The sequence below is a fragment of the Suncus etruscus genome, chromosome X (assembly GCF_024139225.1).
Source record: "Suncus etruscus isolate mSunEtr1 chromosome X, mSunEtr1.pri.cur, whole genome shotgun sequence".
NCBI lineage: Eukaryota > Metazoa > Chordata > Mammalia > Eulipotyphla > Soricidae > Suncus > Suncus etruscus.
In genome coordinates, this window is record NC_064868.1 from 58,590,537 (window position 1) to 58,734,715 (window position 144,179).

The window sequence follows — 144,179 nt, forward strand, 5'->3', positions numbered from 1 at the left end:
ACTTTGTGATTGTCTTCTAGAGTACAGGCAGGGGTGGGATTGGGGGAAGGGAGATTTGGGACATTGGTGATGGGAATGTTGCACTGGTGAAGGGGGTGTTCTTTACTTGACTGAAACCCAACCACAATCATGTTTGTAATCAAGGTGTTTAAATAAAGATATGAATTTAAAAAAAGAGAGGTCTAAGTGCATTCCTTTGCACATGGTTGAGCAGTATTTTTTTCTTTTTTTGGGCAACTCTTCAGATATGAGTCATGAAGCCGTGAAGCAGAGTCGTTGATATGGCAGTGGCTGTGGGTATTGAGTGTGGCTGCAGGATCTTGAGCAGGGCTGAGACCTGCCCTACCTCTTGAGTGAGCTGTACTTGTGAGTTTTTTTTAAAGAAGTTTATTTCTTTTTTTAAATATAAATCTTTATTTAAGCACCATAATAACAAGCATGTTTGTAGTTGGGTTTCAGTTATAAACAGAACACCCCCATCACCAGTGCAACATTCTCACTACCAATGCCTGTCACCTCCCCTACCCCTGCCTGTATTCTCAACAGGCATTCTACTTCTATCATTCTTTAACATTGTCATGTTAGTTGTTAGTGTAGTTATTTCCCTATTAGAATTCACCATTTTTTTGTGGTGAGCTTCAAATTGTGAGCCAGTCCTTCCAGCCCTTAACTCTATTGCCTCTAGACCTTATTACAGTAGTGTCTTTAATTTTTCCTAAAACCCATAGATGAGTGAGACTATTCTGTGTCTAACTCTCTCCCTCTGGCTTATTTCACTCAGCATAATAGATTCCATGTACATCCATGTATAGGAGAATTTCATTACTTCATTTCTCCTGACAGCTGCATAATATTCCATTGTGTATATGTACCACAGTTTCTTGAGCCATTCACCTGTTGAAGGAAATCTTGGTTGTCTCTGGAGTCTGGCTATTGTAACTAGCGCTGCAATGAATATAGGTGCGAGGAAGGGATTTTTGAATTGTATTTTTGGTTCATAGGATATATCCCTAGGAGTGAAATAGCTGGATCATATGGGAGTTCACTTTCCAGGTTTTTGAGGAATCTCCATATTGTTTTCTTTTTGGGGGGCCACACCCATTTGATGCTCAGGGGTTACTCCTGGCTAAGTGCTCAGAAATCGCCCATAGCTTGGGGGGACCATATGGGATGCCGGGGGATGGAACCGCGGTTCTTCCTTGGCTAGTGCTTGCAAGGCAGACACCTTACCTCTAGTGCCACCTCACCGGCCCCTCCATATTGTTTTCTATAAAGGCTGGACTAGATGGCATTCCCACCAGCAGTGAATAAGAGTTCCTTTGTCTCCACATCCTCGTGAGCACTGATTGTTCTTGTTCTTTGTGATGTGTGCCAGTCTCTATGGTGTGAGATGGTAGCTCACTGTAGTTTTGATTTGCATCTCCCTGATGATTAGTGACATGGAACATTTTTTCATGTGTCTTTTTGCCAGTGTTTTCAATACCACTTGGTAAAGAGGCTTTCATTCTTTCATTTCAAATTTCATGCTCTTTTATAAAAGATTAATTGCTCAATGACCTGAAAGTAAGTTTTAGAATATACAAGATAATTAATTCATCTGAGGATATGTCTTTATCCCAATACCATACTGTTTTATTTTATTTTACTTATACACACTGGTACCATGCTGTTTTAATGACAACTGAATTATATTATAGTTTGAAGTTTGGGAAAGTGATGCCTCCATATATTTTTTCCCAGAAAATCTTATAGTAAGTTGTAGAGATTTGCTATTCCAGATTAATTTCAGGAGTGTTTGAACTGTTTCTTTGAAAATGCCATGGCTATCCTTATAGAAATAAAATTAAAATTATTCAGTGTTTTGGAAGAGTTGCAGCTTTAATTAAGTTAATTTTTCTGATTTTTGAGAGGGGATGAGTTTCCAATTTCTTGTGTACTCCTTTATTTTTAGAAGTGTTTTTGTAGTTTTATTTGTATAGATATTCCACCTCTATAGTTAAGTTGACTTCAGGAAACTTGATTGTCCAAGGCACAATTGTGAATGGGATTGTTTTTTTAATATTTGTCTCTTTCATTATTAATATAGAATAAAGCAATGTATATTGCATATTAATTTTGTAGCCTGTCACTTTACTACAAAAATCTACTGATTCTAGAATATTTTCATAGAGTCTTTAGGATTTTCGAAATCTAGTATGTCATTTCCAAACAGTCAGATCTTGACCCTTTCCTTTCCTACTTAGATACTCTTGATATCATCGTCTTGCCTAATTGCTATGACAAGCAATTCCAGTATTATTTTGAATAGGAGTGGCAAGAGGGGGTAAATTTGTCTTGTGCCATATATTAGAGGAAAGGATTTTAGTTTTCCCATTGAATAAAATGTTTCTCATGGGTTTATGCTAAAAGGTTTTGACTATAAGGAAAGTTTCTTCAATACCCATCCTGTAGAGAATTTTTATCCTTAATGGGTGCTGGATCTTGTCAAATGCTTTCTCTGTATCATTGCTATTGTAACATGATTACTATATTTTATTTTATTGATATGGTGTATTATATTGATTTATTTGTGTATGTTAAACCATCCTAACACCTCTGGAATTAATCCTACCTACTTGGTCATGGTGGATGACCTTCTTGGTGAGCTATTGGAATTTTGTTTGACAGAATTTGTTGAGGATCTTTGTGTCTGTTGTCATCAAGGTTATCACTCTATAAAATTTTGGTGTCAAGGTGAATTTAGCTTCATAGAAACTATTTGTTAGTGTTACTATTGATGTCTTTCCTCAAGTCTATTAGCTGTTGTTTTACATTTTTTTTTACTGGTCCATCATTAGGTGCATATATGTTTTGTATTGTGATTTCTTCCTGATGTACATATCCCTTGATTATTAAGAAATGACCCTGTCTGGCGTCGGAGAGGTGGCGCTAGAGGTAAGGTGTCTGCCTTGCAAGCGCTAGCCAAGGAAGGACCGTGGTTTCATCCCCCAGCATCCCATATGGTCCCCCCAAGCCAGGGGCGATTTCTGAGTGCTTAGCCAGAAACCCTGAACATCAAACAGGTGTGGCCCCAAAAAACAAAAACAAACAAACAAACAAACAAAAGGAATGACCTTGTCTGACACCCTTTATCTCTTAGGCCAGTGGAATGACCTTGTCTGACACCCTTTATCTCTTAGGCCAGTGGAATTTTCTTTCTAATTTTTCCAACATTTGCTGTGCCTATTCTAAAGAAAAAAAAGTCACATTTGCTCCCCCTCTTTCCTTTTCGTCATTAAATTTTATTTATAATCTAGATAGGGGCTCCTGCTTTTTTAAATAGAACCATAGAACTTAAATCATTTTGTTATGTCTCATTTTTCTATGTATTCCTACAAATTGAAAAAAAAAGTGGATGGGACAGACCCAGGGGCCAAGCAGTCTCAGCAGCATTTGGTGAGGGAAAAAAGGATCATATCTAAATACCCAAGCTTAAGTCAACGACAATACAATCAAGAGACCCAAATTATAAAAAGCTAACCACAAAATGAACATGTTACACTGGTACTCCTGGCAGATAGGGGTGGAGGTATGGGTTGCATGTGGGAAACTAGGGTGGTGGGAGGTCAATACTGCTAGTGGAAATTGCCCTAATTCACTGTCACTACATGCTGAAAATACAACCATGAAAGACTTGTAATTTACAATGGTCTCAAAAAAAATTAAAATAAATAAATTCAAGGTGACAGATACAGAAAAAACTTAAATGACCCTTTATCTTATTATCTTTTAAAGCCTAAAGTCTATATCATCTGATAATAGTATGACCACTGAAGTCATTTTAAGGGAGTGGCTTAAATATTTTTCTTGCAGACAGACAAATGTTGGGTTCAATTTTCTGAAGCATTTTTGAATTTGTCTCTTAACTGGTGCATTTAATTCATTGATATTTTGATTATTGTCATAGGATTTGTGTCATCATGTCTACAAAATGTTTGTTTGTCTTGCTTTAAAATATCTTTTTTAGTTTTTGTTTTTTCAGTTCTTGGTTTTGTGTTTGTATATTTCCCAAACTGTTGTTGATCCTTGTATCTGTGTTTGCATCTTTTAGCTCTGAATGGGAATCTGGCCAGTTTAATTATTCTTGGTCTAGCAGTCATTTCATTGTGCTTTTTCACTATATTCTATCACTGCCTTCAGGCCTTGTGAAACTTCAGGCTTGTGGTAAATCTGCTGTGTACCTTAAGGATGCTTATTTGTAGGAAACTTCCCTTTTTGATCTCTCTGTGTTTGATGTTTTATCTCTATCTGTGACTTTCATCATTGTGACTAGGATTTAACTTGCAGTGCTTTTCTTTGGTCACTTTTAGCTGGTAATATTTGGGCTTCAAAAATGTGTGTGCAAGCACTCTTAAGCTTTGGAAACTTCTGAGAAATGAAATCTTTGACCATTGATTCTTTATAATGTTGATCCTTGAGCCCACTGATTCTGTCCTCATAAGCTGTTACTCTGCTGGTGAAGAGGCCTTACTGTGAGCTTTTATTTATGCCTACCAAGTTATTCACTTCTGTCATATCTGTTTGAGTTTTTATCATTTACTCTCATATCCTCCTTAATGTTAGTCTTTGTTTATTCCATGGTTTCTTTGAGTCTTGAATATTTTCAACATATCCTTTCTAAAGTACTTATCAGAGAGTCTATATAGTTGGCTTATACAAGTTGGGTCTTCAGAACTTTCATCTTTATTGAGTAAGAGTGATTGGTATTGCTTTCCTGTTTTGACTTTTGCAGTGTTGTAGTGTATTTTGTATGTTGGAGTGGGCTTTTTGACAATAAGAAATGCACAGCTGCTGTGTAAAGCAGTGGCTATGCACTTGTCTGGGTACACTCAGCTCTGTTTAAAATGCCTCTTTTGATTCTAAAAGCTACCCATTTTCAGAAGCTAACACAGTGCTTTGGTTGCCCATCTTTTCTGTCTCATGGCCATGTGCTTTTCTGAGATCACTCAGCTCAGTTAATAAAGGCCTCAATATAGCTTTATAATGCAGTTCTAAATTGAGTAATAAGATACCACCCTCTTTATTGTTTTTTTAATATAGCCATTTCTATTCTTGGTCATTTCTGATTCCATATAACTTTTTTTTTCACTTTTTGATTTCACCCGGCAGCGCTCCAGGCTCAGAAATCGCTCCTGGCAGGCTCTGAGGACCAAATGAGATGCCGGAATTCGAACCAATGACCTTCTGCATGAAAGGCAAATGCCTTACTTCCATGTTATCTCTCTGGCCCCTCCATACAACTTTTAATTGAGTTTTCTAGTTCTTTGAACGATGTCATCTGAATTTATACCTTATTTTAGTTAAATAATATAAAACAAATCAATTTAAATACAATAGTCATTAACAGTATTGATTTTTCTATATTCAAAACATTTGTTCATTTCAACTGAAAAAGACTTGCATCAGCACACATGTAAAGCCTTAAAAGTACAGAAAAAAAGCCCTTGTTCCTAAGTGCAATGAATCTTTGATGTCCAGTGATTCTCTGAAAACAGTGAAAATAAATTTTAAACCACTTAACTTTCCAGAACTTGTCAAATACATTGACAAAAAAATCAACAAGTTGGGGGGAGGGGGGAGGGAGAAATAGCATAGCTCTAGGGTGTTAGCCTTGCATGTAGCCAATACAGGATGGACCTGGTTGATTCCTGGATCCCATATGGTCCCCTGAATCTGCCAGTAGCGATTTCTGAGCAGAAAGCTAGGAGTAACCTCTAAGCTCCACCGGGAATGACCCAAAACCCCCCAAAAAAATGTATCCACAAGGAAAGAAATGCAAATAAGTGATATTTAGTTACTGGAGATAAACTGGGAGAAAAAGTGGAAGGTATTTTCTTACCTAGAATGATTAAATTTGTCCTTTGAATCTTAAGTGGTTTGACTAAGAGGTTTCAAGAACATAATTTACACCTGCATAAATTAGGAAGGGACTCTAAGGGAATGCTGCATTTTCTGAAAATTGAGTGTTTAGAAATATAGTCCACTTGTGTGCTCTCCTTAGTGACCATCCAGAAATGATACTTCATGGTTTTGACTTGTTTATTGAAAACTGCATTCTTTCCCCTCTAATTTTATGTTTGATACCTCTATGTTGGCTGCAATACAGGTTGCAACTGGTTGTAATCATTTTGAAGAATAATTTTCTGTACAAAAGGTCTTTGGATCTGATACAAAAATTCAGAAATATAAAACAAAGTAACTATAAAAGTTAGGAGGCATTCGAGTAGCATTTACTCAGAGAACTAACTAACTTTATCTAACTATTTATCATTCTGATGTAGATTCCTACAGTCATTTAGGGTAAAATATTTATTTTTGCCCTTTGCTGGATCGCTGTCCTGTCTTTAAGAGCTACATTTATGATTCTTAGAGTCTCCATTACATTAACAGAAGCTCCATATACCAAAACAATTAAAAATGGAAGAGGGCAGGGGAATCACAAAGGTCAAAGGTCCTAAGTGGCTCTGCTATTGAGAGCTTGCCATTTCCAGAATGTGAAACTTATATATAGTGCTTCTTGCTTGTTGTCAGTTTAAATTTGTTAACTGAATGAATTTGTTTCTTCAGTGCATTTTGTGCAATTGAAATGGAGGGGAATATGGCTAAGACTGTGCTTGTGGAGGCCAAGGCACTGGACTTTAGAATGATCAGGGTTGACAGTGTTGTCTCAGATGCCACAGAAGGAGTGATGAAGAGGCTGGTATTGGGTGTTCCAAAGCCACTGGAACTTGGAGCCAATTTGAAAGAGTTCTTCAAAAACCTTCTCAGCTTTCATGCAAGTTGTTCAGTCTGGTAGTTTAGTAATTTACAAAACCTACCCAACAACTGCTTCTCCTGCACCGATGTCAATGGATTCAACTTTTTTGGCCTATTTCCTTCCACAGTTTTCATGCCTGTTGCCTGACTGGCCTGTTGGGGGTGGAAATTGTCCATGTAGAATTGTAATAGGTTTGTATTGCATTGGTTGGCTAGTAACGGATATCTGGCATCTCATTGACTAGGAACAAAAGGTCTAGAAATGGGACATGTTGGAGAGTGGTGGTAGAGAGGGACGCACAGTTTTCAAGGTGTACAGCTGAGCTGGTGCTGGCAACTGAGCTGGTGAAATAATGGTCCTATTGAGTTGAGGGCTGTGCTGAACAACAATGTCTACATTACTGAATTCTACACATTTCTGTCCTATCTAGTGATCAGAGTAGTATTTGTTTCCATGGTGAGGGTGAGCATGGGACTGTGGGTTGTTTGATACATTTACTTACATAAACACCATTCCTTCATCAAATGGCAAGGGTGGTATGGCTGGACACTGGTCATTTTGGGAATTACATGTTTAAAATAGTTTGAGAGAACTGCACTTTTCTGATCCTGAATGTTGCAAGTAATCTTCTAATGAGCTTAACTTATTTTGCTGGCCAGGTGGAATGACAGTATAATACATTTGCATTCCAATTGCAGTATAGATCCTTGATTAGACTGGATAAGGAACATAATAGCTTGTTGATATGTCTGTTGGACAATTCCTTAAGAACCTTGAGGCAATGAAACCTGATATGATGGTACTGAAGTATAGGGTATAACCACTCCTGGGATCTGATGTCCAACACTGTTCAGTTGGTCACCAACAAAACTGTAATTAGGGGATTGCTGAACTTCAATTATTCCTTGGTAGTTTTGCTACTGGTTGAGTATAACTTGATAACCTGTCTGCTGTGCGGGCCGTGGCAGCAGTTGGTTTAAATGTGAATTTTAATGGACAGAAAGGACTGTGCAATTCTGTGGCTGACTGGAGTGATAATGGCCTGGAGCACAGTAACACGATGGCATCTGTGGTGAGGGCTGATGTAGATATCACTGTTGCTGAAGCACAGGCTGGTTCCCACTGGAGACAGAATAGCCAGCAGCAGGGATGGATGCCCAGGTGGAAGTGGGCAAGAAGGAGGTGGAGGTGGTGGTAGCAGTGGCAGTGATGGAAGCTGCAGTCATGATATAGCAGACTGTTGTGGGGAATGAAGAACAACAGTGGACTGGATCATTGTGGGATGAGGATCAGAACCATCTGCAGATGGCTGGCGAGCAAGACTCATTTGGATAAACTGAGACCCAAGATTGTCCTGCTGTGAAAAAATGTGATTAATTGCATTTGAGGCAGAGATGCCTATGGAGGTCCAGGCACTTGGAATCTAACTGGTTGTTGACTCAAACGAGAATTATATAAAACTGGACTTCCATATAGCTTGATGAAGGGTTGACCTTTTTTTTTTGGAAGCCAGCCAATGCTTTTTGTGTATGCCATTGATAATAATGTCTATATCTCCATTAAAGGGGTGATTCAGTAGGCCTGTCAGATGAATTCCCTAACTTGGATGGCTGTTACTTTTACGGAATTTCATTAAAAGGACTGCGGTGAAGAACCAAGTGAATACTTGAGGAAATTTTATAGAGATATTTTTGAATTTCATGTTATGATACTGAAATTATATTCCCTTCATATTATTTGGCTTAAAATTATTTCCTTCTTATATATGGCCAAAATATGACCTCAATCAAATAGATTTGAGTCACCAAAACTTCTTACCTAGTAAAAATATTTGTACTTCTTTCCCTACTAAGCCTGGTAGAACCTGCCAGGCAAGTTCAGTCCCAAAGATCAGTCAGGCAGTTTCTGCCTTTTGAAATGCTAACTTACACCCTTCTAACTCAGGACTTTTACTCATATAGATCTTTTCAGCAGAGCTGCCTAGCTAGTTAGATTATTATGTATATCTAACAGGCCTGCTGCTAATGTTTCTGTTTTTTAAAATTCCTGTCCTTTGTCAATGAGGACATTCCTCTCATACCTGTGACTGGCATTTTACCCCTTAGAAACTCCTAGCTTAGAGATTAAATTTGGAACATGCTTGTCAGAACGTGTTTCCCCATTCACTCATTGTGTCGTCTCAGATTCTTTATGTTTTGCCATATGCCAGTCCGTGTTCTCTACTTCCCTGAAGCAGGACTCAAAGAAATCCTCTGGCACTATCTGACCAAAGCTAGCCAACAGCACTTTTTCAGCTTCCAGAACTGTTACCTCTTGTCAAGACTGAAATTCCATGGAAGCTACTGGCTTTGGTTACAGCAGGCTTGAAGATTCAGAAAGAGTTGTCTTAATCTGTACTTCTCCAGTGTTTTATCTCTGCTCACTCTCAGTGTTACTTTTATAGGTATCTGTTGATCTCCATGAAGGATCATTATTATTATTATTATTATTATTATTATTATTATTATTTTTTTTTTTTTTTTTTTGGTTTTTGGGTCACACCCAGCGGTGCTCAGGAGTTATTCCTGGCTGTCTGCTCAGAAATAGTTCCTGGCAGGCACGGGGGACCATATGGGACACCGGGATTCGAACCAACCACCTTTGGTCCTGGATCGGCTGCTTGCAAGGCAAACACCGCTGTGCTATCTCTCCGGGCCCTATTATTATTATTATTATGGTTTATGGGTCACGCCTGGCAGTGCTAAGGGGTTTCTCCTGGCTCTACACTCAGAAATCACTCCTGGCAGGCTCAGGAGACCCTTTGGAATGCCGAGATTCAAACCACCATCCTTCTGCATGCAAGGAAAAAGCCCTACCCCCATGCTATCTCTCCGGCCCTGAAAGATCATTATTAACTCTTTTGCCAATAATATAATTCTTTTGGGAACAAAGAGAATTTTGGGAAAATATTCAGTCTCTAGCTCTCTGGTATTCTTCTCGTTCTATAGATTTGCTTTTACATTAATTTTCAAATTTATTCTCATCTGATTATCATCTTTGGCAAAAAGAGTTATTTCTCTTGAGACTACTATATCATTTCTGAATGTCATCACCTTTATAATCTTTAATATGTTCATTGACTTTCTCATCAGGCATTCTTTTATTGCTAGTTTTGTTTACATGACATACTTTTCACTCTGATTAACATTGTGGTCTAATCCAAAGTAAGCAGCTACTCTATGTAATAGCATCCTATGGTAGGATGTCAGTGGGGGGAACTTTTTATGTGGAGACTCACTATTATCAGTGAAATCTAGTATTTCTTGTTCCAATTTCAACTGTACAATTCTGTCTTTCGAATTGTTTTGTAATGTATTTACTAAAAACACATGTAGATTTATGCCAGTTTAATCAGTGTATTGTTCTTTTTTATTATTGAGACCATTGTAAATTACAAGCCTTTTACAGTTGTATTTCAGGCATTTAGTGACAGTGAATTAAGGCCATTCCTACCACCAGTGTTGACATCCCTCTGCCCTAGTTCCCCACATACATCCCATATCTTCTCCCCTAGCTCTCAGGACTACCAGTTTAACAGGTCCATTTTGTGTTTAGCTTGTTGTAGTTTGGGCCTCTTGATTGTATTGTCATTGACTTTGGCTTGAGTATTTAGATATGACCTCTTTTTTTTCTTTTCTCAATTTGTAGGAAGACATCGATAAACTAAAAGGTCTACTTTAAGACAAGAAAGACCAACAGACACACCAAACTTCTACACAAAGATGACACTAAATCCCATTTATTTCTCGCAATGTCTATGGACTCAATACATATAACTGAATCTCAGTCATAAACAATTTGGAAACCACTGTGCTTAAATTATGCAATGATAACAATATACTATTTTAAATGGAATAAACTCTTTGACCACTTTCTTCTTTGATCCATTATTTGTAGATAGTAATGAGACCAGGAACTGGAGCAATAATATGGCAGATAGAGCATTTACCTTGCATGTAGCTGACCCAAGTTCAATCCCTGGCATTCCATATGGTCCCCTGAGTCCACCAGGAGTGATTCCTGCACACAGAACCAAAAACATCTTCTGAGCACCATCAAGTGTGGTTCTTTAAAAAACAAAAAATAAAAGCAAACAAAAAATAAGGCAATGGGTAGGACTTTTACCTTGCACATGGATGGCCTGTGTTCAAATCCCGGTATCCCATATGTTTCCCTGGATGGCCAGGCATAATTTCTTAGGACAGATCCAAGAATAACTCCTGAGAGCTGCCAGGAATGGCCCAAACCCCCAAATAAAGAAGCAATTTTTGTGTAATTGTTCAGTAGTTGACTAGTTTGGTGTATTTGTTTATCAATTCTAGGAGCTTTGTTTTTGGACTTGTCTTGGTCCTTAATGTATATTATCACATCATTTGTAATTAGTGATCATATGAGTTTCTCTTTTTAATTTGTATCTTTTTTTATTTTTCTCTTGCCTGGTTGCTTTATCCAGGACTTCTAATACTATATAGTATACAAGTGGAGACAGTAAACATTCTTAACTTGTGCCTAATCTCAGAAGAAATTGTTTTAGTTTTTTATCATTTAAATGATAATGGCATATTCCTTTGCAGAGCTAATGAGGAAGCAGTAGACTGGAGGGTAGACTTAGAAGCCTCTCATCTGTGCTGATCTGACTGAATTAAACTACTGTGGCCTACATACAAAAGTTAGAGGTACCCAGAGTCAGAAGCTCAGACCAGAGACTAACTCTTTTACTTGATTTTTAGGCAACACCTGGGAGTGCTCAAGGGCTATTCCTAGGTCTGCTTGCAGTCAGAATTTCTCTTGGTAGGCTGGATGATAATATGAGATGCTGGAAATAGAACCAGGATTATCTACTTGCAAGTCAAATACCTTACTACCTGTGCTATGGATCCAGCCTTCAAGGTCTTCTAAAATAATCTCCCACCTACATAAAACTCCTCTGAGACCTCTCTTGCATTTGGGAAACGACTAACAGCAAATTAGAAAGTAAACTCATTGAGACTTCAAAAGTAACCATGGTAAAGGTACACAAAATCCCACCACAACTTATGGATAAAACTGCAACCCTGCAAACCCACTCAGTACTAATTCCTTAAATAAATGAAATTCTGAAATGGAGTTCAGAATGGAAATGCTTAGGATACTTAACAAGCTCAGAGAAACAATGAATTATACTGCAAATAAGACAAAAATAAGAAAATCTCAAACAGAAAAGACAGAACTGAAACCTTGGTACACAAAATGAAAAATTTATTGTAAAGCCTCACCATCACCAGCACACTAACAGCTAGTGAGGAACAAATTAGTAAGTTTGAAATACAAAAAACCACAAACAACACCACAAAATGGAAAAAAGCCTCAAAATCAATCAGCAGATAACAATAGATATTTGGGGGATGAATTCAAATGGAACAACATAAGAATAGTTAAGGTCCCATGGAGCCAGGAAGAAAACCAGTACAAAGAAACAAAAGACATCATTGCTAAGTTCCCAGAATGGGAGAGGGCATGTTCCCAGAACTAGAGAACTGAAGAGTACAAGCTAATGGAGCCCTAAATAAAATCACCCTTGGGCAATACAAATAAGAACAACGATAATCATTGATATAGAGAACTGAAAGCATCAAGATTAAGAAAGGAAAATATATACAAAGAAGCCTCCTTAAGGTTTATAAAGTATTTACCAAAGGAAACTAAACAGGTTTTAAGAGCCTCTTTAAGATTTATAAAATAGTTACTGAAGAAAACTGACTGGGCCTGAAGACACACACGAAGTACATTTGGGGCATGCACATACAAAGCATACATGGGGCACATATAGGGCATGCACAGAGCACACATAAGGCATGCACAAAACATGCATGGGCAGGCACACATAGAGCATGCACCAAGCACACATGAGGCATGAATGGAGCATGAATGTACAGCTGTATGTGCTTGGAACTCGCATGAAGCACTCATGAGCACCCAAGGAGCGTGCACGCTGATGCACACTGGCACCCAGAAGAACAGGCAGCGGCTGTTCAGATCTTCACAGGGAAAAGGGATATTACTTTTCTTTGGTGGTATATAGGAAGAATATAAGGAGATGAACATCTCTCCAAGTATACTTTTTACATCCAGACTCTTGTTCACATTCTAAGAAACAATGTATATTTACCTGACAGGGAGATACCATAATCACGAAGGTGGTTTTCCTAGGGTGAGTCTTATCCATTGCACTCTGGATGTACTGATCCCTGTGATATCCCCAAAAGTGGGAAACTAGATTGCATAATATGTGGTAGTGGGAACTGCTTTTGTACTCTCCGCTGAGGAAAAATAAAGGAACAATGCACAAATTCACAGATCAACAACAACTCAGGAACTTCATAAACTCGAAACTACATTTATGAGAATTAAAGAGGCTAATCTAAGACAAGATGAGTCAGACAAACATACCAAACTTCTACAAAAGTACTGCACAAAATTCCATGGCAATATTCTCTCTTTATGTCAATGGACTAAATGTACCAATTAAGAGATATAGAGTTGCAGCATGGAATATGAAACTCAACATTCTACTGCTACAGGAAACACATTTGAATAGTTTGAGCAAATAAAGACACAAAGATAAACGTTGTTCTTGTTCCTTTGTGATGTGTTCCAGTCAATGTGGCATAAGATGGTACCTCATTTTTGTTTTGATTTACATATCCCTGATGATTAGTGATATGGAGCATTTTTTCAAGTGCCTTTTGGCAATTTGTATTTCTTCTTTGAGGAAGTGTTTGTTCATTTATTCTCCCCACTTTTTGATGGGGTTAGATTTTTTTCTTGTTAAGTTCTGTCAGTACTTTGTTTATCTTAGATAATAGCTCCTCATCTGAATGGTTTTGGGTTTCTCATATTCTGTGGGGGGCCTTTGTATACAAGTCACTATTTCTTTTGGGGTTCAGAAACTTCTCAGTTAAATATAATCCCATTTGTTTACTTCTGATTCCAATTGTTTGGATAGAGGTGCTCCCTCCTTGAAGATGCCTTTAGGCTCAATGTTATGGAGTGTTTAACCTACATGTTGTTCTTTATACCTTATTGGTTCTGGGTCTGATCTAAAGATTTGACCTTTTTGTATGGTGTTAGATGGAGGTACAAGTTTGCTTTTTTTGCATGTGGCTGACTAGTTGTCCAAACACAACATGTTGAAACTGATTTCCTTGCTCCATTTTATATTTCTTTCCCCTTTATCAAAGATTAGCTGATTTTACGTCTGAGGGAAATTCTGTAAATACTCAAGTCTATTCCATTGATCTGAGCTTCTGTCTTTATTACAATACCTTGCTGTTTTAATGATTATACCTTTGTAATAAAATTTAAAGTTGGGAAAAGTGATGCCTCCCATCTTCTTTTCCTTAAGGGTTGCTTTAACTCTTCATTTGTGTTTATTATTACAAATGAATTTCAGTAGTGTTTAATCCACTTCTCTGAAGAATGTCATGGGTGTCCTTAGAGAAATTGCATTAAATCTATACAATGCTTTGGGGACTATTGACACTTTAATTATGTTAAGCCTACAAATCCATGATAAAAGAACAATAAATATGGAGTGCAACAAGGAAAAGCCCTTCACCAATTGATGCTGGAAAAACTGGTCAGCTACATAAAAGAAAATTAGTGCATAACTCTAACACCATCCATAAAGATACAATATAAATGCATTAGGGACCTTGATATCAGACCTGAAACCATAAAGTACATAAATAAAAAGTCCTGGTGATATCAGCTCAAATGCCTGCATTCTAGGAGTTTTAGTCAGTTTGTTGTCTTTGGAGATACCCCTAGTTGAGTGTTGAAGTAGCTTCATTAGTGAAGTGGTGATTGTAGTTTCAGCTGACATGCTATCAGGCAGGGTGGGAAGTTGGCCCACCACTCCTCCAGACACTGCCAACTTTCAGCTGTGGCCGATCTTACCATTATTTTCAGGGCTTCATTCACATTTCTTTCTATAATATATTGAGTCTATAAAGCTGGCCCAATGCTAACATGGCAACTGGAAACTATGTTTCCAAAAGTGATTATTTAAAGGATATTATTTGGGAATAAAGACAAAATCTCGTATCAGTGAATTATAATAGAATATTCTAAGAGATTTTATCATGTATATAAGTTAATTTTTGATAAAAATGTAGGATGAACTTTCCGTGATATTAAATCTAAAGGCATCTTCAAGGGTGAAACAGCATTGACCAAGCACTTGTCAGTGATAAATAGTACAACATTAAATTAAGAAGCTTTTGCAACCCACAAGAAATGATGACCAGGACATAAAGACTTCCTACAGAATGGGAGAATAACTTCATAACCATATGATTATTGGTTAATATCAAAAACATATAAGTCACTGATGGAGTTTAACAAGAAAAAATCCAATCCCATTCAAATATGGATAGAAGAGATGAACAAAAATTATCTCAAAGAAGAAATACAAATGGTCAACAAATGCTCAAAAAAATGTATCCACACCAGGGAGATGAAAATCAAAACAATGATGGGATCTTATCTTATGCCACAAAGTTTGGCACACTTCAAGAAAAATAACAATGTTGTGCAGTGTAAAGAGAAAAGGACTCTTATTTATTGCTGATGTGAGTATAAGCTGGTTCAGGCATTAGGGAAAATAATATGGACATTCTTCATAAAACTAGAAATTGAGCTTGCATTCAACCCAGAATAATTATTTCTGAGAATATACTCTCTGGTTTCAAAGTCACAGTGCAGAAATGGCATCTGCATTGCTATGTTAATTGCAGCACTATTAACAATAGCTAGAATTTGTAAATAACTGAAGCACCCACAAATAGGCACATAAAAAAACTGGGGTCCAAATAAGCAATGGAATACTAAGCAACTTGTTGGAAAAATGATGTCATGGAATTTGCTTATGCATTAATGGACATTAAGAGTATCTTGCTATATGATATGTGTCAGAGGGAGTGGGAGAGATATATGATAATCTTATTAATCTTTGGAATATAAAGAAAACTTGCTGTATAAGAATAATCACCAAAGAAACCATGAGAAGTCTCTGGGACCGACAGCTCAGGTGCATCTGGGCCCCAGCCCCCTACCCAAACCACCGGAACTCAGCTCTCTGAGTCAGCAACACAGGCCTCGTGGGTCGCAGACACACCCTACCCCAGACCTCCAAAAATCTCCTCCAGGCACCAGGACCAACCACTCTGTACAATAATTAAGAGATCTAATCAACTTAAAGTTCAACAAAAGAATCATGAAGACGTAATACATTTATACAATAGAATACTACATTGATGTAAGGAATGATTTAGTCATGGATTTTTTGAAATAAATAAAACTGTAAGATATCATGAAAAATGAAGTAAGCTAGAAGATGGATAAATACAAAATGATGTGGTCTTTAGAATAACTTCATGAATAAATACAATGGGTACTGTTGAGAACACTTGGGGAAAAAGTACAGTGAGGAAAAGGAAAGAAACTGAGTGAAGGAGTAGAAACACAGATGTGAAATAACAGGAGACAAGGATGAAGGGGGACTCGTGCATCAGTTGTGTTAAGGAAGTATAGACGTTAATATCTTAACCACGGGTTAAACAATAAAGAAATCATGAGACTCAAGCATTAACAACCAAACTTAAAAAGTTGTCTGTTACTTTGCAACATGAATGGACCTAGAAAATATTATGTTAAACGAAGTAAACCTGAAGATGAAAGATCAACATAGAATGATAGCACTATTCTGAAGTACCTAGAATATACACCAGATATACAACCAAACCCCGCGATCAAGTAACAGGGTGTAATAGGATAGAAACCTCAAACACTGTAATAATCACCATATACTGGGGAGTAGAGCCCAAAACAAAGGGAAGAGAAACAACACAAAGCCCAACTACACATTATATCATAAAGAAACCAGCAACAGCAGAAACAGCAGTGTAGAGAGAACAGGTATATAATTATCGTTTTACTACAAAGGCCCATAATAATTTACTTAGGAGTCTTATACAGGATTACAGGTAAAGATTATGATGGGAAATTACTGATTCCAACGGAAACATTTCAAAACAATATGTTTGAATGCTTTAACCTTACCATATTTAAAATAAATCTCAGTTTTTTTGTCCATAGGGGTTCCTGGATACAAAGGGTGAACATCCTACGGTGGTACCTTGGTACTCAGTCACATGAGGTATCATACTCAGCTTGCATCATGAAAATGTCCGGATAAAACTCTTTAACATACCCTTTATCTCTAGATTATGCCCTCTTTTAGGACCTGAAGCACATGACAAGCCAGACCACCAAAGCAACAACCGTGACCTACAGATTTATACTACAGGGCCTAAGCATCAAACACATTCAAGCAAACTAACATGCCTTTGCTCTTTTACCCTCTGTTCTCATTGCTTCATATTTTTGTTGTTGTTTGATTGCTGGTTTGTTTTGTTTTGTTTTTCCTTTTCTCTCTTCTTGTCTCCCTTTCCTTCTTCTACTTTCTCCTCCTCATTATCAAATTCAATCCATGCCAAATATAAACCACACTGTTACCTCCTCTATAGGAAAGGAAAGTTGACATATAGGGTGCTGCGGATGATACTGCAAAGGATAAACACCTATATAGATAGACCTCACAAACACAACGGTCAGTACTCGAGACATAAAATCTATACATATCCAAAAATTGATCTATTAGTTTTTTCTCCTAACAAGTACTATACTTACCTATCTTTCTGCACTCAGCACATCTCTTGCCCTCCCCACATCTCTACATTAATATATACCTAAACTAACTTCTACATGTTTATATGAGGGCAGGAGCATACAGAGATAGGAATCCTCCTTAATAGACAAACCTAAACCACAAACAACCCATACCTATACCCTATATAACCCTTCCCATGTACTATTCCCTCTCCCCCTTCAGAAATTCAACTATCCCTTCACCCCTCAATCCCATCCCCGATATCCCCACCATATTATAACTCTTCACCCTCAGTTCTTAATCCATTATGCATCAAGACCAACCTTCTACCCCAACGTACCCGTACCCTGTACCCAAGTGAAGAGACACCCACTCAAACTCACACCTTGATCCCGGCAAGAAAATACAACCAACACCCCAACTGACTCATGCAGTGTGACCCTCCTAATCACCTCTCCATAATGTGGACTCTGGCTTGATACTGGACCTAGCTCCAAAATGACCCCCACTGAAAGAACTCTACCCAAGACCTCCCTGCCTGGAGCCCACACCCCACAAGGAAATCTCAATAGACAATGGGGAAGCCTATACTTTCATCATAAGTATAGACCTATATAACACTACCTCTTATCCTGTTTTACCCCAAATGTAATCTCCTGTATCACTTTCTCCCTTTTTCTTTGATTTTTTTCTTGTTCATTTTTAATTTGTTTTGTTTTAGTTTTTGTTTTTTGATTTGATTTGTTTTTGCTTCTTTTGGGTCACACCTGGCGGCGCTCAGAGGGTGCTCCTGGCTCTATGCTCAGAGGTCGCCCCTGGTGGGCATGGGGGACCATGTGGGATGCCAGGATTTGAGCCACTGTCCTTCTGCAGGAAAGGCAGACGCCTTGCCTCCATGCTATCTCTCCCGGCTCCATTTTGTTCCTTTAATTATGTCTTTTGTTTAATCTTTTTTTAAAAAGAAACTTTTTTCTTTAGATATGTGTGAGCATATATATATTTTTAGTTTTTGTCGTGTGTCTGTTTTCTTCTCTCTTCACCCCAAATCCACCAGCAATATAATGTAGCACCACTTCTTCCTGCAAAGGCATATTAAAAAAGGGGAAATTTTACGTGTAAAAACAAGCTCTTATCTACTAGGGATAAGAACTCATACTTTTTTTTTACAACACAGGGGCATCTCGCACTCTGAACTTATGTCATGTGGAACCAAATTAAACCTCAGGGAATTAGGCACAGACCGTCCAGCCTTGATTCCTGGATTTCAGACATAGAAACGACAGAGATCTCCACAACAGCCCCAGGAACCAAATCCCCTCCAGGGCATCCATAATGCTGCTCTGACACCAACAAGCACCAGTTCTAAATTCATAACCTGATAACAAGGAAATGAGAACAACTTGATCTAAGAGCAAGTTGTCCTTCCTCACCAGCCAAAGATAAGACAAAATCAGAAGACACGTCAGCCTTTGATCTGTGCAAACCATGATCTCTATATACAGATGACTGGTTGTTACAACCAGTACTGGACAGTACGCATCCCGGGACCAACAACAACAACAACAACAACAAGCTCTAGCCTAGCTTTTGGTCTACGATCTGTTCAACAAACAAGATCTCCAATTCCAGAGGTCTGACTGAGACAATCGCAACTGAACGGGTCTTCCAGAAACATAACCAAAGACTATCCCAGGCTCCATCCTAGGAGCAACATAATGACCAAGATCACCAACTAGGGGCCGGGCGGTGGCGCTGGAGGTAAGGTGCCTGCCTTGCCTGTGCTAGCCTAGGACGGACCGCGGTTCGATCCCCCGGTGTCCCATATGGTCCCCCAAGAAGCCAGGAGCAACTTCTGAGCGCATAGCCAGGAGTAACCCCTGAGCGTCACAGGGTGTGGCCCAAAAACCAAAAAAAAAAAAAAAAAAAAGATCACCAACTATAGAAGATGGATTAAAACGACACTGAAGAGCAGAACTGCTAGAACCACAAGGAAAGACTTCATCATAAGCTCCATTCCTTGAGCTGCACAGACACCAAGATCTCTAAATACAGAGGTCTGATTTTACCATCCATGATGAAGCAGAAGTCTTCCATACACCACAAAAGCACGGAGGGGAGAGTAAATGATCATGCAAGGAGTCTATAGTTAATCCCATGGCAGTATACTTCAGGGGTGAAGAAACCCTGTATCTCCTAGGCCAAGGGAATTCCCTCTATAATATCCCCAATAGTTTCTGTGCCTATGCAGGGGGGGAAAGCACAAAATAATCATTTTTCCTCATATATATTTATTGATTGATCTATTTTTGATGTCTTTATTTTAGTGTAGATATTGAAGTTGATGTCTCAAATTTTATTTTATTTTATTTTATCTTATCTTATCTTTATCTTTCTTTTTGAACTCTGGCATGGTTTGATTTCAGAACCAAGACTATTGTGTGGTGCTTGTCTTTATTGCTGTAGTGCTCACTGGATATTTAATTGGATATGTCTTCCTGTATTTTGCTGTGGTGTTTCAATTACCTTTTTCATGTCCTCTCTCAAACTGAGGTTGAAAGTCTCTAGGACTCCACCCATTTTCAGCTTATTTGATTTATTTTTATTTTTTTATTTTTTCTTATTTTTTACCCCATTCTATTGCTTTTCTTTCCTTCAAACAAAGCCACGTAACTCGAATTATCTAGCTCCACCTCTCAAATAGAGGGGGAAAAAGGGAGGGTACCAGGACCAAACAGATATATGATAACTAATATATATATTAACAGATATATAAACAGATATATGATCACTAATAGTAAGCTAGACTAAGAGGGGACCACCTACTCTAGCAGCCCGGGGGGTGATGGTGAGGTATATAGGTTGCAGGAAGGGAACGGAGATGGGGGAGGACAAATTTGGTGATGGGTATTCTCCTGATTCAATGCTAATATGTACCTAAAATACTACTATGAAAGATATGTAAGCCAATATGATAAAAATAAAAATAAAAAAGAAAATAAAACATGTTCATAATACCAAAAAATTGTTATGATGGCAGGTTTGAATGGTGGTGGTGGTGTTGGTGGCATGGGGTAAACTCTGGGAACATTGGTAGAGGAAGATTGACACTGGTGCTGGGATTGGTGCTGAAACATTTATGTCCAAAACTTGACTATAAATAACTTTGTAAATCACAATGTTTTTAATAAAATTTTATTAAAGATAAAAGTTTTAAAATAATATTTTTTAACAAATACTATCAGGGGAGTGGATAGAAAAATCTAAATGAGATAGAAAGACATTACTGTAATAAGTCCTAGAGACAATAGGGTTAAGGCCTGGAAGGGCCGGAGGACTGGTTCACAATTTGAAGCTCACCATAGAGTGCTGAATGCTGTTAGGGAAATAACTACACTAAAAACTAGTATGACAATGTTTAAGTATGAGAGATGTAGAATGTCACGAATACAGGCAGGGGTGAGGATGCGGGGGGGTATTGATGGTGGGAATGTTGCACTAGTGAAGGGGGTATTCTCTTTATGACTGAAACACAACTATAAACAAGCTTGTAATCATGGTGCTTAAATAAAGATTTATAAAAAATATGCAAGTGTAAACTAAAGTTAATGGCTAAAAATGCTGAAGAATCAGAGAGAATGTGCAAGACTGGCCTTGACAGAAAGAAAAGGAAAAATCATTGCAATATATAACAAGCACTTCCAGAGTAGTGTCAAATATTAAGCATGTTTGTCTTATGAAAATGTTAGATATGACATTGATTTTTGGTTTGAGACATTTATTAGCTTAACATAAATAAGCTTCTATTTATTAACACACTTATTTTATTTTATTTTTGGTTATTGGGCCATACTCGGTGATGCTCTCCACTCAGAAATCACTCCTGGCTCAGGGGACCATATGGGATGCAGGGGATGGAACTGCAGCCTGTCCTAGGTTAGCCACGTGCATGGCAAACACCCTACCACTACACCACCGCTCTAACCAAATACACATATTTTAGGAATAAATTTGAGTTTTAAGAATAGGGGCCGGAACCACTAGTAAAAATATCTGGAACTGCAAAAAAAAAAAAGGTTACATTAGTGTTAACATATATGCTTTTAGTTATACTAGCATTCTGGGGGATAAAGGAGGGAGATAAGGGATATATGCTTGGGAACAGGGATGAAGGGAGGACAACTCTACTGGTGGAAAGGCCCTCATTTATTGTCACTGTGTACCTTAAATATCACTGTGTAAGATTTGCCGTTATATATTCTAATAAATATCTGTCATTTAAAAATAGGAAAAAATAACCAAAGAAGAATAGGGGCCAGAGAGATAGCACAGTGGTAAGGCGTTTGCCTTAGACATAGAAGGATGGTTTGAATCCCAGCATCCCATATGGTCCCCCAAGCTTGCCAGGAGCAATTTCTGAGCATAGATCTAGGATGAACCCCTGAGCGCAGCCGGGTGTGACCCAAAAACAAAAATATAAACAAACAAACAAACAAACGAATAAATTAACTTCCTCTCAGTGTATTAAAATCATTGATTATTGGGGATGAAGTGATAGTACAGCAGGTAGGGCATTTGCTTTATACATGACCAAACAGGATTCTATCTTGGGCACCAAATATGATACCCCTATTTCCATCAGGGTACCTTAGACTCAGTACACATTTGATATTGAAATAATTTTTGGTGGTGCCACATATGGAAACCTTTTACTATTGCCAAAATTTTCACAGAACCCCACATTCAGATATGCAACCCCCATATTTAGTTGTGACCTACACTTTAAGAAGCTAAAATTTAGAGCACCTCATTTGCCAGAGTTCAAATATCCCATGTCCCATAATTACTGAGTACAATACTGGCTGAACTGTTGTTTCAGTGTAGCATACATGCTACCTGCAATTTATACCAAGTGATTTCTGTCTGCTCCAGAGTCAGGTGTGTGTGAGTAGCACAAAATGTGGTTAATCTTGTGGTGAGCACAACCAAAAAGATTTGTTAGCAGTATAGCCAGAAATTATGTCTTCTGGTAAGCATGTGTATGAGCACTGTAGTGAATTCTGGGTGAGCCATACAATCATAATTTGCATGCCTCACATGTTCAAACACAACTAAAAGAAGTGCAAGTTGTGGCAAACACCATACCCAAATATGCAAGCTCAGTAACTGGATAAGTGATAACTGGTGAAGGCCACATCCAGGCATTTTTGCAATCTCCATCAATCGTCATCAACAACCAGCACCATGCTGATGAAAGGAAGGGTGAAGAGGGAGGTCAGAGAAACACTTAAGTGTGGCAAAAAAGCAGTGAGAGGGGGCTGGAATGTATGCCTGAGGACCAGATTGTTTTCCAAGTAGGGAGTAATCCCTGAGCACCACTATGTATGATCCAATATTAAAAAAAGGTGGAGGCTATCAAGGTATCACACAGAAGTGTGGGTGTATGAGGGGGTGGTTGTGGGTGGCAGGTATGGGAATATTAGTGATGAGAGTTGTTGACACTGGTTGTGGAACTGGTGTGGAAATATTATATTTCTAAAAGTTAACTATCAATAACTTTGTAAATCACGGTTCTTTAAATAATTTTTTAAAAAAAGAAGAAAAATAATTTTGGAGTTCTCAAGAATATAGATGAGGTTATCTATGGTCTTATAGAAGTGATAAGGGATTTGATAATTATATTTCAAGTATCAGAAGTTACAACTGAAATAAAGTGTACGTAATTTTAAAATTTTAAATGTTAAATATTTGATTGGTCTAAATTGTAATAACACATCCCACGGCAAATTTTTCTGGTTCCTGCTTTTCTGTACTGCCTATCCAAAATTGTAAAAATATATTCCACTCATCACTAGTTTGTTTAAAAGTAGAAACTGGAATTTGTATCCCCCAAGGGCACGCAGGTATCTTGAATACAAGTCTGTGTTAGCTAAGTCTGTATAACTTGATTTATTTTAGTCTGGACCAACTGAAGTGAAAAACAAAACGAAACAAAACAAAACAGGAGAGAAATTTCAGGAAGGAGATAGGAAAGAGGTTCTGACACATAGGTTTTGTTTCAAGTTGTTATTCCAACTCATTCTCTTTGATTCCTTAAATATTTTTTTTGTTTTTGTTTTTGGTCACACCTGGTGGTGCTCAGGGGTTCCTCCTGGCTCTATGCTCAGAAATCACTCCTGGCATGCTCTGGAGACCATATGGGATGCCGGGATTCAAACCACTATCCTTCTGCATGCAAGGCAAATGCCTTACCTCCATGCTATCTCTCCGGCCCCTGAGTCCTTAACTATTTTAGTGCCTGCCCTCAAATGTCCTAACAATTTTGGAATATGTCATGGCATTAAGAGTTTACAATGTCTAAGAACAATTTCCCCACCCTATCAAGGGAGGATTTTTTTAGCTTGCTCTTCAAAAAAGCGAGGAAGCAAAGTAATCGTGGACGTCTGCGTGGCGATCACGCATTAGTTTATCAAAGTCGAAGTAGGAAACGCTTAGGTACCAAACTGAGTGGCAGTAGCCTGGTCCAGGGCTCTGTAGTGGAGGAAGCAGTGGCTTAGGGAAGGCGTGATCATTGATGGGAGCATGACAACTGCTGAGAGCGGGAGAGTGGGTTCATTGGACTGGCGAGAGTAAATAACCCGAGAAGCAGGTCTGAATGAAAAAGGAGCCCAGAAGTGGAGATCTAGAGAAAGAGGAGGCATCTTCCGGCTTCCGCGGCCTCGCTCAAAGAAGTGCAAAGGGCAGCGAATCATTTTGACCCGACGCCTTCCCCGGGATCGCCGCAGCAAGATGACGCACTGACAGGCTGCGGCCTCCACGTCTTAAATTTCGCAAAGGCTTGTGGGATCGATACGGGAGACGCCTGGCCAAGATGGCGGAAGCCGCAGAGTCTCCGGGACACCCGGATCCAGCCTCGCCTAGGCCCCTGGTGAGCTTGGGGTCTGCGACAGAAAGGGACCGAGGGTGAGGCAGAGCGCCCCCTCAGGAGGTCGGTTGATGAGCCTAAGAGAGCTGGATCCCCTGCTTCTTCTGTCGGGCCTTTCCTGGACCTTCTGCCAGCACCTGTTCCCAGGTTGCACCGATTCTTTAGGTTAACTGCTTTCCTTCCTGTCCTCTTCCTTTGTTTCACGCTTTCTTGTGTAACTCCCACTTTCCTTTTCCAGACTCCCAGGGCTTGCTGTCTCCTCCATGTGATAAATGCCGTTCTTTAGTTGATTCAGGGATATTAACTTGGGATGTCTTGTAACTTTATCATTGATTTGCTCAGTGAATCCCGCAGGCTCGCTGAAATTAAAATCCCCGCCATCCCTGTCACAGCACTTTGCTATCCTATCCTCCTCAAGCTAGTCTTTGGTAGCTGTCCTTACAGGGGCTAAACTTTACCTCGAAAACACAAGCCAACGTTTGTAGATGTATTTAAGAACACGGATGTGAAGAAACACAAATTCCCTAGGTGGAAATCACCCGTTCTGCCCCTTGTGTGAATTTGGGCAAGTCATTTCCTAAAGTATTTCTTCAGCTGTAAAGTGGAAATAAAAATGCTTCAAATAGTTTATAAGGAAGTTGAAGTATTTTTGTGAAGTGCTGCCTAATACAATTTTAAGTGCCATAAACTGAAGAGTATAAGTAACATTTTGCTCTTAATTATCCGCTATTAATCAATGCTTAGTTACTGCCTTAACAGTTTTTAATTATATTGCAAGACCTCAATAAATGATACTTTTTCTCTACTTTGTTTTTAATTTGGCAACTTGTAGAGGACTAAATTGGGAGTCTGGTGAAACTGATTCCAGTTATGGTTCTGCTACTAGTTTTATTTGCCCATCTCTTTATTCATTCAACATACATGTATTGATCACCTTTATATTCCAGTTACTCTTTCAGGCACTGAACATACAGCAAAAAAGATTGAGTAGGTCTAAGTTCTCATGGAATAGTTGTGACATGGGAAAATCATTTTGAAGCCATTGCTTTGTTGTTTTAGAAATGCTCAACACAGGAAAGTTAGAAAACTGATTAAGTTCCATTTTGTGCCCACTGTGACATAGTTAAGCATGCGTAACTGGAGTTGGGGCTTGCATATGACCTTGCATGTGGCCAATATGGATTTCATCCTGGCATTCCATATGGTCCTCCAACACATCCAGGAATAATTCCTTAATACAGAGCCAGGAGTAATCCCTGAGTACCTCCTGATGTGATCCCCAAACAAATCAAAACAAAAAAGCTGCATAACATATTTATTTCACTAAACATAAATCCCTAAGGATTTCTTATTTTTATAAATAATAATTGTATTTAGTTAAAAATTGCTAAGTACTATTCCACCTTGTATACAACAAATGCAAACACATTATATCCTTATTCATTCATTCTATCAGGTGATTATTTTTGGGCTACACCAGGTGGTTGTGCTCAAGGCTTATTCTTGGTTCTGTTCTCAGGGGTCACTTCTGGCAGGGCTGAGGGAGACCATATGTGGTTCTAAGGATGCAAATAGGAATCACTGTATGCAAGATAAGCACCTTACCTCCTACTCTTTCTGGCCCCAAGGTGATTTTAAAACAACAGTTTATTGGCAAATGAAGAGATGAAACTTAGGAGGCTTGATGATTTCCTATGCTCTCACTATTAGGTAGTTGTCAGGCCTGAAATTTAAACCAGGATGTGTTTCACATATTTAGACTTTTCATTTATAATCTCTAGTCTCTTTTTGGCAAAAAACACAGTTGAAATTTGCTATGTATTTGAAAAAAGGAAATACTGCATAGTAAATATTAAAATACAAAAATACTGAAGGCAGTATGGATCAGTACTTAAAGTGTGCTTTGGGGCTGGAGAGAGTACTGTGGGTAAGGTGCTTGTCTTACAATTGACCCAGTATCCCATATGGTCCCTGCTGTGATCCTGAGTTCAGAGCTCAGAATAGGCCCTGAGCACAGATAAGTTTAATTATAAGTTCTGTTACTAACCTAGCTCTGAGATATTAGATTATATTAAATATAATAGAATACTTAGGTTGTTGTTATTATTACTATTATTATTTTGGGATTTAGGGCAGATCTGGCTGTGCCCAAGGATAACTTCTGACTGTGGGCTCAGGGATCACTCTTGACTGGGCCTGGTGGTGTGGGGGGGACCATTTGTGGAGCCAGGAATTAAACCAAGGTCTTCCATTAGTAAGACAAATAACTTACCTGTTGTGCTATCTCTCTGGCTCCAAGGTCGTTAGTTATTTAAATGAATGAACCCATGAAAAATATTTGATAGATTGCCTGTCACATATTATACAGTATTATATCTGATTATTGTTTGCAAAATAGGGAGATTTAATAGATAATAAAGAGTATTCTGAGAATAGTAAGGTTTTAAAATAATGAGTATGACAATATAATTTGAAAAAAATTTCATGGGTGTAATGGAGAGAATTCAGGGTTCCAGTTTAACTTGTAGTTCTGGGAAGAAGTGATAGGTGTATAAACTCCTACAGTAATGGGAGACATGACAATTTTGGGGGAAACAGGGTACTTGAGTATTTCGATTTTCTCTGATTTTATATAGGAGGACTGAAGCAACATTACAACAGGCAGAGTGTTTTCCTTGTACACAGCTGATCTCCGGTGCCCCATATGGTTCCTTGAGCCTGCCAACAGTGATACCTGAGTGCAGAACAAGGAGTAAATGCTGAGCTTCTCCAGTTGTAGTAGTCATAAGGGGAATCTTGTGAAAGTGTAGATTCTAGTTCAATAAATCTGGTATAAGGTCTGAGGTTTGTAGTTCTAATTAGCTCCATAGTGATGTGGTTACTACTTTGTACTACATTTTGAAAAGCAAGACTAGAGACAAACTAGGTAGACTGTAATGGACCGAAGAGAAATATAAGGAGTAGGAGAGCCCTAAAAGTTGATTGATTTTCGTGCATGTTGATCTTGTGATGCTGGCAGGCATTGAGAATATTTGAAGCACACACATTTATTTATTTATTTATTATAGTCACTTGTTATTACTAGTGAATGACAGAAGCATACATTGATACTTTGTGAACTCTGGCTTAAAATATTAGGTTTTATCTATTTTTATAAGATATTTATTTAAGCACCATGATTACAAGCATGATTGCAGTTGGGTTTCAGTCATAAACAGAACATCCCCCCTTCTCCAGTGCAGCAGTCCCACCACCAATGCCCCCCACAACCGCCTGTATTTGAGAAAGGCATTCTACTTCTCTCAGTCATTAACATTGCCATGATAGTTGTTAGTGTAGTTATTTCTTTAACTGCACTCATCACTCTTTGTGGTGAGCTGCATATCATGAGCTGGTCCTTCCAGCCCTGATCTCTATTGTCTCTGGGCATTATTATAATAATGTAATTTTTTTCTTAAAACCCATAGATAAATGAGACTATTCTGTGTCTATCTCTCTCCCTCTGACTTATTTCACTCAGCATAGTAGTTTCCCTGTCCATCCATGTATAGGAAAATTTTATGACTTGAACTCTCCTAACAGCTGCATTATATTTCATTGTGTAGGGGTCAGAGTGATAGTATAGCAGTAGGCATTTGCCTTGCATACGAACGATTCAGGATGAGCCTTGGTTCAATTCCTGGCATCACATATGGTCCCCCAAGCCAGGAGTGATTCACAAGCGCATAGCCAGGTGTAACCCCTGAGCGTCACGGGTGTGGCCCTAAAACAACAACAAAAAATTCCATTATATATATGTACCACAGTTTCTTTAGCCATTCATCTATTGAAGAGCATCTTGGTTGTTTACAGAGTCTGGCTATTGTAAATAGCTCTGCAATGAAAATAGGTGTGCAGATGGCATTTTCGTATTTTGTTTTTGTGTTCTTAGGGTATATCCCTAGGAGTGGTATAGCTGGATCATATGGAAGCTCAATTTCCAGGTTTTTTGAGGAATCTCCATATTGGTTTTCATCCCTACTGGATAGCATTCCCACCAGCAGTGAATGGGAGTTCCTTTCTCTTCACATCCCTGCCAGCACTGATTGTTTTTGTTCTTTATGATGTGTGGAGCACATTAATTTAAAGTCTATCCATGGGGGCTGGAGAGATAACACAGCAGTAGGGCATTTTTGCCTTACATGTGGCCAACCTTGGACAGACATTGGTTCTATTCCCGCCATCCCATATGGTTCCCCAAAACTGCCAGGAGCAATTTCTGAGCATATAGAACCAGAAGTAATTCCTGAAAGCTGCCGGGTGTGGCCCCAAAATCCAAATAAATAAATAAATAAATAAATAAATAAATAAATAAATAAATAAAAACTTAATAAAAAGTCTATCCATAGCTCTAAAACCTGGACTTAAGAGCTCAGGAGATATCAGGAATAGAGATATTGATTTAGGAATTTTTGTATTGAGCTGAAAAGACAAAATATATTCATCTATTGCTTTCTAGTTAGAGCAGAAAGACTGATAATGATAGCTGTAGCCTTATATGGAAACTGGTTTCAGGTGAAGGAACTCACTAGAGATCCTTCTCTTCCCCACCATTCCTTAGAGCCAGACCTCTTGGACTGGCTTGTTCCTGTTTGGACCTCTTGTTCCAGACTGATGCTCTCTCCTTTGTTGACTTCGCTATGTGAAGGCAACCTCCTTGACCCATTTTGAATCCTTGGTGTCCTCTTTGGTACAATTGTAAATGAGGTTATCTTCTTAATTTTTTTTCCTACAACTCATCATTTCTTTATAGAAATACAACACATTTATGCATATTGATCTTGTATCATTAATGAACTCTAAGTTCCTAGTATTTTAAAAGTCTTTAGGGCAGGAGTACGGAACCTCATATCTCTAGGTCCTGTGGTTAGGCCTTGGTACTTGGTGGGATAGACAACAACATATTTAGAGCCCTGCTACCACTATTGATGGCCTAGAAATGAAGTTACAAATTTCCATATAGCCTTTGATAGTAAAGTTTTTCACCCCTGCCTTAGGATTTTAATGTGTATTGTTGGGTCATCTGTATTGTGATAGATCAACTTGGAGACATTTTTATGTCTTTGTTGTGCCTATCTGGGACTTCCAAAACTATGGTGAAATTTTTCAGATCTTAGGAAAAGCTTTGTATTTTTCCAACATTTAATATTATGTTAATTGTTGGTTAGTCAATTATGACTTTTATTATGATCATTCAATTTCCTATTTATTGATTTTTATTACATTTCATAGGAATGTTTGTAGTGTTGTCAAGTTTTTCTCAGTAAAGGATATGATCATGCAAATTTTAATCCTGTTGATAATGGTCTATTACATTAAATGATTTGGTTTTTTTTGGTTTTTATTTTTTGGGGGGGCCACACCCGGCAGTACTCAGGGGTGACTCCTGGCTGTCTGCTCAGAAATAGCTCCTGGCAGGCACAGGGGACCATATGGGACACTGGGATTTGAACCAACCACCTTTGATCCTGGATCGGCTGCTTGCAAGGCAAACGCCGCTGTGCTATCTCTCCAGGCCCGATTTGTGTTTTTGAATACAGTCCTGGTATAATGATGATTATATTGATGTTTTGTGGATTTTGATTTGCAGAATTTTTGTTGTGGATATTTGCATGTTTCTCAGAAATTTCTTCATGTAACTCCTTGCTTTTCTTCTCCCTCCCTCTCTCCCTTATATTGTTTTTGGGATGGTCCAATTTGAAAGTTTTATAGATCTTACTGGTGAAGCCATTTCTCTTGGGACTTTGTTTAATAAGAGCCTTTTAATTTACTCTTTCAGTTTTTGGTTTGTTTGTTTTTTTTTGGGGGGGGGCACAGCCGTTTGATGCTTAGGGATTACTCCTGGCTAAGCGCTCAGAAATGGCCCCTGCTTGGAGGGACCATATGGGATGCCGGGAGATCGAACCGAGGTCCTTCCTTGGCTAGCATTTGCAAGGCAGACACCTTACCTCTAGGGCCAGCTCACCGACCCCTACTCTTTCGGTTTTTATACGTGTGATATGTTCAACTTTTTTATTGTTTCCTGGTTCTGTCTGGAAGATTGTATTGTTACACAATTGTTTCATTTATCTTAGGTTGTCGAATTTATTGGAATATATATGTTCATAATAATTTGAAGTCATTCAATATGTTTGCTTCTGTTTTCTTTGTCAAACATATCAACTCTTTGAGGATGTCATTGAAGCCAAAATCAGGTGTAGTTCTGCTTTTTACCAATGTAATATAAGGATTTGAACAATAATGTCATTGATTTATTTCGAATTAACTTTCATTAATCCCTCAAAAAGGATTCAGATTTTTTTTTAATTTTACATATCTACTAACTGATTTTCCCAGCAACAGTAATTGAAAAGACTTTTTTTGCTTCATATCTTGTACCTAATGTCTTTGTTGTTAATCAGCTCTCTATGCAATTGAGGCTCTCAATTCTGTTCTACTAGTGTGAGTCTGATTTTATTCCTGTACTTTGGAGTTTTAATTTTTAGAGCTTTGTAGTATAAGTTAAAGTGAATGCAATCATTAATCATCTTTTTTCTTAGCATTGCAGTGGGAACTTTATGGTGTCATAAAAACTTTAACAGTATTTGTTCTATGTCTATCAAAAATGCAATGGGAATTTTGAGATTGTATGGAATCATCTAGGGCTTTATTTAGGATGGTTATATTAATTGTTAATTCACAATATGTTACAATTTTTTGTGTCTTCTGTTTCCTTTCATAGTGATATATACATATATGCATCAATATATAACTTTCCTTGAACAATTCTTTTTATCTCCTTTATTGATTTCTAGGTATTTGATTTTGTTCCACACAGTTGTAAAATAGGATTAAAATGGTTTTTCTCTTCTGCCTAATTTCATATAAATGCTTAAAATATTTCTTCGTGTTTATTTTTGGTCTTCCAATTTCCTATATTGGTTTATTATTTCTAGAAGGTATTTTTTGCATAGTCTTCAGGGTTCTATATGTATATTTTAATGTATTATCTGAGAATAGTGATCATTTGATTTCTTTTTTTTTTTTTTTTTTTTTTGGTTTTTGGGCCACACCCGTTTGACGCTCAGGGGTTACTCCTGGCTATGTGCTCAGAAATTGCCCCTGGCTTGGGGGGACCATATGGGACACCGGGGGATTGAACCGCGGTCCTTCCTTGGCTAGCGCTTGCAAGGCAGACACCTTACCTCCAGCGCCACCTACCCGGCCCCGATCATTTGATTTCTAATTTAACCCTGAGCACTACTGTATATGGCCCCAAAATAACAAAATTATAAGATTTAACTCACCCAGTTTTATAATTAAAGGGATATTGTATCAACCAGATGGCCTGCATGGATTCCATACCAAGTATATGGATTTAGGATTCATAATGACAGTAGCCCCAGTTAAAGATTTTACACTATCTTAATTTTAATGGGGATCCAGGCAATTAACTGGTTTTTCAATTAATTAGACAAAGGAATGCCATTTAAAATGGCCAGTATCTGAACCAGTGAATGTGTCTTTTCTGTCATTGGGAGGACAGAGCAATTTAAGATTTTAGAAGATGATCTCTCTGGGATGTTGATACAGAAGTTAACAATTATACACATAATTTTAAATTCCATTTGGAAAACTTATATTTCCAAAGATCCAATTTTTTTCTTTTTTGTTTTGTTTTGTTTTGGTTTTGGGTCACACCCGGCAGCACTCAGGGTTTACTCCTGGCTCTATGCCCAGAAATCGCCCCTGGCAGGCAAAGGGGACTATATGGGATGCCGGGATTCAAACCACTGTCCTGCTGCATGAAAGGCAAATGCCTTACCTCCATGCTATCTCTCTGGCCCCAAGATCCTATTTTCTAAAACACTGTACCATGAGTCTAGAACTTCTAAGATTCTTTTCCATAGATTTCTCAAAACAAAAACAAAACATTTCTGCCGATATTCTTAATTTGAAAACAAGTTGCTAGGCATTCTTACATGTAGCAGGACAAAATTGTACTCTATGGTACTTATTAAAGACCTTTAATACTTTCTTCAATAAAAACATTAAATCAGTTCTGTAGATAAACAAGTTGATTTTGAATATTCACAATTAAGTATCATTGCATTTGGAAAGCATTCACTAAAATTACCATGAACCATTAAGAATCTCACACTTATAGTAAAGCTTTCTTAAGGCCAATATTAAGTTTGATACCTGATGACAAAATTGACATGGAATTAACTTACCTAACAATATTATGCATTTCCCCAACTGGGAAAATTAATTAACAATGTGGTCTGAAAAAGCTAATCAGAGTAATTTGTAATATTTTAGACCACTAGAATTAAAGCTAGCTGCTGTTGAAGGGAATTTTGTTTTATCATTAAGTTTGAATTTTGTCAATGACTCTGTTCCTGAAAGCCAGTGGTTTTGCCCTCTGCCATGTAGTAAACTCTACATTCTGTGTTCTAATAATCTGATAGTGATCCTGCCTTATGCCTCACAAGCTCTTCTACACTCAGGGTTCATCCATTCCAAGACAAATTGATGCAGCAATTTCTCCTATAGGAGGGGATCAGGAATCTTACATTTAATGCTTTCCTTATAGAAAGGGGGATAATAAGAATCTCAACTCATTCTTCTGGTTATGATAATTTTTACCAATTATTTCTTTAACTTATCTTTCTTCATATTTAAATATTTCTCTGTAATTAATATTGTCCCTGTTGGTATTGTCAATAATATTCTTTATATTTTTATTTTCTCTCCATTTTTAGTATATATTTTTCTTTTTGATTTGTGTAGTGGAAATTCATCTATACTTTTCTGAGGATTACTACTGCATTCTTTAATGCCTTTACTCTTATTTGTACAATTATTTTCCATTTTCTATCAAGATATCCTCATGGTTATTGATTTCTATAAATTCTTTTGCATTTTCTATCAAGCCTTTTTCATGGTTATTATCTAGTCTGATGTTATTTTCAAATCATTGAGTACTCATATGATAGTTGTTCTAAAATCTTGGATTTTTTTCGGGCCACACCCGTTTGATGCTCAGGGGTTATTCCTGGCTACGCACTCAGAAATTGCCCCTGGCTTGGGGGGACCATATGGGACGCCAGGGGATCGAAACGTGGTCCTTTCCTTGGCTAGCGCTTGCAAGGCAGACACCTTACCTCTAGTGCCACCTCGCCGGCCCCAGCTGTTCTAAAATCTTTTTTTTTGATTTTTTTAAATTTATTTAAACACCTTAATTACATACATGATTGTGTTTGTGTTTCAGTCATGTAAAGAACACCACCCATCACCAGTGCAACATTCCCATCACCAATGTCCCAAGTCTCCCTTCGCCCCACCCGACCCCCGCCTGTACTCTAGACAGGCTCCCCATTTTCCTCATACATTCTCATTATTAGGACAGTTCAAAATGTAGTTATTTCCCTAACTAAACCCATCACTCTTTGTGGTGAGCTTCCTGAGGTGAGCTGGAACTTCCAGCTCTTTTCTCTTTTGTGTCTGAAAATTATTATTACAAGGGTGTCTTTCAATTTTCTTAAAACCCATAGATGAGTGAGACCATTCTGCGTTTTTCTCTCTCTCTGACTTATTTCATTCAGCATAATAGATTCCGTGTACATCCATGTATAGGAAAATTTCATGACTTCATCTCTCCTGACAGCTGCATAATATTCCATTGTGTATATGTACCACAGTTTCTTTAGCCATTCGTCTGTTGAAGGGCATTTTGGTTGTTTCCAGAGTCTTGCTATGGTGAATAGTGCTGCAATGAATATAGGTGTAAGGAAGGGGTTTTTGTATTGTATTTTTGTGTTCCTAGGGTATATTCCTAGGAGTGGTATAGCTGGATCGTATGGGAGCTCGATTTCCAGTTTTTGGAAGAATCTCCATATCGCTTTCCATAAAGGTTGAACTAGACGGCATTCCCACCAGCAATGGATGAGTTCCTTTCTCTCCACATCCCCGCCAACACTGTTTATTCTCATTCTTTGTGATGTGTGCCATTCTCTGGGGTGTGAGGTGGTATCTCATCGTTGTTTTGATTTGCATCTCCCTGATGATTAGTGATGTGGAACACTTTTTCATGTGTCTTTTGGCCATGTGTATTTCTTCTTTGTCACTGTGTCTGTTCATTTCTTCTCCCCATTTTTTGATGGGGTTAGATGTTTTTTTCTTGTAAAGTTCTGTCAGTGCCTTGTATATTTTGGAGATTAGCCCCTTATCTGATGGGTATTGGGTGAATAGTTTCTCCCACTCAGTGGGTGGCTCTTGTATCCTGGGCACTATTTCCTTTGAGGTGCAGAAGCTTCTCAGCTTAATATATTCCCATCTGTTAATCTCTGCTTTCACTTGTTTGGAGAGTGCAGTTTCCTCCTTGAAGATGCCTGTAATGTCCTGGAGTGTTTTGCCTATGTGCTGTTCTCTATATCTTATGGTTTTGGGTCTGATATCGAGGTCTTTAATCCATTTGGATTTTACCTTCGTACATGATGTTAGCTGGGGGTCTAAGTTCAATTTTTTGCAAGTGGCTATCCAATTGTGCCAACACCACTTGTTGAAGAGGCTTTCCCTGCTCCATTTAGGATTTCCTGCTCCTTTATCAAAAATTAGGTGGTTGTATGTCTGGGGAACATTTTCTGAGTATTCAAGCCTATTCCACTGATCTGAGGACCTATCCTTATTCCAATACCGTGCTGTTTTGATAACTGTTGCTTTGTAGTACAGTTTAAAGTTGGGGAAAGTAATTCCTCCCATATTCTTTTTCCCAATGATTGCTTTAGCTATTCGAGGGTGTTTATTGTTCCAAATGAATTTCAAAAGTGTCTGATCCACTTCTTTGAAGAATGTCATGGGTATCTTTAGAGGGATGGCATTAAATCTGTATAATGCCTTGGGGAGTATTACCATTTTGATGATGTTAATCCTGCCAATCCATGAGCAGGGTATGCGTTTCCATTTCCGTGTGACCTCTCTTATTTCTTGGAGCAGAGTTTTATAGTTTTCTTTGTATAGGTCCTTCACATATTTAGTCAAGTTGATTCCAAGATATTTGAGTTTGTGTGGCACTATTGTGAATGGGGTTGTTTTCTTAATGTCCATTTCTTCCTTATAACTATTGGTGTATAGAAAGGCCATTGATTTTTGTGTGTTGATTTTGTAGCCTGCCACCTTGCTATATTAGTCTATTGTTTCTAGAAGCTTTTTGATAGAGTCTTTAGGGTTTTCTAAGTAGAGTATCATGTCATCTGCAAACAGTGAGAGCTTGACTTCTTCCTTTCCTATCTGGATTCCCTTGATATCCTTTTCTTGCCTAATCGCTATAGCAAGTACTTCCAGTGCTATTTTGAATAGGAGTGGTGAGAGAGGACAGCCTTGTCTTGTGCCAGAATTTAGAGGGAAGGATTTTTGTTTTTCTCCATTGAGGATAATATTTGCCACTGGCTTGTGGTAGATGGCCTTCACTATATTGAGAAAGGTTCCCTCCATTCCCATCTTGCTGAGAGTTTTGATCAAGAATGGGTGTTGGACCTTATCAAATGCTTTCTCTGCATCTATTGATATGATCATGTGGTTTTTATTTTTCTTGTTATTGATGTTGTGTATTATGTTGATAGATTTACAGATGTTAAACCAGCCTTGCATTCCTGGGATGAAACCTACTTGATCGTAGTGGATGATCTTTTTAACGAGGCATTGAATCCTATTTGCCAGGATTTTGTTGAGGATCTTTGCATCTGCATTCATCAGTGATATTGGTCTGTAGTTTTCTTTTTTGGTAGCGTCTCTGTCTGGTTTAGGTATCAAGGTGATGTTGGCTTCATAAAAGCTATTTGGAAGTGTTTCTGTTTGTTCAATTTCATGAAAGAGTCTGGCCAAGATTGGCAGTAGTTCCTCTTGGAAAGTTTGATAGAATTCATTAGTGAATCCATCTGGACCTGGGCTATTGTTTTTCGGCAGACATTTGATTACTGTTTTAATTTCATCAATGGTGATGGGGGTGTTTAGATATGCTACATCCTCTTCCTTCAACCGTGGAAGATTATAAGAGTCCAAGAATTTATCCATTTCTTCCAGGTTCTCATTTTTAGTGGCATAGAGTTTTTCAAAGTAGTTTCTGATTACCCTTTGAATCTCTGTCATCTCAGTAGTGATCTCTCCTTTTTCATTTCTGATACGAGTTATCAAGTTTCTCTCTCTCTCTTTCTTTGTTAGGTTTGCCAGTGGTCTATTAATCTTGTTTATTTTTTCAAAGAACCAACTTCTGCTTTCGTTGATCTTTCGGATTGTTTTTTGAGTTTCCACTTCATTGATTTCTGCTCTCAGCTTTGTTATTTCCTTCTGTCTTCCTATTCTTGGGTCCTTTTGTTGAGCATTTTCTAGTTCTATTAGCTGTGTCATTAAGCTACTCAGGTAAGTTCCTTCTTCCTTCCTGATGTGTGCTTGCAAAGCTATAAATTTTCCTCTCAGTACTGCTTTTGTTGTGTCCCATAAGTTCTGATAGTTTGTGTCTTTATTGTCATTTGTTTCCAGGAACCTTTTGATTTCCTCCTTGATTTCATCTCGGACCCACTGGTTATTGAGCATGAGGCTGTTTAACTTCCAGGTGTTAAAGTGTTTCTTCTGAGTCCCTTTGGAGTTCACAAATAATTTCAGAGCCTTGTGGTCAGCGAAGGTAGTCTGCAAAATTTCTATCCTCTTGATCTTATGGAGGTATGTTTTATGTGCCAGCATGTAGTCTATCCTGGAGAATGTCCCATATACATTGGAGAAGAATGTGTATCCAGGTTTCTGGGGATGGAGTGTCCTATATATATCCACTAGGCCTCTTTCTTCCATTTCTCTCCTCAGGTCTAGTATATTCTTGTTGGGTTTCAGTCTGGTTGACCTATCCAGTGTTGACAAAGCCATGTTAAGGTCCTCCACAATTATTGTGTTGTTGCTTGATATTATTTTTCAGATTTGTCAACAGTTGTATTAAATATTTTGCTGGCCCCTCATTCGGTGCATAGATGTTTAGGAGAGTGAATTCTTCCTGCTCTACATACCCCTTGATTAATATAAAATGTCCATCTTTGTCCCTTACAACCTTCCTGAGTATAAAGTTTTCATTATCTGATATTAGTATGGCCACTCCAGCTTTTCTATGGGTGTTGTTTGCTTGGATATTTTTTCTCCAGCCTTTGATTTTGAGTCTATGTTTGTTCTGACTATTCAGGTGCGTTTCTTGTAGGCAGCAGAAGGTTGGATTGAGTTTTTTTTTATCCATTTAGCCACTCTGTGTCTCTTAACTGGTGCATTTAGTCCATTGACGTTGAGAGAAAGAATTGTCCTGGGATTTAACGCCATCTTTATTTCAAAATTTGGTGTGTCTTTTGGGTAGTCTTGCCTTAGATTAGGTCGTTTAGTTTTTCTCTTAAGACTGGTTTTGTGTCTGTGAAGTTTCTGAGCTGTTTTTTGTCTGTGAAACCATGTATTCTTCCATCAAACCGGAAAGTGAGTTTTGCTGGGTATAGTATTCTGGGTGAAGCATTCATTTCATTCAGTCTTGTCACAATATCCCACCACTGCTTTCTGGCATTGAGTGTTTCTGGTGACAGGTCTGCTGTAAATCTCAGGGAAGCTTGCTTGAACGTGATTTCCCCTTTTGATCTTGCTGTTTTCAGAATTCTGTCTCTATCTGTGGGATTTGTCATTGTGACTAGGTGTGTCTTGGGGTGGTTTTTCTGGGGTCTCTTTTGGTTGGTACTCTTCGGGCATGCAGGATTTGATCACATATATTCTTTAGCTCTGGAAGTTTCTCTTTAATGATGTTCTTGACCGTTGATTCTTCCTGGAAATTTTCTTCCTGGGTCTCTGGGACTCCAATGATTCTTAAGTTGTTTCTGTTGATCTTATCATAGACTTCTATTTTCATCTGTTCCCATTTTTTTGACTAATTTTTCCATTGTCTGTTCATTTGCTTTAAGTTTTTTTTCCAATCTCTCCTGCTGTATGGAATTGTTATGTATCTCATCTTCCACAGCACCAAGTCTATTCTCAGCTTCTGATACCCTGTCCCAGAGCTTATCCATTTTGTCATTCACTTCGTTTACTGACTTTTTCAGTCCTGTTAGTTGACATGTTATTTCAGTTTGGAGTTTTGTGATTTCTGTCTTCATATTTTCTTGGTTCTTATTAGTGTTCTGTTCAACTCGATCCATGGTTTCTTGGAGTCCGTTGAGCATCTTCCAAATTGCTAGTCTAAAGTCCTTATCTGAGAGGTTGATTAGTTGGTTGGTCATTATCTGGTCCTCAGAATTGTCATCTTCATTCTCTATGTCTGATGCTGGCCTGCGTTGTTTCCCCATTGTCACACTTGTATTGTGGGTTTTTCTACGTGTTGTGGTGGTATTCATTGTCTATATGATGCAGGCAGCACACTCCTCTGGCTCCTCCGTTTCTGGATGGGCTGACTTGCCTCTAAGGGAGGGGAGTCCTCCGTGGATGAAGCCTCACACTGGGTCAAATCTTAGGCCCAAGCATGCAACAGAGAAGACAGTCCGGAGAGAAATGTTTGCTTCTGTGATATAGCTCCGCTGGAGCCTCTTTTTGCCCCACTGGCATGAGTTTCACGCAAGAGGACAGTAGACAGACATAGACAAGTCACACTGACAGTTTTTCACAGTTGGGCCCCACTGGGCTGGTGTACTTTCGCGGATTTTCCCCGCCTGGTGTCACACACAGGGAGTTCTGTTCAAAAATCTTAAAGCAGATTTCAGAAAACTTTTGCTTAGGTTTTCTCTGGCATTTTAGCTCTTTTTTTTTTAAACTCCTGAGTTTTTTCATCTTTTCATTTTCTCTAACATTATCTCAAATAGTGATTGGCATTCAGAAGGAAGAAAGTTCCTCTCACAGCAAAAAGGGATCAGATCAAGGAAAATTTATGGTGCAGATTAGCAGTTTGCTCACATCTGGCATCCCTAAAGCTGTCAAACCAATATGGTGTGGAATGTGAACCCATAATTCCTATTGAGGTTTTTTTTAGTAAGTGGGTGCTGAATCTTGTACAATTCTTTCTATATATTGGTTATACATACATGTGATTTTGTCTGTCCTATTGATGTCATGTATAACATTCATTGAATTGTGTATATTGAAGCATCTTTACCCCTGCAGTAAATCCCACTTGGCAGTGGTATTATATTCATGAACTCCTTATCAATTTTGGTGAAAATATTTTGAAGATATGTATTTACATATTTAATGTGTATTATATGTATATTTTATATATCTGTATTATATATTTATATACTATATATTTATATATATTTATCAGGAATATTAGACTATAATTTTCTTTTTTGATTTTCCTGTCTGCTTTTCTTATCAGGTTTATATTGACGTCATAGAAACTGTGATCCTTGTACTTTATTAGACCTTCTGGAAGAGCTTTTGAAATACATTCTGGAAGGTCTTTGAGAGACTTTCTGGAAATATTCTTATCTGAAGGTTTAGAACTGAGTAGTTAACATGTTTGGTCCCAATTACATGAGACTTTGTAAAAGATAGGGAATGGATATTTTTATGGCTAAGGGAGTTATAGATCACTGACTTAATTCTTTTTCTTTACTGACTTAATTCTTAACAATATAAATATACCAGATGAAAGGACAACAAAGATCATTAAACTGTTGCTACATTGCTACTATCAATGACAACAAAAATGTTAACGAGTAACTTTTTTAAAAAAACAAAACACATACTTGTATGTACTTTAATTGCATTTATTTGATTTTATTATTTTAAATCTCCTTGGGATTGTTTTTATTTTTATTTTTTTAAATTTCAACTCTCAACTTTGACATTGCTGCTATTTAAAAATTATTATAACTACTTTAAGCACTACAGTTACAAAATTGCTCATGATTTAGTTTCAATCTTACAATATACAACACCTTCAACCATAAACATTTCCCTTTACCACACTGTCCCTAGATTTCCTCCCACCTTCCCCAATGTCTGCATCTTGGACAGACATTATACTCCCCACTCCCGTAATTTCCTTTTAGACTGTAATTTGCATTGTTAATGAAGGGGTACCATGCATGTCATTTATCCTATTTGATCACCCAGTTCTTGTGCAGAGTGATCAACTCCAATTATCACTCTCATAGTGGATGCTATTCTATGCTCTACCCACATTAACCACTCTGGCAAGCTTCCTACCATTGAATTGTCCTCTCAACCCTCATCTCTAGTAGCTCTAGATATTATTAGCATATTACCTTTTATTTTTCCTATAGCCCACAAATGAGTGACAGTAGTTTATCGTCTATCTCTTTCCCTCTGACTCATTTTACTCAACACATAAATCTTGGGCCAGAGTGATAGCACAGTGGTAGGGCATTTGCCTTGCATGTGGCCAACCTCAGACGAACTCCAGTTTGATTCCTGGCATCCCATATGGTCCCCAGAGCCTGCCAAAAGTGACTTCTGAGCGCAGAGTCAGGAATAACCACTGAGCACCACTGGATGTGATCAAAATATAAACAAAAACCTCCCACATAAATCACCAAATCTATCCACACATAAGCAAATTTACATTTTTCCTAACAGCAGTATAGTATTCTTTGTGTAGATGTATCAGTTTTGTTAGCCACTCATCTGTTCTTGGGTTATTTTCAGATTCTGCCTATTGTAAATAGTTCTGTGACAAACATAAGAATGCAGGTGGCTTTTCTGCATGGTGTTTTGGGGTTCCTAGTGTTGGATTAACCAGTTTCCATTTTATTCAGGATATTACTTTGCTGATGCTTGTCATTTGATGGAAGCACCTTTGGATTGAAGCACCTTTTGGATTGGTGCCATAAACTACCTGGTTTCTCCCCTAGGTGTGGTCTTTGGGTTCCCAATAAAGCTCCTGGGTCTCGGAGAAATGGCTTGTGGTTTCGGTTTTCCACAACTAATCTCTCTGCTTGCTGGTATCTTTTATAGTGAGCAGAAGGCTTGCAATGGAAGTCCCTGAACCTGTTTTATCACCGTAAATGTGTGTGGATTATTTCCTCTATGTGTCTGCTCAGTTTTCTGGGATTGGGCCATGTGGCATCTGCTTCACATAGGGTATATTTCTATAAGTGGTATTGGCGTAACATATGGGAACTTTATTCATAGTTTTTTTTTTTTTGAGAAATATCCATATTTTTTCATTGTTTTCCAAAATGTATGGAATAGTCTATATTCTCATCAGCAGTGAGAGTCCCTTTCTCCCTGAATTGTGCTAGCATTGATTGTTCTGGTTCTTTGTGATGTGTGCTAGCCTTTGTGGTGTGAGATGATATCACTGTTGTTTTGATTTTCATATTTCTTGCATATGAAATATTTCATATTTCATAATGATGTAGAACATTTTTTCGTGTGCCTTTTGCCATCAGTATTTCCTCGTTGAGGAAATATTTGTTCACTTTTCATTTTTGGATGGGGTTAGATGTTTTTGTCTTGCTTAGTCCTATCAGTACCTTATCTAATTTTTTTAAATTTTATTTAAATACCTTGATTACATACATGATTGTGTTTGGGTTTCAGTCATGTAAAGAACACCACCCATCACCAGTGCAACGTTCCCATCACCAATGTCCCAAATCTCCCTCCTCCCCACCCGATCCCCGCCTGTACTCTAGACAGGCTTTCCATTTCCCTCATACATTCTCATTATTAGGACAGTTCAAAATGTAGTTATTTCTCTAACTAAACTCATCATTCTTTGTGGTGAGCTTCCTGAGGTGAGCTGGAACTTCCAGCTCTTTTCTCTTTTGTGTCTGAAAATTATTATTGCAAGAATGTCTTTCATTTTTCTTAAAACCCATAATTGAGTGAGACCATTCTGCATTTTTCTCTCTCTCTGACTTATTTCATTCAGCATAATAGATTTTGTGTACATCCATGTATAGGAAAATTTCATGACTTCATCTCTCCTGACAGCTGCATAATATTCCATTGTGTATATGTACCACAGTTTCTTTAGCCATTCGTCTGTTGAAGGGCATCTTGGTTGTTTCCAGAGTCTTGCTATGATAAATAGTGCTGCAATGAATATAGGTGTAAGGAAGGAGTTTTTGTATTGTATTTTTATGTTCCTAGGGTATATTCCTAGGAGTGGTATAGCTGGATCGTATGGGAGCTCGATTTCCAGTTTTTGGAGGAATCTCCATATTGCTTTCCATAAAGGTTGAACTAAACGGCATTCCCACCAGCAGTGGATAAGAGTTCCTTTCTCTCCACATCCCCGCCAACACTGTTTATTCTCATTCTTTGTGATGTGTGCCATTCTCTGTGGTGTGAGGTGGTACCTCATAGTTGTTTTGATTTGCATCTCCCTGATGATTAGTGATGTGGAATATTTTTTCATGTGTCTTTTGGCCATTTGTATTTCTTCTTTGTCAAAGTGTCTGTCCATTTCTTCTCCCCATTTTTTGATGGGATTAGATGTTTTTTCTTGTAAATTTCTGTCAGTGCCTTGTATATTTTGGAGATTAGCCCCTTATCTTATATATCTTAGATATATTACCCCTTATCTGATTCCACATGTAGTCTTTTTATCCTAGTTACTATTTCCTTTGAAGTACAGAATCTCAGTTTAATGTAGTCCTGTTTGTTTATATTTTCTCCAATTGTTTGGCCAGTGTGGTTTCATCCTTGAAATGTCTTAATGTAAATGTCATGGAGTGTCCTACCTATGTTTTCTTCTATGTACCTTAGGGTTTCATGTCTGGTATTTGTTTTGATTTGACCTTTGTGCATGGTGTTAAAGAAAGGTCTGATTTCACTTTTCTGCATGTAGTTGACCAATTTTCACAGCAGTATTTCTTGAAGAGGCTTCCTTTGCTCTGCTTTGTATTTATTGCCTTATTATCAAAGATTAATTGTTCATATACCTGGGGTCAGTCTCAGAAAACTCAACTCTATTCCATTAATTTGATGGTCTTGTCTTTGTTCCAATACCATGCTATTTTAATTAATATTGCTTTTAATACAGTTTAAAGTTGGGGAAAGTGATTCCTCCCATACTCTATGTCCTAATGATTCCTTTACCTATTAGTGGATGCTAATTGTTTCAGATGAATTTCAATATTGTTTGATCTACTTCTTTGAACAATATGCGTATTCTTATAGTGATTGCATTATATCTGTACAACGCCTTGTGAAGTATTTCCATTTAATGATATTAATCCTCCCAATCCATGAGCAAAGTACATGTCTCCATTTATTTATTTTTATTTTTTGTTTTGTTTTAAATAATATATTTAAGCAAGACGATTACAAACATGATTGTATTTGGGTTTGGATTTAAGTCAAAAAAGGAACACCTCCCTTTCACACGTGCAACAGTGCAACATTCCCACCACCAATGCCTCCCATCACCCACCTTCCCCACCTCTGCCTGTTTGAGACAGCATTCTACATCTCTCACTCATTAATAGTTGTTAGTTCTTAGTGTAGTCATCTCTAACTGCACACACCACTGTTATGGAGAGCTTCACATTGTGAGCTGGTCCTATTGACCCTTATCTATATTGTCTCTGGGCATTATTATAATAATGTCTTTTATATTTCTTAAAACACATAGATTAGTGAGACTATTCTGTGTCTACCTCTTTCCCTCTCACTTACTTCACTCAGCATAATAGTTTCCATGTCCATCCATATATAGGAAAATTTCATGACTTTATCTCTCCTGAGGGCTACATAATATTTCATTTTGTATATGTATCACAGTTTCTTTAGCCATTCATCTGCTGAAGGGCATCTTGGTTGTTTCCAGATTCCAGCTATTGTAAATAGTGCTACAATGAATATAGGTGTGAGGAAGGCATTTTTTATTGTATTTTTTGTGTTCCTCTTGTATATCTCTAGGAGTAGTGTAGCTGGATCTTGGAGCTCAATTTCCAGTTTTTTGAGGAATCTCCATATTGTTTTTCATAAGGGCTGGACTAGATGGCATCCCCACCAGCAATGAATGATAGTTCCATTCACTCCACATCCCCACCAGCACTGATTATTCTTATTCTTTGTGGTGTGTCATGCCAGTCTCTGGCAAGAGATGGTATCATATTGTTTTTGTTTTTTTCGGTTTTTTTTTGGTTTTTTTTTTTTTTTTTTTTTTTTTTTTTTTTGGTTTTTGGGCCACACCCGGCGGTGCTCAGGGGTTACTCCTGGCTGTCTGCTCAGAAAAAGCTCCTGGCAGGCACGGGGGACCATATGGGACACCGGGATTCGAAACAACCACCTTAGGTCCTGGATCGGCTGCTTGCAAGGCAAACGCCACTGTGCTATCTCTCTGGGCCCCACATTGTTGTTTTGATTTGCATCCCCTGATGAGTAGTGATGTGGAGCATTTTTATGTGCCTTTTGGCCATTTGTATTTCTTTTATTTTTGTTCTCTTTTTTGGGGGGCCACACCCGGTGACGCTCAGGGGTTACTCCTGGCTATGCGCTCAGAAGTCGCTACTGGCTTGGGGGACCATATGGGACGCCGGGGATCGAACTGCGGTCCATCCTAGGCTAGCACTGGCAAGGCAGACACCTTACCTCTACACGCCGGTCCCTGTATTTCTTTTTTTGAGGACATGTATGTTCATTTATTCTCCCCACTTTTTGATGAGGTTAGATTTTTTCTTGTTAACTTCTGTCAGTATCTTGTATATCTTAGATATTAACCCCTTATCTGATGAGTATTGGTTAAATAGTATCTCCCATTCTCTTTGTGTTTTGTATTGTTGTATTTCTTTCTTTTGTTCTTTCTTTCTTTCTTTCATTTTTTTTTTTTGGTTTTTGGGTCACACCCAGCAGCACTTAGGGGTTACTCCTGGCTGTGTGCTCAGAAATTGCCCCAGGCATGCTCAAGAGGACCATATGGGATGCCAGAATTTGAACCACTGGAACCATGTTCCTTCTGCATGCAAGGCAAACACCCTACTTCCATACTATCTCTCTGGCCCCGTCAGTATTTCTTTTGATGTGCAGAAGCTTCTCAGCTTAATATACTCCCATCTGTTTATCTCTGATTCCAATTGTTTAGAGAGTGCTATTCCCTCCTTGAAGATGCCTTTAGTCTCATGTCATGGAATGTTTTATCTACATGTTGTTATATATACCATATTGGTTAGGGTCTGATTTCAAGGTCTTTAATCTATTTGGATTTGACCTTTTTGCATGGTGTGAGGTGGAGGTCTAAGTTCGTTTTTTCACATGTGGCTGGCCAATAGTGCAAACACAACTTGAAGAGGCTTTCCTTGCTCAATTTCTCGCTTATTGCCTCTTTATCAAAGTTACGTTGATTGTATGTCTGGGGAACATTCTCTGAATATGGAAGTCTATTTCTATTTCACTGATCTGACAGTTTGTCTTTATTTCAATATAATAATGCTTTAATGACTATAGCTTTGTAATATAATTTAACGTTTGGCAAAATGATGCTTCCCATATTCCTTTTCCCAAGGGTTGCTCTAGCTATTCCTGGGTGTTTAATGTTCCCAATGAATTTCAGTAGTGTTTGATCCACTTCTCTGAAGAATGCCATGGGTATCCTTAGTAGGACTGCATTAAATCTGTACAATGCTTTGGGGAATGTTGCCATTTGAATAATGTTAATCCTTCCAATCCATGAAAAGGGTATGTGTCTTCATTTTTGTGTATCCTCTTATTTCTTGAAGTATTTTTTGTATTCTTTGTATAGGTCCCTTACCTCTTTAGTTAGATAACTCCAAGATATTTGAGTTTGTGTGATACTAAAGTGAATTGGATTGTTTTTAATGTCTATTTCTTCTCTATCTTTATTGGTGTTTAGGAAGGCCATTGATTTTCCATGTTAATTTTGTAGCTTGCCAATTTGCTATATGAATCAATTGTTTCTAGAAGCTTTTCAGTAGAGTGTTTAGAGATTTCTAAATATAGTAGCATGTCATCTGCAAACAGCGAAAGCTTGATTTCTTCCTTTCCTATCTTGATATATTTTTCTTGCCTAATTGCTGTGACAATAATTTCAACACTATATTGAATAGAAGAGGTGAGAGCAGATAAGGGCAGCCTTATCTTTTTTTTAATATAATTTTTATTTTGATCATAGTGGCTTACATATTGTTGACAATAATATTTTAGGTACATATTTACATAAAATCAGGGGGGCTTCCCATCCCCAAATTGTCCTCCCTACCCCTCCATTTTTGTCCTACCTCCCATTTCCTCTTCCCTCCCCTCAGGGCGGCTAGAATATGTGGTCCCCTCTGTATCTAACCTACTACTTAGTAGTCTTGCATCAGTTTGGTCTTGATGCCTCCCTTATTTCCCCCTGTAAGTGGGGGCAGGGCTAGCTAGTTCAAGTTGCATGGTTTTGCCTGAAAAAGAGAAAGTAAATAAACTGGGGTAAGGGTCTAATACCCCGAAAATGGGCAGAATCCTTCTCATCATCGATTTGGGAAGTACATGAGAACAAGAAGGTGAAACACTCCACCAGTACCAAAAGAAGTGTCAAATATCCAGTGAGGACTCCGGTTATATCGATAGGCACCACAAAATACAGATTAAAAAATAATAATAAAAAAAAACACGCCGTGGTCTTGAAATAAGAAACATGGCGTAGCACAAAACGAAAGAAGAGAAAGGAAGAGAGAGAGAAAAAAAATAAGAATAAATGGGGACAACAATTTCAATAATCACATCCAAACAGAGAAATCGACCAAAATAGCTAGGTAAATAAAAATAATAATAACGATAATAAATGAAGGTAAGATATATATATAAATGTTCAAGGTTTTGTGTTTTTTGTATTTTTGTTTTTTTCCCTCCTGCCCTGGCACAGTAAATATTGGGGTCATTCGAAAAGGAATTCACTTGCCCTATGCGATATGGGGTTTCTCCGTCCTTGGAGTATAGTGTCATGGGATCAGCTCTTTGCTCAGGATCATTACTCTCCCGGTGGTGGTTTTTTTTTTTTTTTGGTGTATGGAAAACTTCTGCTCTGTCCAGGGTGATACAATCAGAGCTCTGTGTTTAGAAGTCTCAGTATCTGTGCAGATCCTGAGGTGGGACTTATGGTGAAGTCAGTCTTTGTGAATCTAGAGGTTCTGTTACCTCAGTGCCATTTTAATCCATCTTCTGTGGTTGGTGGTCTTGGTCTTTGCACTGAACCTAGGATGGCATCTAGAATAGCGTCTTTCTTTGTGCTTCCAGAAGCCCCTTTCCGTTACAATTGTCTCTGCCGGACCTTTGGAACTGGGGATCATGCTTATTGTGCAGGTCTTAGCTCAAGCCCTAGACTAGGGCTTTTTTATTGGTCCCAAGATGTATACAGTCTGGTCGTGGTTCTAGCAGCCAGTCATCTGTAAATCACGATCTTGGCTTTTTGGACCTACCAGAGGGTGCCACGTCTTCTGGTTTTGTCTTGTTGTTAGCTGGTAAGGTAGGCTAAACTGCTCTAAGGTCAAGTTGTTCACATTTTCCTCATTGTCGGGATATCATGTTAGAGCTGGCCCTTGTTGTTGACCCTGCAGTATTAAGGCTGTCCCAGATGGAGTTTGTTTCTTGCAGCTGTTGTGAAGAGCTGTGCCATTTCTATGTCTAGGATACAGGGTTCAAGGCTGGATGAATGGTATCTAATCACCTGAGGTCTAAGTTGATTCCACATGACATATTTTCAAGGTAGGAGATATCCCTGTATTATAAACAACTATGAGTTCCTATCTCTAGTAGATAAGAGCTCTTTTTTTTTGTATGTAAGATTTCCCCTTTATTTACTGTGCCTTTGCATGGGGAAGTGGTGCTCCGTTATATTGTCGGTGTATTTGGGTTGGACAGAGTGGGTAACAGAAATAGATTGCATACCCAAAAACGATAAAAAAAGAAAAGAAATAAAAGTATATGTGCCCACAAATGTATATGTAGGACAAACATTAAAAAATTAATTAATTAAATAAATTACAAAAAAATAAAATAAAATGAGTTAGCGAAGTTTTTAAAGGACCAAAGTGGTGCAACAGACTACTTTACAATTGGGGGAGAACAGGTAAAGAGGTAGTGTATTACAGGTCTTATTCCTATGTTGGAAGTACAGTTTTTCCCGTTGTCTTTTGGATTTTTCTTGCGGTGTGTGGGTTTGTAGGCATCTTCCAATCACACCCCCTGACCTTCTTCAGATTGGTAAAAATTTTGCGGCAGGGAGGTCTTGGAAGAGTTCTTGCATTGGGGATACTATTGGACCTAAGTCCGGTTTCAAGAAACAGTCCACGTTAGGGGGAGATGGTAGGGAGGGTCTCGCAGCATGAGTCCACAGGGGAGTTGGCTGTCTTTTCTTGCAGGAGACGAGGTGCGGGTTTGGCTGGGTGTCCCCTCGCCTGGGTGCTGGGTACTGGTTCGTTGGGTGGGAGGTCGATCTTGATGCCTAAAAGATTAAGGGCTGAGGGTGGAGAGTTTTAATATGGTGGGAGACCTGGATGGGATTGAGGGGTGAAGGGATAGTTGGATTTCCGGGGGGGGGGGGAAAGGGGAAGGTATATGGGAGGGGTATGAAGGAAGAGAAAAGAGAAAATATCGAAGAAAGAAAGGGAGAAGAGAAAGGGAAAAAAGTAAAGAGAAGAATAGAAGAGAAAAAAAGAAGAAAACCAAAAGTAGTGAGAAAAACGAAGAGAATTGCAAGGGAATGCTGGTTTGGTTGAATGTGTTCGATGACTAGAGCCTGTAGTTTAGGTCTGTACGTCGCAGGTACTGCTTTGGTGGACTGACTGGTCACGTGCTTCAATTCCTGAATGAAGGTTTAACCTAGAGATAAAGTGTATGTTAAAGAGTTTTCGCGTGGCCATCTCGTAGTGCAGGCAAGGTATGGTATCTCGTGTGGTATCCCGAGTTGCCATCTTAGTTTGTCCGCCCTTTGTATCTAAGGGCGCCTGTGAACAGAAAAGCTGAGAGGTTATTTAAAATATAGTAAGGTAAAGGGATTAAAACGTAGTGTTATGGTATGTAAGGGCAGCCTTATCTTGTACTAGATTTTATACAAATGTCTTTTAGTTTATCTTCATTGAGAATAATATTTGCCATTGTCTAGTGGTAAATGGTCTTGACTATATTGAAAAAAGTTTCTTCTATTCCCATCTTGATGAAAGCTTTTTATCAAGAATGGTTGTTGGACCTTATCGAATCCATTCTCTAAATCTATTGAAATGATCATATTTTTTGTTGATATGGCTTTATTATGTTGATTGATTTATGTATGTTAAACCATCCTTGCATTCCTGGAATGAAACATCCTTGGTCATGGTGTATGACTCCCTTGATTAGTGTTTGGATCATATTTACCGGGATTTTGCTGAGAATTTTTGCATCTGTGTTCATCACGAATATTGGTCTGTAGTTTTCATTTTTTTGCAGCATGTCTCTTTGGTCTTGCTATCATGGTGATGTTATTTTCATAATAATTATTTGGGATTGTCCCTGTTTCTTCAGTTTTATGAAAGAGCATTAAAAAGATTGGTAGTATCCTCTTGAAATGTTTGAAAGAATTCATTAGTGAATCCATCTGGGCCTGGATTTTGTTTTTGGGAAGACTTTTGATTACCATTTTGACTTCCTCATTATTAATGGGTCTGTTAAGGTATTCAACATCATCATGGTTTAAATATTGAAGATTATCAATACAAGAATTTATCCATTTATTCCAGGTTCTCATGTTTTGTGGCATAGAGTTTCTCAAAGAAGTATTTGATTACCCTTTTAATATCTGCATTGTCTATAGTGATCTACCCCTTTTCATTTCTTATCACATTTATTAAGTTTCTCTCTTTTTCTTTGTGAATTTTCCTACTGATTTATTAATCTTGTTTATTTTTCAGAAGAACCAACTTTTCCTTTCATTGACCTTTCAGATTGTTTTTTGAATTTCTACTTCATTTCTTTCTGTGTAAGCTTTGTTATATCCTTCTGCGTACCTATTTTGGTTCCTTTTTTGATAATTTTCTAATTTTCTAAGCTGTGCCATTAAGCTATTTATGTAGGCTCCTTTTTTCTTCTAGTGTGTGCTTTCAAAGCAATAATTTTCCACTTAGTACTACTTTTGTTCTGTCTCATAAATTTTGGTAATTTTTTCTCCATTGGCATTTGTTTCCAGGAATTTTTTTATTTCCTCCTGACCACTGGTTGTTCAGTAGTGAGTGGTTTAATTTCCAGGTGTTAAAGTTTTTTCTGTGTTCCTTTGTAGTTCACTTTTTTTTTTGGTTTTTAGGTCATACCCAGCAGTGCTCAGGGGTTACTCCTGGCTCTATGCACAGAAATCGCTCTTGGCAGGGTCAGAGTATGTGATGCCGGGATTCGAACCACCGTCCTTCTGCATGCAAGGAAAACTCCCCACCTCCATGCTATATCTCTGGCTCCTGTAGTTAGTGCCTTCTGATCTGGGAAGGTAGTCTGTACAATTTCTATCCTTTTGAATTTATAGAGATATGTTTTATGGACTAGCATGTAGTATGTCCTGGAGAATGACCCATGTGCATTAGAAAAAGAATATTTATCCAGTTTTCTGGGGATGGAGTTCCCTATATATATCAACTAGTCCACTTTTTTCAATTTGTCCTTTCAGAGCTAGTATATGCTTATTGGGTTCAGCTTGTTTCCCCTATTTAGGAATGGCAGGGCAATGTTGAAGTGTCCCACTATTATTGTGTTGCCATTAAAGTCTTCTTTCAGATTCGTCAACAATTGTTGTATTAAAGATTTTGCTGTTCCGTCACTGGGTACATATATGTTTAAAAATGTGATTTCTTCCTGTTGTACATGTACCTTGGTTATAATGATATGTCTATTTTTTCCTATATAACTTTTCTGAGTCTAAAGTTTGTGTCATCTGATATTAATATAGCCATGCCAGCTTTTTTTTTCGGTTTTTGGATCACACCCAGCAGTGCTCAGGGGTTACTCCTGGCTCTATGCTCAGAAATCGCTCCTGGCAGGCTCAGGGGACCATATGGGATGCCAGGATTCAAACACCCAACCTTCTGCATGCATGGCAAACACCTTAAATCCAGACTATCTCTCCAGCCCCCATGCCGGCTTTTAAAGGAGTTGTTTGCTTGGATGATTTTCCTCAGACCTCTGATATTTATTTATTTATTTATTTATTTATTTATTTATTTATTTATTTATTTATTTATTTATTTATTTATTTTTGAAAAACACCCGGCAGCGCTCAGGGGTCACTCCTGGCTCCGTGCTCAGAAGTCGCTCCTGGCAAGCTTGGTGGACCATATGGGATGCCGGGATTTGAACCAATGACCTCCTTCATGAAAGGCAAATGCCTTACCTCCATGCTATCTCTCCGGCCCCAGACCTCTAATTTTAATTCTACATTTGTTCTGACTATTCAGATGTGTTTCTTGTAGACACAGAATGTTGGGTTCAGCTTTTTGATCCATCTGTGTCTCTTAACTGGTACCTTTATACCATTGACTTTGAGAGAGATAATTGTCATGGTATTTAGTGTCATTTTTATGTAAAAGTTTGTTGTGTCTGTTGGTCTGTCTTGTCTTAAAGTAGACCTTTCAGTTAGTCTTTTTAGGCTGCTTTTTGAGTTTGTAAATTTTGGAACTGTTGTTTTTTGGTGAAGCTATGTATACTTTTTTTTTTTTTTAGGCACTCCTGCTAAATTTATTCAATTGCTTGTTAAAGTGTCTTCCAAAGTAACTTTTATAGATATTCACTAGTTATTATTTATTTAGCTGATTTAGTTAATTTCTCTTCTGTATGCCATTTTATTTTCACATTGTTTTTAAAGAACACACTTTAGGCTCAAGTTCTAGTCATTAATATCATGCACAGCAATCCAAACCTACAGAGGCTAAAATTATCTGTTAGAATATAGCAACTCAGAGCTATCTTTTTGGAGCACATCGTGATCATGAAATTATTGTTAGTAAATAGTAATTAATTTAAGTAATTTATCAAAGTGATAATAATGTATTCTTTTTTTTTAAATTTTTTTTATTTAAACACCTTGATTACATACATGATTGTGTTTGGGTTTCAGTCATAAAAGGAACACCACCCATCACCAGTGCAACATTCCCATCACCCAAGTCCCAAATCTCCCTCCTCCCCACCCAACCCCCGCCTGTACCCTAAACAGGCTCTACATTTCCCTCATACATTCTCAATATTAGGACAGTTCAAAATGTAGTTATTTCTCTAACTAAACTCATCACTCTTTGTGGTGAGCTTCCTGAGGTGAGCTGGAACTTCCAGCTCTTTTCTCTTTTGTGTCTGAAATTTATTATTGCAAGAATGTCTTTCATTTTTCTTAAAACCCATAGATGAGTGAGACCATTCTGCGTTTTTCTCTCTCTCTCTGACTTATTTCACTCAGCATAATAGATTCTGTGTACATCCATGTATAGGAAAATTTCATGACTTCATCCCTCCTGACAGCTGCATAATATTCCATTGTGTATATGTACCACAGTTTCTTTAGCCATTCGTCTGTTGAAGGGCATCTTGGTTGTTTCCAGAGTCTTGCTATGGTAAATAGTGCTGCAATGAATATAGGTGTAAGGAAGGGATTTTTGTATTGTATTTTTGTGTTCCTAGGGTATATTCCTAGGAGTGGTATAGCTGGATCGTATGGGAGCTCGATTTCCAGTTTTTGGAGGAATCTCCATATTCCTTTCCATAAAGGTTGAACTAGATGGCATTCCCACCAGCAGTGGATAAGTGTTCCTTTCTCTCCACATCCCCGCCAGCACTGTTTGTTCTCATTCTTTGTGATGTGTGCCATTCTCTGTGGTGTGAGGTGGTATCTCATTGTTGTTTTGATTTGCATCTCTCTGATGATTAGTGATGTGGAGCATTTCTTCATGTGTCTTTTGGCCATTTGTATTTCTTCTTTGTCAAAGTGTCTGTTCATTTCTTCTCCCCATTTTTTGATGGGATTAGATGTTTTTTTCTTGTAAATTTCTGTCAGTGCCTTGTATATTTTGGAGATTAGCCCTTTGTCTGATGGGTATTGGGTGAATAGATTCTCCCACTCAGTGGGTGGCTCGTGAATCCTGGGCACTATTTCCTTTGAGGTGCAGAAGCTTCTCAACTTAATATATTCCCATCTGTTAATCTCTGTTTTCACTTGCTTGGAGAGTGCAGTTTCCTCCTTGAAGATGCCTGAAGTCTCAATGTCCTGGAGAGTTTTGCCTATGTTTTGTTCTATATATCTTATGGTTTGGGGTCGGATATCGAGGTCTTTAATCCATTTGGATTTTACCTTCGTACATGATGTTAGCTGGGGGTCTAAGTTCAATTTTTGCAAGTGGCTAGCCAGTTGTGCCAACACCACTTGTTGAAGAGGCTTTCCTTGCTCCATTTAGGATTTCCTGCTCCTTTATCAAAAATTAGGTGATTGTATGTCTGGGGAACATTTTCTGAGTATTCAAGCCTATTCCACTGATCTGAGGGTCTGTCCTTATTCCATTACCATGCTGTTTTGATAACTATTGCTTTGTAGTAAAGTTTAAAGTTGGGGAAAGTAATTCCTCCCATATTCTTTTTCCCAATGATTGCTTTAGCTATTCTAGGGTGTTTATTGTTCCAAACAAATTTCAAAAGTGCCTGATCTACCTCTTTGAAGAATGTCATAGGTATCTTTAGAGGGATAGCGTTGAATCTGTATAATGCCTTGGGGAGTATTGCCATTTTGATGATGTTAATCCTGCCAATCCATGAGCAGGGTATGTGTTTCCATTTCCGCGTGTCCTCTCTTATTTCTTGGAGCAGAGTTTTATAGTTTTCTTTGTATAGGTCTTTCACATTTTTAGTCAAATTGATTCCAAGATATTTGAGTTTGTGTGGCCCTATTGTGAATGGGGTTGTTTTCTTAATGTCTATTTCTTCCTTATTACTATTGGTGTATAGAAAGGCCATTGATTTTTGTGTGTTAATTTTGTAGCCTGCCACCTTGCTATATGAGTCTATTGTTTCTAGAAGCTTTTTGGTAGAGTCTTTAGGGTTTTCTAAGTAGAGCATCATGTCATCTGCAAACAGTGAGAGCTTGAATTCTTCCTTTCCTATCTGGATTCCCTTGATATCCTTTTCTTGCCTAATCGCTATAGCAAGTACTTCCAGTGCTATGTTGAATAGGAGTGGTGAGAGAGGACAGCCTTGTCTTGTGCCAGAATTTAGAGGGAAGGCTTTTAGTTTTTCTCCATTGAGGATAATATTTGCCACTGGTTTGTGGTAGATGACCTTAACTATATTGAGAAAGGTTCCTTCCATTCCCATCTTGCTGAGAGTTTTGATCAAGAATGGGTGTTGGACCTTGTCAAATGCTTTCTCTGCATCTATTGATATAATCATGTGGTTTTTATTTTTCTTGTTGTTGATGTTGTGTATTATGTTGATAGATTTACGGATGTTAAACCAGCCTTGCATTCCTGGGATGAAACCTACTTGATCGTAGTGGATGATCTTCTTAATGAGGTATTGAATCCTATTTGCCAGGATTTTGTTGAGGATCTTTGCATCTGCATTCATCAGCGATATTGGTCTGTAATTTTCTTTTTTCGTAGCATCTCTGTCTGGTTTAGGTATCAAGGTGATGTTGGCTTCATAAAAGCTATTTGGGAGTGTTTCCACTTGTTCAATTTCATGAAAGAGTCTTGCCAGGATTGGTAGTAGTTCCTCTTGGAAAGTTTGATAGAATTCATTAGTGAATCCATCTGGGCCTGGGCTTTTGTTTTTGGGCAGACTTTTGATTACCATTTTTATTTCACCAATGGTGATGGGGGTGTTTAGATATGCTACATCCTCTTCTTTCAACCGTGGAAGATTATAAGAGTCCAAGAATTTATCCATTTCTTCCAGGTTCTCATTTTTAGTGGCATTGAGTTTTTCAAAGTAGTTTCTGATTACCCTTTGAATCTCTGTCATCTCAGTAGTGATCTCTCCTTTTTCATTCCTAATACGAGTTATCAAGTTTCTCTCTCTCTCTTTCTTTGTTAGGTTTGCCAGTGGTCTATCAATCTTGTTTATTTTTTCGAAGAACCAACTTCTGCTTTCGTTGATCTTTCGGATTGTTTTTTGGGTTTCCACTTCGTTGATTTCTGCTCTCAGCTTTGTTATTTCCTTCTGTCTTCCTATTTTTGGGTCCTTTTTTGAGTACTTTCTAGTTCTATTAGCTGTGTCATTAAGCTACTCAGGTAAGCTCCTTCTTCCTTCCTGATGTGTGCTTGCAAAGCTATAAATTTTCCTCTCAGTACTGCTTTTGCTGTGTCCCATAAGTTCTGATAGTTTGTGTCTTTATTGTCATTTGTTTCCAGGAACCTTTTGATTTCCTTCTTGATTTCATCTCGGACCCACTGGTTATTGAGTATGAGGCTGTTTAACTTCCAGGTGTTAAAGTGTTTCTTCTGAGTCCCTTTGGAATTCACAAATAATTTCAGAGCCTTGTGGTCAGCGAAGGTAGTCTGCAAAATTTCTATCCTCTTGATATTATGGAGGTATGTTTTATGTGCCAGCATGTAGTCTATCCTGGAGAATGTCCCATGTACACTGGAGAAGAATGTGTATCCAGGTTTCTGGGGATGGAGTGTCCTATATATATCCACTAGGCCTCTTTCTTCCATTTCTCTCCTCAGGACTATTATATTCTTGTTGGGTTTCAGTCTGGTTGACCTATCCAGTGTTGACAAAGCAGTGTTGATGTCCCCCACAATTATTGTGTTGTTATTGATATTGTTTTTCAGATTTGTCAACAGTTGTTTTAAATATTTTGCTGGCCCCTCATTTGGTGCATATATGTTTAGGAGAGTTATTTCTTCTTGTTCTACATACCCCTTGATTAATATAAAATATCCATCTTTTTCCCTTACAACCTTCCTGAGTATAAAGTTTGCATTATCTGATATTAGTATGGCCACTCCAGCTTTTTTATGGGTGTTCTTTTCTTGGATAACTTTTCTCCAGCCTTTTATTTTGAGTCTATGTTTGTTCTGAATATTCAGATGCGTATCTTGTAGGCAGCAGAAGGTTGGATTGAGTTTTTTGATCCATTTAGCCACTCTGTGTCTCTTAACTGGTGCATTTAGTCCATTGACGTTGAGAGAAAGAATTGTCCTGGGATTTAATGCCATCTTTATATCGAAATTTGTTGTGTCTTTTGGTCAGTCTTGTCTTAGATTAGGTCTTTCAGTTTTTCTCTTAAGACTGGTTTTGAGTCTGTAAAGTTTCTGAGCTGTTTTTTGTCTGTGAAACCATGTATTCTTCCGTCAAACCGGAAAGTGAGTTTTGCTGGGTACAGTATTCTAGGTGAAGCTTTCATTTCATTCAGTCTTGTCACAATATCCCACCACTGCTTTCTGGCATTTAGTATTTCTGGTGACAGGTCTGCTGTAAATCTCAAGGATGCTTGCTTGAATGTAATTTCCCCTTTTGATCTTGCTGCTTTCAGAATTCTGTCTCTATCTGTGGGATTTGTCATTGTGACTAGGATGTGTCTTGGGGTGGTTTTTCTTGGGTCTCTTTTGGTTGGTACTCTTCGAGCATGCAGGATTTGATCACATATATTCTTTAGCTCTGGGAGTTTCTCTTTAATGATGTTCTTGACCGTTGATTCTTCCTGGAAATTTTCTTCCTGGGTCTCTGGGACTCCAATGAATCTTAAGTTGTTTCTGTTGATCTTATCATAGACCTCTATTTTCATCTGTTCCCATTCTTTGACTAATTTTTCCATTGTCTGTTCATTTGTTTTAAGTTTTTTTTCCAATCTCTCCTGTTGTATGGAATTGTTATGTATCTCATCTTCCACAGCACCAAGTCTATTCTCAGCTTCTGATACCCTGTCCCAGAGCTTATCCATTTTGTCATTCACTTCGTTTACTGATTTTTTCAGGCCTGTTATTTGACATGTTATTTCAGTTTGGAGTTTTGTGATTTCTGTCTTCATATTTTCTTGATTTTTATTAGTGTTCTGTTCTATTCTATTCATGGTTTCTTTGAGTTCTTTGAGTATATTCCATATTGCTACTCTAAAGTCCTTATCTGAGAGATTGATTAGTTGGTTGGTCGTTAACTGGTCATCAGAATTGTCATCTTCATTCTCTATGTCTGATACTGGCCTGCGTTGTTTCCCCATTGTCACACACACACACACACACACATTGTGGGTTATTCTACGTGTTGTGCTGGTATTCATTGGTTATATGATGCAGGCAACACACTTCTCTGGCTCCGCCCTTTCTGGATGGGCCGACTTGCCTCCAAGGTAGGGGAGTCCTCCGTGGATGAAGCCTCACACAGGATCAAATCTTAGGCCCAAGCACGCAGCAGAGAAGACAGTCTGGAGAGAAATTCTTGCTTCTGTGATCCAGTACAGTTCTTAGTGTGGTTTTTTTCTTCTTGTGATGGTGTTCTTTTTTTAGAAAGAGCGCACGGCTGCGTAGCAAAGTGGAGCTAAGTGCCTTCTGGAGCCTCTTTTCAGCCCACTCTCAGGAGGTTTACGCAACAGGATAGCAGAGAGACACACACAGGCAGCACTCACAGTTTTTCACAGTCGGGGCCCACTGGTCAGGCGTAGTTTTCACTCGCTCGCTGGGCAGCTTCAGAATGCTGTATTTTTGGGGTTCACTTCCCAGGACTCTGAGGAGAGTCACTGGCTCGCTGGGTAGCTTCCGAATGTAGTTTCTTTGGGGTTCGCTTCCCAGGGCTCTGAGGAGAGCTTCCAGAGTTCAGGAAAGACAGAGAAGGGTAGGACAGGGCTCCCTTCCGGTGCTCAGTTTCCTCAGAAGAAGCACAGCCGGGTGGAGACTCTGCAGGTAGAGCAATCAGCACTCTGCCTGGAGACCCCCACATCCAGCCATTTCTTACTCACTCACTGGCTCGCTGGGTAGCTCCCGAATGTAGTTTCTTTGGGGTTCGCTTCCCAGGGCTCTGAGGAGAGCTTCCAGAGTTCAGGAAAGACAGAGAAGAGTAGGACAGGGCTCCCTTCAGGTGCTCAGTTTCTGGTTCGCTGGGTAGCTTCCAAATGTAGTTTCTTTGGGGTTCGCTTCCCAGGGCTCTGAGGAGAGCTTCCAGAGTTCAGGAAAGACAGAGAAGGGTAGGACAGGGCTCCCTTCTGGTGCTCAGTTCCTCAGAAGAAGCACAGCCCGGTGGAGACTCTGCAGGTAGAGCAATCAGCACTCTGCCTGGAAACCCCCAACTGCAGCCATTTCTCACTCACTCACTGGCTCGCTGGGTAGCTCCCGAATGTAGTTTCTTTGGAGTTAGCTTCCCAGGGCTCTGAGGAGAGCTTCCAGAGTTCAGGAAAGACAGAGAAGAGTAGGACAGGGCTCCCTTCCGGTGCTCAGTTTCCTCAGAAGAAGCACAGCCCGGTGTAGAGTCTGCAGGTAGAGCAATCAGCACTCTGCCTGGAAACCCCCACATGCAGCCATTTCTCACTCACTCCGCTATGTATACTTTCAAATATGAAAGTGAGTCTGGCTGGGTGCAGTATTCTAGGAGAAGCATTCATTTCATAGAGTTGTGTCATTATATCCCACCACTGCCTTCTGGTCTTAAGGGTTTCTTGTGACAGGTCTGCTGTAAATCTTAAGGATGCTTCATTTAATGTAATTTTTCTTTTTGCTCTTGCTGCTTTCAGTATTCTATCCTTATCAGTGGGATTCGTCATTGTGACTAGGATGTGTCTTGGGGTGCTTTTCTTTGAGTCTCTTTTAGCTGGTACACTTCAGGCATGCAAGATTTTGTTGCATGCAGTCTTTAGCTCTGGGAGTTTGAGTTTGCAGTGATGTCCTTGACTGTTGATTCTTCCTGGTGAATTTCTTTCTGGGTCTCTGGGATTCCAATAATTTTATGTTGTTTATTTTTGTTTATTGAGTTTAATCAAAGACTTCTATTTTTATCTGTTCACATTCTTTGAATATGTTTTCATAGTCTGATCATTTGATTTTTTATTTATTTGTTTGTTTTTATTTATTTTTGGCCACTCCCAGTGACGCTTAGAGGTAACTCCTGGCTATGCATTCAGAAATTGCTTTTGGCTTGGGGAACCATATCTGATTCCGGGGGATATAACCGTGGCCCATCCTAGGCTAGTGCGTGCAAGGCAGACACCCCTTGCACCACCGCTCTGGCCCCATGTCTGATCATTTGCTTTAAGGCTCTTTTCCAATCTCTTCTGTTATATGGAGTTGTTATGCATCTCATCTTCCATCTCAATGATTATGTCCTCAGCTCCTCATACTCTGTTGGAGAGGCTTTCTATTGAGGTTTTCTTTTCTTCTACTGGTTTTTCAGACCTGTTATTTCTGTTTGGAATTTTTTTTTTTTTGTTTTTGGGCCACACCCTGTGACGCTCAGGGGTTACTCCTGGCTATGCGCTCAGAAGTTGCTCCTGGCTTCTTGGGGGACCATATGGGATGCCGGGGGATCGAACCGCGGTCCGTCCTAGGCTAGAGCAGGCAAGGCAGGCACCTTACCTCCAGCGCCACCGCCCGGCCCCTGTTTGGAATTTTTTGATTTCTATTTTCATATCCTTTTGATTCATATTTGTGTTCCATTAAACTCCATCTATGCTTTCTTTTAGTTCTATGAACATCCTCCATATTTCTTCTCTAAATTTCTTATCAGAGAGGCAACTTGGTGATTTGCTCTTTTTTTGTCATCAGAGATGCCATCTTCATTCTCTATGCATGCAGTTGGTCTGCATTGTTTCCCCATTTTCCCCTTTGTAGTTAGTTTTTTTTTCTACTTGTTATGGTGAGTTTATTGACTAGAAATTGTGCTAATCCATGAAACAGAGTGGCCACACTCCCCTGTTTCCACTGTTTCCACTCTTCTTGGGCAGAGACAGCCTACCTTGTTGATGAGACTTGAGGAGATTATGCTTGCTGGGGTCTTTTTTGGCAGCCTCATACAGGAAAGCTGGACACCAAGTATGGAGGAATCATGTCTATTCCTTTGCCCTCTTTTATTTCTTGAAATAGTTTTTTGCAGTTTTCTTTGAATATGTGTTTTAACTCTTAAGTTAACTCTAAGGTACTTATTTCCAGAGGCACAACTGAATATGGGAATGTTTCTTTTTTTAATAAAATATTTAAGCATCATAATTACAAGCATGATTGTAGTTGTGTTTCAGTCATAAACAGAACACCCCCCTTCACCAGTGCACATTCCCAACACCAGTACTCCTCCCACCCCCCACCCCTGCATTCTACTTCTCTCATTCATTAACATTGTCATGCTAGTTAAGGTCAGATCATTTTTTACTTCTAATCAATGCTCATGAGACTACTTTGCCCTCGTACCATCCAACCTGTAGAAAGCCATAGATATTTGAAGCCAATCAAAATGATTTATTTTCTATGGTTCTGTTAAAAAAAAAGTAAAAGGAAAAGAAAGGTTTGGAAGCTCCTAGCTAGAAGCTATAAATATAAATTTAAAAGCAGAACAAAGAAAAAGAAGGAAAAAAGGAAAAAGGAGAAGAAAAAGGAGGGGCTGATGTGGCAGTTTTCTTTTTGTTTCTTCATTTTTTTGCATAGGCACAGTAAATATTGGGGAAATTAGAATGGAAATTCCCTTTATATAAGAGATACATGGTGTCTTCCCCCTTGAATCATATTGTCATCAGACTGACTTCAGGCTCCAGATGTGTTCATCACCAAACTCCAAGGTCTTCATGGTGCCAGGTGACATTCTGCTCAGTCTTGGTTGTCAAAGTCAGTCCTTTGTAATTATAGTTCTTGGTTTTGTACAGATCCTAGGATGAATATAGTAGTACTGAAAGTAAAAACAGCAAAAATTGACCTACTATCTATAACATAGGGCTCTCTATCCCCAGAAAACTGGATAAACATTCTTCTCCAATGCAGTGAGGGTCTATATGTGTTATTGTTACATATGAATTTTGTAGTTCTTATTTCTTAAATTATCTATATCTATCCAAACTTTATTCTATATTTTTATTTAATCTTTCACAATATAATAAGTTATTGTTTGATTATAGGAATATATTTTGATAAACATATAGTTATATTACTTTAAAATACTAATTTTATAATTTATGTATATAATCCTGTCAACTATCATCTTTTTTTTTGTTTGTTTTTTGTTTTTGGGTCACACTCAGTAGTGCTTAGGGGTTATTCCTGGCTCTGCACTCAGAAACCACTCCTGCAGGCATGGGGGATCATACAGCATGCCGGGATTTGAACCACAGTCCTTTCTGATTCGGCTGCATGCAAGACAAACACCGTACTACTGTGCTATCTCTCCAGCTTTACAGCTATCATCTTTTAACTGAACTGTCAGACTTATGACTGTAGTTCTTTGTTGAATTGATAAAAATTGATCTTTTGAGCAATGAACAAAATTGGCCTTGGGGGCGGTGAGATAGCATGGAGGTAGGGCATGTGCCTTGCATGCAGAAGTATGGTGATTCAAAATCCTGACATCCCATATGGTTGCCTGAGCCTGCCAGGAGAAATTTCTGATTGTAGAGCCAGGAGTGACCCCTGAGCACTGCCGGATGTGACTCAAAAACTAAAAAACAAATTGGCCTTGGAGGGAGTAGGCCTTGGTAGGGAGGGTTCTTGAAGTCATTGCGAGATGAAGGTCCTTGGTAGGTAGGTGATGGATGTGGTATTGGAATTACGTCCACAACAATTTATTTTTAATCATATTGTAAACTACAGAATCTTCATTGAAATATTAAAAATAATGAAAAAGTGGAAAGAAGAACTGTCGAAGACCCTATAAAAGTGTTTTTCCTACACTTCAGGAAATGATATTTTTCTTGAGGGTTGCTATAGTTTATTAGAGGATATAATTTTTTTCTAACTCTTCAGTTTGCAGGCCTTTCAGATATATCCATCTCACAAGACATCCCCGTGGAAGGCGACATCACCATTCCCATGAGATCTCACATTCGGGAGTTTGACAGCTCCACGTTAAATGAATCTGTTCAAAATACCATTGTAAGTTAGACTAGTTGAGAAAAACACTGTTCAGTAGCATGGGACTAGATAAGTGTGTTCTTTTTAATTTATTCTGTTTGATTTTCTGGTTTTTAGTCTATTTACTGAAGTTTAGGTTTTTTTCCCCAGAGAATAACTTAAGATGGCCATTTCGGAAAGAAGTTTGGCTATATATAATGAGTATTAATAACCATAAATAAAACTTGGGAGGCAGTTTAAGCAGTAGAGCACATGCTGAGTGTGACCCTAAAGCCAAAAAACAAAAATACAGAAATTTATTACTATATAAAATGCTCTTCAGGATGAAGAAATAGTGCACATACGAAGGCATTTGCCTTGCATACAGCCAATCTCTGTTTTTTCTCCAGCTTCATATGTGCTCCCCTGGTCACCAGGAGTGCTCCCTGAGTGTAGAGCCATGAGTTAGCTCTACTGGTAGGTAGAGCCCAACCCCCTCTTCCAAATATTAATTATTGTATATTTTTAGTAGAGACAGAACAATAGAGGACATACTTGGTAGTTGGTACATGTGCTAGAATGTTAACCAACCATTGAATAACATGTTAGAATAATTATTAGTGGACAAGAAAATTTTAAATGAAATATTTAGAACAAATTTGCCTTAAACTATATTTTATGAGGCTCTATTAGTATTACTGTATCCCTCCTCAAATGTATTTTTTGTTTGATTTCTGGGATTAATATACCAATTAAATTGGGGATGTTGAAAATGACTTATTTTGTATACTGTAAAAAATATAATACGGAGAAACTAAATGACCTGTTTTTATGAGCAGCATGTCAGAGCAGCTAACGTAGACTATTATTTTATTTTCTTTAAATACTTAAGTAAGAGAGCTCTATTTCCTTCTTAGTGCATTTTAAAAATCAGAAAAGAATTTGGAGATGTAGGTGAAAATTAAATGTTGGCCATAGATTTACTAGACATAGTATAATCTACTTGTCTGGTTTATTTTTATAGTGAAGAAATGGAATTGAAAGTATAGCTCTATAATTCAGTGCAGGGCTCCCATAAAAGTGAAAGAAAAGGCAATTTAGCAATTGAGGGGAAAACTGGCAGTCTTAGTTATCACAATACAAGTTGCTTATGTCTTTCAGATGCGTGATCTCAAAGCTGTTGGAAAAAAATTCATGCATGTTTTGTACCCAAGGAAAAGTAATGCTCTATTGAGAGATTGTAAGTATGTGATTTATTATTGAGTATATGATGCTTCTCTCTGTACCTTATTGTTACTATGGTATAAAACAAAATATTGTAATAAAATGCATAATTTAAAAATGAAAATTATAAATAATTATGTAAATAAATTTTTTTTAGAATCTAAATATACACGATGAAATTTTAGGGGTTAAAACTATTGTATTCATAAATCCTTACCTGAGAGACAGTGCCAAAATTATTCCTGAAACTTTTAACACATTATGGACTTTTATGAAAAAACTAATGATCTATTGGAGAAGGCAAATGTTTACATGTTAAGTTAGACTAATAGATAATATTCATTAAGCATTGTAATAAATTATGTTTTTTTAGAATTTATTCTTAAAATTGTTAGAACTCTACTCTTTATTTTCAAGAATTCTTGGTTTTCTTTTTCATATATATTTTATTTAAACACCTGGCTTACATATATGATTGTGTTTGGGTTTCAGTCATGTGAAGAACACCACCCATCACCAGTGCAACATTCCTATCACCAATGTCCCAAATCCCCCTCCTCCCCACCCAACCCCCGCCTGTACTCTAGAAAGGCTTTCTATTTCCCTCATACATTCTCATTATTAGGATAGTTCAAAATGTAGTTATTTATCTAACTAAACTCATCCCTGTTTGTGGTGAGCTTCATGAGGTGAACCCTTCTCTCTTTTGTGTCTGAAAATTATTATTGCAAGAATGTCTTTCATTTTTCTTAAAACACATAGATGAGTGAGACCATTCTGCGTTTTCCTCTCTTTCTCTGGCTTATTTCACTCAGCATAATAGATTCCGTGTACATCCATGTATAGGAAAATTTCATGACTGCATCTCTCCTGATAGCTGCATAATATTCCATTATGTATATGTACCACAGTTTCTTTAGCCATTCGTCTGTTGAAGGGTATCTTGGCTGTTTCCAGAGTCTTTCTATGGTAAATAGTTCTGCAATGAATATAGGTGTAAGGAAGGGATTTTTGTATTGTATTTTTATGTTCCTAGGAGTGGTATAGCCAGATTGTATGGGAGCTCAATTTTCAGTTTTTGGAGGAATCTCCGTATCGCTTTCCATAAAGGTTGAACTAAACAGCATTCCCACCAGCAGTGGATAAGAGTTCCTTTCTCTCCACATCCCGCCAACACTGCTTATTCTCATTCTTTGTGATGTGTGCCAATCTCTGTGGTGTGAGGTGGTACCTCATAGTTGTTTTGATTTGCATCTCCGTGATGATTAGTGATGTGGAGCATTTTTTCATGTGTCTTTTGGCTATTTGTATTTCTTCTTTGTCAAAGTGTCTGTCCATTTCTTCTCCCCATTTTTTGATGGGATTAGATTTTTTTTCTTGTAAAGTTCTGTCAGTGCTTTGTATATTTTGGAGATAAGCCCCTTATCTGATTGGTATTGGGTGAATAGTTTCTCCTACTCAGTGGGTGGCTCTTGTATCCTGGGTGCTATTTCCTTTGAGGTGCAGAAGCTTCTCAGCTTAATATATTCCTATCTGAATTCTTGGTTTTCTTAGTATCAGAAAAGTGGAATAAGATTTTCCAATTGAACAGTGATGTTATACATGAGTATAACTTACAGTTTTCTAGTATTTCAGCTAAAATGAAGGTATGCTAAATATATAGCAAATATGACATCATTCTGTATGTAGACTAGATGCAGTGTCAGAATCTTTAACATTGTACATTGTGGTTTGAGCTGATATATGATTAGTATTTCCTGGTATTGGCAAATCTGTTTTTGATTCTTGGTTCTATTATTAGCTGTATAGTCTTGGATAGGACAGTTAACTCTTCTGAGACAAGTACATTTTGTTGAAAAGGAAATAACATGTACCTACTGGTAAGGATTAGAGACTGATACTTATATACTTGAGTATGAGCCAAGTTTTTGGCACAAAATTTATGCAGATAAAATCGAACTCAGCTTATACTCGGGTCATACAGGTTATTTGATTCGGTGTGCATGCACCAAATCAAATGCATGTAGTCTCCAGTCGTTTACTGCTGTCTGCTGGAGGAGGCAGTGCTTTCAAGTGGACTTTTGGGGCAGTCCACGAGTCATGGCTGAGCTGAAGAGGTAGGTGGCTGAACTGAACTCTATGCCAGTGAACCAGTTAACCCACAATATTCTGCGCAGTAATAATTATATCTGCGAATTCAGTGATGACAATAATGTCTATGCTGATACTCTCACAGCTGAAGTGCTCTTTGGATATACAGATGATGATGATGAGGAATCCAGTTTTGAAAGATTTTAACCTTTGTGATTCAGCTTGATTACCTGTTAAGCATTTTATTTCTGCATTTTATTTAAAGTTTTAAAATTATTTTTGCTAGTTTACAGTTTTTTTTAGCAATAAATATTGAAAAAATTTAACCTACAGATTCCTCAATTATTGTAATTGTTTTGGGTATATATTTTTATTTTTGAATTTACCAGTGACTGCTGCATTTTCAGCCTTGGCATTTTCAACTTGAGTCACTAAGTTTTCCCAGTTTTTAGGATAAAATTGGGGGGGTGTCGAATATACTTGAGTATATACGGTAGATTAGATAATTCCTAAATGGTAGCTGTTATTTTAGCCTTTCATCTCACATATTGTTTTGTTGGTTTTGGCCATATAGGGATATATACTAAGGATATTCTGGGAGCTGTGGTCATTTAACACAATTCTCAGGGTTTTATGCAGTACTGTGAATTGAACCTGGAACTCCCAGGTTCTGCTTTCCAGATATGAAAATGAGTCTCAGAGATGCTACGTAGTTTGTTCAGATTATGTGGGTAGTATTAGAATCAATTTTATGTTTTGATCTTTTTTCATTCTACCACGTCTATCTTTGATGTGAAAATAACCTTTCAATTGTTACTGTTCAGGGCAATATTGGTTGAGTCATGGAGTAGACAGTGTTAGTTTGCTGATTACTAATGAGTATTACAATCTTGGCACAGTGGCAGGAAAAATAATTTCAATGCAAAATATAGTCACAATGGGATATCTACACATCACATCCATTAAGATGACTAATGTTTTAAAAAAATTAACAAGTTTTGCCACTGTTTTGGTGAAATTAGAAGTCTTGTACATTTCTGATAGAAAACTAAAGTGGTGTAAGTACTATAAAAAATAGCTTGGTGGGCACTTAAAAATATAGAATGAGATTAATCCAGTAGTTCCATTCTGGACATGTAATCAAAAGAATGGAAAGCAGGGACTCAAACATTTTTACATCTTTCTTTATGGTGTGTTGGACTGATAGCACAGCAGTAAGGCAATTGCCTTGCACACAGCTGACCTGGGATGGACCCAGGTTAGATCGAAGACATCCCATATGTTTCCAGAGCCTGCCAGGAGCAACTTCTGAGCACAGAGCCAGGAGTAACCCGTGAGCACTGCTGGGTGTGGGCCCAAAAATAAACACACAAAAAAACCTTTGTTCATAGCAACATATTCATGTTTGGGCCAAACGAAGCCCTAACAAGAGAGGTTTAGAAACTGATTTTAATTGAGGGAGGGATAGAGCAGGGAGGCCAGAAGCCTTACAGCCAACTCCCTAGGCCTAAGAGGGAGAGAGAGTGAATGTTGGGACCAGCGCAAGGTGTCAGCCAGGTAGAGGACGAGAGGAAAGGTAACAGTAGGAAAAGCAGTAGTAAAGGGAACAAAACAGAGAATCAAGCAAACGGTTTTTCTATCAGTTCAGCCGCAACTATCCACCGTGAGCAGCCTGGCAGAGGCAGTCCCTCACTTCTTCAGTCTCCAAATAGCAGTTATAGGACCCTTCCTAACTGATTTATTAAACTTTAAAGGGACTGACCCCTCTTCTGGCTAACCAGGAGCTATAAGAGTCTGTGATTCCTTCCTCTCCTCCCCTCTCCTCCCCTCTCCTCCCCTCCCCTCCCCTCTCCTCCCCTCTCCTCCCCTCTCCTCCCCTCTCCTCCCCTCTCCTCTCCTCTCCTCTCCTCTCCTGCCCTCCCCTCCCCTCCCCTCTCCTCCCCTCTCCTCCCCTCTCCTCCTCTCTCCTCCCCTCTCCTCTCCTCTTCTCCCCTCCCCTCCCTTCCCCTCCCCTCCCCTCCCCTCCCCCCTCCCCTCCCCTCCCCTCTCCTCCCCTCCCCCTCCCCCCTCCCCTCCCCTCCCCTCTCCTCCCCTCTCCTCTCCTCCCCTCTCCTCTCCTCCCCTCTCCTCTCCTCTTCTCCCCTCCCCCTCCCCCCTCCCCTCCCCCTCCCTTCCCCTTCCCCTCCCCCCTCCCCTCCCCCCTCCCCCGTCCCCTCCCCTGTCCCCTCCTCTCCCTTCCCTCCCCTCTCCCCTCCCCTTCTCTTTTCTATAAATTGAAAAAATGGTTTTATGGGATAAGAATTAGAGTATCCAAGTACTATTCTACACTGCTGATTATGTTTCAGGTAGGTCCGATCAGAAGGCTTCGATTGGTGACATTTCTATCAGTGTAGGTCAGTCAGGAAGAAGATAGATAGATGCTCCTTTATAGGTTCAGATAATTCCTCAGAGAAGCTGTTTCAAGTTGATTCAAGTTGGTGGTAGACTGGTCGCAAGCAGTAATTCTTTTATCCTAGGGTGTTTGGTGCTCCATTGCCAAGGAAACAAAAAAGAAAAACTTTATTTAGGAACAGTAAAAATAGCAACATATTGAATTTAGCAGAACTAGAAACAATTTACCTACATTTTGAAAGAGACATAGAAAAAAGGAAAAAAATTCTAAATGAAAAATTGAAACATCAAGGAACTAAGTAGGAGAAAACCCCTTAATTTTATAGGTGCAGAGGGTTGGTGAAACTTATGCAAAAAAAAAAAAAAACCCTAAACTGATAATTATCTTCTTTCAAGAAGTGAAACTCTGATCTTTTAGAAACTGGGCTACAAAATCATCTGATTGCTTCCTGCTGACAAAGGGTTTTGTGGGGTTGCTAGAGTTTCACTTTTTGATATCTACCTAAATAAAATAAATAATAAATAATTATATTGTTACTGTACAAAAATATAAGTGCAGCTGAACTGCTTGAAAACTTTTGGTTTTTGGGCCACACCCGGTGATGCTCAGGGGTTACTCCTGGCTATGCGCTCAGAAGTCGCTCCTGGTTTGGGACGCCGGGGATCAAACCGCGGTCCATCCTAGGCTAGCGCTGGCAATGCAGACACCTTACCTCTAGCACCACCACGCCGGCCCCTGCTTGAAAACTTTCATGTGAAAAAGTACCATGTGAAAAACTTTAGATGGTTTCTTAAAGTGCTGAAAAAGCTAAAACCCTTTCTGAGTTTCTGAGATGTTAACAACTGATGAGGCATAAGGAACCCATAGTTACTTTTTGGAGCTATTCTCTGTAGAAATATAAGTATAGCCTTTCCTTTGAATGATTAAGTTACCTGCTACCCAAGCTTGATCAATTTTTACCCATACAGGTGAACTAATTATATTCTGAGCCTGTATATCTTGAAAGTGTTTTTCAGCAGCTGTATGGGGTTCTCCTTGTTGCAGATTTTAAAAATGTAAAGAAAAAAATTATTACATAAAGGAAATCAAGTGGAGGCATGTCAACTTTTCTGTTTTTAAATAATTGAAGGGTTTTTTTTGGGGGGGTTGGGTCATTCAGGGGTTACTCTTGGCTATGTGCTCAGAAATTTCTTCTGGCTTGGGGGACCACATGGGACACTGGGGATCGAACCCAGGTCTGTCCTGAGTCAGCCAAATGCAAGGCAAACACCCTACCACTGTGCTATTGCTCTGGCCCCAATAATTGAGTTTTGAGAGTCCTATGTGCTTGTTCAACAATGGCTTGTCCTTGAGGATATCAGTAATATTCTTGACTTGCTAATTATTTCAAAGTGGTTGAAAAGTTTTACTAATATAGGCTGGACCATTATCAGTTTTGGTGATATTGGGAATACTCATGACAGAAAAAGCATTGTAAAGGAACAAATGGCTTTAGCTTTTATAGAAATCATAGGGATAGCCACTATAAAATGAGAATAAGTATCAAGAAATATATGTAGAAATGGATTGCTGGGAAGAAGTTAACATGAGTTATATCCATTTGTCTAAGTCATTTATCCGCAGATCTCAGAGGATACCTCTGGCCACATTAGGGGTTCAATTCAAAGGAGTACAGACAGAAAGTATGGACTATTGTATGGCCTGTCATGTATGATGTGATAGTGTACATAAAGGCAATGAGTATGTGTAGAGTATTATGTTATTCTACAGGTGACTTAAATAATGATTTTGCTAAGTGGTCAGCTGATTTGTTTCCTAACTCCATTGGACCAGGGAGACCAGAATGAGATCTTATATGATTGATGAAAAAAGGTTCAGAGCCTTTTTTTTTTTGGTTTTTGGGCCACACCCAGTAACGCTCAGGGGTTACTCCTGGCTATGTGCTCAGAAGTTGCTCCTGGCTTGGGGGACCATATGGGACACCGGGGGATCGAACCGCGGTCCGTCCAAGGTTAGCGCAGGCAAGGCAGGCACCTTACCTTTCTCAGAGCCCTTTCTTAAAATCGGTTGTAGTTGTGCTTGCTTTGGCAGCAGATATACTAAAATTGCTTGTAGTTGTTGAAGTAAATCTTAAACTATAGGATTGTGAGTGTTTATGGAATCAGTGATGATTCTAGATAAAGGACAACTATATCGGCTGAGCTACTATATTGTATGGGCTTGACATGTCGGGGAGTAAATAAGTTAAAATGTAAATTTATCTTGTTGGGAATTATAAATTAGTACACAATCTTGTGGTCAGGGTGAGCTAAGAATTCCACCTTTCCCAGAGGAATATATATATATGGGACACACACACACACACACACACACACACACACACACACACACATATATATATATAGGGACATTGGAAATAGGAGGAGCAAATTATTAAAGAGATTTCAAAGGGTAAAACACTCTTCACATTATGTGACTAACTACCCCAATGGTTCTCCTGACTTACATCTCTATTGTCTCTTGGTATCATTCCCACAATACCTTTTATTTTCCTTATATTCAATTGATGACTGAGATTATTCTGTTTATCCCTCTCTGACTCATTTTGCTCAGCATAACAATCTCCAAGTCCATCCCTATATCAGCAAAATTTATGTTTTTTCTAAGGTCTTCATAATATTTCATTGTATAGATATATCTCAGTTTCTTTAGCCAGTCATCATTGTCAGGCACCTAGGTTGCTTCCAGATTCTAGCTATTGTAAATAGTGCTGAGATGAACCTAAGAGTGCAGAGATCATTTTTGTATTATGTTTTTGTGTTCCTAGGGTATATCCTCATTCATGGTATTTCTGGATCATAAAGAAGTTTAATATCCAGGTTTTGTTTGTTTGTTTGTTTGTTTTATGGGCCACAACCAGCAGTGCTCAGGGGTTAATTCTGGTTCTGCACTTAGAAATTGCTCCTGGCTCTGAGGACTATATGGGTTGCCAAGGATCAAACCCATGTCTGTCCTGGGTCAGCTGCATTCAAGGCAAACACCCTACCACTGTGCTATCACTTTGGCCTCTCCAGTTTTTAAGGGAATATTCGTATTTTTTCCAAAAAGAATAGACTAGATGGAATGCCCACCAGCAGTGAAGGGAGTCCCTTACTCTGCACATCCACACTGGCACTGGTTCTTTGTGATGTGTGGCATTCTCTGTGCTGTGAGATGATACCTAATTGTTGTTTTGATTTGGCTTGGAATAGACCCTTCAGCTCTCCTTTTAAGGTTGGTTTTTAGTCTGTAATGTTTCTGAACTGTTTTTTTTATCTGTGAAACTGTTTATCCTTTCTTCAAACCTGAATGCATGTCTAGCTGTTTGAAATATCCTCGACAAAGCTTTTATTTCATTGAATTTTGTCACTCTATCCCACTACTGTCTTTAGACCTTGAGAGTTACCTTTGATAAATCTGTTGTAAGTTTTAAGGATACCACTTTGTAATATAATTGCCTTTTTTATTTGTGCTCTTTTTAAATTTTTATCCCAATCTGTGGTTTTCATCATTGTGACTGTTATGTACCTTGGGGTGCTTTTTGGGGATCTCTTTTAGCTGGTACTCTTAGAGCATAAAGAATACAGTTATGTACACTCTTTACTTCTGGGAACTTTTCAGTAATGATGTCCTTTACTATAGATTCTTTATCAGGGTTTTGTTTCAGGGTCTTTGAGACCCCAGTGATTTTTATGTTATATCTATTGAGTTTATACCAGAGTTCTATTGTAGTCTGTTCACTTTTTTGAGGATTTTTTCCAGCCTCTTCTGTTCTAGGGAGGTTTTGCAGCTCATCTTGTATATCACTGATTCTGTCCTCAGCAGCTGTTATTCTGCTCATGAGGCTTTCCAGTGAGGTTTTCACTTTACCAAGCAGGTTTTTCAGCTCTGGTTTTTCCATTTGAGGTTTTCTTTTTTTTTTTTTTTTTGGTTTTTGGGCCACACCCGGCGGTGCTCAGGGGTTACACCTGGCTGTCTGCTCAGAAATAGCTCCTGGCAGGCGCGGGGGACCATATGGGACACCAGGATTCGAACCAACCACCTTTGGTCCTGGATCGGCTGCTTGCAAGGCAAACGCCACTGTGCTATCTCTCCGGTCCCCCATTTGAGGTTTTCTAAGTTTTATTCTTTGTGTCTTTGTCATACTTTGTGTCTTCTTGGATGTCTGTTCTATTGTTTCTCTAAGTTAGTTCAACATTTGTAATATTTCTATTATAAGTCCTGAAAAGAAATGTTATATATGTGGCAGGTGTTGGTTGCTTCTTCAGAACTAGATTCTTCAGTTACAGTGTGGTGAGGTTCTGTGTAGTCTTCCCGTATTAAACTTTGATGTACAGTACTCTTATAGTGTTGTGGTACAACTTGACTAGAAGAAATGAGTAGCTGTGGAGGGAAATGGAGTTTAATCCAACCATGTCCACAGCTCTTGTGTGTTATTTATTGCTGGTCTCACTCCAATGAATACAAACTGTGGAATTTTACCCCAAACTCTACCCATAACCTACAGGCAGCTGATACTGGTTCATGTACCCTTACCCAGAGGTTGATCCAATCTCTGGCCACTGCTCCTGGTGGCTACACTCTAGCTGGTTTCAGTCTGCTGAACTCAAAAGTTATCAAATTTAGCTAGGCCATAGATCGCCAAACTTATTTTATCTTCAACTCACTGCACAAGTAAAAGCAGTGGAGGCTTTTGAGGTTGTGTATTTTGTAAATAAATCCATTCTAATGGACCTGATAATTAAACAATTGCCACAGTTGGTGATTGAGGTATTGCAGAAAGTAATACCCATACCCTTTATTCAGGAGCAGACAATGAGAGGACTTATGGAGGTGGTCTGTAAAGAACTCTAATTCATTCTGATACATTGCAGGCAGAGAGCGAGGCAATTGCCATTTTTAATGGCTCCCTTTTGCCCAAACACATGGTAAGAATCAGCTTCCACCCTTATTGGGTAGGGACAGCTTACCCTCTGCTGGACCATGAAGAGATTATGTTCACTGTAGTCTTCTTGCCTGCCTCACACAGGAAAGCAGAAAAGCCTCATTCTGATACTTTGGAGATAATTGTCTTGTAGTATCCAGGGCAAAGTCTTCTTCTAGAGTGAGGAACAAGTTGCTAAATTCTGAGTTAGAAATACCAAGAGTGGGGTAGACCCAATTAATGTCTCCCATGCAGTTTCTGAAAATCATTGGGAGTTTTGAAGGTATTTCTGGTAGATGGATATTTTCTGAGTAAATACTGTAGTGCTCTCAATCATAATCCATATATTCATAATGGACAGCATCTGAATTTTCTCTGTTGCAACTTGTAATCCAGCTGTTAATAAACATGTCATTATACCCTCGTATAAACTTTGAAGCTCACTCTTTTTGGAAGATTCTATCAGAATATTGTCCATGTATTGGATAATATAGCTGTGAGGAATTCTTGAACTAGAAGAACTTAGCGCCGTATCAACAAAATATTGACATATAGTAGGTGATTGGTCATTCCTTGTGATAAAAGAGTCCAATGAAACCTGTGCATAAATGCCTCATGATTTAAAGAAGGACTGGAAAATGCAAAGCATTTGTGGTATATGTAAATAGGAAAATAATAAAATGATCTTTAATTGAAATCTGGTACAAAACAAGGCTGCCCTCTCTCACCACTTCTATTAAACATAGTCCTGGAAGTTCTTACCATAGCAAATAGGCAATAAAATGATAACAAGCTCATCCAAATAGAAAAAGGAAGAAGTCAAGCTCTCACTTTTTGCAGATGATATGATACTATATTTAGAAAACCCTAAAGACTACTAAAAAGCTTCTAGAAACAATAGATTCATATAGCAAAGTAGCAGGCTACAAAATTAACATGCAAAAATCAATAGCCTGCTTATACATGATAGAGAAGAAATGGACGTTAAAAATCTCATTTATATTAGTGTCACACAAACTTAAATATCTTGAAATCAACTAAAGAGGTGAATAACCTATACAAAGAAAAATACAAAACAATGCTTCAAGAAATAAGAGGACACATGAAAATGGAAACACATACCCTTCTCATGGATTGGGAGGATTAACATCATTAAAGACAACATTTACCAAAGCATCGCACAGATTTAATGCAATGCCTCTAAGAATATTCATAACATACTTCAAAGACGTGTATCAAACACTCCTAAAATTCATTTGGAACAATAAATATCCAGGAATAGTTAGAGCAACCCTTGGGTAAAGGAAATATGGGAGGCAGCACTTTCCCCAACTTAAATTGTATTACAAAACTATAGTCATTAAAATAACATGAGATTGGAATAAACATAGACACTCAGATCAAATGGAATAGACTTGATATACAGAGAATGCTCCCCAGACATACAATCAATTATTCTTTGATAAAGGGACAAGAAATGCAAAGTGTAACAAGGAAAGCCTCTTTAACAAGTTGGGACAACTGGTCAGCCACATGCAAAAAAAGTGAACTCAGACTTTCATCTAACACCAGGCACAAAGGTCAAATCCAAATGGAATAAAGACCTTGATATTCAGACTCGAAACCATAAGGTATATAGAACAACACATAGGTAAAACACTCCATGACATTGAAACTAGAGGCATCTTCAAGCACTCCCCCCTAAAAAAAAATGGAAGGAGAAATAAACAGATGGGACTATATTAAGCTGAGAAGCTTCTGCACCTCAAAGAAAATAGTGACTAGGATATAAAAGTCACCCAGAGTGCAAGAAATTATTCACCCACTACCCATCAGATAAGGAGGTAATATCTAAGATATACAAGGTACTGACAGAACTTAACAAGAAAAAAAATCTAACCCCATCAAAATGGGGAGAAGAAATGAACAGACAATTTCTCATAGAAGAAATACAATTAGCCAAAAGGCACATAAAAATGCTCCACATCTGTTTCAATTTCTTTTTTCCTTTCCTCTCTCAAACTGAGGTTGAGAGTCTCTAGAAGGACTCCACTCATTTTTGGCTTATTTGATTTTTACCCCATTTTATTGCTTTTTTTTCTTCAAACAAAACTACATAACTTGAACTATCTAGTTTCACCTCTCAAATAGAGGGGGAAATAAGGAAGAGTACCAGGACCAAACAGATATATGATCACTAAGTAGTAAGCTATACACAGAGGGGACCACTTATTCGAGCAGCCCAGGGGGTGAGGGTAGGGGATATGGGATACAAGTTGGGAATGGGGGTGGAGGGAGGACAAATTTGGTGATGGGAATCCCCCTGATTCAATGTTAATATGGACCTAAATATTACTGTGAAAGATATGTAAGCCAATATGATCAAAATTAAAAAAATGCTCCACAGCACTAATCTTCAGGGAGATGCAAATCAAAACCACAATGAGTTATGATCTCATGCCACAGAGACTGGCACACATGACAAAATACAAGACCAATCAGTGCTGGCGGGGATGTAGAGAGAAAAGAACTCTCATTCGCTGCTGGTGGAAATGTCTTTATGGTAAACAATATGGGTATTCCTCAAAACAAATTGGAAATTGAGATCCCATATGATCTAGCTATACCACTCCTAGAGATATACCCTAGGAACACAGAGACACAATACAAAAAATGCCTTCCCCACATTTATATTCATTGCAGCACTATTTACAATAGTCAGACTCTGGAAACAACCTAGATTCCCTTCAACAGATGAATGGTTAAAGAAACTGTGGTACATAGACAATTGAATATTATGCAGCTGTCGGGAGAGATGAAGTTATGAAATTTTCCTAAACATGGATGGTCATAGAAACTATTATGCTGAGTTAAATAAATCAGAGGGAGAGAGATAAACACAGAATAGTCTCACTCATTTATGGGTTTTAAGAAAAATAAAAGACATTATTTTAATAATGCCCATAGACAATAGAGATGAGGGCTGGAAGTACCAGCTGATGATATGAAGCTCACCACAGAGAGTGGCGAATGCAGTTAGAGATATAACTACACTAACAACTATCGTGATCATGTAATGAGTGAGAAAAGTAAACGCCTGTCTCTTAATACAGGCAGGGGTGGGGGGGAGGTTTGAAATTGGAGGCATTGGTGGTGTGAATGTTGCACTGGTTAAGGGGGATGTTCTTTTTATGACTGAACCCCAACTTCAATCATGTTTGTAATCATGCTTCAACCGTTTTTGTGCAGAGGCACACTTTTTTTCATGAAAAAAAAAGAAAAAAGTGTTTAAAAATTTAACTTGTGCCTATATTGAATATATATAAAGTAATTCTCTTGAATATGAAACAAACACAAATAAATTATTTTATAATTACTTTATTATAAAATAATAAAGTATTTTATAATTGTTCATATTTCTATTCACTTACTCAGTGAAAAACCTGGGCCTGTTTGGCTGAACACAAAGAAAGACACACATGTAAATACATGTACTGTACTTATACATGTATAATACTGATATGATCTGAAAAAATTATTCTCCTGTTGTTTATTTCTGGCAATGCCTTGCAAAAAATGTTTTCTCTAATTGCATCACTATCTACAAAACACACATTGGCCAAGAGTTGAGCATGTCCACTGATATCAGTAGACTCATCAAGTTGCAATGGAAATTTCAGGGGCATTGGAGCTACATATGGTTGAAATGGGGCAACATTACCTTCAGGCTCAATTCTTTTTCAGCTGTCTATCACTCTGTTGGACATAAGACATGGTGCCTATTCCGTGCGAGACAAAAGGTATCATGAGGGGCCCAATTATGATATCAAGAAGAGATATCAAGAGTATCAAGAAGAGATAATAGAAACATTGTCATCTGTATCAATCATTCCTTTAAATTCTTTTCCATGTAACTCTAGACTAGAGGTTTAGTGGGTTTATGTTGTTTGTGAGATTGTAGCTAAAGGCCAGTAGAGGATCCACAGACGTTGCTAGGGCGTTAGTGCTACCAAAGCTTCCAATTCTTGGGCAATTGGAGTGGCTAGGCATAATAAATGGAATAAGTGAGAGTTGGGCAATTCACTCTCCTTTCTTAAAAGTCCATAGTGTTGGTAGTCATTACAATTATTATCTCTCCTATGTAATCGGAATATATTATTCCTACACATATATTAATTTCTTTGATTGTTAAACTGCTTCTTCCTAAGAGTAGGTCTACAGTACCTGGTGGTATTGTTTCCTTTATTACCTATTTCATTTTGTATGGACATTGAGCTGATGTTATTGTGGTGGTATCAGGGGTAAAGCAACACTTCTGGTGGTGGTGGGTTGCAGTGAACGTATTGACTGTACACCTGCATAATTTGGGGCCCCAGATTTTGTGAAGCCTGGGGTTGGTCATCTGCCCAGTTTTCTAGTACTTGCTGGTTGTTGTGACAGTCTCTTGTCCAGTTATCTCTACTGCTTTATGGACAAGGTCTGGGTGCTAGTCTCCAGACGGTGGGGCCACGGAGGGTCCTATATTCCTTTTGATAGTGGCCAAATTTGTGGGTTTTGGGAGGTCTGGGGTTCTCCTCCCCTTCCATTTGTCCAAACCTGTAGGGAGTGAGTCTCTTGCCTAGTGGTTTCCACTGCCATATTTTGGACAAGGTGGTGGCCTCAAAAATACATGGGAAGGTGGGACTCTATATTCTCTGTGCAGATTGTCTGGTCCTCTAGCCTGCTGCTGCACTGTGTAAGTCTTATGGACGTTTACATGTGCCTGATATGAGATGAAATCTAAGTTCTGGCACACTTTCAGGTAGACTATAACATCTTCTCTCTTTCTGATTTAGCATAATTTTTTGCTAGTCTTTATTGACATTTTTGAAAGCCTTTCAGTTGTCTGTTACCCCTGGAAAATTTTTGTGTAGCTTCTCTTAAATTCTGCATCAGCATCAATTATGTCCCATATGCCCAATGCTATCTCTCATGCATGTTAAAATGGTACGAGTTGGGCCCAGAGAGATAGCACAGCGGTGTTTGCCTTGCAAGCAGCCGATCCAGGACCAAAGGTGGTTGGTTGGAATCCCGGTGTCCCATATGGTCCCCTGTGCCTGCCAGGAGCTATTTCTGAGCAGACAGCCAGGAGTAACCCCTGAGCACCGCCGGGTGTGGCCCAAAAACCAAAAAAAAAAATAAATAAATAAAAAACAAAATGGTACGTGTCAGGGTAGTTTGCTTTTTGGTCTTTTCAAATTGTATCTTTCCAAACAGTATGTTATCAGTGAATTGGTCCCAGACAGTATCCTGCCAGATGGACCTAGGTTGTACAGTTTGGCCTTGCCTCCTCAGTATAACACATTTACCATTGTAAGTACTAGGAAGGGCTCAGACATACTTTAGCCACTCTTTGAAAATCTTGGGGGGGGGGTCCAAACACATCCTTCTACAGACAGATATTATTTACAACATGGAGAAATAGGTCCATAAGCAACATGAGCCTTTTTGAAATTGCCACGATAATTTATTTTCAGCCCTTGGTATGATGGAAGCTCACGAGCCCTTTATCTTCTGGGCTCTAACCTTATCCTATGCATAAGTGAATTTTCAGATTCTAAGTATTAATATATATATATAAATTTGCTCATTGAGGTACTGGAGTTTGAGTCATGGCTGAGAGATATAGGTCTCTCTGGCCTACCGCCAGTAGTATTCACAGTATTATCTGCCCTAGGTTTGGTTTGAGATCAGACCTGAGTTTCTACTGGATATGCAACTCTTCCCTCTGTTGCATTTGTTTGATGGAATTCTCCTGTATTGGAAGAGTGGGAGTAACAAACTCTGTAATATTTGACCTTGGTTCTGCAAGAGGAGATCTCTTTTTTTAGACGTAAGCTCAGGAGGGAATGAGAGGTTATTTATAATCATATTTGGTCTGGTTTCCCCTACTGGGGGTGGGCCTGAGAGGGACTGAGGGGGTAATACTTTTGTTTCTCTTTAACATAATTTGTAAGTAGATATTTAAACAAGTTATTATCCCCAGTAATGTAAAAAAACAAACCAAAAACAAAAAATATCTTTAAAATAATAGGATATATGTTTTTGTTTAAGATCCAGGAATCAAACAGGGATTATATATACACAACTGGAATGAAATGCTTAGGCCTTGATCCATGAAGGGATTATGGCTTTGATCCACAGGATCAGGATTTGGAATATCCAGAGGATCATTACTCACTGTTTTTTCCCTGCTTCCAACTGCCAGGGCCAAACAAAACTCCAACACGAGAGGTTTAGGTACTGGATTTATTTGAGGGAGAGGCAAAGTAGGGAGGCCAGAGGCCATATAGCCAACTCCCTAGGCCCAGAAAAGGAGAGAGGGGGCTAATGTTGGGACCAGGGCATGAGTCAGCCAGGGAGAGGACCAGAGTAAAGGGAACAGTAGGAAAGGCAACAAAAGGAACAGAAGCAGAGAATATACTAGTTTCTCCAATAGTTCAGCAGCAACCATCCACCGGGAGCAGTCTGACAGAGGCCGCCCCCACCCCCAGGAACTCAGCCCAAGGCTAACTGCCACCAAGCTAACAACAAATGGCTGTTACAAGGGGCTCCTCCTAACTGATTTCTTAACCCTTAAGGGGACAGACCCATCTTTTGGCTTAGAATTCACAATAACCAAAAGAAATAAACAATTCAAATGTCCATTGTTTGCTAGATTTAAAATGTGTTATATGAATGAAATCTTACTCTGTCTTAAAAAGAAATTCGGGTATGTTTGAGTTAACCAGGAGCTAATTTTTTAAGGTTAGAGAGCCCTTGAAAAGTTTTATCTAACTTCTGAAACATATCATGTTAAATAAATACCTCTAAATAATATTTTAGTCACAACATAATATTTGAATATCACTTCTTGTATAGTCAGTATTCATGAATAAGGCTTATTGTTCATTTTACCCAAGTCACCTCATTAAACTCGTTTTTATTTGAAAATTCAAAATTAATTCTTCAAAGTCATTTTACATATATTTTAAACAAATGGTTAAATATTCCATGTGTGTAAGAAGCATTTGGAAGGTTAATGGCAACCTCTAAATGTTCAAGGACACTCTAAATGAGGTTATAAATATTCACCCCTTAGCATATATCTGACAGGGAAAAATGTTTGTCTCAGAGAACAAGGGAGAAAGAATAGAAACAAAGGTGAAACAACAAAAAATAAGAAACAAAGGTGGGTTTGAAGAGTTTCTCAATTGCAGATTTAAGTCTACTCTTTAGAAGATGATAGATAAAAGCTTGTAACATTGAGACACTCTTGTGCTTCAAAGTTATTGTTGCCCAGTATCTTTTCAAAAGTCAAGAACAACTGTTATTCATATTACATAGAATTTGTAACTGTTATTCATCAACACATACTATTTTATATTCCAACTAAAATATAACAGCTTAGAATGGTTGAGATAAAAATCTTAAAAATGAAGTATAATATTTTTTCACTTAATAGAACTAAGGATAATGCTTTGGCATATAAGTAACTCTTGATTCAATTATCAGTTTTAAATAATGAAAGTAACATGAGTATGTCAGATGCTTAAAAAATGTAATGACAAAAAAAGGAATGGTTTTGGTGTTGGAGTGATAGTGCAGTAAGTAAATTGCATGTCTTGCACGCGGCCAACCCAAGTTTGATACATGGTTGATACCTATTGTCTCCTTAGTACCACCTAGAATAAACCCTAAGTGTAGGACGAGGAATAACCCCAGATCACCACCAGGTATGTCCCAAAAATGCCAACAGAGGGGGAATGACTTTCTGCCATCTATAAGGAAAAATCTTGAAGACATTATATTGAGGGGAAAAGAGCAAGACATGAAAGAGTATATATTATTTTATTTAGAGTACTGAAATTGTTAAAAAACATAAAAGTAAAATAATTGGTAGTTATGAAGCCTGAGTAGAGAGTATGGAGTTATTGCTAAATGAATTGAAGTTTTACTTGAAAAAATTCTGAAGATAGATATGGCAATGACTACAAAATGAACATGCTCAATGTCTATACACCAAAGAGGTAAATTTTGTTATATATTTTAACAAAAAGAAAATATTTTAAAAGCACTGTTGCACATATATTTTGTATTAGAAGGACTAGGACATTTGAAAAAGCCAGCATATTGATTTTTTTTATTTTTTTCTAACCTAACAAATGAAAAGTTGTATTCAAATATAAATGACATCAACAGTAACTTGATTAATGTGGTATGGTTAGGAGTTTTAACATTGATTTAAAACATTTCAGTAGTTCACAATTAATTGAAAATGTACGCCGGAACTATAATACAATAGGCAAGGTGCTTGCCTTGCATACAGCCAACCTGAGTTCAGTCCATCACCCCATATGGTCCCCTGAGCCTGACAGTAGTGATCTCTGAGCTCAGAGCCAGGATTACCATGAGCACTGCTGGGTGTGACCCCTCCAATAAAAGGAAATTGTAATTGTGTGAATATGCATACCTATATTAAGTAATGTTATATACATATGGGTTTAAAATAAATGCTGATTGGAGTTGGAGTATAGTAAGGTGCTTTCCTTGCATGCAGCTGACCTGGGTTTTGTACCCAGCACCCATATAATCACCTGAGCCTGCCAGGAATAGTCCCTGAGTAAAGAGCCAGGAATATTTCCTGAGAACAGTATGGTTTGACTCCAAAACAAAACAAACAAAATAGAAGGTATACATTCCTATTTTGTGTTAGTTGAGGAATCATGTTCAATGTTGTTATTGAATTATTTACATATTCACTAAAAACTACTGTGCTTACATGAAAAATTTTTTGTAATTTTGGAAATGTTTTTATGTTTTAAATTGCCCAAGTTATGAAAATGCCAGTATTAAACTATTTTTCATCTTAAAAACAGAAGTTTCATGGTGTGGAGAATAGTTCAAGTGGTAGACCATATGCATTTGTAAGATCCTTAGTTTTTTTAAGGAAAATACGAAATTTATTTTCATAGTTCAGGATTTTATAAAAATTCAAACTCTATAATCTATTAGAATGCGTATTTCAAGGTACATGATACAAGTTCAATATACAAAATTTTTATTTTTACATTCTCAAAATTGGAAAGTGAATTATAAAACAACTTACAGGAGCACCAAGTATCAATTTCTGTAGGAGCTATACCCAGCCATGCTCAGCCCAGCAGTTTTGACAATATCCTTAATTTAATTTTTGGTATCACATGTCCACTTGAGAACCATTGGATGTAGCCCTGTTGTCCCTATCCTAGGGCCTCTTATTATTCCTGATTGTGTCCCCTATTTCAATAAAGAACAGCCATTCCATTCTATTTCAATATACTACTTGTAAAAGGGAACCCATGTGCTAAGGAGAAGGAAATGGGACTAGGAACATAAGACCTATGTTCTGGTCATATATCCATAATCTGTGAACTTGAGAATGTAATTACCATCACCAACATCATATCATATATTTGGTAAAGATTTTGATTGTATATGCCTTGGAGCCTCAGACTGGTGAGTTGATTTGACTGTTATCTTCTTTCAGAGGATAACTAGTGAGTGAGACCCCTACAACTTCTGACTGTCTTGACTATAACTGTGTATGTTATAAGTGACTTAATAGCTGGGAAAGGAATGTTTCGTGGAGTATGAAATTGCTGACATTTAGAAAATAAATGAATAAAGGGCATTTAGAATTGGGAGCCAGGGAGGGCAAATAGAGGCAGATTGTTTTGGGCAGACAGCATTTTTGATGTCTGAATCCCAAGAATGGAAGAGGCAGATATTGGAAAAAAGATAGATAATACTTCATGTTTGTTTCTTAAGAGTTCTCTGTTTTCTTGCCTTCTAGGGGATTTATGGGGTCCTTTGATCCTTTGTGTGACACTTGCATTGTAAGTACTTGTTATTTGAGATAGACAAGATTTTTGTGGAGTTTCAAAATCTAGGGAATTTTTAAATGTTTCATTTAGGACTTCTGTGACATATTGTGTTCCTTTGTATTTAAATGAAATATCAAATAGTTTTTCAAATAAGATCAAATAATGACTTAATTAAAGATGTGGAAAGTATGTGCCCAAGAGATAGTAAAGCAGTAAGGCACTTGTCTTGTATGTGGCTGACTTGGATTTGATCCCTAGTACCACATACCATCCTCTGAGCATCGCTAGAATGATTCCTGAGTGCAGGCCATTAGTAACCCCGAGATTTGATGAGTGTAATCCAAAAAAAAGTGTCGAAAATATGCTCACCTTATTTACTACAGATACTATTTATCCTGATTTTGTTATGTTTATTCAATGTAGGTACTTTATCATTACTAAACTAAGTGAATTTACTGTAGGTTCAAGTACTGTTTATTCACCGACATCATTCTTTTAAAATCTTACATATGATTGAGACCAAATTAACATAGAAGCAGTACAATTCCAAAACAAAGATATGTTTCAAAGTGGTCTGTTTTCTATATTAATTTTATTTAAAGAGAGATTACAGGAGAACACGGTATCATTGGAAAGGGAGAGATGCTGTACTAGGATTCAACTTTAGGTCTTACTGTTTCTGCTGTTAACATAATAGCTGGATTACTAATAACTAAAATCTGCATATTATTTCCTGGCTTATAGAAAACTTCTAAAAGTCTATGAAGTGATTATTTTCTTTTTTTCCAAAAAATAAAAACATTTTCAAAGAATTGAGGACTGAACCATGATTATATTGTCAGTCATAGAACTGGGGTATTTTTAACCATAGGTTTCTCTGATTATCCATTCTCTCACCACTGTAGTTATTACAGATTTATTCAACTTAACATTTTGTGAGTCATGTTATATAGCTATAAAAGACAGTTTGGAGTTATTTTCATGTCTCTTTTTTGGGGTATGGCATACCTGACAGTACTCAAACTTACTCCTGTTTCTATGCTCAGGAATCACTCCTGGTGATTCATCCTGTTCTAGCTTTTGTCTTTAGAAACCATATCAAGGGAAATAATTTAGTGCCTTCATGGGTTATTTTAGAAATTCTAAATATATACTTTTTTTAGTTGTAAAGGTTAGCTTTTGAGGTAATGTACTATAAGTGCACTTATTTGCAGAGAAAAAATTTAGAGTTCAGAGCATTAAGTGATTTACTCCTGATTTATGCATCTTCTGACAAAATTAGGTTCAGTATCTGGGTCTATCCCTGGCATCACATATGATCCTCCTAGCACTACCTGGAATCAAAGCTAGAACTAGTCCCTGAGGCTGAGCATTGCCAGGACTCCAAACAAAATGGCAACAAAATAAAAAATGCAACCCAAAGCCTAGACTAGTAAATACCATAGCAGGACAAGACTGATTATATGAATTCTCTATTTTATATAATGTCACAGGGTTGTAAAACAATTTTATTTTGTTTGTTTTGCTTTGGGTTAACACTAGGTAGTTCCTGGATGCTATTCCCTGAATGGTGTTTGTAATCACATAGTGCTAGATATTGAGCCTAAGGCTCCTGCATGCAAAACATGTGCTCTAGCACTAGAGCCATCTCTCAGGTCCTTATATATTTTTTTTAAAAAGTCACTGAATTCAAGTATTGTTATGTCAAAACAATAAGATCCCTGTAGGAATCTTAGGATTTCATATCTTTTTAACTATGCAGTTTCAAAGCAGTTTTAATATATTCAAAGCTGTAATAATATATATTTATTTTTAAAATATCAACAGATAAATTTTATATTGTTTTTATTTTAAACATCAAAATTAAAATCTTATCCTGAAGGTTATAAATTCAAATATTTCTAAGGACTAGAGAAATAATTGAATGTGTGCAGTAGTGAAAGTTTCTTGTAAAGGAATCTGGTATATCAATTTCATCAGATTATTGCCACAAGGGAATGTAGGTCCAATGTTTGAAATTTCTACTTTTAAAGACAATCCCTAATACATTTTAATGTGAAATTACCCAATTTAAAAATAATGTCATCTTCTCCAAAGAAGTCATACATATGGCCCACAGGCATATGAAAACAAATCTCACCATCAGAGGCGACTGGGGAATTAGTAAAGCAGATAAGGCACACAGCCAATCTGAATTTGACCCCTGACACAACATGTGGCTCTCAAAACCATGTCAGGAAAGGTCCTTGAATATATATAGAGCCAGGAATAAGCCTTGAGCACACACAGCAGCTATGGTCTTTACCCTGCAAGGAGAAATTACTCACCAAAAATTATTAGGTAAATAAATGAATATCAAAATCAAAATAAGCTATGATCTCAAATCTCTGCAAATGAAAAGAGTAGGATAACATTGGATATGTTGAAGAAGGAAATGTGGTACACTTTGTAGAAAATAAATTGGTATAAACTCTATGGAAAAGAGTTTTATATGCCTTTTAAAATGTAAATTGCAGGCTAGAGAGGTATTGCAGAGAATATGGTGCTTTCCTTACATGTGGATGACCTAGGTTCAAGTCCTGACACCACATACAATCCCCTGAGCATAGTTAGAAGTGATCCTTTAGCACAGATCCAGGAGTAAATCGTTAGCACTGCAGGGTATGACCTCCCCCACAAACATAAGTGAATAGCATATTATCTAGTAGTGTTCCTCCTCAGCATTTTTTTAAAGAATGTTTTGTTTTGGGAATCACACCTTGCACTCAAGGCTTACTTTTGGCTCTGTGTTCAGAGATCACTTCTGGCTGTGTGCACAGGGGACAATATGTAGGGCTGGGATATTAAACCCAGATCTGCTCTGTGCAAGACAAGTACTGTCTCCATCCTTCAAATCTGAAGGTATGAACACACTAAGTTAAAAGTATATAGTAGCAACAATCACAATAGCCAAAACAGAATCAGCCTAAATGCCAATGACATATGCCTATTGTAAAATCAAAATCCACAGGTTGTGAGGTTATCGCACATGCCCAGTTTCTAACCCTTTAGATGGACAGGTTTGAACAAGTAGTGAAGAAATAATACACCAAGCCAATCAGGAAAGGATGATCATGGTAATTGTGGCCTTTTGCCTCATGCTCTCTGCTTCCACCCAAAATACCAGAATTCCTCCCTCTTATTAAAACCAATATTAGGAGGGGAAGGTCGATTAATCCAGGTGGGCTTTTATATACCAAAACAGAGATTTACAGGAAAGAGGAAATGGGGAGCATCTTTGTTTGGGGTTGACAGCTGGGTGTCATCTTACACCCATGATAAAGAAACGATATGTCCAATGGAAACCTACTGCTAAAAAGATGAAATTCTTTGGTTAGGACCATGTAGATGGATATTTAAATTTTTATTTTAGGTACTATGGTGTACAAAACCCAGATTCAAATACTGGCAAACCCTTCAGTTTAGTAGGTTTTAATTCATGAAACATTGCAACACCATACCCTCCCAGAGTCCCAGCCCCCTCCAACAGTGTCCCTCTTTTCTCTCTCCATTATAACTTTCTAACTAAAGACAATTTCTTAGTCTCTATTGCAGTTGAACATTTGTTATCTTTTACTGTGATTATTTATATCCTACTATGAGAGGCCATTCTGTATCTGCCCCTCTTCTGACTAAATTCTTTCAACATGACACTCCCTAGTTCCACCCACATGGTAGCAAATTGCATGTTTTTTTTCCTTTAAAGCTAAATAGTATTCTACCATAGATACATTAGCATTCATCAGTTCTTTGACACTTGGGGATAGATTTTTAAGGTGAATATGTTAATATAATTAGAAGTAAAAGACATTTTGGATAGTTTCACTATTTGTACAATATGAATCACTAAATATAAATTATTAAATCAACTAAAATAAAATCACAAATAATGACACCTAAACTCAGAGAAATCTCAGAGTTACAAGAGGGTAAGTAGAAGAACAAAGAGAGATAACTCTTGGTAGTAGGATGGTATTGAAAATTGGATGATAGGAGTGGTAACAGTTGCCCATATGTAGAGGTATGAAGCTAAACTTTTCAGGCCCGTAATATTCTAAGTCTATGCTTATTTAATGGAAAATAAAATTATATGAAAAGTAATAACTAAGAACTAGTCATCTTTTAGCATGATGTCTTTTAATGTAATTTTACCCCTCCCCTTTTAATGTAATTTATTATAAATTCATATGCTTTAGTTTTTAATGACTATGTTTAAGAACTGCTTTTTGTGTTCAGTGAGTTGTGATTTTTATTGCTGGTTAATAGAAGGTCTTACAGATTTTTATATTCTGTGCTGTGCAATAAAGTAAAGCTCAGTAAAATGATAAATGGGGGCTGAAGAGCTAGAGTTAAGGCTATACCTTACATGCAGCTGATGTTCATTTAGGGATGATACCTAATCACAGATCTGGGGAATAAGTCCTGAGCTCAACGAGGATTTAAAACAAAACCGTTTTCTGAATTCTCAAGAATTTAGCAATTTGCTCATGCGTGCTGGTGTAACTAACTTCAAGACAACATTGTATTTATTAATCTCCCTTCTGAGTATGGCTCTGGAGCAGGGGTCCTCAAACTTTTTAAACAGGGGGCCAGTTCACTGTCCTTCAGACTGCTGGAGGGCCAGATTATAGTAAAAACAAAAATTATGAACAAATTTCTATGCACACTGCATATATCTTATTTAGAAGTGAAGAAACAAAATGGGATTAAATACAATATGTGGCCCGTGGGCTGTAGTTTGAAGACCCCTGCCTGGAGTAACCTTTGCCCAGCACTTCTGGGTTGGTTGTGGTAACTCCTTAGCACAAGAGTAGTGCTACATCCTCCTTGCATTGAACTGCTTGTCCAGTTGACCAAGAATTTCCAGTAGTATCCCACAGGCCCTGTGAGAAATGGTGGATTATTTACCAAAAAAATTAAAAAATAAAAATTGAAACACTGACAAAAAGTAAAATATAAATTTTAAATGTCATCTTGACTACCCAACCCAGAAATGTTTTGAGTAACCAAAATCTTTACAGTAATGTGAAATGGAGTATCCCTTGTGAGGTTGTGACATTTGGAATGTGAAATTAGGGAGTTTTGCTAAATTCTTCTGGCATTTTCCTTTTACTCAACTTATACATTACAAATCTTAAATTTTATAAGTATAAAGTAGTTCCCTAACTCAAAGTTTGAGAAGCCATGTTTATACTTTGTTGGTTAAGTGAAAGAGACATAGCAATTCTCATACTATTTCCTTGTCTCAGAATGCTTCAAAGAGGCTCTGTTGATAGTGAAAAAGATGGAGGTCCCCAGTTTGCAGAAGTTTTTGTCATTGTTTGCTTTGGTGCAGTTATCATTACCCTCAACTCAAAACTCCTTGGAGGAAACATGTGAGTATTACTAAAATGTGCTTTTATTCTTCTTGACCCAGGTAGCAGTTTCAAGGATTACTTGTTTTAAGTGTTTTAAATAAAAGTAAAATTCAGTTTTCTAAAATTATCAAGGATTTATATATCCAGTTAGGTGTTTGCCTTGCTCTTGGCTGGCCCAGGTTCCTGGTGCCATATATGATCCCAAGAACTGCCAGTTCTCTGAGTAGAGACAGAAATAAACTGCTTATAAATGAGTATGGCCCCCAAAGCAAAAATAAATACATTATCAAGGGTACCGAATAAGCTTAAGATGATCTCTTCTACATAAGATGATATTCTTACATGCTGAGCCATTTTTTAGTTGTGTTTATTTTTAGTCACACCCAGTGGTGCTAAGATTTATTCCTGGCTCTGTACTCAGGAATCATTCCTGGCTGTGCTTGAGGGATGATATGGGATGCTGGGAATGGAAACTGGGTCAGCCACATGCAAGTCAAGTGTCTTAACCATTGTGCTGTATCTCTGGCTTCTCTGTTGGAAGGTTATATCTGGGGCTCAAATGATTCATAGTTTTTAGTAAACTTGTATACAAGAGAACATTAGAGTTTGGTTGGAAAAGGAGGCCTTCAGGAATTAGAGGTCATTCATCTAAACTGAACATCTAGATAGGTTTCTTTTTTTATCAGTGATCTTGAACTACCAGCCTACAGACTAGTGATGGACCACTGATCTACCGCCTTTTTTTTTATAACTGCTAGTTGTTGGACTATATCAAGGACAGGTACAGTTTGCAGGTGTAAAAAGGTTTAAGGATCCTATTTTAGGTGATTAATCTTAAAAAGTTAAGAAGGAATAGTATGGGAATAGGAGAATATAAGCATTTGCTTAATATAGAGATCTGTCTTCATGAAATCACTGTTAAAGTACAGTATTCTATGACAGAAGGGAAATTATGATACATTGAATTCTATGTAATTAACTCTGTTATGATATGGACCAGCTAGCTTTGTTTTAATCTTTATGAGTGTATATTGTTTTCTAGATCTTTTTTTCAGAGCCTCTGTGTACTGGGTTACTGTATACTTCCCCTGACAGTGTCAATGGTGATTTGCCGAGTGGTACTTTTGGCTGAGCCAGGACCAATAAACTTCATGATCCGACTTTTTGTGGTGATCGTGATGTTTTGCTGGTCTATAGTAGGTAAGATTATAATTAAAAAAGCATGCTGATGATAGAGAAATACAAATCCTAATCACATGTGAGAATGATATGATTTCTACTAACTCTCATAGTGCTCCCTGGTCTAAGTTGACATTAATTGGGGTGATGTTCATAATATCTGAGTTGGGGATATATACTTATAAAATGTGGTAAGTCACATCCTTTGTAAAAAAAACTTTAAATATTGGATGGACAAGTCTGCAAAAGGCATAATATGATTTCTACTACCTTTCATAAGACTCTCTGTTCTAAATTGACATGGATTGGGATTATGTTCATGTTTTCTGAATTAGAGAAATGTACTTATAAGATGTGAAAAGTCAAAATTTTTTTAAAGAATCCTTAAGTAATGCATAAAATTGGGAAAGGAGATTATACTAAGTCTATCTTGCTTTGTCCTGGCATATAGGACACATTTGTGAAATGATAGGCATTTTCATAATGAAATAATTACAGTAAAATAATATCTAGCACTTACATATTGCATATTATATTCCAAATACTAGTTTAAATTATTTATTTAAAGTATCATATATAAGTGTTACAACACCCTATCAAATTTTTATTACAAGTATATAGCATAATAATTTGTTTATATGTATTTAGAAATGATCAGTACAATAACACCCATTACTATATCTCTATACACAGTTTTTTGTAATGAGAATTTTGGTGGGGGGACACACAGTGACACTCAGAGGTTACTCCTGGCTATGCACTCAGAAATTGCTCCTTGCTTGGGGGACCATATTGGATGCTGGGGGATCAAACTGTGGTCCGTCCTAAGTTAGTGCATGCAAGGCACGCACCCTACCGCTAATGTAACCACTAATAATGAGGATTTTTAACCAAATAAAATACATTGATATGAGCAGATAAAGCTTTTTTGTTATGTTAGCAGTCAAGTCCACTTTTTATATATATAGCAGAAGTAGGCACTTTACTACTGACCCGGATCCTCCCAACTAGCTTTTATTTTATAGAGGATTAGACCCAGAGGTTAAGCAACTTGCTCTAGATTGGATAGGTTAATACCATCTAGACTGGGTAGGTAAATGTTTCATACTAAAGCCAAACATACTCCACTTTAGAACTATATTTTACTATATTTTAATATAAGTTATTGAAAGTCATTAATAATTTTCTATTTCAGTAAAATATTATTTAGCCAGAGAAATAGTACAGCGGGTGGGCCTCTTGCCTGTTAAGTGGCTGACCTAGGTTCATTGCCTGGCACCATATATGGTTCTTGAATCCTGGCCTCAGTCTGCTCCTAAGTGCAGAGTCAGAAGAAAGCCCTTATCACCACTGGTTATAGTCCAAAAACCAAAAAAATTTTTTAAAGATTAGAAAAAGCCTAAAGTAGAGGAAAATGTCCTTTGTTGGCTTTGCATTCTCAAAATTCCATTTTAAATTAGAAATTTTCAGCAGCTTCTTTAATGGAAGACCTAATTTTAGGTACAGTATTTTTGTTTGTTTTGTGTTGTTTTGGGGTCACACCCAGTGACGCTCAGGGGTTACTCCTGGCTATGAACTCAGAAATTGCTCCTGGCTTAGAGGACCATATGGGATGCCAGAGATCGAACCAAGGTCCATCCTGGGTCAGCCGTGTGCAAGGTAAATGCCCTACCTCTGTGCTATCACTCTGACTGCAAAGGTTCAGTATTTTTTAAATATAATACAAAAATAACCCTAGAGAGGCAGAGTTGATATTTTTAAAGCTATATATTAATCTTGGGTGCTTTACCTATGAGAGAACCACTCTTTCTCTTTGTTAATTTACCACATATTAGTTCTAAATATCTTTATTCAGTATCCAGGCCCAAGCAGTCCAGAAAGTCAAGAGAGGCTCTTATAAGTACTTATTCTTTAATTCAGCAAATATTTAATTACAATAAACCATGTGTCAGACATTGTGATTGTCATGGCCTCTAGCCTCCAAGCACATAATCCAATATAATAGTTATACAATCACTTAAATGGTAATAAAATGTTCCAGTAGGAGATGAAAATCTAGAGTATAATGGAAACAAAGAAACAGGAAGTCAGCAGTTTTTCCTGGGGTGACAAAATGGATTTTATTCAGTAAATCTTTCATGAGTAAAAAAAATTCATGGGTAGGTTAGAGGGATAGTTTTTAAAAGAGATAACTTAATAATACAAGTAGTTCCTTGAAAAGGACAGAAGTTCGAGGCCCTTAGCAAGAGGGAAAAATAATACTTTGCATCTTTGTGAGAATATGCAGCACAGGCTAATAACTTCTCTGGAAAGGGAAGAATACCCTTTTTTTAGAAAATTGTTCATCCTGGGGCTGGAGAGATAGCATGGAGGTAAGGTGTTTGCCTTGCATGCAGAAGGTCGGTGGTTTGAATCCTGGCATCCCATATGGTCTCCTGAGCCTGCCAGTAGCAATTTCTGAGCGTGGAGCTAGGAGTAGCCCCTGAACACTGCCAGGTGTGACCCAGAAACCAAAAAAAACCTTGTTCATCCAAATAATGTACAACTTTCAAAGCTTGAGTATTTGAAACAAGAAATTCTCAAAAAGAAGTGTCTGAAAAGAGAGTACAAAATCGTTTTTGTCAGAGGATCCCAAACATACCTTAACATTTATATATATATATATATAATCTGTGAGGTTTGTGTTCCAGAGTATACAAAGCACATTAAAATTTAGTAAATTTTAGTAGTTTTGATATTATTTTGTATTAAATATTTCTTTCTATTTTGCTTTCTTTTTTAGCCTCTACAGCTTTTCTTGCTGATAGTCAACCTCCAAATCGAAAAGTTCTTGCTGTTTATCCTATTTTCTTGTTCTATTTTGTCATCAGTTGGATCATTCTCACCTTCACCCCTCAATAAATCAGGAAATGGAAATGAAAACCTAGTGAATTGAAAATTCATCTGAAAGATAAAATTGGTCACGGAGCTTTACCGTTAGCATTCTTTTGTCTAATTTTGGAAAGTTTTGATAACTGTTTATGTGAGCCATTAAACCATTGCATCTTAAATAAGTAACTGATGTTTGTAGCTGTTATTTTTCTCTTCATGATGTCAATTTCTTTAGAATATATGTGTATAGTATAGAGTATCATACCTTCTTAAGGTATGCTGGAGTTATGGTCCATTTGGGTCAGAGCCAACTAGTTGAATTGAGTTGGTAATGGTATTGTCATTTTTGAGAATACCTGTTCAGGTGCATCTTTTATATACATTGCCTTATGACTATTAGAATAATCCTTTTTGATGCATAAGAATGGATGGTCTGTTTCCATTTTCCTTTCCTCTCTAAGCTTTGGAAGGTAATCGTAGATTAGGATGTGATGTTATGTATGTGACAGGAGAAAACATTCATTAACCAATATTCAAATTTTGATCACAGAAAATTCTAGGCATGTTACTTTAGAAAAAAAATTAAATGATATCTAAAGAGTCAGCCTTGTGTTCTTTCTATACAGTCACCTTTTCTGCCATGTTCAACAGCACCTAAGTGACACTCCTTAGCTCTGGAACCACTTGCTAAAGTTTTAGCAATCAATATGTAGTTTTCCTTTGACATCTTCGACTGAAACACCCAGTAGACTGATTTTGATCTATTTAAGTAAAGGACTTCAGAAATTTAGGTTGCTTAGGTTTATAATGCTTAGTATAATGTAGGTATATTCTAAAAAGAAAAATGAAACATTTTGGATAAAGCATAGCTACAGTGGGGTTCACCACTATTCTGTAGAGTTTATGTCTGACTAGAAAGTAAACCTAAATCGGAAGACTACACTTAACCCTACAAACATGGATTTATTTTTGAACATGAATTTTTTATTCTTATAGCTGGATTGCAGAACAACTAGAACTGCTGGGTGCCTATCTGTTGCTTTTTTATAGTTTGCTTACCAACTTTCTTATTACATGTACTTTTTGAGTTAGAGGAGAACAGTTTGTTTTCTTGGTTCCAAACTTCATTTGTAAAGCTAATTTCCCCTCTTTAGACAAGTATAATTTTTCGCACATGGCACATAGTATATTAGCAGCAATTTTTGCAACCAAGTGTGAAGGTTTTTCAGCAGGACTGTTTAGTGAATAAACAAGGCACCTTTAAAGAAATATGAGCTGCTACTCTTACTAGATAAAGATTAGGGGTTAGAAGCATTCACTGTAAAATACAGTTACTTATAAAAATAGTAATTTCTTACTCTACATCAAGTAATTGAAATATTTATTCATTCTTATTTGAAGATTTAATATATTTAAAAATATTTCTCCACTTCCAAGTAACCAAATAAACATTAATATGACATATGGTTTCTTAGAATGATATTCAATAACAAATGCAAAAGTAAATTGTTACTTTCTGTCTTAGGTCTGTCAAGTTTTTAATTGTATATCTGTATCCATTTCAATTTTATTTTTTGGATTGCAAAGCATGAGGACAAAGCCATTGTTTCAGTCTTGAATTGGTAAAAACAAATTAGAAGCAAGTTCTGATTATGAAATTGATACTATATCCTTGTCATTTTCCATTATCTGGAAAGTTCCAATTTCCCACTTAAATGACCTTTCTTCTAAGGTTATTTCTTAACCTATCCAGATTATTTTAATATATAAATCAGAAAAATAACCATACATTTCAGTAGACCATTATGTTTTTAATGAATTTTTAATAATCAGGCTAAATATTAAGTCAGAAATTTATAGGGCCACAACTTGTGGGGGCAGAGTTTTTATGTTTTTATGTAAAGGAATTATACATACTAAGCCAATTTGTTTGATGTATTTTTCTGATATTCTCAAGAAATTGTTCTTTTTTTTTGGTTTTGGGGATCACACCTGGCAGTGCTCAGGGGTTACTCCTGGCTCTGTGCTCAGAAATCGCTCCTGGCAGGCTCGAGCGAACCATATGGGATGGCAGAAAATGAACCAGGGTCTGTCCTGGGTTGGCTGCCTGCATGGTAAATGCCCTCCCTCTCCAGCTCCAAGAAATGGTTTTAGTTGATTTAAATGAAGGTGGGTGAAAGAGAGATTTAATTTTATTTTTGAAAATGAGTGATCAATTTAAGGGTACAAATATTTTCTTAAGTACAAAAAAGGTACATTATTTTCTTTGAATACCTAAGATTTTGGAAGTTTTAATACTAAATGAATATAAGCCATCCCTGACAGCGTGGAAAGAGTGGAAAAAAGGGAACTTTAACAAAGAAAACTCTGCTCTAGAAATTGCAGTTTCATGCTTTCAATGAATTTCAAGTTTATGATCATCATTGCCAATCTATATCACTGACACCATTGCTTATCACTTGCTGTTCCTATTTCTGAGACTGAGACACTGTTGTCTAATTCTTCAGCAATGTGCAAAGTGAAAACTGAATTTAGTCAATGTTCAGGTTATAAAATCCCAATGCAAATAAACATATTTGAATATGCATTGTAGTTTTAGAAATAATTATACAAATTGAATCATATCTTTATATTTTGGTGGATTTTTGTTAGGCAAGTTGAGATCATGGAATGGGACTGAAAAATATTTCATTATTTGCCATATATTTTTAATAAACCATTTCAAAAAATGAGATTGATAGGCCAACAAGCCTTTATTTGATGATTCAGTAATTATTTTATACAGTCTACTATTCACTATTTGAACTTCTTGTTTATTCCTGGATATTGAAAAGGAAAATTTATCATTTCAAATTCTCAGGTAACATGAAGTTATTGGAATTTATTTAGGTCAATCCTGATATAAGTAGATATCCATTGCATTGCAACTGTTATTGCAGAGTTAAACACTGAAATTTTGATTCTTAGAGTGTTAAGTTCTGATATAGTTTCAATAGAAATACATTATGAATATTTATTTTTGTAAATTAGATATACTTTTCTAGGTTATTTGAGCTTTTATTAAAAATAATAACTGCTAACATTTGTTGGATACTTACTGTGTGCCAAGCACTCTTCTATTTTTAAAGACTTTCTATAACAACTACATTGAAATATACTTTATCATAAATTCATCCTTTAAAAGTAAAATTGAGTTATATATTAGTGTATTTATTATGCAGCTATTACCATTATATCACTTTATTACATTTTCATCATACCAAAAAGAAATCCCATATGCATTGTAGTAATGCCTCCTGTCCCCTGCTCTCCAACTCTTGCACGGCATCTACCAAGGTACCTTATGCTTTGCGTTTTATTGATTTAGCCTAATAATGTTCATGCATGTCTGCTTTATTTATGTTTTGGCTTTTGGGCCATACCTGGTGATACTCAGGGATTACTCCTGGTTCTGTACTCAGGCATTACTCATGGAGGGATTAGAGGACCATATTGGGTATGAGGGATTCAACCTGGGCCAGCCGCATTCAATGCAAGCACCCTCCTCACTGTACTATCTCTCTAGCCCCCATGCATGTCCTCTTTTTCTCAAAACAAAATACTACAACTCTAATTTTATATGTTGAAAAATGAAACACAAATGTTAGGGAAATAATCTGCACAGTAAGTTATTTAAAATAGGAAAAACATAATGGGACCCGATTTAGAATTGTATTGTTTTGAATTGTGTTGAATTGTGTACATGAAATAAATCCACCTTTAGGTACTAGACACTACAGTTGACCAGAGTTAGATGATTCTGTTCTATTTTCTATTTGTAGCATCTGTGGAAAATACAAGAGTAGTTGTATATTGGAAGAATTAAGTTTGCCTACCCTCACTTTCCTTTAGTCCCATTTTCTCCCTCTTTTCACCAAAATCAAATACATATAACCTTTTTCTCAAAATTTTAAGATTCAAACAATTTTTTTCTCTAATTCTTCCAGAGAACTGGTTACATTAATTTTTTAACTTGTTTGGCTAGTTGTTTATAATTAATATAATTGTTTATAATACTTCTATTACCAAATACATTTCTAAGCCATCAAAGCAGAATTAGGTGGGGAATAAATAACAAGACAAGGCTTTGCCTTGGTTAACTCAATGTTACTGACTTGTAGGTGGTTGCCACATGCTTCTCTTGTTCATTCTTTCAAAGTCTTTGTGTTCTTCACTGTCACTGTTGTTAAACCCTTGTTCCACTGTAATGTTTCAATTTAGCCCTGATTTTCCTCATAAATGATTATTAATCCATTAAAACAATAAGTGTGTAAAAATGATTTGTGGAAGTTAAATGTTCAAATAAAAACACTGGAAATGGTGAATTTATGTGTGCTTGTTATTTTGAAAGGTGTGGTGACTTGCTGCATTTTGTTCTCAGATATACATTTTTGTTGCATAAAAAAGAGCATGTGGGACCAGAGTCATAGTACAGTGTTTGCCTTGCACGTAGCTGACCCTGGTTCTATCCTCAACAACCAGTAGGGTCCTCTCATGCCCACTAGAAGTGATTCCTGAGCATAGAGCCAGGAGTAACCAACCCCTGAACACTACTGGATGTGGCTCAAAAACAAAACTTTTGTTCTGAGAAATGCATCATTGTGTGAAAAATCGAAGGTTATGTTATTGTCTAAACAGTAGTTCTCCACTTCTGGCATAATACTTGAAAATAGCATCCTTGAAGAGGAACAGAGTTTTATGTGACTTCTTATTGCTCCTATAGCCTCTGGTATACTTGACAATAGGATTTGGAAAACACTGCCATTATCTGTGGATAATCATTGTCCCAAACAGTCATTTTGCTCTGCATGACTGTAGTAAATTGTCATTAGATGTTGAAAGCTTTATAGATTTGCATTAGAAGGAAAGTAGACAGTGACTTAGTGCTTTTGCTGTGTCTCACAATTTTTTGGGAGGGGGGATTCTGGGCCACATCTGGTGATGATCAGGGGTTACTCCTGGCTATGCACTCAGAAATCACTCCTGGCTTGGGGACCCATATGGGACGTGGGGGGATTAAACCGTGGTCCGTCCTGGATCAGCCGCGTGCAAGGCAAATGCCCTACTGCTGTACCATTGCTCCGGCCTCAAGTGTCTCCCAAATTTTGATAGATCATATTTTCATTCACATTTGTTTCCAAAATTCTTTTGAGTTCCCCTCTGATATACTGATTATTCAGTAATGAGCTATTTAATTTCTAGTTGTTTACAGTATTTATCTATTTCTGTGATTAACTTCTATTTTTCAGTGCATCATGGTCTGAGAAGATTGGTTTTTTTTGGGGGGGTTACACCCGATGGTGCTCAGGGGTTACTCCTGGCTCTCCATTCAGAAATTGCTCCTGCGAGGCTCGGGGGACCATATTGGTTGCTGGGAATCAAACTAGGATTTATATATATTTGAAGTCTACTATTATGGTGCTTATCAATGTCTTCAAGTTTATTAGCAACTGTTTAATGTATTTTGATTTTCTCTCATTTGATGCATAGTATTGTGAGATTTTCATGTGTATAATCCCACTAATCAGTAAGAAATATCCTTTTTATCGATGGTTTTAATCACTAATTAGGATTGCATTAGGGTTTTTTATTTGAGTCTTTTAGCTGATATTCTGTGATCCTTTGGTCCTGAAACATGTGGGTGGGTGCACGCTTTCTTCAATTCTGGAATCTCAGCAGTGATGTCTTTGATGTTGCTTACTTCATAGGGATTTTCTCCTGGCTCTCTGGGATCCCAATCATTGTACGTTGTTCGTCTAGTTTATTCTTATTATCTGTTGTCATTTGTTTATTTACTTTGAGGCTTTTTTTTATTTTGTGTTTTCTGGAGGTTACCTGCAATTCCTTTTTGAGCTCACTGATTTGATCCTCACTAGCTGTAACTGTGCTGGTGAGTCCTTCCAATGACTTTTTTATTTTGCCTACCGTGCTTTCAGTTATGACATTTCTGTATGATTTTTTTTATATTTCTGTTCCTATATCTTCTTTTATTTTATAGGCAGTATGTTCTGTTCTTTCTTTGAACTCACTAATCATCTTAAGCATTTCACTCTGAAGTCAACTTCAGAAAGATTATATAGGTAGCGACTACTGATTGGGTTTATAGGATTGTAATTTTTACCAACAAGGCATAGTGAGTTTGTGTAACGCTTTCCCACGTTTTTTTCTGTTGTTTCAAGCTGCATATTTCCTATGTCACTGTTAGATACTTCCCTCACTGCTGGGAGGTCTCAGATGAGCTTTAACTGGGTGAGAGCTTCTGTTGGAAGACATTGACCTCTAGTCCTAGACTTAGCCTCTCACTTGTTTGTGTGGTTTACATGTACATACTTTCAGGCCTTATCTGTTTCTTTGGACTCATGTTTTTCTGCCATCTCAGAACATATTACGTTGTTGAAGATTTTAGAGAGCTGGGTTATTCTAGCAATAGTTATTCTTTATTAGCCCAGTGGCTATTGATATTTGTTTTATCTTGCTTAATTTTCCAACCTGAGCACAGAAAAAGTATTTCAATGTTGTTGTTGTTGTTTTTTTACTTTTTGGTTTTTGGGCCATACCCGGCAGTGCTCAGGGGTTACTCCTGGCTCTACACTCAGAAATTGCTCCTGGTAGGCTCAGGGAACCATATGGGATGCCTGGATTTGAACCACCAACCTTCTGCATGCAAGGCAAATACCTTATCTTTATGCTATCTCTACGGCCCCTCAATGTTTTAATCTTCTGAATTTTAGTGGTTTTATATAGAATATTATAATTGCAATGGATAACTGGATATCAGGTTATCAATGCCCCCTAAGTAAGTTTCTTTGTGTATTCTAATGTATGTAGTTAGAATAGTGTTAAAGTTTATTGTGTCAATAAAGTTACTACCACCAATGTGCCTATGACCCCTGTTATCTTTGAGTCATCTGTTGGCTTTTATTGCTGATTTCCCCACTATTTGATAGTTTATATTATATTTTGATGCTAAGGCCTTCTCATGCTTAGAACAAGAATAATTCCTCCTATGCAGTCTAAATCAAATTTAACAGACAATGTTACACAGAAAAATTTCACAGAGCCAATACTAACACAAGGGAGATGAGTTTACACAGTTGAAACCAGGGTCTGGTCTCAAGCTAATCCAAGACTAGGAAACATGGATAGCACAACTAGTGGCAACCCAGAAAGACCTGCATCTTCCAGGCATGAATTCAAATTCTAGCACTTCAGAAGATGAATCAATCCTCAGGTGGAAGGCAGCTCCTGGCAGTTGGCATCCAGAACAGGTGAGCAATGTTATTTTGGCTAGTTCAAATAGTTATCCTGTGGTTCAAAGGAATGATCCCTTTGTGGATCAAGGCCTTTATGCCCTAATGCTACAGTTGCTCAAATGTCTATTCCTTTCCTGACTATATAATAGTCAGGAAAAATATAAAGGAAAGCTAATTTATAAGCAGATTGGGATAATGTTATGTGAGAATAGTTACCTACAGATTGTGCTTAAAAACATTACACCCTTTAGGGGCCGGTGCAATGATGCTAGAGGTAAGGCATATGCCTTGCAAGCACTAGCCTAGGATGCACCGCGGTTCGATACCCCAGCGTCCCATATGATCCCCAAATCCAGGAGTAATTTCTGAGCACATAGTCAGGAGTAGCCCTGAGTGTCAAACGGGTGTGTCCCCCCGCAAAAGGAAAAAAAATTACACCTTTTAGACCCTCTCAGGTCCACCCCTTTGATAAGAGACCAGGCCAAACCTCATAGCAAATTCCACTTTTAGCCTGAACTGCACCAATGCCTAGAACAAGGATACTTCCTCATATACTGTCTAACTCAAATTTAATAGAGGATGTTGCACAGGAAAATTTCAACACAAGGGAGAGGAGTTTACCCAGTTGAAACCAGGGCCCAGTCTCAAACCAAACCAAGACCAGAGAACATGGTAACACAACTATTGGCAACCTGGAAAGACCAAAATTTCTCAGGAGTGACACAAATTTTAGCACTTAAGACGATGAGCCAATCAGTGTATATTTGGATTCAGAGTCTGAAAATATTGTCCCAAATAGAATGAGATTGGAAACTACCAGATATGAACCTTGTGAACTTCCTTCGTATAAGCAGGGGTCTCAAGCTCAATTTACTTGCGGGCCACAGGAGGCAAAGTCTGGGTGATCCTTGAGTGCAAAGTCAATAGTAAGCCTTGAACAATGAGGGATGTGACCCAAACAACTAAAACAAAACAAAACAAAAAAAGATTCCTCTAGGGCAGGGCCACAAAATTTACGGAGGTCCGTTTGCGGCCCACAAGCCACAAGTTTGAGACCTCTGAAAGGGATAAAAATTCATTGAATAACTTTAAGAAAAAAGCTTTGCTGCCTATGACCCACTTCTCCATACTGTACTGAATATCAGTCAGGTTGGATAACCTATCTGTAGACCCCCACAAGATTTCCAGACCATGGTCAAAGTATGCCCAAGCCCCTCACAATATGTGCAATAGAAACTTTAGTATAGCAACAAGGCCAAGGCCAAATTGCATAACCTAGGCTGATCTGTTAAGAGACTGGAATCTGAATAATGCTGAAAATATTGCTAGAAGGTGAATTTAAAAAAGCTAGGAAGAATATCCTACCTCGTACTGTCTCAACTTATATGTGAGAACTAGTGTTGGGCGCATGGAAAGAAAAGATGTAGACATGTAATTTAAAGGCAGATTTAAAAAGTCTTCCAAGGGGTAAGAGAGCCTTTTTCCCAATTCATTGACAAATTGTCTGAGATGGTCCAGAGGCAAGTAAAAAGAAAGGAAATCCAGAAACACTAACAGAGCTGGCCATTGGAAATGCAAATGAAGAATGCCAATTAATCATATAGCTGATCAGAGAGAGGGAGGATGTGATGAGCTACATGAAGGCATGCCTGAATATAGGATCCTTCTCCCTGCAGGCACGTGTAAATGCTCTTGAGGCCTACTGAGTCCAGAAGCAGGCTAGAGAACCAGGTTATATTCATAGAGATTATAAATCCTCACCCAACTGTGCATTTTCAAGAATACCATTTGGATCTTGTCCAAAATATGGTAGAGGTAATCACTGGGCAAGAGGTGGTCACTCGGTAGGGGTTTGGAGAAACATAGTAAGAGGACATCCGCACACCTCACAAACCTGGGATATATGTTACATCTGTAGAAAATTTGGCCATGATAGAAGGGAATGCAGGACCCTCCTAAGCCCAATGCTCTGGAGGTCACCACTCAGAATATTCCCATTATCCAACAGAAAGTCATTAGGCAAGAGACTTCCAACAATTAGCAAATTTCAGAAAACTGGGTATGGGCCAATCTCAGGCTCCACAAACTATGGGGCCCCAATTCATGCAGACCTGCAACCCTTGTGCTGTTCTGGACAAACCACGCCCAGATGACATCACTGTAAAATTAGTGCATTGCCCATTTAAATTACAATCATGTATAAAGGGTCCGATGCCACCAGGCAATCAGGTCTGCTACTAGGATGAAGCAGCTTAATTATCAAAGGTATTAATGTTGATGTAGGGATAGTAGATCCATACTCTAAGGGAGTATTGATAATAGTGATGTTGGTTTCTACTGTATGGACATTTAAAAAAGAGCATATTACACAACTCTTGTATCATCCATTTGTCATGTCTGGCCACTGATTGCTCAAGTTTTGGAGATTTTGGTAGCAACTTCTACAGATCCCTTAATAGCGTTACCTACAGTCAACATAAGAACATGTGCCCATTAATGCCTTTTGACGTAAAAGACAAATAATTTAAAGAAATGATTGATACAAGTATAATTGTCTCCATTATTTGTTCACAATACTTGCCATATAATTGGACCCTATAGTTGATAACTTATGGCTTATAAGAAATAGGCAGTATGTCTTCTGTCCAACAAAGTGCTAGACACTACTGCTAAAGCATTACCACTAACGGTTATAAAGCCACATTTTAGCTTTATATAGCTATTGATGGCCAGCCTAGTTGGGCAACACTGAGAAGGGCTTGGGGGTTACTCGATAGGAGGATGGGAGCAAGGAGTTGATAAAGAGTGGAAACTCAAAGACCAAACACATTCAAAAGTAGTTGGAACTAATTTATTGGGAGTTTATTTATTGGGAATTTGTTTATTGGGAGTTAAGCTTCATATTTAAGCAAAGAATGATCAATAGTAGGAAGTTGGGTAGATCAAGTGTGACCTTTATTTACTATAGAATAAACAGTATGTGTCAGTCAATCATTAGACAGACATCTAAGCATTGTATGTATAATATAAATTCTTTGTCATAAGTTTCATTTACCAACAATGGAAATTAGAAAAATACATATTCTTTTCTCTTGGATTCTTACTAGTCAACTATTTTTTGTTGTTTTGGGCCACACCTGTTTGTTGTTCAGGGGCTACTCCTGGCTAAGCACTCAAAAATCGCCCCTGGCTTGGGGGGGACCATATGGGACACCAGGGGATCGAACTGTGGTCCTTCCTTCGCTAGCACTTGCAAGGCAGACACCTTACCTCTAGCGCCACCTCACTGGCCCCAACTAGTCAACTATTAATCAACAAAATACAATACCATTGTCTATTTACTAATATACTAAAGAACTATTGTAAAAAGAGGGCAGATGTAATTAAAAGACCGAACAATTTTGTAGCCTATACAATACTAAATAACTCACTAAAATATTATTGATTCTACCAGCTTGGGAAAAATGTTGTAGATTTTAGCAACTTGAAAAAATATTATTGTAGATTTTACCAGCTACTTAGGGTAGTAGGGTGTGTTCCAGCAGTTCTTGTTTAAATGCAAGGGACAAAGGCAGTTTTTCATCTACTCTAAATTGTTAGTTCTCATTGTACGTTAATGTTTAATAAGTTCATTGTTGCTATCCTGCCAAGCACTAACCTAGAGCACAACTGGAAGCAGTGTTTGCTGGGACTACACCGCCTTTTGCAGTGGAGAGGCTAGGCCTGCACCAGAACAGTCCTGCTGTTATTCAGCCATCATACCTGTAGGTTGGGGGGTGGGCAATGGCATGTAGCTCTTGTGACCTTAAATTTATGGGGTTGCATCTACTTCATGATTCCTTCTCCCAGAATCCTCCTCCAGTTACTTCTTTAGCCCATAATTCAGACTACTTGCATTTTTTTTAACTAGGATCACTGCAATATAGCACCAACCACCACCACTACACATTTGCTGTAAGTCTAACCATTCTGTGTGACTACCACAGTGGCCCCTTAATGAAGCAAAGCAAAGGGTGCTAGTAACTTTAGCATTGGAACAATTGAAATTTGGGCATATTAAAACATTTTCAGAATGAAATTCCTCTGTCTTTGTATTACCAAAATACCCAGGAAATGGTGACTATTGATTGACATAAAATATAATTGCTACTACAGTTGCAATGGGAACCCTCTAACTTGGACTTCCTTCTTCTGAGATTTGTAAAAATTGGCCTCTTGTCATGATAAACATTACAGAACGTTTTTACAATATTCCTACTCATCCAGAAAACTGCAAGTGTTTTGTATCCTCCATTCTTTCTTTAAGTCATACAGCACCTATGTGCAGGTTTCAATGGCCTGTTTTACCCCAGGGAATGAGTAATTTACCTACTATGTACCAGTATTTTGTTTATATACCTGTATGTTCTTCTCATACAAATTTCCTCATGTTTACATTATCAAGTACATGGAGGATAATCTCATTGCATGTTCCAAAATGGTGGAGTTTCAGAGTCTACATGAAGATATGACGAACCAGCTAGTGGCTGGATTACAAGTTGCAACAGAAAAAATTAAAATGCTGCTCTCATATGAATATTTAGGTTATTTTGTCTAGTGCATAAGGTACATCCTCAGAAAATTTTTATCTACGGGAAAGACCTCAAAATTTCAATGATTTTCAGAGACTGCTGGAAGATACTAATTGGAACCACCCCTCTCTTGGTATTCCCAACTCACAGCCAAGCAATATGTTACTTACTATAGAAGGAGACTGCCCTTAATAGCACAAGTCAACTAAATCCAGAGGCTCAGAAGAATTGGAAATTTATGGACCTTTTCTAGAAGTCCTATCTTACTCAGTTTACAGTTACAGGGGTAACCTTGTAGAAAAGTTATGGTTATTACTTTTTGCAACATCTCAATCACCAACAGCTGAGATTGTTCAATTATCAAGGTTATTAGAATGAATAAGAAACCTTGCACTATTTACCATAATTAGAATTAATAGCTGCTTTTATAATTAAAGGAATTCTGTGAACATGGGTCTGACTGGATTATAACACCCATATCATTGTACTACCCATTCCAAGAAGGAAAGTGACTCAATTTTACCTCGCATTGAATGTATTCAAAGAACTTTGACTGTCTTCTCTGGAGAACTTTCTTCACACTACCCAGCAGGAAAAACTCGGGAAATGTTTATAAGTACTCCCTTTTTCCTTAATCATTTTTATCTCTCCTATTCTGTTTTTCTTAATAATATCTTTATTTAAACACCGTGATTACAAACATGATTGTAGTTGGGTTTCAGTCATAAAAAGAACACACCCTATCACCAGTGCAACATTGCCACCACCAATGCCCCCTATCTTCCTCCTCCCCCCACTCCCTTTTTGTATTCGAGACTGGCAGTCTATTTCTTTTTTTTTTAAATCAATCAAATATTTAATATTGAAATATATGAAAATTTATATATATTAAATTAATCATGAGTAAATAAAGTAGCTTATTTCTCTATAATTCTTTGTACTCTGTACATTCCTTCTACTTTTAATTTAATTTATTTTGTAAGTGACAAATTCTTGTAGTGTTATTGAAATTTAAGATATACAATTAATTGCAACATGTTATTAGTTGCTTTGTATAAGTAATTAAAATCATTTCTCAATTTTAAAACAACTATTTACATGGCCTAAAATTACTAATATTAACTCTATTTTCTTTGTTTTTTGGGGCCACACCTGGTGACACTCAGGGGTTACTCCTGGCTATGCGCTCAGAAATCATTCCTACTTAGCAGACAATGGCAGTCTATTTCTATTGCTCACTAAAATTGTCATGATAGTTGTTAGTGTAGTTATATCTCTAACTGCACTCACCACACTTTGTGGAAAGCTTCATATTGTGAGACAGTCCTTCTGGCCCTCAATTCTGGACATTACTAAATAATGTATTTTATTTTTCTTAAAACCCATAGATGAGACTATTAAGTGTGTCTCTCTCCCTCTGGCTTATTTCACTCAGCATAATAGTTTTGCTAAGATCAAGTGTAGAATCTCTGTTTTCCTAATGGTCTGGTATTTTTATTGTTGGCTCACTTTCAGGAAAAGTTGGAATCAGTGATCTGACCACAATGCTATACACCAATTAAAACTCTGCACCACAAGTGGAAATTGCTTCCTTGATATTTATATTCTCCCACATATCAAGGTCATGCATTATAGTAAGTGACTCAGCCTATGTGAATTGTCACTGCTTCCATAAATGCTAGAAACTATGTTCTTCAAGATTTACTTCAACAACCGCAAACCATGAAACATAGTCATTTTCAGCCTGTTTTCATCACCCATATAAGATCTCCTTCTGGTCTCCCTGGTCCTATGATTTTAGAAAATGAATCTGCTACACTAAGCAACTCCAATATTTATGTCACCTTATAAACAGCAGAATGCTCTACACACAAATGCCCATCACCTACATTTACAGTATCGCATCCCATTAAGAGAGACCAGACAGATCGTGCCTCTTTGAACTGTAAATCTCTTCTGGTAGGAGCTAATCCTTGAGGAAATTGTTAGCTCTATTTCCTCACAATGCCTCGTGTCAGCAGGAAAAAGCTAGAATACCTAATCATCAGAGCTTTCACTTCAAGATAACTATAGGTTTAGGGATTTTTTTGGTAAAAATTTTAATGACTCCTGCACTTTGATCTAAATAGTTCCTTGATGCTTCAAATTTTCTCTTTTCTAGGCTATTTTTATGCCACATTTATGCACAAAAATATATGTAGTTCTGCTAAGTTTAATACATTGCTATTAGTTGCTTTTTATTTAAACAAGTTTTCTTTTTCTTTTTTGTTTCCTTGGCAATGGATTGCCAATACCCCCTAGAGCAGGGGTCCTCAAACTACAACCTGCAGGCCACATCCAGCCCACCTAAGACATTTATCCGGCCTGCTGTACCACCTAGCCGGCTGCTGCCTGTCATTTTTATTTTTTACAGAAGGACAGTCATCGGTGGGAGGGGGGCGGGGAATTATGGGAATTGATGTCTGGCCTTCAGGCAGTGAGAGAATTTGAACATCGCAGCCAAACTACAATTTCCCAGGATTCAGAGAAATAATTTGGGAGGAGTGATGTACGGTTGTTTGTGGGCAGTGAAGGTAGGAGAGTGGGGGAGAGAGTGCAAGAGACAGAGGCGCAGCACAGAGGCAACTCAGAATAAGTTGGCAGCATTATTAAGAGGTGAGTCCTATGGTCACTACCAGAAGGAATAGAAGGAATTGTGTATAAGAAGAAGAAATGTAGTTAAGGGTGAAAAATAAGGTAACATTGAAAGACAGGAGGAAAGTTAGAAAGGAGGAAAGAAGTTATGGTGTGAATAAGTAAAGAAGGTGGTACAGAAGGAAAGGAGGAAAGGTGGAAAGGAGGAGAGAAGGAAAGATGTTAAGCTGGATGGGTGGTAACAGAGTGATCTCTGATTGCTGCATGGGCTGCTTGCTGTTCTCTCCTGCTGCTCAGTGACAAACAGCCGAGGAGTAGCAAAACCCAATATAAAAAAACAACAAATGCGTTTATATTCAGTTGTATAATGTTATATGTTGTATGTTGTGTAAACTCCGGTTTATACTGTTGTGATCTATGAACAAAACAGCAGGTGTAATTAACATTTTCACTGCTTAGGGACCGCCGTATTGTAAAAACAATAATAAAAAATTAAAATTTACTATACTTTTTTTGTTAATTTAAGGAGGCAGAACTCTGTGAATGTCAAGCTGTTAATGGCACCTGCACTAGTGTGAGCCTGAGGTAAAAGCAGAGTTTCATCAATCAGACTGCATTACAGTCTGATTGGTGAAACTCTACATTGCGATCTGTTTCTGTGTTGGCAAAGTTATTGCTGGTATATGGTTTTTGTAGCACTGTATATATATATATATATATATATAGTTATTTTACTAATAGTAATTTGTAATTTCTAGGAAAAATATGATGTAAAGAAAGAAAAATTGATTCAGAGTGTAGGATATTCAGTGAATAGTGGACTTTTGATTACTTTTGCATGCAGTACAAGAAAAAGCTCAGTGTCTGACATGCCAGAAAATAGTGTCTGTGTTCAAAGAATACAATTTGTTTCAACACTATGAAACTCAACATAAAGATAAATATGATTGTTTGGTCAGAGAAGTAAGAAAAGATAAAATACTAAAACTGTTAACTACATCGACAACTCAGCAAAATACTTTTGTAAAGCAGAAGCAGCTAAATATTTTAATCACTGCAAGCATGTTTTCAAGTTGCCAAGCTAATAGCACGCACTGACAGACCATTCCTGGAGGGAGAATTTATTAAATACCTTCTTTCTGTTGCCAAAGAGATGTGTCCAGAGAAGGCTGATTTATTTAGTACAGTGGGGCTTTCAGGACATACAATTACACAGAGGATTGAAGAACGGGAGACCACTTGTTTCAACATTTGCAAAACTCCACCAAAAACTTTCATATTTTTCCTTGGTACTCGATGAAAGCAATGATGTTTATGATTCTAAATAACTTCTCATTTTTATTCATGGGACGAATAATAATTTCAAAGTCACAGAAGAGCTTGCTGCACTGCAAAGCATCAAAGGAACAGCTACAGGCGAGGATATCTATGAAAAGGTTTGCCATACTGTGAATGTTTTGGAGCTGGACTGAGCTAAACTAGCCAGTGTGACAACTGATGGTGCTCCTAGCATTGTTGGGTCTAAGAAAGGAGTAATTGCTTGCATTAACCAAGAGATGGACAAAAATAACCATTCTCATCTAATAACCATTCACTGCCTCATGCACCAACAAGCACTGTGTTGTAAATCACTGAAGTGAATTTTCATCACTCCGTTATGAAAATTGTGGTGTCTTGTATAGACTTCATTAGAGCTCATGCACTAAATCACAGACAACTTCAGGAATTTTTGTCTTAACTAAATGTTGACTATGAAGATGTTCTGTATCACACAGAAGTCCATTGGCTGAATCGAGGGAATGTTTTGAAACGTTCCTATTAGTTACTTTCAAAGATTACAACTTTCTGCTTTCAAAAAAAAAAAAACAAAGAAGTAACAGAGCTCAATGATGCATCATAGATATGGCACCTTGCCTTTCTGACAGATGTAGCATAGCTGCTCAGCAATTTTAATGTGCAACTTCAAGGAAAGGGGAGGCTCATCTGTGAAATACAATCACATGTCAAAGCATTTGTAGTAAAATTAGGCTTCCTCATCAAATAAGTGAAGGAGGAAAATTTCTGCCATATCCCCATAATTTAAAATCTGTTAGCGGAAAAACCATTGGTTGCATTCCCAAACAAAACAGGTGTGGATTCATGGGAAATATTGCAAAAGGAGTTCCAAATTAGATTTAAAAAGCTTTATCTCCATGAACAGGAATTAGAGATTTTCCTTAACCCATTTTCTATTGACATTGAAAATGTGGAAACAATTTACCAAATGTAACTGGCTGAACTGCAGAATTGTGACTCTCTGAAAGATGCATTCAAGTCAAGCAGCCTTCTTAATTTTTATGCATAACTTCTCTGAGACATATGCTCATCTCAGGAACAATGCACTCAAAATAGCAACCATCTTTGGCAGCCCTTATGTCTGTGAACTTTTTTAAAATAATTTTATTGTGACCACCATGAATTGCAGATCTTTCACAGTAATATTTATGGTACATAGTGACATTGAATCAGGGGTATTCCCACTATAAGTGTTGTTCTCCCTCCACCCCTGTTCCCATGTGAATAGACTTGTTCTAGAATGAAACATTTGAAATCTCCCACCATATGAAGACTAACGGATGGACACTTGCATCATTTGTTACGACTAGCTGTGACAAATATGGAACCGGATATTGAACATCTCAGCCAAAAGCAGTCCCTAGATCCCATTGAAATACTGATAAGTTTGTTGATTTAATTTTACTTTATGATAAATATTGTATTTATTCCCGTTTTTTTCTTTACTTCAAAATAAGAGATAGGCATTTTGCATAGGAATTTGTTCATAGTTTTTGTTTTTACTACTGTCTGGTCCTCCAATGGTCTGAGGGACAGTGAAATGACCCTCTGTTTAAAAAGTTTGAGAAACCCTGCCCCAGAGTAAAGAGAACTGCTGCTTAAGTCCCCCCTGACTGGGATCCTGAACCCCTGCACAGTTTGGTGATGCCATTAGTTGCTGCCCTTTGGATCTGACCTAACTGAACCTTGATCAGAAGTGTGTAATAATACATGGATACAATTCTGTCCATAAAAAGTCTTTTCAATTGAAAGAGAAAAGGGAAATTCTTGGGTTACACTGCCATAAAAGGGATCAGTCCCTTTTAAGGCAAAGAAATCTGCTAAAATGTATCCTCTAGTGACTCATTTAGAGGCTTTTGATTGGGGGGATATAAAATCCTCAGCTGGAGTGCTGCAGGGATTGGCTCTTTTCTCCTGGCCTTTCCCCTTGGCTGTTTCATCCGGATGCTGATAACATTTTTTCAGAAAGCTTCAGTAGAAAAACTGTTGACTGGAATATCGGTTTCTGTTTTAAGGCCACTGAATTCCCTACTCTGCCTGTTTTTTCATTAAACTTGGTCTCCATACAAAAGTTTTCTTGTCAGAGTTGTGCCTGCTCAGCCTCAGAATGCAGCTCCTAGCTGATAACAGGTTACCTACTCCACCTAGGTCAGTGCTTCTCATTTATTTTCTGTCATGCCCCCCTAGGAAGGAGAAAACATTTTTACACCCCACACACGACTGTAAATAGTATTTTATTTAAAAAAATTTTAACCTGCAAAACAAAAATATATAAAATAATTTAAGCTGATATTTTTAAAATCAGAGGTGATGTCTGGATTAATGGCAATAATGAGCAAGTTTTGCAATGCATGGCTTTTCGAAGCAGGGTTTGAAGCAGGACACAGCATCTCTCAGCTCCAGAGACATACAGAGACATAAACACTTAGCTTGTTATGACAGTGCTTGCTGAAGTCAAACACGCCCCCCTTTATGGAGCCTACCGCCCTGCCCTCCAGAGGACGCCCCCTACTATTTGAGAAGCACTAGCCTAGGTAAATTCATTTATTCTATTTGTTTATTCTAGATTTTTTAGTTAGAATAGTGTTAAATTTTATAGTATCTTTAAAGGTATTACCACCAATGTGTCCATGACTACTGCTATCTTTGTTTCATCTCCTGTTAGATATTTTGCTGATTTTCTCACTATTTGAAAATTGAATTTGTATTTTGATGCAAAAAATTTGTCATTCAGTAAAGTCTGTTTTCTCTGCATTCCACATATTAGTGAGGTTATCCAATATTTGTTCTTCTCCCCATGACTTATTTCACTAACTTGAGATCGTCAAGTTCTTTTTTTTTTTCTGACACCCCCATCATCGCCAAGGTCCTCGGGGGAAAACGACCACCAAACGCTGCCCCAGCGCGGGTAAGGTCAGTGAGGAAAGCCCAGTACGACAGGGGAAAGCACAGCGCCAGGGAACGGGAAGCGACACCACCAGCTCGGCCTCGGGCACCTGATGGACGACCTGGAGCGCTCCAGGGGCACCACCGAAGACCGGGTGGAAGCACGGCAACGGTGCAACACCGGGCGGCCCCCCCTAACACCTCCAGTGCGGAGGCGGGGGAGCCGGCTAGAGAAGACCACCACACAAGGGCTGTCTGCTGCGTCAGAGGGACCCCAGCCCTCAGCAAAGAGAGTGGGGTCCGGCTGGATTCCGCACCCCTGCACCCACCCACGGCACACCCGGTGGGGGGAGAAGCGAGGGGCCCGCTGGCAGAGCAGCGAGAAGATCGGTCCCATTTGCCATGAATGTCCGTCCCTCGTCTGGCGTGGCTTAGGCCCGGCCCAGGAGAGCTTGACACCACCACATCAATCGAGATCGTCAAGTTCTATCCAAGTTGCAGCAAATTACATGACTTCATTATTGCTTCTCATGAATATTCTTTGTATTTTTATCACAACTTCATTGTACATTTATCTGCCATTTACACATTGCCAACGTTGTACTCAGTGTTACACATTGTGCACATTGTACACATTGTACACATAAGTGTACACACATTGTACACATCCTGACTATTGTACTGAGCCATTTATTGAATATAAATGTGCATATATATTTTTAAATACTTTTGATTTTGAGGGTTAGATACCAGAAAGCGATATTGGTCAATCATAAGGAACTCAAGTCTTAATTTTAGAGAAATCTCCACATTGCTTTCCATAAGGATTGAACCAGACAACATTCCCACCACCAGTGTGAGCTCCCTTTTCACTGCATGCCCAATAACACAGATATTTATTTTCTTTATTTTTTTAAGTTTGAGGCCACACCTGGTAGTGCTGAAAGCTTAATCCTAGCTCTGTGCTTAGGGAAACATGTATTGGCTGGGCAGCCGCCTCTAGTATTTTTTTGTTTTGTTTTTTGAGCCACAGCTGGTAGTGCTCAGGAGTTATTCATGGATATATACTCAGGAATTACTCTTGGATGGGCCGGAGAGATATCACTGTGGTAAGGCATGCAGAAGGACGGTGGTTTGAATCCTGACATCCCACATGGTCCCTCAAGCCTGCCGGGGCAATTTCTGAGCATAGAGCCAGGAGTAGCATCTGAGCACAGCCGGGTGTGACCCAAAAACTCAAACAAAAAAAATAAGAAATTATTCTTGGCAGGCTTGGGGGACCAAATGTGATACTAGGGATCAAACCCAGTTTGACCACATGCAAAGCTAACATCCTACCCATTGTGCTATCACTCCACTCCCGCTCTATTTTTTGATGTATGCCATTATCCCTAGTGTGATATTGTCTTGTCATCTTAATTTGGATTTCCCTAATAATATATGAGAGAAACACATTTATATATCTACTGGCTAACCGTCTGTCTTCCTTAGTGTCTGTTCATTTTCTGAATAATTATTGTAATCTTTGTTAATTTTTTTGAGTATATAACTTGGTTATAAATTATTATTTTCTTCCACTCAGTATTATGTGTTTTAATTTTAGCCTGTTTTTCTTATCCTATGCAGAATTGTATTCAATGCTGTTCAATTTGTTAATTTTTGTCTATTCTTTACCAGTGAAATTATATCACTGAAATCTCCTTAGTGGTCCAAGTTCTAGAACAGTCTCTCTATATTTTAATTGATGAATGGATTTTATTCTTTTTTTCAACTGGAGAATTCATATTTATTGAATAACTAATGTGACAGAACCTGGACTTTCTGAATTCCAAATAAATAAGTTTTACTTTAACATTTGATTTGATATTCTATAGTACCAATAAGCTTGGTAATAGTTCTGTTGACCTAACAGCCGACCGACCACTTTCTCCATTTCTCCTTCAACAGCTGAGTAGTAAGTCCTCTGAGGTATATCTTTCTCTCAGGTGATGGTCTATTGCCCTCCTTTCTATACAATCTGGGTGAAACAACTGGTAATAGCAAGAGTAGTGTCAATGAAGTGGTCCACACAGCTTGAGAGACAATTTTCAGTGAGAGAGTCTAAACAATTTCCAGGCTTATCCACACATTTGTCCCAACATAGTTCCATGAAGTGATGCACCTGTGCCGTGAACTGTGCCTTCTGCTGTTCGGCCATGACAAGGCACTGCAACTTGGCTTCATCCACCTCTCCCAACTCCACCATGGTTTTGCATTCGCCTGATCCTCTGGATTTTATTCTAATCCTAATGTCTTTTATACACTTTGAGTGATCATTTCTTCATTTTTAATTTATTTAAGAAAATGTACTACATTCTTGACATAACTGATCACAGTTCATTTGTTTTAGGAAGACCAAAAGCAATATGATTTAAAAAATAGAAAATTGATGCCTTCCCAGTGGGGCCCGACTGTGAGAAATTGTGAGTGCTGCGTGTGTGTTTGTCTCCTGTCCTGTAGCTTGAACCTCTTGGGAGTGGGCTGAAAAGAGGCTCCAGCAGAGCATGGCCGCTCCGCTTCACTACACGGCCGTGCGCTTTTTCTAAGGAAAAAACGCCATTGAAACAAGAAGAAAAAATCACACTAAGAACTGTGCTGGAGGCTCAACTCTGCTGAAACTCAGATGCCAGCACCCCTATCTGCCTGTCTTCTGTGCTGTGCTCCATTTTCAGCCTGATTTCATCTTGTGTTTGGCTCATCTGCAGAAGGCTCGCCTTCCCTGGAGCCTTCCCTGGAGCCTTCCCTGGAGATGAGTTTACAAGCCCAGAAAGGGGAAGCCCTGAATTCTGCTGGAACTCAGATGCCAGCACCCCTATCTGCCTGTCTTCTGTGCTGTGCTCCATTGTTGGCCTGATTTTATCCTGTGTGTGGCTCATCTGCGGTCGGCTCGCCTTCTCTGGAGCCTGCCCTGGAACTGAGCTTACAAGCCCAGAAAGGGAAAACCACTGAAGTCTGCCGGAACTCAAATGCCAGCACACCTATCTGCCAGTCTTCTGTGATGTGCTCCATTATTGGCCTGATTTCATCCTGTGTGTGGCTCATCTGTGGACGGCTCACCTTCCCCTGGAGCCTTCCCTGGAGGTGGATTAACAAGACCAGAAAGGGTGGAGCCAGAGGAGCATGGCCACTCTGCATCGCTTCCCAGCTGTGCACATCATTTAGCCAATGACTACAACCACAATAGGTAGAAAAACCCACTATACAAGTGTGACCTTGGGGAAACAATGCAGGCCAGCGCCAGACATAGAGAATGACAATGAGAACTCTGATGCCTTGAACATGACCAAGCAGTCAGTCTCTCAGATAAGGAGTTTAGAGTTGCAATATGGAAGATGTTCAAAGAACTCAAAGAAAGTATAGAAGAGAACACTAATAAGAATGAAGAGAATATGAAGATAGAAATCAGAAAACTCCAAACTGAAATTTTAGGTCGAATAACAGGTCTGAAAAATTCAGTAGATGAATTGAAGAAAAACATGGTTGAGTTTCCCATGGGTTAACATCAGCTGAGGATAGAATTAGTACACTGGAAGATGAGATGAATAACAATTCCTTACAGCAGAAGAAACTGGATAAAAAGCCTTAAAGCAAGTAATTAAGCAATGGGAAAATTACACAAAGAATGGGAACAGATGAAAATAGAAGTCTATGATAAGCTCAACAGAAACAACTTAAGAATCATTGGAGTCCCAGAGATCCAGGAAGAAAATCTCAAGGAAGAATCAATGGTCAAGAACATTATTAAAGAAAAACTACCAGAGCTAATGAATACATGCGATCAAATCCTTCATGCCCAAAGAGTACCAACTAAAAGAGACCCCAAGACACATCCTAGTCACAATGACAAATCCCATAGATAGAGACAGAATTCTGAAAGCAGAAAGATTGAGAAGAGAAATAAATTCAAGGGAACATCCTTGAGATTTCCTGCAGACCTGTCACCGGAAACACTCAAGGCCAGAAGGCAGTGGTGGGACATAGTGACAAAACTCAATGAAATAAATGCTTCGCCTAGAACACTGCACCCAGAAAAACTCACTTTCAGGTTTGAAGGAACAATACATGGTTTCACAGACAAACAACAGCTCAGAAACTTTACAGACTCAAAACCATTCTTAAAAGAAAAACTGAATGGCATACTTTAAGACAAGACTGACCAACAGACACAACAAAGTCCGATATAAAGATGGCACTAACTCCCAGGACAATTCTTTCTCTCAATGTCAATGGACTAATTGCACCAGTTAAGAGACACAGAGTGGCTAAATGGATCAAAAAACTCAATCTAAAATTCTGCTGCCTACAAGAAACACACCTGAATAATCAGAACAAACATAGACTCAAAATAAAAGGCTGGAAGAAAATCATCCAAGCAAACAACACCCATAGAAAAGCTGGAGTGGCCATACTAATATCAGATGATGCAAATTTTATACTTAGGAAAGTTGTAAGGGACAAAGATGGACATGTTGTATTAATCAAGGGATACGTACAACAGGAAGAAATCACTCTCCTAAACATATATGCACCGAATGAGGGGTCAGCAAAATATTAAATAAAATTGTTGACAAATCTGGAAAATAATAAATAGCAACACAATAATTGTGGGAGAGCTCAACACAGCACTGTCAACACTTGACAGGTCAACCTGACTGAAACCCAACAAGAATATACTAGACCTGAAAAGAAAAATGGAAGACAGAGGCCACTCCACACCCAGAAGCCTGGATACACATTCTTCTCTAATGTTCATGGGACATTCTCGAGGATAGACTACATGCTAGCACATAAAACATACCTCCATAATATCAAGAGGATAGAAATGTTGCAGGCTACCTTCGCTGACCACAAGGCCCTGAAATTATATGTAAACTACAAAGGGACACAGAAGAAAAACTTTAATACCTGGAAGTTAAACAACCTAATACTGAATAACCAGTGGTTCTGAGATAAAATCAAAGAGGAAATCAAAACCTTCCTAGAAACAAATGACAATGGAGAAACAAAATATCAGAACCTATGGGACACATCAATAGAGGTACTGAGAGGAAAATTTATAGCTTTGCAAGCACACATCAGGAAAGAAGAAGGGGCATACCTGAATAGCTTAATGGTGCAGCTCATAGAATTAGAAAGTACCTGGAAGAAATAGATAAATTTTTGGACTCATATTCTTTCACGGTTAAATGAAGAGGATGTAGCATATCTAAACACACCCATCACTATTGAGGAAATTAAGACAGTAATCAAATGTCTGCCCAAAAACAAAAATCCAGGCCCAGATGGGTTTACTAATGAATTCTTTCAAACTTTCAAGAGGAACTTCTACCAATTCTGTCAAGACTCTTTCTTGAAATCAAAAAAACAGGTCGGCCAAAAGGTAAAGTCAAGACTCCGCCATTTTCTTTCTTCTTGCCAGACACAAAAGAGAGATATGTAAGTTATAGCTCACATCATAAAGCTCTCCACAGTGATGATTTTAGTTAGAGAAATAACTACATTTTGAACTATCCTAATAATGAGAATGTATGAGGGTTATAGAAAGCCTGTCTGGAGTACAGGCGGGGGTTGGCTGGGTAGAGGGAGATTTGGGATATTGGTGATGGGAATGTTGCACTGGTGATGGGTGGTGTTTTTTAAATGACCTAAACCCAAACACAATCATGTATGTAATCAAGGTGTTTAAATAAAATATATAATAAGGAAAAAAATTAAAAAGAAAATATACACATGTTTTCTGAATAAATATATATTCAGAAAACACCAGAAAAAGAAAGAAAATAGAAGTCTAAGATAAGCTCAACAAGAAAAACTGAAGAATCATTGGAGTCCCAGAGACCCAGGAAGAAAATCTCCAGGAAGAATCAACGGTAAAGAACATCATTAAAGAGAAACTACCAGAGCTAAAGAATACATGAGATCAAATCCTACATGCCTGAAGAGTACCAACTAAAGGAGACCCGCAAAAAACACCCCTAGACACATCCTAGTCACAATGACAAATGTCACCGATAGAGAGAGAATTCTGAAAGCAGCAAGATCGAAAAGAGAAACTACATTCAAGGGAACATCCTTGAGATTTACTGCAGACGTGTCACAGGAGACACTTAAGGTCAGAAAGCAGTGGTGGGACTTAGTGACAAAACTCAATGAAATAAAAGCTTCTCCTAGAAAACTGCACCCAGAAAACTCACTTTCAGGTTTGAAGGAACAAAACATGGTTTCACAGACAAAAAACAGCTCAGAAAATTTAAAGACTCAAAACAAGTCTTAAAAGAAATACTGAAAGACCAAATTTTAGACAACACTGAGCAACAAATACACCAAACTTCGATATAAAAATGGCACTAAATCCCAGGACAATACTTTCTCTCAGTGTCAATGGACTAAATGCACCAGCTAAGAGACAGAGAGTGGCTAAATGGATCAAAAAACTCAATTCAACCTTCAGCTGCCTAAAGAAACATACCTGAATAGTCAGAACAAACATAGACTCAAAATAAAAGGCTGGAGGAAAATTGTCCAAGAAAACAACACCCATAAAAAAGCTGGAGTGGCCATACTAATATCAGAAATGCAAACTTTATACTCAGGAAGGTTGTAAGGGACAAAAATGGACATTTTATATTAATCAAGGGGTATGTAGAGCAGGAAGAAATATCTCTCCTAAACATATATGCACCGAATGAGGGGCCAGCAAAATATTTATTACAATTGTTGAGAAATCTGAAAAATAGTATCGATAACAACACAATAATTGTGGGGGACCTCAACACAGCTTTGTCAACACTGGATAGGTCAACCAGACTGAAACCCAACAAGAATTTATTAGACCTGAGGAGAGAAATCGAAGAAAGAGGCATAGTGGGTATATATAGTACACTCTATCCCCAGAAACCTGGATACACATTTTTCTCCAATGTACATGGGACATTCTCCAGGATAGACTACATGCTGGCACATAAAACATACATCCATAATATCAATAGGATAGAAATATTGCAAGCTCCCTTTGCTGACCACAAGGCTCTGAAATTATTTGTGAATTCCAAAGGGACAGAGAAGAAAAACTTTAACACCTGGAAGTTAAACAGCATCATACTGAATAACCAGTGGGTATGAGATGAAATCAAGAAGGAAATCAAAAGGTTCCTGGAAACAAATGATAATAAAGACACAAACTATCAGAACTTATGGGACACAGCAAAAGCAGTACTAGAGAAAAATGTATAGCTTTGCAAGCACACATCAGGAAGGAAGAAGGGGCTTACCTGAGTAGCGTAATGACGCAGCTCATAGAAATAGAAAGTGTTCAAAAAAAAGGACCCAAAAATAGGGAGACAGAAGGAAATAACAAAGCTGAGAGCAGAAATTAAAGAAGTGGAACCCCAAAAATTAATCCGAAAGATCAACGAAAGTAGAAGTTGGTTCTTTGAAAAAATAAACAAGATTGATAGACCACTAGCAAAACTAATGAAGAAAGAGAGAGAGAAACTTGATAATGCGTATTAGGAATGAAAAAGGAGAGATCACAACTGATATGGCAGAGATTCAAAGGGTAATCAGAAACTACTTTGAGAAACTCTACGCCACTAAAAATGAGAACCTGGAAGAAATGGATAAATTCTTGGACTCTTATAATCTTCCACGGTTGAAGGAAGAGGATGTAGCATATCTAAACACCCCCATCACCATTGATGAAATTAAAATGGTAATCAAATGTCTGCCCAAAAAGAAAAGCCCTGGCAAGATGGAATCACTAATGAATTCTTTCAAACTTTCCAAGATGAACTACTACCAATCCTGGCAAGACTCTTTCATGAAATTGAACAAATGGAAACACTTCCAAATACTTTTATGAAGCCAACATCACCTTGATACCTAAACCAGACAGAGATGCTACAAAAAAAAGAAAATTACAGACCAATATCGCTGATGAATGCAGATGCAAAGATCCTCAACAAAATACTGGCAAATAAGATTCAGTGCCTCATTAAGAAGATTATCCACTAAGATCAAGCATGTTTTATCCCAGGAATGCAAGGCTGGTTTAACATCTGTAAATCTATCAACATAATACACAACATCAACAAGAAAAATAAAAATCACATGATCATAACAATAGACGCAGAGAAAGCATTTGATAAGGTCCAACACCCATTCTTGATCAAAACCTCAGCAAGATGGGAATGGAAGGAACCTTTCGCAATATAGTTAAGGCCATTTGCCACAAGCCAGAGGCAAATATTGTCCTCAATGGAGAAAAACTGAAAGCCTTTCCTCTGAATTCTGGCACAAGACAAGGCTGTCCTCCTCACCACTCCTACTCAACATAGCACTGGAAGTACTTGCTATAGCGATTAGGCAAGAAAAAGATATCAAGGAATCAAGAGAGGAAAGGAAGAAGTCAAGCTCTCGCTGTTTGCAGATGACATGATACTCTACCTAGAAAACCCTAAAGTCTCTACAAAGAAGCTTTTAGAAACAATAGACTCATATAGCAAGGTGGCAGGCTACAAAATTAACACACAAAATCAATGGCATTTCTATACACCAATAGTAGTACGGAAGAAATGGACATTAAGAAAACAACCCCATTCACAATAATGTCACACAAACTCAAATATCTTGGAATCAACTTGACTAAAAATGTGAAGGACCTATACAAAGAAAAGTATAAACTCTGCTCCAAGAAATAAGAGAGGACACGTGGAAATGGAAGCACATACCCTGCTCATGGATTGGCAGGATTAACATAATCAAAATGGCAATACTCCTCAAAGCATTGTACAGATTTAATGCGACCCCATAAAGATACTCCTGACATTCTTCAAAGAAGTTGATCAGGCACTTTTGAAATTCATTTGGAACAATAGAATAGCTAAAGCAATCATTGGGAAAAAGAATATAGGAGTAATTATTTTCCCCAACTTTAAACTTTACTACAAAGCAATAGTTATCAAAACAGCATGGTATTGGAATAAAGACAGGCCTTCAGATCAGTGGAATAGGCTTGAATACTCAGAGAATGTTCCCCAGACATACAATGACCTAATTTTTAATAAAGGATTAAGAAATCCTAAATGGAGCAAAGAAAGCCTCTTCAACAAGTGGTGTTGGCACTACTGGCTAGCCACTAGCAAAAATTTAACTTAGACCTCCAGCTAACTTCATGTATGAAGGTAAAATCCAAATGGATTAAAGACCTCGATATCAGATTTAAAACCATAAGATACACAGAACAACACGTAGGTAAAACACCCCAGGACATTGAGACTAAAGACATCTTCAAAGAGGAAACTGCACTCTTCAAGCAAGTGAAAGCAGAGATTAACAGATGGGAATATATTAAACTGAGAATCTTCTGCACCTCAAAAGAAATAGCGCCCAGGATACCAGAGCCCCCCACTGAGTGGGAGAAACTATTCACCCAATACCCATCAGACAAGGGGCTAATCTCCAAAATATACAAGGCACTGAGAGAAATTTACAAGAAAAAAAAAACATCTAATCCCATCAAAAATGGGGAGAAGAAATGGAAAGAGACTTTGACAGAGAAGAAATACAAATGGTCAAAAGACATGGGAAAAAAATGCTCCACATCACTAATCATCAGGGAGATGCAAATAAAACAACTATGAGGTACCACCTCACACCCCTGATATTGGCACACATTACAAAGAAAGAGAACAGGGCCCAGAGAGATAGCACAGCAGCGTTTGTTTGCCTTGCAAGCAGCCATTCCAGGACCAAAGATGGTTCGTTCGAATCCCGGTGTCCCATATGGTCCCCCGTGCCTGCCAGGAGCTATTTCTGAACAGACAGCCAGGAGTAACCCTGAGCACCGCTGGGTGTGGCCCAAAAACAACAAAACAAAACAAAAAAAAAAGAATGAGAACAAACAGTGTTGGCGGGGATGTGGAGAGAAAGAAACTTATCCACTGGGAATGCTGTCTAGTTCATCCTTTATTGAAAGCAATATGGAGATTCCTGCAAAAACTGGAAATCGATTTCCCATATGATCCAGCTATAGCACTCCTAGGAATATACCCTAGGAACACAAAAATACAATACCAAAATCCCTTCCTTACACCTATATTCATTGCAGCACTATTTACAATAGTAAGACTCTGGAAACAGCCAAGATACCCTTAACAGATGAATGGCTAAAGAAATTGTGGTACGTACACACAATGGAATATTATGCAGCCGTCAGGAGAGATGAAGTCATGAAATTTTCCTATACATGGATGTACATGGAATCTATTATGCTGAGTGAAATAAGTCAGAGAGAGAAAGACACAGAATGGTCTCACTCATTTATGGGTTTTAAGAAAAATGAAAGACATTCTTGCAATAACTTTCCGACACAAAGAAGAAAAGAGCCGGAAGTCACAGCTCACCTCATGAAGGTCACCACAAACAGGGATGAGTTTAGTTAGAGAAATAACTGCGTTTTGAACTATCCTAGTAATGAGAATGTACGCGGGAAATATAAAGCCTGTAGAGTACAGTATATCATTAAATGCAGAGCGATCTGCCCTGCATGCAGACTGTTGCTGAGTCGTCTGCGTGTTGGGTGCACTCTTTGAAGTAAGTCAATGCCAAAGCAGTGGCAGGTGTTCCCTGGTAGAGGCTTGGATCCTGGTAATGTTATGGTTGTTTCCATAGATGGTATCCATTGTTCAGGTGTGTTTGGGTGATGCCCATTCTTCTGAGGCCTAAGCCAAATCATTATGCCAATGTTCAGGGTAAAAGGCCTAATTACATTACCAAATTTGTGTTCCCATCTCTATTGAATAAGAACTTGTTTGCATATGTATTATTTTCCCATTTTAATGTGCCTATGCAAAAGAGAAGCAATGCCACAAGATATTGTTGGTGCATTTGAGGGCCGACGAATAAAGTCCAACATTCCCCGTAACTTGGTTCAAACATGAAATCTATACAGAGATACTCTTCTACCAGTATTGCTTATAAAACAGATCTCAAAGGGGGAAAATCAACAATCAAATAACAAAGACAGTGGGCAAAAAGTGTCACTATATGAGGATGTTCGAAAAGAGTTATAGATGTTAAGGGAATACATCTGAGATATACAAATGAGTTACACGTGTCCCTTTTATATTTAAGAAATAGTCAAGAGGGAGGGTGTTGTTTCTGAGACACCACTTTGGTCTGTGATTTGGACAAGCGAAGAGCACATGGAGCAATGTCCTCCCCTTATTGCCTGCTGAAGCGTCCGACTCCCCAAGGGCGTTTGCTTCCTAATTGCTGGAAGTTGGAAGTTCACCAGTCCCCTCCCAGCCCCTTGCAGGAACAAGGAAGTCCGGGGTCTCTTTTAAATTGCACATCGCCGGAACCCACTTGCTGGGACCCTGAGCAGGTGTCCATGAATAACCCTGGGGACTGGAAAGAAGGAGAGAGAAGGCTGTGGGGGGGGGGCAGCCGAGGCTGAATTTTCCCCTTATCTTGGCCAAAAAGCCTACAGCATGGAACCTTGCTGTGACGTGTTGCCTGCTGAAGCTTCAGAATCCACCCAAAAAATTACTGTGAAAGATATGTAATCCACCTTGGCCAAAACAAAATTTATTAGTACAGAAAAATGGTTAAATGTGGGGTAACAAGGAATAAAATGATCTCCTGGATGGCTTTCAGATTATGACAAGCAGATGAAACTCAATGATATCCAAATATTTGTCGATATGTTTCCTGCAGGGGCACTAGCCCCTGCGCGGTTTCACAATGGACAGGTTTAATAAGGAAACTTCCCTGGTAAGTCCTAAAGCCAGAACCTATTGTGCTACTATTCCCACCTCACTGGCTTGCCCAGGAATGTGGCCAGCAGAAGCCCTGGAGTTCCGGAGGAAGGAGGTAGAGGGGTGCTGGGGTGACCCATGTCCTGCACCCCTTCCTAGGCCTGGTTAAAGAGGCCTTTGTCATGGTGGAGGGCTGCCAAACCCCATGCTGGCAGAACCTCCCAGCTCAGGAAGGAAGGAGATCCTTCTAGAGCTAGAAGGCTGGAAGGTCAAAGCCCCCACCCCAGTCCCTCCCTTTGGAGCTGGGAGGGAAGTGGGGAACGCCTAAGGAAACCAATAAGCTCCTCCAAGGGACCAACCTCGCTGGCTTGCCCAGCCATGTGGCCAGGAGAAGCCCTGGAGTTCCAGAGGAAGGAGGTAGAGTGGTGCTGGGGTGACCCATGTCCTGCACCCTTTCCTAGGCCTGGTTAAAGAGGCCTTTAGCATGGCAGAGGGCTGCCAAATCCCATGCTGGCACCTAACATTAAATCTAAAGCGGAAGTTCTCTTCTACCAGAAATCCTTATTGATCAGATCACAAAGAAAAGAAAAAAAACACAGTGGGCAAAATTGTCACTGTATAAGAGGATATTCAATAAGTGTTATAGGTGTTAAGGGGATATCCAAAGAAGATATACATGTTCCTATTATGTCATTAGAAATAGTTAGGAGAGGGTGTTGAATACAGGACATCACTTTGGTCTGTGATTTGGCCTTCTGGAGTCTGCAAAATGACTCCCAGCAGTCCCATATCAGGAAATGTCTCTGAGTGGAGAATTCTCATAAACCTAGTATGGTAATAACCACAGTTCCACAATGAAGGAAGGTGGAAGACAGGAGGCTGCTGAGAGTAGATAAATAGGAACAGAGTATTGGTTTCTTCTCAGGCTGAGAGTCTATTCTTTCATTTTGGGAGCTGGTTGGCTGTTGGCTTGAGTGGGAATAATGATGTGCTTCATGAGGAGCCAAGAACTGAGGATAAAATGTGGGTAATAGGCAGTGGGGGTGAGGAAGTAAAGGACTAAAAATAAGCGTCTGAGTGGTGAGCCAAGGGAAAAAGAAAGTATACAGCTTAGACATTCTTTATATGTTAAACAGATTATATCCAATGATATTCTAATTAATCATACTTTATGCACAGGGGCATAAAGTATATTTCCTTCCCACTGGTGTCACCAGGTGTGGGCCAAAAAGCAAAAAAGAAAAAGGCAGCATTGTTAAGAATTTATTTACATATGTCAAAAACATCTTAAAAATTCAAAATACTATCATTTAGGCAGATATTATATATCATTTAGATAGATATTACATGTTATTTACATATACATAAGTTGAATTATTTTATTGATGAGACTTTTTAAAATAATATATTTAAGCACCATGATTACAATCATGATTGTAGTTGGGTTTCAGTCATAAAAATAACAAACCCCATTCACCAATGCAAGAGTCCCATCACCGATGTCCCCCGACTGCCTCCTCACCCCTGCCTGTATTCAAGAAAGGCAACCTACTTTTCTCACTCATTGACATTGTCACGATAGTTGTCAGTGTAGTTATTTCTCTAACTGCATTCTATTGATGAGATTCAAGTCTCAAAAACAAAATGTACTTTCATGTATCTTTATAGTACATCTCGATTTGAACACATCACATTTCAAGAACTCATTTTCTACAATTTTATTACATATTATTTTAGTACCCTTTTTATTTATACTGGCATTTATATTTTTAATATTTTTAAAAATATGCAACTTATTAAAAAACTGTTTCTCAGGACCAAAGTTATAGTACAATATGGCTCTCCCCTGAGCCCAGCATGAGAGATCCGTGACCACAGAAACAGTTGTAGTCCTAAGCACAGCCAGATGTAGACAAAATACACAAACATACACAATACTTTATATTGTTCTCCTTCACAGATTTTTAAACTTCAGAATGCTTTACCCAAGGTGTGATCAAGAAAGGAATAAAAATCCAAAAACATTTAGTAATAAACCAGAGGTAAATATTTGTGAGTCAGTAAAGACTATGAATGGAGTGTGTTCAGAATAAAGTAAATGTTAACAACATTAAAGTCTAAATGTTACAGAGACAGAGCGATAACTCAGTGGTTAGGGCATTGTCTTGCATGTGGTCGACCCAGGTTTGATCATGGCATTCCATGTGGTCTCCTCAGCCTGCCAGGAGTGATTTCTGAGTACAGAGCAAGGAGTAATTCCTGAGCATCACTGTCTATAGCAGGAAGAAAGAAGGAAAGAAAGAAAGAAGAAAGAAAGAAAGAAAGAAAGAAAGAAAGAAAGAAAGAAAGAAAGAAAGAAAGAAAGAAGGAAGGAAGGAAGGAAGGAAGGAAAGAGAAAGAAAGAAAGAAAGAAAGAAAGAAAGAAAGAAAAGAAAGAAAGAAAGAAAGAAAGAAAGAAAGAAAGAAAGAAAGAAAGAAAGAAAGAAAGAAAGAAAGAAAGAAAGAAAGAAAGAAAGAAAGAAAGAAAGAAAGAAAGAAAGAAAACAGACTAAATGTTATAATCTCAACTCTATAAAACACTCAATAAGCTGTTACATATCTTGGCAAATGTAGGTGGGAAGGTTCTTCCAAACACTGCCACCAATATTCTTTAGCAACAACTTGAGAAGTCATGTTCAAGTTACAAGCATTAACCTCCATAGCACTCATTACAAGAATTTACAGAGTTGCATTCCTGGTTCAGTCATACCAGGTCACAATCTTAGTCTGTCATATATTAGAATCTCATATATACTCAGCACACTAAACATTCCCAGCTTCACTATATTCCAAATGCTGACTCATGGCCATTTATTGGGTCAGCTTTAATCCAATCCTTATCTAAGAAGAACCATATTTACCAGCAGAGCTATGTAAGTGAATAGTTCATACTAATGCTACTCTTTACAATTTCATTAGTTACTTACAGTACATGACTTTGTGGGGCATTGTTTTTTTTAAACAATTCCAATTGAATTACTTTGAGATACACAGAAAGTTGTCTACTATTAAGTTTAAGTCATAGAATATTCAAACACACATCTCTCTGCGAGTGTACATATCCCACCATCTCAGTTTTTTTTTTTTTCAATTTCCCTACTGCCCCACTCCCCAGCCTGCCTCTATGGAAAGCATTTTCCTTCTTTAGGCACTGTGGTTTGTACTACTGTTCTTAAGGGGTATATGCATATAAATTTACATTCTTTCAGCACCCATTTCTTGTCCAGAATATTCATTTCCAGCTATCATGTCATAGTATTCTTTTCTCTACCTTAACTACACTTTCCCTTATTTGTGGCATGCTTTCTACCATGGAACAGTACTCCTGGCCTTTGTCTCTATTGTCTTTGGGTATTATTTCCATACTATCTTTTTATAGTTCACAAATGAATGCTATCATTTTATGTTTATACCCCCTCCAGCTGGCTCATTTTACTCACCATAAAACTCTCCAAGTAGTGCAACATGGCAGGAGTTGGAGGAAGGAATAATATCAGTGATGTTTTTCTCAGGTGAAAGAAACATCATATCATATAGCAGAAGCAGATATAATTTCTATAGTAGAAGTTAATCATTCTGGAGAGTTACTAGCAACAGGAGACAAAGGTAGAGTTGTCATCTTTCAACAAGAGCAAGAGAACAAAAATCTTGTCTCATAGTAGAGAGGAAAATATAAAGTTTACAGCACCATTCAGAGCCATGAACCAGTGTTTGACTACTTGAAAAGTTTAGAAATAGAAGATCAACAAAATTAGGTGGTTACTCCCAAAAATGCTGCTCAGCTTTTATTGTCTACCAATGATAAAACAACAAACTTATGAAAAATCAGTGAAAGGGACAAACGACCAGATAGGTATTACTTGAAAGAGAAAGATGGAAGGTATAGAGATCTTACTATAGTTACTACACTACATGTGTCAGTATTTAGGCCCATGTGTCTAATTGTTGAAGCCAGCCCATGAAGAATATTTGCCAAAGCTCATATATATCACATCAATTCAATTTTTTTTCTTTTCTTTTTTTTTTGGGGGGGGCCACACCCGGTAACGCTCAGGGGTTACTCCTGGCTATGTGCTCAGAAGTTGCTCCTGGCTTGGGGGACCATATGGGACACCGGGGGATCGAACCGCGGTCCGTCCAAGTCTAGCGCAGGCAAAGCAGGCACCTTACCTTTAGCGCCACCGCCCGGCCCCCAATTCAATTTTTTAATAGTGATTATGAAACATTTATTTGCAGATGACCTGTGAATTAATCTTTGGAATCTAGAAATTACAGACAGAAGCTTTAATATTGTGGACATTAAGCCTGCTAATATGAAAGAGCTCACAGAGGTGATTACAGCAGCAGAATTCCACTCAAACAGCTGTAGCACATTTGTATACAGTACAGTAAAGGACCTATTCGGTTATGTGACATGAGGGCCTCTGCTCTCTGTGATAGGCATTTTAAACTGTTTGAAGAACCATAAAATCGCAGTAACAGGTCTTTTTTTCTTAAATCATCTCCTCTGTTTCTGATGTAAAATTCAGCCATAGTGATTGATATATGATGACTAGAGACTACTTGTCAGTAAAAATTTGGGGCTTAAATATGGAAAACAGGCCTGTAGAAACATATCAGGTAAATAAATAACTCAGAAGTAAACATTGTTCATTGTATGAAAATGACTGCATATTTGACAAGTTTGAATGTTGTTGTCATAACCAGATCTTAACTTCTTCAGAATGTTTGACAGGAACACAAAGTGAGACATTACCCAGGAAGCATCACTGGAAAACAATAAACTCTGCACGGTTCTGAAACCATGCAAACACTGAGCAAGTGGCATACAAAAGAAGTATGAAATAAGTGTTGACAGCCTAGACTTTAACAAGAAAATTCTTCATATAGCCTGGCACACCAAGGAAAATATCATTGCTCTTTCTACTACAAACCATCTGTATATATTTGAAGACAAAGATAATTAGGAATGGCATTCCTAGCAGAAGAGCGCACTTCCTGCTTAGTTGAGATAGTTAAGTCTAGAATTTGTATCTAAGAAAGAGGGGACCATTGTTTCCAGTGTTTGACACTGCAATTCAACAACATATTTTTATAGCTACACGGAGAAAGCTCTGTGACTACTTCACTGTGGTGTTCTCCATGTCTGTTTGCCATCTAGGTAAGGGTAAGGCACTTTTAATTTAAATGACTTCTTGCACCATCTTGCCTAATGGGCTAGATTGGACTATATCAACATTGATTTACTCTACTTTTTATGTCTTCCTTTGTGATGACGTCAAACACAGTGAAAGCCTTAAATCATGCTTATGGGATTTAATTCTGTATCCTCATTACTGTATCATTTGTGTGGTACACCCTTTCCCCCCTTTTAAAATTAAATACAGTTCCTTCTTATTGTGGCTTGTAGCATTCCTCTTCTGGTTCCTGGACTCTCCCCCCCTTCATCTGTAATCTCTGTTCCTGCCACCCAGTCTTGGTGGTGGTCATGTTAAAAAGAATGAACATAAGCACACAATGAGTCAGTTTGGGGTCAGTGGTAAAGGGTATATACGTTGCAACAAATGTTTTAATAACAGCTGCAATCATTCCTTTCCATGTCTGGCACTGAAAATAAGGGGAAAATCTAACTACTGAATAAAAGTGACAAAGAATGGGGGAAAATATCTCTCCAAATAAATTCATTTATAAGCAGATTCTATGTCTTCATTATTCCTATTAGCTGCATGGTATTGCATTGTGTAGATATTTCATAGTTATTTTTTTATCAACTTCTCTGTTCTTGGGCATTTGGGTTGTTTTTAATTTTTGGTTATTGTGAATAGTGCTGAAATGAATATAAGAGTACAGCTGCCTGTTAAGCATTGTTTTTGGAGCCCCAAGGTTATATTCCCAGGAGCAGTATTGCTGGGTCATATGGGTTTTCAGGTTCTAATTTTTTGAAGAATGTTTATGTTGGAGCTGCCTGGCTAGCCAGGGACAAACAGAAGGAGCTGCCCTAGGCAAGGGGTCCATGTGCCAAATGGCACAGAAGGACATAGCTCTAAATGCATTGCCATTAGCTCTTTCTTCATTTCTGCCCTTATTTGGTGAAAAGTAGATCATTCCAGGAAGTAGCCATGTAGTGTGTGCATGATGACCTTTTATGGGATAAACAAATGTAAACCATTCATGGCTTACATGTACATAACCATGTTATGTAACCTCTGCCTTAAAAGATAGCATAGAAAAATAAACTCTGTGGCCATTTTGTGGATTGACCTCTTGCCTCCCTTCTCTTTCTTTCTTTCTTTCTTTCTTTCTTTCTTTCTTTCTTTCTTTCTTTCTTTCTTTCTTTCTTTCTTTCTTTCTTTCTTTCTTTCTTACTTTCTTTCTTTCTTTCTTTCTTTCTTTCTTTCTTTCTTTCTTTCTTTCTTTCTTCTTTCTTTCTTCTTCCTTTCTTCTTCCTTCCTTCCTTCCTTCCTTCCTTCCTTCCTTCCTTCCTTCCTTCCTTCCTTCCTTCCTTCCTTCCTTCCTTCCTTCCTTCCTTCCTTCCTTCCTTCCTTCCTTCCTTCCTTCCTTCCTTCCTTCCTTCCTTCCTTCCTTCCTTCCTTCCTTCCTTCCTTCCTTCCTTCCTTCCTTCCTTCCTTCCTTCCTTCCTTCCTTTCTTTCTTTCTTTCTTTCTTTCTTTTTTTCTTTCTTTCATCAGCCGAATTGCTGAAGCCTGTGTTCTTGCTACCTGCAGGACAGATTAGCGAGATGTCAGGCTGGACCAGTTGACATTACCACCAATAGAGAATGAGAATTTTTTTCTCCCCATATCTATGCCAGCACTGAGGGGTTGTGTTTTTTGATGTGTGCCATCTGTGATAAGAAATGATATCTCAGGCCGGCATGGAGGTAAGGCATTTGCCTTCCATGCTGAAGGACAGTGGTTCAAATCCCGGTATCCCATGTGGTCCCCCGTGCCTGCCAGGGGCGATTTCTGAGCATAGAGCCAGGAGTAACCCCTGAGCGTGCCGGGTGTGACCCATTTGAGTTGCAATTTCCAGATGATTTAATGATGTGAAACATTTTTTCATGTGACTTTTGGCCATCTGTATTTTTTCTTTGAGGAAGTTTCTGTTCATCACTTCTGATTTTTATGGGGTTTAAAGGTTTTTTTCTTATAAAGTTCAACTAGTGCCTTATATATCAACCAATGTCTTTGATATTAACCCTTTATCAGATGACTGTTGGGTAAACAATTTCTCCTGATACATGGGCAGTCTTTGTAGCCTGGTCATCATTTCCTTTGAGTTTTACAAGCTTTTAAATTTAGTGTAGTCATATTTTTTCATTGCTTCTCTTTGCTTCAACAGTGGTGTTTCATCCTCTTATAAATTCTATGTACTTTGATATCAAAGTCTTTAATCCATTTAATTTGACTTTTGTGCATGGTATTAGAATGAAAACGGACTTTCTAAAATAGTTTTTATTGATGCCAACGTGAATTACAAGTTTAAGATACATAGTGCCAGTGAATTGGAGCAATTTCCACGACTCAGGTTGATCACCTGCCATCACTTTTCCTAGCATGCATCCTGTGCCTCCACACTTAGCCCTCTGAATTTCTGGTATAACAATTCCTTTTGCATATAGCTTGTTGTGATTGGGTCTCTTGATTCTATTGTCATTAACTTTGGGTTGTGTATTTAGGTCTGGTCATATTTTTTCTACTCAATATTCGTAAGACTGCTTGCCTCTGGAACCATCCACTTTTTTTCCCTCAATTTAAGTGGCAGAACAAGATGATTCAAGTTCTATGGTTCTGTTGATAAGAATATTCCCCCAAAGCATTGTACAGATTTAATGCAATCCCTATAAAGATACCCATGATATTCTTCAAAGAAGTGGGTCAAACACTTCTGAAATTCATTTGGAACAATAAACACCCAAGAATAGCTAGAGCAATTTTTGGGAAAAGGAATATGGGAGGCATTACCTTCCCCAATTTTAAATTTTATTACAGAGCAATAGTTATCAAAACAGCATGATGTTGGAATAAAAACAGACTCTCAGATCCTCAGTGGAATAATCTTGAGTACTCAGAGAATGCTCTCCAGACATACAATCACCTAATTTTTGAAAAAGGAGCAATAAATCCTAAATGGAGGAAGGAGATCCTCTTCAACAAGTGGTGTTGGCACAACTGGTTAGCCACTTGCAAAAAAGTGAACTCAGACCCCCAGTTAACACCATGTGCAAAGGTCAAATCTAAATGGATTAAAGACCTTGATATTAAACCTGAAAACATAAGGTATATAGAACAACACATAAGTAAAACACTCCATGACATTGAGACTAAAGGCATCTTCAAGGAAACTGCACTCTCCAAACATGTAGAAGCAGAGATAAACAGATGGAATATATGAAACTGAGAAGCTTCCGCATCTCAAAGGAAATAGTGTCCAGGATACATGAGCCACCCACTAAGTGGGAGAAACTATTCACCCAATACCCATCAGATAAGGGGCTAATAGCCAAAGGCACTGACAGAACTTTAAGAGAGAAAAAACATCTGATTCCATCAAAAAATGAAAAGAATAAATGAGCAGACTCTTTCTCAAAGAAGAAATACAAATGGCTAAAAGACCCATGAAAAAAAAGCTCCACATCACTACTCATCAGGAAGACGCAAATCAAAACAACTTTGAGGTACCATCTCATGCCACAGAGATTGGTGCACAACATAAAGAATGAGAACAAGCAGTGCTGATGGGGATGTGGTGAAAAAGGAACTCTTAGTCACTGCTGGTGTGAATGCCATCTAGTTCAACCTTTATGGAAAGCGATATGGCGATTCCTCCAAAAACTTAAAATTGAGCTCCCATAGGAACACAAAAATACAATACAAAAATCCCTTCCTCACACCTATATTCATTGCTGCACTATTTACCATAGCCAGACTCTAGAAACAACTAAGATGTGCTTCAACAGATGAATGGCTTATGAACCTGTAGTACATATACACAATGAAATATTATGCAGCCGTCAGGAGAGATGAAGTCATGAAATTTTCCTATTCATGGATGTACATGGAATCTATTATGCTGAGCAAACAAAGTCAGGAGAGAGATAGATGCAGAATAGTCTCACTCATCTATGGATTTTAAGAAAAATATAAGATATTTTTGCAATAATTCTCTGAGACAAAAGAGAGGAGGGCTGGAAGGTCCAGCTCATGACATGAAGCTCAGCTTAATATATTCCCATCTGTTAATCTCTGCTTTCACTTGCTTGGAGGGTGCAGTTTCCTTCTTGAAGATGCCTGTAGTCTCAATGTCCTGGAGTGTTTTGCCTATGTGTTATTCTATATATCTTATGGTTTCAGGTCTGATATCGAGGTATTTAATCCATTTGGATTTTACCTTCGTACATGATGTTAACTGGGGTCTATGTTTGCTTTTTTGCAAGTGGCTAACCAGTTCTGCCAGCACCATTTGTTGAAGAGGTTTTCCCTGCTCCACTTAGGATTTCTTGCTCCCTTGTCAAAAATTAGGTGATTGTATATCGGGGAATATTGTCTGAGAACTCAAGCCTATCCCACTGATCTGAGGGTCTGTCTTTATTCCAATACCATGTTTTGATAACTATTGCTTTGTAGTACAGTTTAAATTTGGGAAAAGTAATGCCTCCCATACTTCTTTTCCCTAGGAGTGCTTTAGCTATTCGAGGGTGTTTATTGTTCCAGATGAACTTCATAAGTGTTTGATCCACTTATTTGAAGAATGTCATGGTTATCTTTAGAGGGATCGCATTAACTCTGTACAATGCTTTGGGAAGTATTGCCATTTTAATGGTGTTAATCCTGCCAATCTATGAGTAGGGTATGTATTTCCATTTCCGTGTGTCCTCTCTTATTTCTTGGAGCAGGGCTTTATAGTTTTCTTTATATAGGTCCTTCACAGCTTTGGTCAAGTTGATTCCAAGATATTTGAGTTTGTGTGACACAAATGTGAATGGGATTGCCTTCTTGACTTCCATCTCTTCCCTATCATTATTGTTGTATAAAAAGGCCATTAATTTCTGTGTGTTAAATTTTGTAGCCTGCCACATTGCTATGTGAGTCTATTGTTTCTAGAAGCTTTTTGGTGGCGTCTTTAGGGTTTTCTAAGTAGAGTATCATGTCATCTTCAAACAGTGAGAGCTTGACTTTTCCCTTTTCTTTTAATTATTGTAAGAATTTATTCAAAAGACAATATTGATTAACATAATGAGGTAAACTAACATAACATAATATAGTGACATAACATAACATATAATATAATTGATATAATAATACATGTAAGTCAAAGAACGTTTCTGATTAAAAACATATTTTTTATAATGGCTTACATATCTTTCACAGTAGTATTTTAGATACATATTAACATTGAGTCAGGGGAATGAATACCCATCACCAACTATGTCCTCCCCCCATTCCAGTTTCCTTTCTACAACCCTTTTCTATCTGGATTCCCTCGATATCTTTTTCTTGCCTGATCACTATAGCAAGCACTTCCAGTATTACGTTGAAGAGGAGTGGTGAGAGCGGACAGCTTTGTCTTGTATCACAATTTAGTTTTTCTCCATTGAGGATAATATTTGCCATTGGCTTGTGGTAGATGGCTTCGACTAGATTGAGAAAGGTTCCTTCAATTCCCATCTTGCTGAGAGTTTTGATCAAGAATGTGTGTTGGAACTTATCAAATGCTTTCTCTGCATCTATTGATATGATCCTGTGATTTTTATTTTTCTTGTTTTATGTTGTGTATGATATTGATAGATTTACAGATGTTAAACCATCCTTGAATTCCTGAGATGAAACCTACTTGGTAGTAGTGTATAATCTTCTTGATGATGCATTAGATCCTATTTACCAGAATTTTGTTGAAGATCTTTGCATCTGCAATCATCAGGGATATTGGTCTGTAATTTTTGACAGCATCACTGGTTTTGGTGTCAAGGTGATGTTGGCTTCATAAAAGCTGTTTGGGAGTGTTCCCGTTTTTTTAAATTCATGGAAGAGCCTGGCTAGGATTGGTAGTAGCTCTTCTTGAAAGGTTTGAAAGAATTTATTAGTAAATCCATCTGGGCCTGGGCTTTTCTTTTTAGGCAGATGTTTGATTACAGTTTCAATTTCCTCAATAGTGATGGGGGTGTTTAGATCTGCTATATCCTCCTTACTTAATTGTGGAAGGTAATAAGTGTCCAAGAATTTATCCATTTCTTCTAGGGTCTCATGTTTAATAGCTTAAACTTTCTCAAAATAGTCTCTATTACCATTTGGATCTCTGCAGTATCTGTCGTGATCTCCCCCTTCTCATTTCTAATATGGGTTATCAGGTTTCTCTCTCTCTTTCTTTGTGAGTTTTGCCAATGGTCTATCAATCTTGTTTATTTTTTCAAGGAACCAACTTCTGCTTTTCTTGATATTTTAGATTGTTTTTTTGGTTTTCCACTTCATTGATTTCTGCTTTTAGCTTTGTTATTTTCTTCTGTCTCCCTATTTTTGGTTCCTTTCGTTGGTCATTTTCTAATTTTATGAGCTGTGCTTCCAAAGCTATAAATTTTCCTCTCGGGACCTCTTTTGCTGTGTCCCATAGATTCTGGAAGTTTGTGTCTTTATTATCATTTGTTTCCAGAAAAGATTTGATTTCTTCTTTGATTTCATCTCAGACCCACTGATAGTTCAGTAGCAGGGTGTTTAATTTCCAATTGTTAAAGTTTTTCTTCTGTGTGGCTTTGTAGTTCACATCTAATTTCAGAGCCTTGTGGTCAGCAAAGGTAGAAGGCAAGATTTCTATCCTCTTGATTTTATGAAGGTATGTTTTATATGTCAGCATGTGGTTTATCCTGGAGAATGACCAATGTACATTGGAGAAGAATGTGTATCCAGGTTTTTTTTGGGATGGAGTGTACTATATATATCTACTAGTCCTCTTTCTTCAATTACTCTTTTCAGAGTTAGTAAGTTTTTGTTGGGTTTTAGTCTACTTGACCTATCAAGTGTTGACATGTCCGTATTGAGGTCTCCCACAATTATTGTGTTACTATTGATGTCTTCTTTCACATTTGTCAGTAATTGTATTAGATAATTTGCTGGTCTCTCATTGGGTGCATATATGTTTAATAGTCTGATTTCTTCCTATTTTACATATCCCTCGATTAGTACAAATTGTCCATCTTTGTCCCTTACAACTTTTCTGAGTATAAGGTTGGTGTCGTCAGATATTAATATGGCCACCCCAGCTTTTTAAGGGTGTTGTTTGCTTGAATGATTTCCCTCCAGCCTTTTATTTTGAGTCTATATTTGTTCTGACTATTCAGGTGTGTTTCTTGAAGGCAGCAGAAGGTTGTATTCATATTTTTGACCCACTTTGCCACTCTGTGTCTTTTAATTGGTGAATTTAGTCCATTGACATTGAGGGAGATGATTGTCATAGTATTTAATGTCATATTTGTAGATAAGTTTGCTGTGTTTGTTGGTCTTTCTTGTCTTAAAGTAGACCTGTCAGTTTTTCCTTTAAGGCTGATTTTTCATCTGTGAAGTTTCTGAGCTGTTGTTTATCCATGAAGCTATGTATCCTTCCTTCAAACGTGAACATGAGTTGGGCTGGGTGCAGTATTCTTGGAGTGGCATTCATTTCATTCAGTCTTGTCACAATATCCTACCACTGTATTCTGGCCTTGAAATTTTCTTGTGACATGTCTGCTGTAATAATTAGGGATATTCCTTTGAATGTAATTTCCCTTTTTAATATAATTTTTATTTTGATCATAGTGGCTTACATATTGTTGACAATAATATTTTAGGTACATATTTACATAAAATCAGGGGGGATTCCCATCACCAATTTGTCCTCCCTACACCTCCATTTTGTCCTACTTCCCATATCCTCTTCCCTCACCTGCAGGGCTGCCAGAATATGTGGTCCCCTGTGTACCTAGCCTACTACTTAGTAGTCTTGCACCTGTTTGGTCCTGGTGCCTCCCTTATTTCCCCCTCTACCTGGGGGGCACGACTAACTAGTTCAAATTATGTGGTTTTGTTTGAAGAAGAGAAAAGTAATAAACTGGAGTAAAAGTAGAATATGCTGAAAATAAGCAGAATTCTTCTAGAGGCTCTCATCATCAGTTTGAGAGATGAAGGAGAAAAAGAAGGTGAAACACTCCACCAGTACAAAAAGAAGTGTCAAATATCCAGTGAGGACTTCAACAATAATGATAAGCACCACACACACAAAAAAATAAAACATGCCATAGTCTTGAGATAAGAAACATGGCAGAGCACATAAAGAAAGAAAAGAAATGAAGAGAAAAAAATAAGTATAAATGGGGGCAACAGTTTCAATAACCACACCAAACAAAGAAATCGACCAAAAATAGATAGGTAAATAATAATAATAATGATGATGATAATAATAATAAATAATAAATGAAGATAAAAAATAATATATAAAAATAAACAATGTTTTGTGCTTTTTTTGCCTTTTTTCCCTCCTGCCCTGGCACAGTAAATATTGGGTTTATTCGAAAAGGAATTCACTTGGCCTAAGAGATATGGGGTTTCTCCGCCCTTGGAGTATATTGTCATGGGATCAACTATAGAATCTGTTCAGGATTATTTACTCTCCGGTCGTGCTTTTGTGTTGTTTGGAAGACTTCTGCTCCTTCCTAGGTGATACAATTAGACCTCTGTATCTAGCGATCTCAGTATCTGCACAGTTCCAGGGGTGGGACTTATGATGAAGTCAGTCTTTGTGGTTCTAGAAGTTCCGTTCCCTCAGTATCATTTTAATCCATCTTCTGTCGTTGGTGGTCTTGGTCTTTGCACTAAACCTAGGATGGCACCTAGGATAGCCCCTTTCTTTGTGTTTCCAGAAGCCCCATTTCGTTACAATAGTCTCCGCTGGACCTTTGGAACTGGGGATCATGGTTGTTGTGCAGGTCGTAGTTCAAACCGTAGACTAAGGCTTTTTTATTGGTCCCAAGATATATACAGTCTGGTCATGGTTCTAGCAGCCAGTCATCTGTAAATCACGATCTTGGCTTTTGGACCTACCAAAGGTTGACAAGTCTTCTGATTTTGTCTTATCGTTAGCTGGTAAGGTAGGATAAACTGCTCTTAGGTCAAGTTGCTCCCATTTTCCTCGTTGTCAGGATATCGTATTAGAGCTGGCACTTGTTGGTGTTCTAGTAGTATTAAGGCTGTCCCGGATGGGATTTGTTTCCTGCGGCTGTTGTGAAGAACTGTGCTGTTTCGATGTTTGGGATACAGGGTTCAAGGCTGTATGGATGGAATCTAATTACCTGAGGTCTAAGTTGATTCCACATGGCATATTTTCAAGGTAGGAGATATCCCTGTATTGTAAACAACTATGAGTTACTATCTCTAGTAGATAAGATCTCTTTTTTAAATATAAGATTTCCCCTTTTTTATAGTGTGCCTTTGCAGGGAGAAATGGTGCTACATCATATTATCGGTTCATTTGGGGGTGGACAGAGCAGAAAACAGAAACAGGTCACATACCCAAAAAAGATACAAAAATAGGATTAAAAATGTATGTGCTCACATATGTATATGTCGAACAGGTAATTTTTTAAAAAGAAATGAATTAAAAAAGTATTTAAAGGACAAAAGTGAATCAAAAGACTACCTTATATTTGGGGGAAAAGCAGGTAAAGAGGAGGTGTAATACAGGTCTTATGCTTATGTTGGAAGTACAGGTTTTCCCATTGTCTTTTGGGTTTTTCTTGTGGTGTTTGGGTTCTCAGGCACCTTTCCATCACACCCCCTGACCTTCTTCAGATTGGCAAAAGATTAGCGGCAGGGAGGTCTTGGAAGAGTTTTTGCATTGGGGCTACTTTTGGGACTAAGTCCAGTTTCAAGTAACAGTCCACATTAGGGGGAGTTGGTAGGGAGGGCCGCGCAGCATGAGTCCGCAGGGGAGTTGGCTGCCTTTTCTTGGGTTCTGGGTACTGGTTCATTGGGGTAGGAGGCCAATCTTGATGCCTAATAGATTAAGGACTGAGGGTGAAGAGTTTTAATACAGTGGGAGGTCTGTATGGGATTGAGGGGTGAATGGATAGCTGGATTTCCAAAGGGGGGAAAGGGGAAGGTATATAGTAGGGGTAGGGGTAGGAAGGGAGAAAAGAGAAAATACATTAGAAAGAAAGGGAGAAGAGAAAAGGAAAAAGTAAAGAGAAGAATAGAAAAGAAAAAAATAAAAACGAAAGTAGTTTGAAGAGAGGAGAAAATAACAAAGGAATGCTAATTTGCTTGAATGTGTTCGATGAGTAGAGCTTGTAGTTTCAGTCTGTACGTCACAGTTGCTGCTTCTGTGGTCTGACTGGTCACGTGCTTCAAGTCCTAAAAGAAGGTATAACCTTGAGATAAAGTATGTTAATGAGTTTTCTCGTAGTGCCAGCTAGGTATTATATCTCGTGTGGTATCCCAAGCTGCCACCTTAGTTTGTCCACCCTTTGTATACAAGAACGCCTGTGGACAGAAAAGCTGAGAGGTTATTTTAAATATAGTAAGATTAAGGCATTGAAACATAGTGTTATGAGATGTTTTCATTGGAGTCAGTGATTTTCCATGGTATTCTTTACCTGTGATCCTGTATACGATCTCTAAGGGATTATTGTGGGTCTTTGTTGTAGAAGGCTGATTACATACCTGTTCTCTCTATGCTGCTATTTCTGGTGTTGCTCTTTTATTTGTGGTATAATGTAGTCAAGAGTTTGTGTTGTTCCTTTTTCATGTATTTCAGGCACTTCTCCCAAGTATATGTTGACTATTACAGGGTTTAGAGTTTCTACCCTGTTAAACCTTGTTATTTGATTGTTGAGTATTAGTGAATTGTGAATTGTGAATAGGATATAAGTTCTAGGTGCTTCAGAATAGTGCTACCATTCTGTGTTTATCTTTTGTCTTCTGACTTAATTCATTTAACATAACATGTTCTAGATCCATCCACATTGCTGAAAAGTCTGTGATTGTATCATTTCTGACTGCCATGTAGTATTCCATTGTGTATAGATACCACATCTTAATGATCCATTCATCTGTTGTTGGACACCGAGGTTGGTTCCAAGACTTGGCTACTATACTGAGTGCTGCGATAAATAGTGGGGTGCATAAGTATTTTGGAATGAATGTCCTTTCACCTTGGGGGTATATACCTAGGAGAGCAATTGCTGGTCAAATGGCTGCTCAATTCTGAGTTCTTTGAGCACTCTCCAGACTGTTCTCCATAGGTATTGGACTAGGGAGCATTCCCACCAGCAATGGGTGAGAGTTCCTTTTATACCGCAACCCCACCAACAGAGATTGTTCCCATTATTTTTGATGTGAACCATCCTCGCTGGTGTAAGTTGGTATCTCATTGTTGTCTTGATTTGAATCTCTCTGATGATGAGTGAAGGTGAGCATGTTTTCATGTTGTTGTTGACCATCCTTCTGTCTTCCTCAGAGAAGAGATTATTCATTTCATCTCCCCATTTTTTATGGCTTTATTTGGTTTTGGGGGGCTCAGTTTTCTGAGTGCTTTGTAAGTTCTAGATATCAGACCTTTATCTGATATGTCTAGTGAAAAGATTTTTCCCATTATGTTAACTGTCTTCTTGCATTAAGTAAGGTTTCTTTCATCATGCAGAAGCTTTTTAGTTTGATGTAACCCCATTTGTTTATGTTTGCTGTTAAAGTTCTTGCCATTGGTGCTCCATTCTCAAAGACCTTTTTGATATATAGGTGTTTGAGTGTTCTGCCTATTTTATTCTCGATAAACTTTATAGATTTGGGTCTGATTTCAAGGTCTTTGATCCATTATGAGTTGACTTTTGTATATGGAGTGAGATATGGGTCGATTTTCACTTTCATACATGTGGTTTTCCAGTTGTACCAACACCATTTGTTGAATAGGCTTTCTTTGTTCCATTTCAAGTTATTGCCTATTTTAGTTGGCTGTATATCTTGGGGTTTATGTCTGGGAATTCTGTTCTGACCCACTGGTGTGAGGTTCTGTCTCTGTTCCAGTTGGCTGTATATCTTGGGGTTTATGTCTGGGAATTCTGTTCTGACCCACTGGTGTGAGGTCCTGTCTCTGTTCCAGTTGGCTGTATATCTTGGGGTTTATGTCTGGGAATTCTGTTCTGACCCACTGGTGTGAGGTCCTGTCTCTGTTCCAGTTGGCTGTATATCTTGGGGTTTATGTCTGGGAATTCTGTTCTGACCCACTGGTGTGAGGTCCTGTCTCTGTTCCAGTTGGCTGTATATCTTGGGGTTTATGTCTGGGAATTCTGTTCTGACCCACTGGTGTGAGGTCCTGTCTCTGTTCCAGTACCATGCTGTTTTGATAACTGTGACTTTATAGTATAGTTTCAAGTTAGGTAAGGAGATGCCACCCAGTTTCTTGTTTTTCAGTATGTGTTTGGCTATCCTGTGTCTTTTGTGGTTCCAGATGAATTTTGTGATTGATTGTTCTATTTCTCTAAAGAATGGTTTCTTGATTTGGATAGGGATTGCGTTAAATCTATATAGTAGTTTGGGTAGGATAGTCATTTTGACTATGTTAATTCTACCTATCCATGAGCATGGGATGTTCTTCAATTTCTTTAGATCTTCAATTTCTTTCTAAAGTGTTTTGAAGTTTCCCAGGTATAGGTCTTTCACTTCCCTTGTAAGGTTGATTCCTAGGTACCTGATATTTTTTATACTAATTTAAATGGAATTGTATTTTTTTTTTTTTGGTTTTTGGGCCACACCCTGTGACGACGCTCAGGGGTTACTCCTGGCTATGCGCTCAGAAGTTGCTCCTGGCTTATTGGGGGACCATATGGGACGCCGGGGGATCGAACCGCGGTCCGTCCTAGGCTAGCGCAGGCAAGGCAGGCACCTTACCTCCAGCGCCACCGCCCGGCCCCCAATGGAATTGTATTTTTAATCTCTCTCTCCTTGACTTCGTTGTTTGTGTATAGAAACGCTGTCTTTTGTGTATTGACTTTGCATCCAGCCACTTTGCTGTATTGGTTAATTGTTTCTAGGAGTTTTACTGTGGATTCTTTAGGGTTTTCGATGTATATATCTGTATAGAGATATATACAAATATCTCTATATATGCAAATAGAGATAGTTTGTGTTCCATTTTCCCAATTTGGATTCCTTTGATTCCCTTATCTTATCGGATTGCTATTGCTAGGGCTTCTAAGGTTATATTGAATAAGAGTGGAGAGGATGGACAGCCTTGCCTAGTTCCTGACCTTAGTGGGATTGCTTCTAGTTTCTCGCCATTAAGGATTATGTTGGCTGTAGGTTTTTCATATATAGCTGTAACTATCTTGAGGAAGGTTCCTTCTAACCCTATTTTGCTGAGTGTCTTTAACATGAAAGGGTGTTGGATTTTGTCAAATGCCTTCTCTGCATCGATTGATATGATCATGTGGTTTTTGTCTTTCTTGTTGTTGATGTGATGTATAATGTTGATTGATTTGCGTATGTTGAACCAACCATGCATTCCTGGTATAAATCCAACTAGGTCATGATGTATGATCTTTTTGATGAACTGCTGGACTCGGTTTGCTAAGATTTTGTTGAGTATCTTTGCATCTATGTTCATTAGTGAGATTGGTCTGTAGTTTTATTTCTTGGTAGTGTCTTTGCCATCTTTGGGAATGAGTGTGATATTAGCCTCATAAAAGGAATTGGGGAGGATTCCTTTTTTTTCTATGGTTTGGAAGAGCCTATGAAAAAGTGATAGTAGGTCTTCTTGAAATGTTTTTTAGAGTTCACCTGTAAATCACTCTGGGCCTGGACTTTTGTTCTTAGGGAGTTTCTTAATTACATCTTCAATTTCCTCTGAGGTGATTGGTCTATTTAGGCTTTCTAGTTCTTCCTTTTCCAGTCTCGGAAGATGGTATTTTTCTAGGAATCTGTCGATTTCTACTGGGTTCTCTAGCCTAACTGAGTATATTTGTTCATAATATGATCTCATGATATGTTGTATTTCTTGGGGTTCTGTTGTAATCTCTCCCCCTTTATTTGTGATCCTACTGATTTGTGTGTTTCCCTCTTTTTTTGGGTGAGTTTTTCCAGTGTTTTGTCTATCTTGTTTATTTTTTTGAAAAACCAACTTCTGGTCTCATTGATTTTTTGTAATGTTTTCTTAGTTTCTATGTTGTTTATTTCTGCTCTGGTTTTTATTATTTCTTGCCTTCTGGTTGTGGTTGGATTTCTCTGTTGCTGTTGTTCCAGTTCTTTGAGGTGCTTGTTTAAGCTGTTGATTTTGTTATTTTCCTGTTTCTTGACAAAGGCCTGTATTGCTATGAGTTTCCTCCTAATTACTGCTTTTACTGTGTCCCACAAATTTTGGCAAGTTGTCTCTTCATTATCATTTGTCTCAAGGAATCTTTTTATTTCTTCCTTGAGTTGTTTTTTGATCCAGCTGTTGTTGAGCAGCATGTTGTTTAATCTCCAGGTATTAGTTTTTCTCCATTGTTTCTTCTTGAAGTCAATTTTGACCTCTATTTCATAGTGATCTGATAGGGTATTCCAATGGTCCTTAAATTTGTGGTCTTATATAGGTTGGCTTTGTATCCTAAGACATGGTCTATTCTGGAGAAGGTTCCATGTGGGCTTGAGAAGAATGTGTATTCTGCTTCCTGGGGTTGGAGGGCTCTATATATCTATTAGCCCTAAATCTTCTAATTTTTCAATTAGGGCTCTTATTTCTTTGCTAATTTTCTGTTTCGTTGATCTGTCCAGTGTTGATAATGGAGTATTAAGGTCCTCTATTATTATCACATTTCCCTTCATCTGTTTCTCCAGGTTTGCAAGTAGTTGCCTCACATATTTTGCTGTCTCTACATTAGGTGCATAGATATTGACCAGGGTTAGTACTTCTTGATCTAATGTTCCCCTGATCAGTAGGTAATGACCCTCTTTGTCTCTGATCACTTTCTTGAGCTTGAATGCAATTTGGTCTGATATAAGAATGGCTGTCCCTGCTCTTTTTTGTTTCCCATTGGCCTGTATAATTACTTTCCATCCTTTTATTCTAAGCCTGTGCTCATCCTGTAGTTGTAGGTGTGTTTCTTGCAGACAGCAGAAGTCCAGTTTATTTTTCCTAACCCAGTTCTCTACTATGTGTCTTTTAATTGGAGAGTTTAGTCCGTTAACATTTAGGGAAATTATTGGGAGAGAGGACTGTTGTGCAGGTGTGTTGTGTGGAGTGGTTGTTGTTACAATTGGGGTTTTGGATTGTGTATTTCGTCTCTGAGTAGGTCATTTAGGATTGGCTTTGTTTGCACAAATAATTCAAGTTTGTTCATGTTTGAGAATGTTTTTAGTCTGCCCTCCCATATGAATGATAGTTTTGCCGGGTATTGGACCCTGGGTTGGAAATTTCTTTCATTCAGTCGTTTAATATGTCATTCCACTGTCTTCTTGCTTGAATTATTTCAAATGGGAGATCTGGTTTGATTCTTATGTCCCTTCCTTTGTACTTGAGTTTTTTTCTCCCTTATTGCTTTTTTTTAATTTTTTTATTTTTAATTATGAGAGCAAGGATGCAAAGAAAGAGGACAAGGTAAAGTTACAGTGGGTGGACAATCACCCATAACATAATTCTCAGAAGTCCCCTTGCTGATATCTTAACTTTGAAATTTCAGCCAAAGAACATTAAGATAAATAAGACAGAATCCATGTACAATTACTTTGTCCCTCAAGTCCCCAGATTGTAACACATTATAATATTTCTTAACAGCACACAAGGCAATCTAAAGCCATAAAACATACGTAACTCCTTAAACATTACAGACATAGTATTTTTTTACATTTCCATATACATGCATATTAGCTTAACTTAATCTCAAATTTTAAGTGGATTCTTTTTAAGGATTAGAGTCAAAGGAGCACAGTAAAAGTGGTGTTAGAGTGGCAATTGTTGTTTGCATAGGCCCATCAAAATATGAGGGACAAGGAAAGAAATAACCTTGGCCTAAATACAAAGAGACCCAACCCCTGAAGTTTCCTGGCACAAGACCAACTCTAAGCTCCAGACAAGCTAGATCATCCAATCCAAGACACTGTAGTGCCAACACACTTTTATTTTTCACACAGTCTCTGTTGTTGGTATCATGTTTCTGTATTAAAGATCCTGGAATCTGCATGTCCTACATTGAAGTCAGGATGTGGAACGTCCT

The 144,179-nt window shown here is 38.0% G+C and overlaps 2 protein-coding genes, 1 non-coding gene and 2 pseudogenes across 3 annotated transcripts; 3 read left to right on the top strand and 2 right to left on the bottom strand.

Annotated features, from left to right (window-relative positions):
* Positions 1-6,506: 6,506 nt before the first annotated feature.
* LOC125998859 (R3H domain-containing protein 1-like) lies at positions 6,507-24,295 on the bottom strand (annotated as a pseudogene).
* On the top strand, positions 12,976-13,136 carry LOC125999988 (U1 spliceosomal RNA). The gene has a single exon (XR_007492401.1). It is a non-coding gene; the product is annotated as a U1 spliceosomal RNA (small nuclear RNA).
* Positions 24,296-24,405: 110 nt separating the features above from the next.
* On the top strand, positions 24,406-92,602 carry YIPF6 (Yip1 domain family member 6). The gene is made up of 7 exons (XM_049767345.1): positions 24,406-24,471; positions 62,334-62,462; positions 63,582-63,660; positions 82,944-82,986; positions 88,263-88,388; positions 89,413-89,570; positions 92,332-92,602. The coding sequence occupies exons 1-7, from the start codon at positions 24,415-24,417 to the stop codon at positions 92,448-92,450; spliced, it is 711 nt and encodes a 236-aa protein (XP_049623302.1). The 5' UTR covers positions 24,406-24,414; the 3' UTR covers positions 92,451-92,602.
* Positions 92,603-112,891: 20,289 nt separating this feature from the next.
* On the bottom strand, positions 112,892-113,397 carry LOC125999313 (mitochondrial import inner membrane translocase subunit Tim8 B-like). The gene has a single exon (XM_049767390.1). It carries the CDS (start codon positions 113,381-113,383, stop codon positions 113,147-113,149), a length of 237 nt encoding a protein of 78 aa, XP_049623347.1. The 5' UTR covers positions 113,384-113,397; the 3' UTR covers positions 112,892-113,146.
* A 13,043-nt stretch (positions 113,398-126,440) lies between these two features.
* On the top strand, positions 126,441-127,942 carry LOC125999214 (serine/threonine-protein phosphatase 2A 55 kDa regulatory subunit B alpha isoform-like; annotated as a pseudogene).
* The last annotated feature ends 16,237 nt before the right edge of the window (positions 127,943-144,179 follow it).

Excerpts from the sequence above, each read along its gene's own strand:
- LOC125999313 (XM_049767390.1), bottom strand. The coding sequence starts at position 113,383 with ATGGTGGAGTTGGGAGAGGTGGATGAAGCCAAGTTGCAGTGCCTTGTC.
- YIPF6 (XM_049767345.1), top strand. The coding sequence starts at position 24,415 with ATGGCGGAAGCCGCAGAGTCTCCGGGACACCCGGATCCAGCCTCGCCT. Across the intron at positions 62,463-63,581 it reads AATCTGTTCAAAATACCATT|ATGCGTGATCTCAAAGCTGT; the intron begins GTAAGTTAGACT and ends TATGTCTTTCAG. Across the intron at positions 63,661-82,943 it reads TAATGCTCTATTGAGAGATT|GGGATTTATGGGGTCCTTTG; the intron begins GTAAGTATGTGA and ends CTTGCCTTCTAG.